We start from the raw sequence: 144,179 nt of genomic DNA on the forward strand, positions 1-144,179 counted from the left end.
TGGTGACTAAGCAGTTGCTAGGCAGATCAGTGTGTTCTTGGGTATTTTTCCTATAGGATTATAGGGCTGTCCATCAAGAGGGTAGGGGTTGGTCTTGGAATAATATATAAGCCATGGTCATATGACTCAGACTTCCTCTTGCCATTTTGGAATGTACTGAGGTGCAGGTGTGTGTTAAGTCTGGGTTGCTGTATGTATTACTTTCTGCACACTGTTGGTATTTTATTGGTACTTGTTTATTCCCACTGTAGTTGTATTGCACTGGCTATTGCCCCCCTCCCCTTTTTTCCTGCTCTCCCCCCATCCCGGGCTGTGCTTTAGTTTTTTCCCAGCGTTAGGTTACATCCCGCCCACGTAGATCTGCTCCCCCCCGCCACCTAGCCGAGGCCGCGGGCCCGCTTACCTCAGCGGATTATCGCTAGCCTCGGGTTCGGTTGGTCCCTGCTGCTGGCGCCCTGCCTGCGCCGCCCGCCGGACTGCTGCCTTTTACCGCTGATGGTGGCCGATTCCTCCGTCACGGCTGCAGCGTCCGGCATCCCTTAGCTGCAGCCTGAAAGCGTCCATGGCCTGCTGCGCCTCACGGAGCGCGGCTGTGTCGGACCGCTGCGGCCACGCTTCTCCCCCTGCTGCTCGTCCGTGCGAGGGACACGGTACCCCTACTGCAGCGGTCGAGGATGTTTGGTTTGGCCGCGCTCCTGGCTGGGGTCTCCCCTGCCCCTGGATCCCGCTCTGGACAGCGGGTCCCGGCGGGGTTTGCTATGCCGCGGTCCGCGCCTCTCCTCCGTCGTGCCGGTCTAGTGGAGGACGGGCGCCCCTGCGGCTGCGGGTGTGGTACGGGCGGGGGTGGTTTTCCCAGCGCCCGCGATGCTGCGGGGTCCCCTTTCCGGGCGCGTCGCTTTCCCCTCACCGCCGGCGGCTCCGGCGCCCACGTGGGCCTTGCGGCTCTGGGTTGTATGCGGGGGGGTGACGGGCATTGGCTTGTGCGGGCTGGAGCGGCGCGTGGGAAGCAGCCGCTCCCTGCCCTCATGGTGGACGGTGCCTGGGATGGGGTTTACAGCTCCCCTATGCGGGGGGGGGGGGGCATGCTATGATGGCCGAGGGTGGGCAAGGGGGGCCAGACGCTCTGGGTTTGGTGGACGGGTGTCCACGTTTTTTCCTCCCGGGCCCGCGGGGTGTTGGCGACTTCGTGTCGGGGTCACCTGCCGCGGTCCCACCTGGGGGCCCCTGCTCCGTGGGGCTGCTTGGTTCGTTTCCCCCTCCCACCATGTGACACAGTTCACGGGGTCCCCCGGGGCGCGGCAAACGGGCCTGCCTGTTGCCCCTTTCACAATTTGCGCCATGTGCGGCGGTTTCCGGGTCCGGAGCATTTACCCGTGGGTTGCTTCAAGGGGCCTCGGGTCAGCGACCACTCCTCCCCCCGGCCTTTACGGATCATAGTTCGTTAATCCTCAGCGGCCGCGTACCCACATGCCCGGTTTTTGGCCTCCTGGCTACCGGGCTACACCATTGGTCATCCCGTTAGCCGGGCTTCCCCTCCTGCCGGGTGTTCCTTCCTCCCATCTAGGTGTTTTCCCCCCTCCTCAGCCCACTGTCCATGGGTTGCAGCGTTACTTTGCCCCCGCTTATGCCTCCTGTTTTGCTGTCTTTATGCGCGGGCGCTGCCGGCGCTTTGTTGTCCCCTCTGTTTCGTCCGCACAGGTGCCTGCGAGTCCAGGGAGTCTGTGGATTCATAGTGGAGGGATCGGTGACAAAGTAGGGATGCGGCTGCAACGACAGTGGATGATGCAACGACAGGGTCGGTGGCGTTAGAGCCGGCTTATGATATGCCACGTCATCCAGACACCGGTGAGCATGCTGTTGTTTATTATTACTTTGCAGTTCTTGTACCTTCTTGTACCTTCTTGTAGCGTTTTACTCTGGTTAGCCTCGAAAAAGCTAGTTGCGAAATGCGTGCATCGGCATCTTGATCCGCTCCACATGCTCTTGCATTGACCATTAATATGAATTTGTGTGCACCTTGGTGATATTCTAATACTGCACGGCAACACGGGCACATCCGTGGGTCGGACAAATGCCGACCAAAAACCGTTGCGGTTAAGATATCCTGCAGTGCCTTTAACTATCAGTACCTTTTAGCTATTTGGTGGACGAGGACAGCTATTTAACTGACAAGCACTGCGCAGTGAGCACGGGAACACCCGCTCGTCGGATTAATACCGATGAGTCTGAACACTGCTGCAATGCTGTCACAGATGTAACGGCATAACACCTTAGCTAGGGTGTCTTAGTACTACATGGCTAACTGGGGAATACCCTAAAAATTAAATCGACACTTTGGCCATTATATCTTTAGACACCTGAGGCTGAATACAGGACTACCATTCTGTGCAAAATATATAGAGTGAACACTTGTCCTCAATTAACAATTATCAACATATATTAGTGTGGTCTCTTTATTTCTAAAGTAACAATTCAATCCAGAGTGCACTATAGGGTTATCTTGATACTAAATGTGAAATATTCAGATGCATGTGAGAATTGAACACATGCTGTATACCCTTATAATAATGTGGAACACCAGTGTAACCATTTAACATTTAATTGGTGCACTCAGTATGTAGAACAAAATCTCAGTTCCAGCACGTGAACTGAAGAGCACAATCCACACATTAGAGTGGTCAAACAGTTTATAGTCAACATATAGATGTATTTGGTTCATCTCATATTCAGTCTGAGAAGTTTGGCACAAATATATTGTGCACATACACACAATATTGATTGAGATATAAATATTGTAATTCCGATACTTCTCATCTGCCAGGTTGGCAGCAGGGGCTGATGGCTCTCATAAGATAAAGGAGAGCTTATTGCTGAGTGTAGCAACAAACACCGGCGTTTAGCCGGATACAGGGTAATCTTATACATACTAGAGATGAGCGCCGGAAATTTTTCGGGTTTTGGGTTTTGGTTTTGGGTTCGGTTCCGCGGCCGTGTTTTGGGTTCGACCGCGTTTTGGCAAAACCTCACCGAATTTTTTTTGTCGGATTCGAGTGTGTTTTGGATTCGGGTGTTTTTTTCAAAAAACACTAAAAAACAGCTTAAATCATAGAATTTGGGGGTCATTTTGATCCCAAAGTATTATTAACCTCAAAAACCATAATTTACACTCATTTTCAGTCTATTCTGAATACCTCACACCTCACAATATTATTTTTAGTCCTAAAATTTGCACCTAGGTCGCTGGATGACTAAGCTAAGCGACCCTAGTGGCCGACACAAACACCGGGCCCATCTAGGAGTGTCACTGCAGTGTCACGCAGGATGTCCCTTCCAAAAAACCCTCCCCAAACAGCACATGACGCAAAGAAAAAAAGAGGCGCAATGAGGTAGCTGTGTGAGTAAGATAAGCAACCCTAGTGGCCGACACAAACACCGGGCCCATCTAGGAGTGGCACTGCAGTGTCACGCAGGATGTCCCTTCCAAAAAACCCTCCCCAAACAGCACATGACGCAAAGAAAAAAAGAGGCGCAATGAGGTAGCTGTGTGAGTAAGATAAGCGACCCTAGTGGCCGACACAAACACCGGGCCCATCTAGGAGTGGCACTGCAGTGTCACGCAGGATGTCCCTTCCAAAAAACCCTCCCCAAACAGCACATGACGCAAAGAAAAAAAGAGGCGCAATGAGGTAGCTGTGTGAGTAAGATAAGCGACCCTAGTGGCCGACACAAACACCGGGCCCATCTAGGAGTGGCACTGCAGTGTCACGCAGGATGTCCCTTCCAAAAAACCCTCCCCAAACAGCACATGACGCAAAGAAAAAAAGAGGCACAATGAGGTAGCTGTGTGAGTAAGATAAGCGACCCTAGTGGCCGACACAAACACCGGGCCCATCTAGGAGTGTCACTGCAGTGTCACGCAGGATGTCCCTTCCAAAAAACCCTCCCCAAACAGCACATGACGCAAAGAAAAAAAGAGGCGCAATGAGGTAGCTGTGTGAGTAAGATAAGCGACCCTAGTGGCCGACACAAACACCGGGCCCATCTAGGAGTGGCACTGCAGTGTCACGCAGGATGTCCCTTCCAAAAAACCCTCCCCAAACAGCACATGACGCAAAGAAAAATTAAAGAAAAAAGAGGTGCAAGATGGAATTGTCCTTGGGCCCTCCCACCCACCCTTATGTTGTATAAACAGGACATGCACACTTTAACCAACCCATCATTTCAGTGACAGGGTCTGCCACACGACTGTGACTGAAATGACGGGTTGGTTTGGACCCCCACCAAAAAAGAAGCAATTAATCTCTCCTTGCACAAACTGGCTCTACAGAGGCAAGATGTCCACCTCATCATCATCCTCCGATATATCACCGTGTACATCCCTCTCCTCACAGATTATCAATTCGTCCCCACTGGAATCCACCATCTCAGCTCCCTGTGTACTTTGTGGAGGCAATTGCTGCTGGTCAATGTCTCCACGGAGGAATTGATTATAATTCATTTTAATGAACATCATCTTCTCCACATTTTCTGGATGTAACCTCGTACGCCGATTGCTGACAAGGTGAGCGGCGGCACTAAACACTCTTTCGGAGTACACACTTGTGGGAGGGCAACTTAGGTAGAATAAAGCCAGTTTGTGCAAGGGCCTCCAAATTGCCTCTTTTTCCTGCCAGTATAAGTACGGACTGTGTGACGTGCCTACTTGGATGCGGTCACTCATATAATCCTCCACCATTCTTTCAATGTTGAGAGAATCATATGCAGTGACAGTAGACGACATGTCCGTAATCGTTGTCAGGTCCTTCAGTCCGGACCAGATGTCAGCATCAGCAGTCGCTCCAGACTGCCCTGCATCACCGCCAGCGGGTGGGCTCGGAATTCTGAGCCTTTTCCTCGCACCCCCAGTTGCGGGAGAATGTGAAGGAGGAGATGTTGACAGGTCGCGTTCCGCTTGACTTGACAATTTTCTCACCAGCAGGTCTTTCAACTAGAGATGAGCGCCGGAAATTTTTCGGGTTTTGTGTTTTGGTTTTGGGTTCGGTTCCGCGGCCGTGTTTTGGGTTCGAACGCGTTTTGGCAAAACCTCACCGAATTTTTTTTGTCGGATTCGGGTGTGTTTTGGATTCGGGTGTTTTTTTTTAAAAAACACTAAAAAATAAGAATTTACTTACCGATAATTCTATTTCTCGTAGTCCGTAGTGGATGCTGGGAACTCCGTAAGGACCATGGGGAATAGCGGCTCCGCAGGAGACAGGGCACATCTAAAGAAAGCTTTAGGATCACCTGGTGTGCACTGGCTCCTCCCCCTATGACCCTCCTCCAAGCCTCAGTTAGGATACTGTGCCCGGACGAGCGTACACAATAAGGAAGGATTTTGAATCCCGGGTAAGACTCATACCAGCCACACCAATCACACTGTACAACTTGTGATCTGAACCCAGTTAACAGCATGATAATAGAGAAGCCTCTATAAAAGATGGCTCACTACAACAATAACCCGAATTTTTTGGTAACAATAATTATGTACCAGTATTGCAGACAATCCGCACTTGGGATGGGCGCCCAGCATCCACTACTGACTACGAGAAATAGAATTATCGGTAAGTAAATTCTTATTTTCTCTGACGTCCTAGTGGATGCTGGGAACTCCGTAAGGACCATGGGGATTATACCAAAGCTCCCAAACGGGCGGGAGAGTGCGGATGACTCTGCAGCACCGAATGAGAGAACTCCAGGTCCTCCTCAGCCAGAGTATCAAATTTGTAGAATTTTACAAACGTGTTTGCTCCTGACCAAGTAACTGCTCGGCAAAGTTGTAAAGCCGAGACCCCTCGGGCAGCTGCCCAAGATGAGCCCACCTTCCTTGTGGAGTGGGCATTTTAAGATTTTTGGCTGTGGCAGGCCTGCCACAGAATGTGCAAGCTGAATTGTACTACAAATCCAACGAGCAATCGTCTGCTTAGAAGCAGGAGCACCCAGTTTGTTGGGTGCATACAGGATAAACAGCGAGTCAGATTTTCTGACTCCAGCCGTCCTGGAAACATATATTTACAGGGCCCTGACCACGTCAAGCAACTTGGAATCCTCCAAGTCCTTAGTAGCCGCAGGTACCACAATAGGTTGCTTCATGTGAAATGCAGAAACCACCTTAGGTAGAAATTGAGGACAAGTCCTCAATTCTGCCCTGTCAGAATGAAATATTAAATAAGGGCTCTTATATGAAAAAGCCGCCAATTCTGACACACGCCTGGCTGAAGCCAGGGCTAACAGCATCGTCACCTTCCATGTGAGATATTTTAAGTCCACAGTGGTGAGTGGTTCAAACCGATGTGACTTTAGGAAACTCAACACAACATTGAGATCCCAAGGTGCCACTGGAGGCACAAAAGGAGGCTGTATATGCAGTACCCCTTTTACAAATGTCTGAACTTCAGGCACTGAAGCCAGTTCCTTTTGGAAGAAAATCGACAGGGCCGAAAATTGAACCTTAATGGACCCTAATTTTAGGCCCATAGACAGTCCTGTTTGCAGGAAATGGATGAAACGACCCAGTTGAAATTCCTCTGTAGGGGCCTTCTTGGCCTCCCACCACGCAACATATTTTCGCCAAATGCGGTGATAATGTTTTGCGGTTACGTCCTTCCTGGCCTTGACCAGGGTAGGGATGACTTCATCTGGAATGCCTTTTTCCTTCAGGATCCGGCGTTCAACCACCAAGCCGTCAAACGCAGCCGCGGTAAGTCTTGGAACAAACAAGGCCCCTGCTGGAGCAGGTCCTTTCTTAGAGGTAGAGGCCACGGTTCGTCCGTGAGCATCTCTTGAAGTTCCGGATACCAAGTTCTTCTTGGCCAATCCGGAGCCATGAGTATCGTTCTTACTCCCCTTTGCCGTATAATTCTCAGTACTTTTGGTATGAGAGGCAGAGGAGGGAACACATACACTGACTGGAACACCCACGGTGTTACCAGAGCGTCCACAGCTATTGCCTGAGGGTCTCTTGACATGGCGCAATACCTGTCCAGTTTTTTGTTGAGGCGGGACGCCATCATATCCACCTTTGGATTTTCCCAACGGTTCACAATCATGTGGAAGACTTCTGGATGAAGTCCCCACTCTCCCGGGTGTAGATCGTGTCTGCTGAGGAAGTCTGCTTCCCAGTTGTCCACTCCCGGAATGAACACTGCTGACAGTGCTATCACATGATCTTCCGCCCAGCGAAGAATCCTTGCAGCTTCTGCCATTGCCCCCCCTGCTTCCCGTGCCGCCCTGTCTGTTTACGTGGGCGACTGACGTGATGTTGTTCGATTGGATCAATACCGCCTGACCCTGAAGCAGGGGTTTCGCTTGACTTAGGGCATTGTAAATGGCCCTTAGTTCCAGAATGTTTATATGAAGAGATGTCTCCAGGCTTGACCATAAGCCCTGGAAATTCCTTCCCTGTGTGACTGCTCCCCAGCCTCGCAGGCTGGCATCCGTGGCCACCAGGACCCAGTCCCGAATGCCGAATCTGCGGCCCTCTAGAAGATGAGCACTCTGCAACCACCACAGGAGGGATACCCTTGTCCCCGGTGACAGGGTTATCCGCTGAAGCATCTGAAGATGCGACCCGGACCATTTGTCCAGTAGGTTCCACTGGAAAGTCTTGCGTGGAATCTGCCGAATGGGATTGCTTCGTAGGAAGCCACCATTTTTACCCAGAACCCTTGTGCATTGATGCACTGAGACTTGGTTCGGTTTTAGGAGGTTCCAGACTAGCTCGGATAACTCCCTGGCTTTCTCCTCCGGGAGAAACACCTTCTTTCTGGACTGTGTCCAGGATCATCCCTAGGAACAGAAGACAAGTCGTCGGAACCAGCTGCGATTTTGGAATATTGAGAATCCAATCGTGCTGCCGCAACACTACCTGAGATAGTGCTACACCGACTTCCAAGTGTTCCCTGGATCTTACCCTTATCAGGGAATCGTCCAAGTAAGGGATAACTAAAATTTCCTTCCTTCGAAGGGATATCATTTCGGCCATTACCTTGGTAAAGACCCGGGGTGCCGTGGACCATCCCTACGGCAGCGTCCGAACTGATAGTGACAGTTCTGTACCATAACCTGAAATACCCTTGGTGAGAAGGGTAAATTTTGACATGAAGGTAAGCATCCTTGATGTCCCGAGACATCATGTAGTCCCCTTCTTCCAGGTTTGCAATCACTGCTCTGAGTGACTCAATTTTGAATTTGAACCTCTGTATGCAAGTGTTCAAAGATTTTAGATTTTAGATTTTAAAATCGGTCTCACCGAGCCGTCTGGCTTCGGTACCACAATAGTGTGGAATAATACCCCGTTCCCTGTTGCAGGAGGGGTATCTTGATTATCACCTGCTGGGAATACAACTTGTGAATGGTTTCCAAAACTGCCTCCCTGTCAGCGGGAGACGTCGGTAAAACAGACCTTTGGAAACGGCGAGGGGGATACGTCTCGAATTCCAATTTGTACCCCTGAAATATTACCTGAAGGATCCAGGGGTCTACTTGCGAGTGAGCCCACTGCGCACTGAAATTCATTGAGAACGGGACCCCACCGTGCCTGAACTTGTAAAGCCCTAGCGTCATACTGAGGGCTTGGCAGAGGCGGAAAAGAGTTTCTGTTTCTTGGAACTGGCTGATCTCTGCAGCCATTTTCCTCTCCCTCTGTCACGAGCAGAAAAGAGGAACCCTTTTGTCCGCTTGCCAACCAGGACTGCGCCTGATAATACGGCGTCTTATTTTGAGAGGCGACCTGGGGTACATCCCCTTTTTTGTTAAGGCAATACTTCCAAATGCCGTTTGGAATCCGCATCACCTGACCACTTTACTGGTATAATTGGACAACGCACTTATACTTGATGCCAGTCGGCAAATATTCCGCTGTGCATCATGCATATATAGAAATGCATCTTTTAATTGCTCTATAGGCAATAATATACTGTCCTTATCTAGGATATCAAATTTCCAGTCAGGGAATCCGACCACGCCAACCCAGCACTGCACATCCAGGCTGAGGCGATTGCTGGTCGCAGTATAACACCAGTATGTGTGTAAATACATTTTAGGATACCCTCCTGCTTTCTATCAGCAGGATCCCTAAGGGCGGCCATCTCCAGAGAGGGTAGAGCCCTTGTTCTTACAAGCGTGTGAGCGCCTTATCCCCCCTAGGGGGTGTTTCCCAACGCACCCTAACCTCTGGCGGGAAAAGGTATACTGCCAATAACTTTTTAGAAATTATCAATTGTTATCGGGGGGAAACCCACGCATCATCACACACCTCATTTTATTTCTCAGATTCAGGAAAACTACAGGAAGTTTTTCCTCACCAAACATGATAATACCCCTTTTTTTGGTGGTATTTATATTATCAGAAGAGTGTAAACTTTTTCCATTGCCTCAATCATGCAATGTGTGGCCCTATTGGAAATCACGGTTGTCTCTTCACCGTCGACACAGGAGTCAGTATCCGTGTCGGCGTCTGTATCTGAGGTAACGGGCGCTTTAGAGCCCCTGTATGAGACGTCTGGACATGCACAAGCTGAGTAGCCGGCTGTCTCATGTCAACCACTGTCTTTTATACAAAGCTGACACTGTCACGCAATTTCAACAGTACATCCACTCAGGTGTCGACCCCCCAGGGGGTGACAACACTATTACCGACACTCTACTCCGTCTCCTCATCATTTTTCTCCTCATACATGTCGACACAAACGTACCGACACACAGCACACACACAGGGAATGCTCTGATAGAGGACAGGACCCCACTAGCCCTTTGGGGAGACAGAGGGAGAGTTTGCCAGCACACACCAGAGCGCTATATATATACAGGGATAACCTTATATAAGTGTTTTTCCCTTTATAGCTGCTGTATTGTTTATACTGCGCCTAATTTGTGCCCCCCTCTCTTTTTTAACCCCTTTCTGTAGTGTAGTGACTGCAGGGGAGAGCCAGGGAGCTTCCCTCCAACTGAGCTGTGAGGGAAAATGGCGCCAGTGTGCTGAGGAGATAGGCTCTGCCCCTTTCTCGGCGTCCTTATCATCCGTTTTCTTGTATGTTTTGGCAGGGGTTAAATGCATCCATATAGCCCAGGAGTTATATGTGATGCATTTATTTTAGCCATAAAAGGTTTTCTATCGATTTATTGCGTCTCAGGGCGCTGCCCCCCCAGCGCCCTGCACCCTCAGTGACCGGAGTGTGAAGTGTGCTGAGAGCAATGGCGCACAGCTGCGGTGCTGTGCGCCTACCTTTATCTGAAGACAGGAAAGTCTTCTGCCGCCGATTTTTCCGGACCTCTTCGCTCTTCTGGCTCTGTAAGGGGGCCGGCGGCGCGGCTCCGGTGACCCATCCAGGCTGAACCTGTGATCGTCCCTCTGGAGCTAATGTCCAGTAGCCTAAGAAGCCCAATCCACTCTGCACGCAAGTGAGTTCGCTTCTTCTCCCCTTAGTCCCTCGATGCAGTGAGCCTGTTGCCAGCAGGTCTCACTGAAAATAATAAACCTAAACTAAAACTTTCACAAAGAGCTCAGGAGAGCCCCTAGTGTGCACCCTTCTCGTCGGGCACAGAAAATCTAACTGAGGCTTGGAGGGGGGTCATAGGGGGAGGAGCCAGTGCACACCAGGTGATCCTAAAGCTTTCTTTAGATGTGCCCTGTCTCCAGCGGAGCCGCTATTCCCCATGGTCCTTACGGAGTTCCCAGCATCCACTAGGACGTCAGAGAAAACAGCTTAAATCATAGAATTTGGGGGTCATTTTGATCCCAAAGTATTATTAACCTCAAAAACCATAATTTACACTCATTTTCAGTCTATTCTGAATACCTCACACCTCACAATATTATTTTTAGTCCTAAAATTTGCACCTAGGTCGCTGGATGACTAAGCTGGGCGACCCTAGTGGCCGACACAAACACCGGGCCCATCTAGGAGTGGCACTGCAGTGTCACGCAGGATGTCCCTTCCAAAAAACCCTCCCCAAACAGCACATGACGCAAAGAAAAAAAGAGGCGCAATGAGGTAGATGACTGTGTGAGTAAGATAAGCGACCCTAGTGGCCGACACAAACACCGGGCCCATCTAGGAGTGGCACTGCAGTGTCACGCAGGATGTCCCTTCCAAAAAACCCTCCCCAAACAGCACATGACGCAAAGAAAAAAAGAGGCGCAATGAGGTAGCTGACTGTGTGAGTAAGATAAGCGACCCTAGTGGCCGACACAAACACCGGGCCCATCTAGGAGTGGCACTGCAGTGTCACGCAGGATGTCCCTTCCAAAAAACCCTCCCCAAACAGCACATGACGCAAAGAAAAAAAGAGGCGCAATGAGGTAGCTGACTGTGTGAGTAAGATAAGCGACCCTAGTGGCCGACACAAACACCGGGCCCATCTAGGAGTGGCACTGCAGTGTCACGCAGGATGTCCCTTCCAAAAAACCCTCCCCAAACAGCACATGACGCAAAGAAAAAAAGAGGCGCAATGAGGTAGCTGACTGTGTGAGTAAGATAAGCGACCCTAGTGGCCGACACAAACACCGGGCCCATCTAGGAGTGGCACTGCAGTGTCACGCAGGATGTCCCTTCCAAAAAACCCTCCCCAAACAGCACATGACGCAAAGAAAAAAAGAGGCGCAATGAGGTAGCTGACTGTGTGAGTAAGATAAGCGACCCTAGTGGCCGACACAAACACCGGGCCCATCTAGGAGTGGCACTGCAGAGTCACGCAGGATGTCCCTTCCAAAAAACCTTCCCCAAACAGCACATGACACAAAGAAAAAAAGAGGCGCAATGAGGTAGCTGTGTGAGTAAGATAAGCGACCCTAGTGGCCGACACAAACACCGGGCCCATCTAGGAGTGGCACTGCAGTGTCACGCAGGATGTCCCTTCCAAAAAACCCTCCCCAAACAGCACATGACGCAAAGAAAAAGAAAAGAAAAAAGAGGTGCAAGATGGAATTGTCCTTGGGCCCTCCCACCCACCCTTATGTTGTATAAACAGGACATGCACACTTTAACCAACCCATCATTTCAGTGACAGGGTCTGCCACACGACTGTGACTGATATGACGGGTTGGTTTGGACCCCCACCAAAAAAGAAGCAATTAATCTCTCCTTGCACAAAGTGGCTCTACAGAGGCAAGATGTCCACCTCATCATCATCCTCCGATATATCACCGTGTACATCCCCCTCCTCACAGATTATCAATTCGTCCCCACTGGAATCCACCATCTCAGCTCCCTGTGTACTTTGTGGAGGCAATTGCTGCTGGTCAATGTCTCCGCGGAGGAATTGATTATAATTCATTTTAATGAACATCATCTTCTCCACATTTTCTGGATGTAACCTCGTACGCCGATTGCTGACAAGGTGAGCGGCGGCACTAAACACTCTTTCGGAGTACACACTTGTGGGAGGGCAACTTAGGTAGAATAAAGCCAGTTTGTGCAAGGGCCTCCAAATTGCCTCTTTTTCCTGCCAGTATAAGTACGGACTGTGTGACGTGCCTACTTGGATGCGGTCACTCATATAATCCTCCACCATTCTTTCAATGTTGAGAGAATCATATGCAGTGACAGTAGACGACATGTCCGTAATCGTTGTCAGGTCCCTCAGTCCGGACCAGATGTCAGCATCAGCAGTCGCTCCAGACTGCCCTGCATCACCGCCAGCGGGTGGGCTCGGAATTCTGAGCCTTTTCCTCGCACCCCCAGTTGCGGGAGAATGTGAAGGAGGAGATGTTGACAGGTCGCGTTCCGCTTGACTTGACAATTTTCTCACCAGCAGGTCTTTCAACCCCAGCAGACTTGTGTCTGCCGGAAAGAGAGATCCAAGGTAGGCTTTAAATCTAGGATCGAGCACGGTGGCCAAAATGTAGTGCTCTGATTTCAACAGATTGACCACCCGTGAATCCTTGTTAAGCGAATTAAGGGCTCCATCCACAAGTCCCACATGCCTAGCGGAATCGCTCCGTGTTAGCTCCTCCTTCAATGTCTCCAGCTTCTTCTGCAAAAGCCTGATGAGGGGAATGACCTGACTCAGGCTGGCAGTGTCTGAACTGACTTCACGTGTGGCAAGTTCAAAGGGCATCAGAACCTTGCACAACGTTGAAATCATTCTCCACTGCGCTTGAGACAGGTGCATTCCACCTCCTATATCGTGCTCAATTGTATAGGCTTGAATGGCCTTTTGCTGCTCCTCCAACCTCTGAAGCATATAGAGGGTTGAATTCCACCTCGTTACCACTTCTTGCTTCAGATGATGGCAGGGCAGGTTCAGTAGTTTTTGGTGGTGCTCCAGTCTTCTGTATGTGGTGCCTGTACGCCGAAAGTGTCCCGCAATTCTTCTGGCCACCGACAGCATCTCTTGCACGCCCCTGTCGTTTTTTAAAAAATTCTGCACCACCAAATTCAAGGTATGTGCAAAACATGGGACGTGCTGGAATTTGCCCAGATTTAATGCACACACAATATTGCTGGCGTTGTCCGATGCCACAAATCCACAGGAGAGTCCAATTGGGGTAAGCCATTCCGCGATGATCTTCCTCAGTTGCCGTAAGAGGCTTTCAGCTGTGTGCGTATTCTGGAAAGCGGTGATACAAAGCGTAGCCTGCCTAGGAAAGAGTTGGCGTTTGCGAGATGCTGCTACTGGTGCCGCCGCTGCTGTTCTTGCGGCGGGAGTCCATACATCTACCCAGTGGGCTGTCACAGTCATATAGTCCTGACCCTGCCCTGCTCCACTTGTCCACATGTCCGTGGTTAAGTGGACATTGGGTACAACTGCATTTTTTAGGACACTGGTGAGTCTTTTTCTGACGTCCGTGTACATTCTCGGTATCGCCTGCCTAGAGAAGTGGAACCTAGATGGTATTTGGTAACGGGGGCACACTGCCTCAATAAATTGTCTAGTTCCCTGTGAACTAACGGCGGATACCGGACGCACGTCTAACACCAACATAGTTGTCAAGGCCTCAGTTATCCGCTTTGCAGCAGGATGACTGCTGTGATATTTCATCTTCCTCGCAAAGGACTGTTGGACAGTCAATTGCTTACTGGAAGTAGTACAAGTGGGCTTACGACTTCCCCTCTGGGATGACCATCGACTCCCAGCAGCAACAACAGCAGCGCCAGCAGCAGTAGGCGTTACACGCAAGGATGCATCGGAGGAATCCCAGGCAGGAGAGGAAACGTCAGAATTGCCAGTGACATGGCCTGCAGGACTATTGGCATTCCTGGGGAAGGAGGAAATTGACACTGAGGGAGTTGGTGGGGTGGTTTGCGTGAGCTTGGTTACAAGAGGAAGGGATTTACTGGTCAGTGGACTGCTTCCGCTGTCACCCAAAGTTTTTGAACTTGTCACTGACTTATTATGAATGCGCTGCAGGTGACGTATAAGGGAGGATGTTCCGAGGTGGTTAACGTCCTTACCCCTACTTATTACAGCTTGACAAAGGCAACACACGGCTTGACACCTGATGTCCGCATTTCTGTTGAAATACTTCCACACCGAAGAGCTGATTTTTTTGGTATTTTCACCAGGCATGTCAGTGGCCATATTCCTCCAACGGACAACAGGTGTCTCCCCGGGTGCCTGACTTAAACAAACCACCTCATTATCAGAATCCTCCTGGTCAATTTCCTCCCCAGCGCCAGCAACACCCATATCCTCCTCATCCTGGTGTACTTCAACACTGACATCTTCAATCTGACTATCAGGAACTGGACTGCGGGTGCTCCTTCCAGCACTTGCAGGGGGCGTGCAAATGGTGGAAGGCGCATGCTCTTCACGTCCAGTGTTGGGAAGGTCAGGCATCACAACCGACACAATTGGACTCTCCTTGTGGATTTGGGATTTCGAAGAACGCACAGTTCTTTGCGGTGCTTTTGCCAGCTTGAGTCTTTTCAGTTTTCTAGCGAGAGGCTGAGTGCTTCCATCCTCATGTGAAGCTGAACCACTAGCCATGAACATAGGCCAGGGCCTCAGCCGTTCCTTGCCACTCCGTGTGGTAAATGGCATATTGGCAAGTTTACGCTTCTCCTCCGACAATTTTATTTTAGGTTTTGGAGTCCTTTTTTTACTGATATTTGGTGTTTTGGATTTGACATGCTCTGTACTATGACATTGGGCATCGGCCTTGGCAGACGACGTTGCTGGCATTTCATCGTCTCGGCCATGACTAGTGGCAGCAGCTTCAGCACGAGGTGGAAGTGGATCTTGATCTTTCCCTAATTTTGGAACCTCAACATTTTTGTTCTCCATATTTTAATAGGCACAACTAAAAGGCACCTCAGGTAAACAATGGAGATGGATGGATACTAGTATACTTATGGATGGACTGCCGAGTGCCGACACAGAGGTAGCTACAGCCGTGGACTAACGTACTGTGTCTGCTGCTAATATAGACTGGATGATTGATAATGAGATGAAATCAATATATATATGTATGTATATATAATATCACTAGTACTGCAGCCGGACAGGTAGATAATATATTTATTAGGTAATGATGACTGATGACGGACCTGCTGGACACTGTCAGCTCAGCAGCACCGCAGACTGCTACAGTAAGCTACTATACTCTATAGTAGTATGTACAAAGAAGAAAGAAAAAAAAAAACCACGGGTAGGTGGTATACAATTATGGATGGACTGCCGAGTGCCGACACAGAGGTAGCTACAGCCGTGGACTAACGTACTGTGTCTGCTGCTAATATAGACTGGATGATTGATAATGAGATGAAATCAATATATATATGTATGTATATATAATATCACTAGTACTGCAGCCGGACAGGTAGATAATATATTTATTAGGTAATGATGACTGATGACGGACCTGCTGGACACTGTCAGCTCAGCAGCACCGCAGACTGCTACAGTAAGCTACTATACTATAGTAGTATGTACAAAGAAGAACGAAAAAAAAAAAACCACGGGTAGGTGGTATACAATTATGGATGGACTGCTGAGTGCCGACACAGAGGTAGCTACAGCCGTGGACTAACGTACTGTGTCTGCTGCTAATATAGACTGGATGATTGATAATGAGATGAAATCAATATATATATGTATGTATATATAATATCACTAGTACTGCAGCCGGACAGGTAGATAATATATTTATTAGGTAATGATGACTGATGACGGACCTGCTGGACACTGTCAGCTCAGCAGCACCGCAGACTGCTACAGTAAGCTACTATACTCTATAGTAGTATGTACAAAGAAGAAAGAAAAAAAAAAAACCACGGGTAGGTGGTATACAATTATGGATGGACTGCCGAGTGCTGACACAGAGGTAGCTACAGCCGTGGACTAACGTACTGTGGCCCTCATTCCGAGTTGTTCGCTCGGTATTTTTCATCGCATCGCAGTGAAAATCCGCTTAGTACGCATGCGCAATGTTCGCACTGCGACTGCGCCAAGTAACTTTACTATGAAGAAAGTATTTTTACTCACGGCTTTTTCTTCGCTCCGGCGATCGTAATGTGATTGACAGGAAATGGGTGTTACTGGGCGGAAACACGGCGTTTCAGGGGCGTGTGGCTGAAAACGCTACCGTTTCCGGAAAAAACGCAGGAGTGGCCGGAGAAACGGTGGGAGTGCCTGGGCGAACGCTGGGTGTGTTTGTGACGTCAACCAGGAACGACAAGCACTGAAATGATCGCACAGGCAGAGTAAGTCTGGACCTACTCTGAAACTGCTAAGTAGTTAGTAATCGCAATATTGCGAATACATCGGTCGCAATTTTAAGAAGCTAAGATTCACTCCCAGTAGGCGGCGGCTTAGCGTGTGTAACTCTGCTAAATTCGCCTTGCGACCGATCAACTCGGAATGAGGGCCTGTGTCTGCTGCTAATATAGACTGGATGATTGATAATGAGATGAAATCAATATATATATGTATGTATATATAATATCACTAGTACTGCAGCCGGACAGGTAGATAATATATTTATTAGGTAATGATGACTGATGACGGACCTGCTGGACACTGTCAGCTCAGCAGCACCGCAGACTGCTACAGTAAGCTACTATACTATAGTAGTATGTACAAAGAAGAAAGAAAAAAAAAAACCACGGGTAGGTGGTATACAATTATGGATGGACTGCTGAGTGCCGACACAGAGGTAGCTACAGCCGTGGACTAACGTACTGTGTCTGCTGCTAATATAGACTGGATGATTGATAATGAGATGAAATCAATATATATATGTATGTATATATAATATCACTAGTACTGCAGCCGGACAGGTAGATAATATATTTATTAGGTAATGATGACTGATGACGGACCTGCTGGACACTGTCAGCTCAGCAGCACCGCAGACTGCTACAGTAAGCTACTATACTCTATAGTAGTATGTACAAAGAAGAAAGAAAAAAAAAAAACACGGGTAGGTGGTATACAATTATGGATGGACTGCCGAGTGCCGACACAGAGGTAGCTACAGCCGTGGACTAACGTACTGTGTCTGCTGCTAATATAGAGTCTAGACTGGATGATAAATTATTGATAATGAGATGAAATCAATATAATATCACTAGTACTGCAGCCGGACAGGTACTATATATATTTATTATGTAATGACTGATGACGGACCTGCTGGACACTGTCAGGTCAGCACAGCACCGCAGACTGCTACAGTAAGCTACTATAGTAGTATGTATAAAGAAGAATGAAAAAAAAAAAAAACACGGGTAGGTGGTATACAATATTATATATATATATATATATTATATACAATTATATATATATATATATATATATATATATATATTAAACTGGTGGTGATTGATTATTAAACTGGTGGTCACTTCAGGACAGGTCACGTTGCAACTTGCAACTAGTACTCCGAGGCCTAAGCAGACAATCACAAAATATATTATTATACTGGTGGTCAGTGTGGTCACAACAATGGCAGTGTGGCACTGACTCTGGCAGCAAAAGTGTGCACTGTACGTTATATGTACTCCTGAGTCCTGCTCTCAGACTCTAACTGCTCCCCACTGTCAGTGTCTCCCCCACAAGTCAGATAATACACTTACAGTCACACTATCTAATCTATAAATATCACTTCAGCAAGTAGTATAGTAGTATACAGTAGTACTCCTCCTAATAATGCTCCCCGAAAATACTGTGTCTCTCTCTTCTCTAAACGGAGAGGACGCCAGCCACGTCCTCTCCCTATGACTCTCAATGCACGTGTGAAAATGGCGGCGACGCGCGGCTCCTTATATAGAATCCGAGTCTCGCGATAGAATCCGAGCCTCGCGAGAATCCGAAAGCGTGATGATGACGTTCGGGCGCGCTCGGGTTAGCCGAGCAAGGCGGGAAGATCCGAGCCTGCTCGGACCCGTGTAAAAAACCTGAAGTTCGGGCGGGTTCGGATTCAGAGGAACCGAACCCGCTCATCTCTAATACATACATGCACTCAATGTAATAAAGTGTAATCAATTTAACATACTCACGCAGAGGTACAGCGAGTCATCACAATTACAAGGGAATTTTTATTAAACTGTCAGCAGAAAAAGATGACTCTGATATAATTAAGGACTCCAGCAATTATCCCAGGATATAGGTGGTAAATTTCAAACAGTGGCACACCATCCATATAATGTTAGTATAAATATTATAATTCAAACTACACAATTAGTGCCAGTGCAATCATTGGAGCGGACAAATCTTTTAAAAATTTTCTTCACATTTCTATCTTAGTGCACATTTCTTTGACTTTTCTTTCAATTTTAACTCTATATTTCGCATGTGGCCCAAATTTGGGTCTCTTAATAGAACAATAAAAGTTAAATTTTGATTCATTTTTGTGTGCACCTTACAGTACAACCCCATTTCTTTTCTGTGTAATAGGTGTTGTTCATGGTTGTCATAGGTAGCACCCCCCGGGAAAAAAACCATTGGATTCTTCTAAATATATTATTCGGGGTATCCTCAATTCATTGTTTAAGTTTTTTGAGAGTGCAGATTTTCTTTCCATAGTTTGTTGTCGGTATCCTGGGCGCCCGCGTTAGTTGGCTAGGCTCATGGCGCTGCACGTGGCGTTAGGCTTCTCGGAAAGGCAGGGCGTCGGCGGTTACCGTTTTCCCCGCCCCTTCGGTTCGCGGAGAAAGCGGACGGTGGGGGGAGATTGGGTAGACGGCTTTCCGTAATTTTCAGTTGTGGTTACGATTTTCTCGGGGTGATTACGACGTGAAGTCCATCGGGTTCGGGGGTGTGACGTCAATTTCTTGGGGTTATGTTTGGGGGTCGCTCGGCGGGCCGGACCGCACAGTGGGGTCCCAGACCGCAGGTGCCTTGCAGTTTGGCGTTGCTGTTTTTTGCGCTCCTTGGTAGAAAAGGGGGGTGTCGCTTATGGCAGGGGCTAGTACACCATAGGTCCACTCCCGTGTTCGTCACTCCTGCGAATTTGCTAGGCCTGTCTCCCGTCTAATGACGGTGCTCCAGCCGGGAGCGGGTGTTTGGAGGTCCGCGCACGCTTTCCTGCATCAGGTCCGGCGGAGGGTGGTCGCTGATTCGGCTTAGGGCTCGTGCGAGCCCTATGACGTTTTTGTTTTTTCATCTCTTCCCGGCTTGTGCTTCTTCCCTGTGGGGTTATGGCCAGGGACCCCGGGCTGGGGCCGCCTTAGCCTACATTTGTCGTATCCTCAAGGGGTTTTTTCTTTGCACGCTATGCTGACAGGTCTATTTCCGATACCTCGCGCGGGGTGAGATTAGTCTTTTAGCGACTCTGCGTTTTTGTTCCAGGAATATGGGCCGGGTACCTCAATTTTGGTAACTTATACGTTGGGTAGTGTTTGCGCTGCTTCCCCCGCGTCCCTATCACCTCGAATTTTTCGGGCCTCGGATAGGGGCCTGTTATGCTGACAGGTTGGTGCCCCCGAATTTTTTCTGGCTCATGTGCCTTTTTTGGAGGAATTCTGCACTTTCTTGCATTGAGGCACACGGTCCGGATCCGGCCCTTCCGGGGTTTCTCGCTACAGGGACTATTTTCTCTTCATGGGTCTGGGAGGCATTTTGGTTTGCAGGTATCCTGCAGTAGGTTGCCAGGTTTTTGTCAGGATCCTGGAATATCCCGTTGCCCCTGTATACGGCTAGGGCCTTACCGGTTGCCTGAGGTTTCAGGGGTTGGCGCTGGGCACAAATGCGGGTTGCTGTCGCCTCCCCGCTGACAAGGTACAGACTCTGTTGGGGTTTTATTAACGACGGCTGGGGTCGACGTGAAGTCGGTTTAAGCGGGTGCGGTTGTTAGCTCCTCCCCGTTGGCGAGCAGGTTTATCCTCACAGGTGGCATAGGTTTCAAGAATACTAAGGGCCCCTGCGGGGTCGACCAGGTAGCATACCGCGGTTTCCCTTCCCGTGGGATCAGAGATGTTTGGGTGGAATTGGTCTTCATTCCTATAGTTTTTTACGGGGAGGTGGTTGTGGTCTCCTCCTTTTGGTCCCCCTAGGCTTTGCGGCTGTTGCGACAGCTGCGTGCCTGCTGGCGGTGCATTTTTTGCCATCCCGCTCCGGAGTCGGAATGGTTTGGCGGATGCTTTGTCTCTTTGCAGTTTGATGAGTGCCGCGAGTGTGTTCCGGGGTAGCGTCATAAGGTTTCCTCATGCCCGTCTTCTGGCGGGTGGATTGTCCGGGTGGGTTGGCTACTCGGACTGGTCATGCGTTGGCTCTTTCCTCGTTTGGGGCGTCTGCTACGTCCCGGTGTTTTTTCAGTAGGTTGGATACAGCGGGTGTGTCCCTGGTAGACGGTTTGCTGGTTTTCCTGTTCGAGCGTTATTTGGGAGGGAGGGCTTAGGCGGCCAGGTATCCTGCCTTTGCGGGCATTTCCTTCCGTTCTAGACTGCGCAGGCGGGTGGACCCCTCCTGGTCTGTCGTTAGCACTTTGGGGTGGGGGCTAGGGTGCGCCCCGCGCCTGCGGACACACGTAGGCCTGCTACGTGGCAAATTTTGGCAGAGTGCTGGGTGTGCTGCCTTCTGTCGCCAAGTTGGTGGGGGAGGTGGCCCCGGTTTAGATTAGCCTTTGCTTTGGCTTCATTCTGGTTTTTGCGGGTGAGCGAAGGGTGGCGAGCAGCAGGCAGTTTCGGAATGCCGGGACCTTTATCTGTAACGCGGGTTGCAGGGTGGTCGGTTGCGCGGCAGGATGGTGTGATCCACATCGGATCAAGCAGCTGGGGGTCGCTGGGTGTCCTTGGAGGCCCAGGAGGTTGTGAGTGTCGGCCCGCTGCGCCTGGCGCAGGAGTATGGATGGGCCTCCGAAGGGGCGACCAGTTGCTGATACAGGCGCTCGCTGGTTATCTCACTAAGGTACAGGGTTGCTGCGGTGTTTTGGGCTGCTGTTCAGGTGCTGGCCTGTTGGCGGTATACTGCTTGGGTCCTATTCCTTACGGATGGGGGAGGCTGCAGTTTGGCAGCCACAGGGGCCTCCACAGCAGCTATTCAGGAGCTGAGCCATGGGGGGTATACTTCTTAGATCCTATTCCTTGCGGTTTGGGGTGGCTACCTTGCGGCAGCCTCAGGGTCATCCTTGGCAACTGTTGAGCAGAGCTTTTGGGGGTGTGCTTATATTAGGTCCTATCCCCGGCGAGCTGGGGAGGCTGACCATGCGCAGCCACAGGGTTCTCCACGGCAGTGGTTTCAGGAGCAGGGTCGCTGGGGGGATGCTTGTCGCAGGTCCTATTTCCTGGCCAATTGGGGTGGCTGCTATGCGGCGGCCGCGGGGTCCCCCTCGGCAGCGGTTCCAGTGTTGGGATGTTTGGAGGTATACTTTTTAGGTCCTGTTCCTTGCAGAGGGGGGAGTCTGCCAGGCGGCAACCACAGGGTCCTCCCCGGCGGTTGTTCAGGAACTAGGGAGTTGGAGGTTTACTCCTTATAGGTCCTGTTCCGTTGGATTGGGGTGGCTGCTGGGCGGCAGTCACAGGGTCTCCCGCGGCAGCGGTCCAGGATCTGGGGCGTTGGGGGTGTACTTCTTAGGCCTATTCCTTGCGGATGGGGGTGGCGACCATGCGGCAGCCACGGGGTCCACCGCGGCAGCTATTCAGGGGTCTGCTGGAGGTATATTTGTTTTTTAGATCCATTCCTTGTGGAGGGGGGGTGACTGCCGTGCGGCAGACATAGGGTCCCCCTCGGGAGCTATTCAAGGGGTGTTTCATTGGGGATATACTTCTTAGGTCCTATTCCATAGGGATGGGGGTGGCTACCATGCGGAAGCCACAGGTTCCTCCATGGCAGCGATGCAGGACGTGGTCCGTTGGAGGTATACTTTTGGGTCCTATTCCTTGCGGATGGGGGTGGCTACCGTGCGGCAGCCACAGGGTCCTCCACGGCAGCTATTCAGGAGGTGCTCCGTGGAGGGAGGCTTACTATAAGCCTTCTGCATGTGGATAATGTTTAGTTGTGCCTGTTGTGCTAACCCAAAAACTTGTTTACCCGTCGGTTTTTGAACAAGTAGCGTTCAGGAATCGAGGGTGTGAAGTGAATTTTTCAATTTTCCTCCGAGGGGGCCTAATTACAATTGGCTCAACACAGGTCCACGGGAGGTTTTTTGAGTTTTCTCCTTCACTTGGGTTAGTTCTGCTATCTGTCACTTGGTTTACTATGTGATGTCGGTCAGTGATGAGTTCAGGGTGTTTTTCTTTTGCAGCCGTCAAAGGTTGAATGGGAATGGCTGGTTTGGCCACTCTTACATTTTGGGCGGCAGGGCATTACTTGGCGCATAGGACAGCTGATGTTTTGGGTTACGGCTTTTAGGTGGTCAGGCATCCTCTGCTGGTACTGCGTCAGCCGCAGTTTCGGCAAGGGGGGAAGGCGTTTCGTCTTCTCCGGCTGAAATTTTGCAGGTTTTGTCTTACCTGGGGTTCTGGTCCTTTTAGTTAGCTTTCTCCTTTCCTGGTTTCTATTGGTTTGGATGGCGGGGCGGTTTGTTAAACCTCTGTGGCGGGAAGTCGCTACCAACCAGCGGTCAGATGGGCATAAGTGGTCATTGTGGGGCACCCTCTTTAGAAGGACGGCAGGTGTGTCCTTCTCTTGCGGTTGGACATTTAGACGTTCCCCTCCGGGAACCGAACGTTTGCCAGAGAAAGAGGGGTGAGGCCTGCACAATGCGGGTTATGCAGGGAGGAGGCGGGGTTTGGTGTACTCCCCTCCTTGGTGGTTGGATTTCATCCAACGGACCGGAGCTGGTGTCTGGTAGCGACTGGTCCTGTTGCCATCCTCCAATATAAAATCAATTCAATTACAATTATAGTTTAAAGAACAGGTCAGCGATCAATAAATATCGTCTGGCCTTTAACTACAGCTAACCGTGTCCATGTCGTTATTTTAGTGTGTCGTTATTTTAGTGATAAGCTAGCTTAAAGAAGTGTTTATGTCAATCGCAATAAAATTATGGGCGCCTTAAATAAGCTGAAGGCTGCATAAGCCTGAAGCAATATAAGAGTCCAATTTTTTGTGATTGGTTGTTGGTGACTAAGCAGTTGCTAGGCAGATCAGTGTGTTCTTGGGTATTTTTCCTATAGGATTATAGGGCTGTCCATCAAGAGGGTAGGGGTTGGTCTTGGAATAATATATAAGCCATGGTCATATGACTCAGACTTCCTCTTGCCATTTTGGAATGCCCTCCCGCCCGCCCTGACCATAATTTTATGTTCTTTTTAATTTTCTACATCTTGTTTTTCTCGGTGGGCTATTGACAGCCAGACTGACGGGAAGTCGCTACCAACCAGCGGTCAGATGGGCATAAGTGGTCATTGTGGGGCACCCTCTTTAGAAGGACGGCAGGTGTGTCCTTCTCTTGCGGTTGGACATTTAGACGTTCCCCTGCGGGAACCGAACGTTTGCCAGAGAAAGAGGGGTGAGGCCTGCACAATGCGGGTTATGCAGGGAGGAGGCGGGGTTTGGTGTACTCCCCTCCTTGGTGGTTGGATTTCATCCAACGGACCGGAGCTGGTGTCTGGTAGCGACTGGTCCTCCTGTTGCCATCCTCCAATATAAAATCAATTCAATTACAATTATAGTTTAAAGAACAGGTCAGCGATCAATAAATATCGTCTGGCCTTTAACTACAGCTAACCGTGTCCGTGTCGTTATTTTAGTGTGTCGTTATTTTAGTGATAAGCTAGCTTAAAGAAGTGTTTATGTCAATCGCAATAAAATTATGGGCGCCTTATATGCCCTGGCACCATATTTCTCCCCCTTTCCCGGTGAGCACAAACCCGAGGACTATAAACCCCTTCACTGCAGTGTCCCCTGCCAACCTCCCTCCTGCGATGCCCCTTAAAAAATATATATATATATATATATATATATATATAAAATAAGGAAAACGGCACTCAGGGATCACAACATAATGAACTTATTGGTTATATATATATATATATATATATATATATTAAGATCTATAAAGGCAGCACTCCAAGTGACTTTCAAATAAGACAATAAGTCAGCGTTGTTTTGTCAACATTTCAGAAGTTGTTTATTTCAGTTCTTTTGTCAGGATCCTGAACTGAAGCAAAATACTTCTGAGACGTTGACTTGTCTTATTTGAAAGTCACTTGGAGTGCCGCCTTTTGCGGATCTTTGCACTGTATTAACCGTTATCCGGCAGAATCATGGTTTGAGGATGGCACCGGCGCACATTGTCTGAAAGGCAAGCAGGAGTGCCGGCTTCCTGCATACTATGTACAGTATATGTGTATATGTGTGTGTGTGTATGTATGTATATACAGGTACCGGCCACCCCACTGCCGCCAGCTTACTCCCCGCACTGGCCGCCAGCCTCTGTCCTGTGTCGGCCGCAGGGCACGGCCACCTCATCGCCACCAGGCTCCATTTCTCCACTGCCTTCAGCATCATAGGGACCGGCTGCAACTACAGGAGTGACCGGCCACCTCTGCACCGCACATCTAGTTTGAACATGGGGATAAATCAGCAGGTGATATTCATCCCATACTGTTGCATGTTTTGAATTAAAAAAAACCCACTAAAGTACTGTAGGCAGACACTATCCGCCTACTTCGGTGACATCACAAGTTGGACAGAGGTTGTCAGGATGGTTGGTCTGATGAAAAGTTGGTTAGATGTGTGGAGCACTGTTTTAGTTGAATAGACAAGTTGGATGGTTGGAAGTTTGGAGTGTTGGAGAAAAGTTGGTCTGAAGTTGGTCTGATGTATGGCTAGCATAATACAGTGTTTTTCAACCATTGTGCCGTGGCACACTAGTGTGCCCTGAGCAGTCTCCAGGTGTGCCGCCATAGAAGTACAGCCAGGCCTGTCAGTGTTTTGCTGCTACTGAGGCCCTGGAACGATCAATACTGGTGGGTTTAGTGGTTGCAAGCAGAGCCAGTTCTTATTTTGGACCCGGGCAGTGTTGGGCTCTTCTGGCTTTCTCAGATGTGGCTCAGGCGTTACCTATGGAGAAGCTGCAACATGACATCATAGGACATGCAACTGCACCATGCATCACCATTATATTTGAATGTGCCTTGGCAATACTTAAATCTTGTTCAGTGTGCCGCGAGTTGTAAAGGGTTGAAAATCTCTGCTCTAAGACATTGACAAGATGCCGCCGCATTTATGTGCAGGATTTAGGTCAGCAGCCATCTTGGTACAGGGAGTGAAGCCTTCCTGAAGGAACAGTATGGAATCTGCGCAGTAGCGCTCTCCTCTTTCAACACTTTTTACATACAAATAGGATAATAATGATAAAACTCCCACATAGTCATCTAAATGGGATGTAGTCACCATCCCGGTGGTCAGCATACCACCACCGGGATCCCGGCCACCGAATGCCTTCAGTGGGGCCGCAGGGGCAAACGCAGGATTTACTGGGGGGGGGGGTGTTCCGCTTTCCGTAGGAGTGTGTTTGTGTCTGTATTATATATATATATATATATATATATATATATGTGTGTGTATTAAAAATATGTATCTGTTTTGTATATTTGTCACACACACACACACACACACGTATACATTACACATGCACAAAATACACCACTAACATACTATACACACATACTGTACCCGAGGCCAGGCTGGGAGGAGAAAACCAGGTCCTCTGGACAGTCTATGCCAGTGATTGTTTAACCTTTTTAAACTTGTACGTTTTTTTTTTTTAAATCAAATATATCAACAGAAATAAAACAAAGAAATAGTAATTCCACACACTGTCCCCCACAGTAAATACACCACACTGTCCCCTAAAGTAATTCCACACATTGTACCCCCCTCCACCCACAGTAATTCCACACACTGTGTCCACATAGTAATGCCACACATTGTACCCCCTACAGTAATTCCACACACTGCCCACATCGTAATTCCACTCATCTTAACCCCTCATAGTAATGCTACGCATTGTACCTCCCTTCCCCCACAGTAATTCCACACACTGTGCCCACATCGTTTTTCCATACATTGTAAACAAACACAACAATAATTCCAAAACTATCAATCAATCAAATAAAAAATAAAAAAAAACCCACTGGCTCCAACCTCAGTTTACAGCTCAGGTTTCCATCTCAGTATTACAGCAGTGAGGAGCAGCACAGAGGCAGAGCATTCCCTCCCAGCATCCTGGTTCCAACCACAATGAAGCAGGACTGGCTGGGCGGGCTAGCTGGCAGGCGACGTAGCGTTCGTGACCTGTGAGTCACATCCGCATCACCATACAAGAGGTCACAGCCGGCTGCTGCGATGCCCGAGCCCAATGGCAATGACTGCGGCAGCTGGCATCTCTGGTGGGCGGGCAGGCGGTTGCCAGGGCCGGGGTCAAATTGTTTGGTAAGCAAATATTTACTTAAGCAAATATAGCGCCCCATGGATTACTCATGGAAAAAGTCCAGTTGTAGTGATCCTTACATATTATGCCCACAATTGCAGTGCCCCTTACACTATGCCCACAATTGCAGTGCCTCTTATACTATGCCCACAATTGCAGTGTCCATTACACTATGCCCACAATTGCAGTGCCCCTTACACTATGCCCACAGTAACAGTGCCCCTTACACTATGCCCACAATTGCAGTGCCTCTTATACTATGCCCACAATTGCAGTGTCCATTACACTATGCCCACAATTGCAGTGCCCCTTACACTATGCCCACAGTAACAGTGCCCCTTACACTATGCCCACAGCTGCAGTGCCCCTTACACTATACCCACAGTTGCAGTGCCCCAGGATGAGGAGCAAAAGTCACATGGCCCCTTTGCAGCATTACAGCTGGCACAGGCATGAGCATCAGCCCAGTCATATAACTCACCCGCAGCTGCAGCTCTGACACAGGTACTCCATCTCCCCACTGGGAGCTTCCAGAACGTTATGATGCTGGGGATAGGCGGCAGCTCAGTACCTTTCTGTCCTCCTTTGACACGCTCAGCAGCAGGTGTCCGGCAACGCACTACAGTAAAGTGAAGTAAGTACAAATACACTACAGCTCCTGGCAGCAAGGGCTGCTGGGAGATGTAGTTTATTTGGAGTTTCTTCACTTTACTGCAGTGCATTGCCGGACACCTGCTGCTGAGCGTGTCAGACGTCTCCGCTCGTGGTGGGCAGGTACTATCCTGGGGGCAGAAAAAACGGACCTGGCGGTGGCTCATCTGACAGCTCTGCTCTATGCAGAGAGCTCTGCCAACAAGAGCTCCCTGCAGCAGCTCTGATTGCGTACGCGATCGCGGTCGCGGTTTGTAGTAATACGGAGACACAGCTGTCTCCATCTCTTAAAAGAATTTGTCCGATCAGGGGGGGTTTCTGGGTACTCGGAAACCCCCCCTGCGTGCGCCACTGTGCTGAGGACTATTCCCACTAGTTGGTGTCCATGACACCCATAGAGTGGGAATAGAACCTGTGGCGAGCGCAGCAAGCCACCAAGCCCGCAGCGTGAAGCCCGCAGCAAGGGGCTTCGTTTCGCTTGCCCCTCTCCCAGCATGCTGGCAGTCAGGATCCCGTCGTCGGTATGCTGACCGCCAGGATCCCGGCCGCCGGTCAACAACGCATCTGAATTATTACTTGTGCCTGGTGTAGGATTTTCAAATATCTGTAGTTTACTCAGCGCCGTAACTAGACATTTTAGCGCTGTGTGCAAGAAACTGCATCGGCGCCCCCCCCCCCCCCGATAAATAAAATAGGGCGCGTGAAAAATATAGGGGCGTGTCTTCATGGGGAAGGGACATGGCCACAAAATAATACCAGTTCATATTACGCCGCTCAGTAGTCTCCAATATTCATATTACGCTGCACAGTAGTCTCCATTATTCATATTACACCGCACAGTAGTCTCCATTTTTTCATATTACGCTGCACAGTAGTCTACATTAATCATATTACGCCGCTCAGTAGTCTTCATTATTCACATTACACTGCACAGTAGTCTCTTATTCATATTACGCTGCACAGTAGTCTCTTATTCATATTACGCTGCACAGTAGTCTCCGTTAATCATATTACGCTGCACAGTAGTCTCTTATTCATATTACGCTGCACAGTAGTCTCCATTATTCATATTACGCTGCACAGTAGAGCCGCTTACACACATTACGACAGACTCCGTCCCATGCCACACATTACAGCAGACTCCGTCCCATGTCACACATTACGGCAGACAGAGCCCCATGTCACACATTACGGCAGACAGAGCCCCATGTCACACATTACGGCAGACAGCGCCCCATGTCACACATTACTGCAGACAGCGTCCCATGTCACACATTATGGCAGACAGAGCCACATGTCACACATTACGGCAGGCATCGTCCCATGTCACACATTGCGGCAGACAGCGTCCCATGTCACACATTACAGCAGGCAGAGCCACATGTCACACATTTCAGCAGACAGCGTCCCATGTCACACATTATGGCAGACAGCGTCCCATGTCACACATTACGGCAGACAGAGCCCCATGTCACACATTATGGCAGACAGCGTTCCATGTCACACATTACGGCAGACAGAGCCCCATGTCACACATTACGGCAGACAGAGCCCCATGTCACACATTACGGCAGACAGAGCCCCATGTCACACATTACGGCAGACAGCGTCCCATGTCACACATTATGGCAGACAGAGCCACATGTCACACATTACGGCAGGCATCGTCCCATGTCACACATTGCGGCAGACAGCGTCCCATGTTACACATTACAGCAGACAGCTCCCCATGTCACACATTACGGCAGACAGCGTCCCATGTCACACATTACGGCAGACAGCGCCCCATGTCACACATTACGGCAGACAGCGCCCCATGTCACACATTACGGCAGACAGCGTCCCATGTCACACATTACGACAGACAGCACCCCATGTCACACATTACGGCAGACAGCACCCCATGTCACACATTACGGCAGACAGCGCCCCATGTCACACATTACGGCAGACAGAGTCCCATGTCACACATTACGGCAGACAGCGCCCCATGTCACACATTACGGCAGACAGCGTCCCATGTCATACATTACGGCAGACAGCACCCCATGTCACACATTACGGCAGACAGCACCCCATGTCACACATTACGGCAGACAGAGCCCCATGTCACACATTACGGCAGACAGCGCCCCATGTCACACATTACGGTAGACAGCGTCCCATGTCACACATTACGGCAGACAGCGTCCCATGTCACACATTACGGCAGACAGCGTCCCATATCACACATTACGGCAGACAGAGCCCCATGTCACACATTACGGCAGACAGCGTCCCATGTCACACATTACGGCAGACAGCGTCCCATGTCACACATTACGGCAGACAGAGTCCCATGTCACACATTACGGCAGACATCGCCCCATGTCCCACATTACGGCAGACAGCGTCCCATGTCACACATTACGGCAGACAGAGCCCCATGTCACACATTACGGCAGACAGCGTCCCATGTCACACATTACGGCAGCCAGCGCCCCATATCACACATTACGGCGCCCCATGTCACACATTATGGCAGATAGCGCCACATGTCACACATTACGGCAGACAGCGCCCCATGTCACACATTACGGCAGACAGCGTCCCATGTCACACATTACGGCAGGCAGAGCCACATGTCACACATTACGGCAGACAGCGCACCATGTCACACATTACGGCAGACAGCGCCCCATGTCACACATAACGGCAGACAGCGTCCCATGTCACACATTACGGCAGACAGTGTCCCATGTCACACTTTACGGCAGGCAGAGCCACATGTCACACATTACGGCAGACAGCGCCCCATGTCACACATTACGGCAGACAGCGTCCCATGTCACACATTACGGCAGACAGCGCCCCATGTCACACATTACGGCAGACAGCGCCCCATGTCACACATTACGGCAGGCAGAGCCACATGTCACACATTCCGGCAGACAGCGCCCCATGTCACACATTACGGCAGACAGCGTCCCATGTCACACATTACGGCAGACAGAGCCCCATGTCACACATTACGGCAGACAAAGCCCCATGTCACACATTACGGCAGACAGCGTCCCATGTCACACATTATGGCAGACAGAGCCACATGTCACACATTACGGCAGGCATCGTCCCATGTCACACATTGCGGCAGACAGCGTCCCATGTTACACATTACAGCAGGCAGAGCCACATGTCACACATTTCAGCAGACAGCGTCCCATGTCACACATTATGGCAGACAGCGTCCCATGTCACACATTACGGCAGACAGAGCCCCATGTCACACATTACGGCAGACAGAGCCCCATGTCACACATTACGGCAGACAGCGTTCCATGTCACACATTACGGCAGACAGCGCCCCATGTCACACATTACGGCAGACAGAGCCCCATGTCACACATTACGGCAGACAGCGCCCCATGTCACACATTACGGCAGACAGAGTCCCATGTCACACATTACGGCAGACAGCGCCCCATGTCACACATTACGGCAGACAATGCCCCATGTCACACATTACGGCAGACAGCGCCCCATGTCACCCATTACGGCAGACAGAGCCCCATGTCACACATTACGGCAGACAGCGCCCCATGTCACACATTACGGCAGACAGAGACCCATGTCACACATTACGGCAGACAGCGTCCCATGTCACACATTACGGCAGACAGCCTCCCATGTCACACATTACGGCAGACAGCATCCCATGTAACACAATACGGCAGGCAGAGCCACATGTCACACATTACGGCAGGCAGAGCCACATGTCACACATTATGGCAGACAGCGCCCCATGTCACACATTACGGCAGACAGCGCCCCATGTCACACATTGCGGCAGACAGCGTCCCATGTTACACATTACAGCAGGCAGAGCCACATGTCACACATTTCAGCAGACAGCGTCCCATGTCACACATTATGGCAGACAGCGTCCCATGTCACACATTACGGCAGACAGAGCCCCATGTCACACATTACGGCAGACAGAGCCCCATGTCACACATTACGGCAGACAGCGTTCCATGTCACACATTACGGCAGACAGCGTCCCATGTCACACATTACGGCAGACAGAGCCCCATGTCACACATTACGGCAGACAGCGCCCCATGTCACACATTACGGCAGACAGAGTCCCATGTCACACATTACGGCAGACAGCGCCCCATGTCACACATTACGGCAGACAACGCCCCATGTCACACATTACGGCAGACAGCGCCCCATGTCACCCATTACGGCAGACAGAGCCCCATGTCACACATTACGGCAGACAGCGCCCCATGTCACACATTACGGCAGACAGAGACCCATGTCACACATTACGGCAGACAGCGTCCCATGTCACACATTACGGCAGACAGCCTCCCATGTCACACATTACGGCAGACAGCATCCCATGTCACACAATACGGCAGGCAGAGCCACATGTCACACATTACGGCAGGCAGAGCCACATGTCACACATTATGGCAGACAGCGCCCCATTTCACACATTACGGCAGACAGCGTCCCATGTTACACATTATGGCAGACAGCGTCCCATGTCACACATTACGACAGACAGCACCCCATGTCACACATTACGGCAGACAGCACCCCATGTCACACATTACGGCAGACAGCGCCCCATGTCACACATTACGGCAGACAGAGTCCCATGTCACACATTACGGCAGACAGCGCCCCATGTCACACATTACGGCAGACAGAGTCCCATGTCATACATTACGGCAGACAGCACCCCATGTCACACATTACGGCAGACAGCGCCCCATGTCACACATTACGGCAGACAGCGCCCCATGTCACCCATTACGGCAGACAGAGTCCCATGTCACACATTACGGTAGATAGCGTCCCATGTCACACGATACGGCAGACAGCGCCCCATGTCACACATTACGGCAGACAGCGTCCCATGTTACACATTATGGCAGACAGCGTCCCATGTCACACATTATGGCAGATAGCGCCCCATGTCACACATTACGGCAGACAGTGCCCCATATCACACATTACGGCAGACAGCGTCCCATGTCACACATTACGGCAGACAGCATCCCATGTCACACAATACGGCAGGCAGAGCCACATGTCACACATTACGGCAGGCAGAGCCACATGTCACACATTACGGCAGACAGCGCCCCATGTCACACATTACGGCAGACAGCGTCCCATGTCACACATTACGGCAGACAGCACCCCATGTCACACATTACGGCAGACAGCGTCCCATGTCACACATTATGGCAGACAGCGCCCCATGTCACACATTACGGCAGACAGCGCCCCATGTCACACATTACGGCAGACAGCGTCCCATGTCACACATTACGACAGACAGCACCCCATGTCACACATTACGGCAGACAGCACCCCATGTCACACATTACGGCAGACAGCGCCCCATGTCACACATTACGGCAGACAGAGTCCCATGTCACACATTACGGCAGACAGCGCCCCATGTCACACATTACGGCAGACAGCGTCCCATGTCATACATTACGGCAGACAGCACCCCATGTCACACATTACGGCAGACAGCACCCCATGTCACACATTACGGCAGACAGAGCCCGATGTCACACATTACGGCAGACAGCGCCCCATGTCACACATTACGGTAGACAGCGTCCCATGTCACACATTACGGCAGACAGCGTCCCATGTCACACATTACGGCAGACAGCGTCCCATATCACACATTACGGCAGACAGAGCCCCATGTCACACATTACGGCAGACAGCGTCCCATGTCACACATTACGGCAGACAGCGTCCCATGTCACACATTACGGCAGACAGAGTCCCATGTCACACATTACGGCAGACAGCGCCCCATGTCCCACATTACGGCAGACAGCGTCCCATGTCACACATTACGGCAGACAGAGCCCCATGTCACACATTACGGCAGACAGCGTCCCATGTCACACATTACGGCAGCCAGCGCCCCATATCACACATTACGGCGCCCCATGTCACACATTACGGCAGATAGCGCCACATGTCACACATTACGGCAGACAGCGCCCCATGTCACACATTACGGCAGACAGCGTCCCATGTCACACATTACGGCAGGCAGAGCCACATGTCACACATTACGGCAGACAGCGCACCATGTCACACATTACGGCAGACAGCGCCCCATGTCACACATAACGGAAGACAGCGTCCCATGTCACACATTACGGCAGAAAGCGTCCCATGTCACACATTACGGCAGACAGCGCACCATGTCACACATTACGGCAGACAGCGCCCCATATCACACATTACGGCAGACAGCGTCCCATGTCACACATTACGGCAGACAGAGCCACATGTCACACATTACGGCAGAGAGCGCCCCATGTCACACATTACGGCAGACAGTGTCCCATGTCACACTTTACGGCAGGCAGAGCCACATGTCACACATTACGGCAGACAGCGCCCCATGTCACACATTACGGCAGACAGCGTCCCATGTCACACATTACGGCAGACAGCGCCCCATGTCACACATTACGGCAGACAGCGCCCCACGTCACACATTACGGCAGGCAGAGCCACATGTCACACATTCCGGCAGACAGCGCCCCATGTCACACATTACGGCAGACAGCGTCCCATGTCACACATTACGGCAGACAGCGTCCCATGTCACACATTACGGCAGACAGCGTCCCATGTCACACATTACGGCAGACAGCGCCCCATGTCACACATTACGGCAGACAGCGCCCCATGTCACACATTACGGCAGACAGCGTCCTATGTCACACATTACGGCAGACAGCGCCCCATGTCACACATTACGGCAGACAGCGCCCCATGTCACCCATTATGGCAGACAGAGTCCCATGTCACACATTACGGTAGATAGCGTCCCATATCACACATTACGGCAGACAGCGCCCCATGTCACACATTACGGCAGACAGCGTCCCATGTCACACATTACGGCAGACAGCGTCCCATGTCACACATTATGGCAGACAGCGCCCCATGTCACACATTACGGCAGACAGTGCCCCATATCACACATTACGGCAGACAGCGTCCCATGTCACACATTACGGCAGACAGCGCCCCATGTCACACATTACGGCAGACCGCGTCCCATGTCACACATTACGGCAGACAGCGCCCCATGTCACACATTACGGCAGACAGCGTCCCATGTCACACATTACGGGTTACGGCAGACAGCACCCCATGTCACACATTACGGCAGACAGAGCCCCATGTCACACATTACGGCAGACAGCGCCCCATGTCACACATTACGGTAGACAGCGTCCCATGTCACACATTACGGCAGACAGCGTCCCATGTCACACATTACGGCAGACAGCGTCCCATGTCACACATTACGGCAGACAGCGTCCCATGTCACACATTACGGCAGACAGAGTTATCATAAGCAGCTACATGTGTACCTAAACTGTATTATCTGTGGCACATAATTTCTGTGTGATCACAGAAAGTGTGGGGGGGGGGGAGTGATCAAAGGGAGTGGGATCGTTATGGGGACGAGGAAAGTGCTGCTGATCTGTGTGTGTTTGGTGGGGGGGTGATACTGATGCTGCTGCTGCTGGGGGGGGGGGGGTAGATCACGGGGGTTACCTGCACAACTGAAGCCTGTTTGGTGAGGTCCGTCTTCCTCTGTCCTGACGATTGCCGGGTCCCGCACTCACGCTCCTCCTATCCCTGCCTTACATCGGTCAGTCATTGGCGCGCCCACCCCCACTGCCATTGGCCGGAGATCTGTCTGGGAGGCGGAAGTCTTTCTGAGCTGCATGATGGGAGCTGGGCGCCACGCAAGTGACATGCGGGCACCCGGCAATTAAAGGTAGTGGAGTCCTGGCAGTGTGAGCCGGCAGGAGTGTTTATGGGTAGGAGGAGGCGGACTTGGTGACGGGCAGGAGGGCGGGCTTGATGCATAATGAATAACATTTAAAAATGCGTCTCTGCCGCTGCCTACAGCAAACAGCGCATGATGCGCCCTCAGCTGAAGTGCGCTGTGTGCAAGGCCCACTTCGCACATATGTAGTTACGGCCCTGAGTTTACTGTATACAAGGATATAAAACCTTAAAGGAACTGAGATCTAAGGTGTATTACATGTAGTTATAAAAATAAGTTTATTTTATGGCAGTAGTTTCCAAACAGGGGGCCGTGAGACCCTGGGGTTCCTCGGGAAAGGTGGTGGTGGGTGGGGGGGGATAAGGGAGGCCTTGCAGTGGTGCCGTAGTTTGGTGGTCCATGAACAATTCAAATCACTTATACTGAATTTAATTGGCAAAACCAGTCCTTCACCACATAACTGAACCTAAGGATGACATATTATAAACACAATTTACTTCATTTTATATATTTTTTCTAAATTTCTCACTAAGAAACTATGGTCTTGGGGTGCCGTGACAGAAATTCTGAAACTCTAGGGCAGGGGTGTCAAACTCGCAGCTCCTACCGCGTCCTTTTGTGAGCAAAACTGCCGGCAAATGGCAGTAATAAAATTTTTCTCATGTAATAATTTTAAATAATAAGTGAAATCACATTTCCCTTAGGTCAGTCACGTAAAAGACAAGGGCCTCAAACCAGAAATAACCAGTCTTAGCCGGTCTGGTGGGGTGTGTGAGGTCATGCTGTGATGTCATAATGGAAACTGCCTATGTCAGGGCTATGCTGTTGCTGTCTCTTGCATATGCTTTCAGAGGCCTGGCACGGCATAGCACACTGGTAGAAGGTTAGTGACTGGACAAAGATAAGAGCAGCTTATTTTGAATCGTCGGCAGACGTTTAGCATGACTATTATAATATATGACTTATGACCAGGGCCGGCTCCAGGCCTACTAGCACCCTGAGCGAGAAAATGTAAAAGCGCCCCCCCCCCCATGCGCGCGCCTTCGGCGCGCGCGCTCCCGGGAAAGTGGGTGTGGCCTCTGGAAAAGTGGGCGTGGCCTCATAACTTCATATCATCAAACTATAAACATATTTTCACACAATTAGCAGCCTTACACATAGCCACAGTAGTGTTCCTTACACACAATGTCTCCAGTATAGTGCCAGCTACACATGACATGCCCCGCAGCAGTGCCAGCTACACATGACATGCCCCGCAGCAGTGCCAGCTACACATGACATGCCCCGCAGCAGTGCAAGCTACACATGACATGCCCCGCAGCAGTGCCAGCTACACATGATAGTGTTCACTTTTTAGGGCATGGTGCTGATCACAGGGAGGGCACATTTTTAAGTTAGGAGGGCAAAATGATGTACATACTGCTTGTTGTTCCCATACCTATATGTCAAAGAATGGACAGTGCGCGCCGAAGGCGCACAGCAAAAATTAAGAGGAGTTACTTCGTGGGGAAGGTACGTGGCCACATAATAGTGGCAATTTGCATTACACCACACAGTAGTGCAGCTAATACACACTGCACCAGGTAGAACCTCCTATACACTTTGCGCCAGGCAGAGCACTGAGACACATTGCCTAGCCACAGACGCCTAGCGGGAACACTACATGACACGCCCCCCAGCAGTGCCAGCTACACGTGACATGCCCCCCAGCAGTGCCAGCTACACGTGACAAGCCCCCCAGCAGTGCCAGCTACACGCGACATGCCCCCCAGCAGTGCCAGCTACACGCGACATGCCCCCCAGCAGTGCCAGCTACACGCGACATGCCCCCCAGCAGTGCCAGCTACACACGACATGCCCCCCAGCAGTGCCAGCTACACGCGACATGCCCCCCAGCAGTGCCAGCTACACGCGACATGCCCCCCAGCAGTACCAGCTACACGCGACATGCCCCCCAGCAGTGCCAGCTACACGCGACATGCCCCCCAGCAGTGCCAGCTACACGCGACATGCCCCCCAGCAGTGCCAGCTACACGCGACATGCCCCCCAGCAGTGCCAGCTACACGCGACATGTCCCCCAGCAGTGCCAGCTACACGCGACATGTCCCCCAGCAGTGCCAGCTACACGCGACATGCTCCCCCCCCCAGCAGTGCCAGCTACATAAATGGCCACAGAGTGCCAGATACATAAGTGCCCACACAGTGCCATATATAAAATTGCCCCCACAGTGCCAGATACATAAATGCCCCCAGTGCCAGATACATAAATGCCCACACATTGCCAGATGCATAAATGCCCCCAGTGCCAGATGCATAAGTGCCCACACAGTGACAGATGCATTATTGCCCCCCACAGTGTCAGATACATTAATGCCCCCAGTGCCAGATATACCCCCACAGTGCCAGATATGCCCCCACAGTGCCAGATATGCCCCCAGTGCCAGATATGCCCCAGTGCCAGATATGCCCCCACAGTGCCAGATATGCCCCAGTGCCAGATATGCCCCAGTGCCAGATTTGCCCCCACAGTGCCAGATAAATAAATGCCCCCCACAGTGCCAGATAAATAAGTGCCCCCACAGTACAGATATACCCCCACAGTGCAAGATACATAAATACCCCCACAGTGCCGATATGCCCCCCCCCCCAGTGCCAGATACAGAAAAGCCCCCACAGTGCCAGATACATACATGCCCCCACAGTGCTAGGTACATACATGCTCCCACAGTGCAGATACATACATGCCCCCACAGCGCAGATATGCCCCCACAGTGCCAGATACATTAATGCCCCCTCACAGTGCACAGATAAATGCCCCCCCCGCAGTGCCAGATAAATGAATGCCACCCACAGTGCCAGATAAATGCCCCCACAGTGCCAGATACATAAATGCCCCCACAGTGCAAGATTCATAAATGCCCCCACAGTGCAGATATGATCCCACAGTGACAGATATGCCCCCACACAGTGCCAGTGCCCCCACAGTGCAGATATGTCCCCACACAGTGCCAGTGCCCCCACAGTGCAGATATGCCCCCACACAGTGCCAATGCCCCAACATAGTGCCAGTGCCCCCACATAGTGCCAATGCCCCCACACAGTGCCAGTGCCCCCACAGTGACAGATATGCCCCCACACACAGTGCCAGTGCCCGGCCCCGACGATCCCAACATACCTGCGGCGGCGCTGGGAGGGGACGTGCTGCTGTTGAGCCTGAGGGCCACCGACTGTTCCCGGCCGCTTGGTGCGCGCTGCGCGGCGCCGGCGTCTGACGTCAGACTAGAGATGAGCGCCTGAAATTTTTCGGGTTTTGTGTTTTGGTTTTGGGTTCGGTTCCGCGGCCGTGTTTTGGGTTCGAACGCGTTTTGGCAAAACCTCACCGAATTTTTTTTGTCGGATTCGGGTGTGTTTTGGATTCGGGTGTTTTTTTCCAAAAACACTAAAAAACAGCTTAAATCATAGAATTTGGGGGTCATTTTGATCCCAAAGTATTATTAACCTCAAAAACCATAATTTACACTCATTTTCAGTCTATTCTGAATACCTCACACCTCACAATATTATTTTTAGTCCTAAAATTTGCACCGAGGTCGCTGTGTGAGTAAGATAAGCGACCCTAGTGGCCGACACAAACACCGGGCCCATCTAGGAGTGGCACTGCAGTGTCACGCAGGATGTCCCTTCCAAAAAACCCTCCCCAAACAGCACATGACGCAAAGAAAAAAAGAGGCGCAATGAGGTAGCTGTGTGAGTAAGATTAGCGACCCTAGTGGCCGACACAAACACCGGGCCCATCTAGGAGTGGCACTGCAGTGTCACGCAGGATGGCCCTTCCAAAAAACCCTCCCCAAACAGCACATGATGCAAAGAAAAAAAGAGGCGCAATGAGGTAGCTGTGTGAGTAAGATTAGCGACCCTAGTGGCCGACACAAACACCGGGCCCATCTAGGAGTGGCACTGCAGTGTCACGCAGGATGGCCCTTCCAAAAAACCCTCCCCAAACAGCACATGACGCAAAGAAAAAAAGAGGCGCAATGAGGTAGCTGACTGTGTGAGTAAGATTAGCGACCCTAGTGGCCGACACAAACACCGGGCCCATCTAGGAGTGGCACTGCAGTGTCACGCAGGATGTCCCTTCCAAAAAACCCTCCCCAAACAGCACATGACGCAAAGAAAAAAAGAGGCGCAATGAGGTAGCTGTGTGAGTAAGATTAGCGACCCTAGTGGCCGACACAAACACCGGGCCCATCTAGGAGTGGCACTGCAGTGTCACGCAGGATGGCCCTTCCAAAAAACCCTCCCCAAACAGCACATGACGCAAAGAAAAAAAGAGGCGCAATGAGGTAGCTGACTGTGTGAGTAAGATTAGCGACCCTAGTGGCCGACACAAACACCGGGCCCATCTAGGAGTGGCACTGCAGTGTCACGCAGGATGTCCCTTCCAAAAAACCCTCCCCAAACAGCACATGACGCAAAGAAAAAAAGAGGCGCAATGAGGTAGCTGACTGTGTGAGTAAGATTAGCGACCCTAGTGGCCGACACAAACACCGGGCCCATCTAGGAGTGGCACTGCAGTGTCACGCAGGATGTCCCTTCCAAAAAACCCTCCCCAAACAGCACATGACGCAAAGAAAAAAAGAGGCGCAATGAGGTAGCTGACTGTGTGAGTAAGATTAGCGACCCTAGTGGCCGACACAAACACCGGGCCCATCTAGGAGTGGCACTGCAGTGTCACGCAGGATGTCCCTTCCAAAAAACCCTCCCCAATCAGCACATGATGCAAAGAAAAAGAAAAGAAAAAAGAGGTGTAAGATGGAATTGTCCTTGGGCCCTCCCACCCACCCTTATGTTGTATAAACAAAACAGGACATGCACACTTTAACCAACCCATCATTTCAGTGACAGGGTCTGCCACACGACTGTGACTGATATGACGGGTTGGTTTGGACCCCCCCCAAAAAAGAAGCAATTAATCTCTCCTTGCACAAACTGGCTCTACAGAGGCAAGATGTCCACCTCATCTTCACCCTCCGATATATCACCGTGTACATCCCCCTCCTCACAGATTATCAATTCGTCCCCACTGGAATCCACCATCTCAGCTCCCTGTGTACTTTGTGGAGGCAATTGCTGCTGGTCAATGTCTCCGCGGAGGAATTGATTATAATTCATTTTAATGAACATCATCTTCTCCACATTTTCTGGATGTAACCTCGTACGCCGATTGCTGACAAGGTGAGCGGCGGCACTAAACACTCTTTTGGAGTACACACTTGTGGGAGGGCAACTTAGGTAGAATAAAGCCAGTTTGTGCAAGGGCCTCCAAATTGCCTCTTTTTCCTGCCAGTATAAGTACGGACTGTGTGACGTGCCTACTTGGATGCGGTCACTCATATAATCCTCCACCATTCTATCAATGTTGATAGAATCATATGCAGTGACAGTAGACGACATGTCCGTAATCGTTGTCAGGTCCTTCAGTCCGGACCAGATGTCAGCATCAGCAGTCGCTCCAGACTGCCCTGCATCACCGCCAGCGGGTGGGCTCGGAATTCTGAGCCTTTTCCTCGCACCCCCAGTTGCGGGAGAATGTGAAGGAGGAGATGTTGACAGGTCGCGTTCCGCTTGACTTGACAATTTTGTCACCAGCAGGTCTTTCAACCCCAGCAGACCTGTGTCTGCCGGAAAGAGAGATCCAAGGTAGGCTTTAAATCTAGGATCGAGCACGGTGGCCAAAATGTAGTGCTCTGATTTCAACAGATTGACCACCCGTGAATCCTTGTTAAGCGAATTAAGGGCTGCATCCACAAGTCCCACATGCCTAGCGGAATCGCTCCCTTTTAGCTCCTTCTTCAATGCCTCCAGCTTCTTCTGCAAAAGCCTGATGAGGGGAATGACCTGACTCAGGCTGGCAGTGTCTGAACTGACTTCACGTGTGGCAAGTTCAAAGGGCATCAGAACCTTGCACAACGTTGAAATCATTCTCCACTGCACTTGAGACAGGTGCATTCCATCTCCTATATCGTGCTCAATTGTATAGGCTTGAATGGCCTTTTGCTGCTCCTCCAACCTCTGAAGCATATAGAGGGTTGAATTCCACCTCGTTACCACTTCTTGCTTCAGATGATGGCAGGGCAGGTTCAGTAGTTTTTGGTGGTGCTCCAGTCTTCTGTACGTGGTGCCTGTACGCCGAAAGTGTCCCGCAATTTTTCTGGCCACCGACAGCATCTCTTGCACGCCCCTGTCGTTTTTTAAAAAATTCTGCACCACCAAATTCAAGGTATGTGCAAAACATGGGACGTGCTGGAATTTGCCCATATTTAATGCACACACAATATTGCTGGCGTTGTCCGATGCCACAAATCCACAGGAGAGTCCAATTGGGGTAAGCCATTCCGCGATGATCTTCCTCAGTTGCCGTAAGAGGTTTTCAGCTGTGTGCGTATTCTGGAAAGCGGTGATACAAAGCGTAGCCTGCCTAGGAAAGAGTTGGCGTTTGCGAGATGCTGCTACTGGTGCCGCCGCTGCTGTTCTTGCGGCGGGAGTCCATACATCTACCCAGTGGGCTGTCACAGTCATATAGTCCTGACCCTGCCCTGCTCCACTTGTCCACATGTCCGTGGTTAAGTGGACATTGGGTACAACTGCATTTTTTAGGAGACTGGTGAGTCTTTTTCTGACGTCCGTGTACATTCTCGGTATCGCCTGCCTAGAGAAGTGGAACCTAGATGGTATTTGGTAACGGGGGCACACTGCCTCAATAAATTGTCTAGTTCCCTGTGAACTAACGGCGGATACCGGATGCACGTCTAACACCAACATAGTTGTCAAGGACTCAGTTATCCGCTTTGCAGTAGGATGACTGCTGTGATATTTCATCTTCCTCGCAAAGGACTGTTGAACAGTCAATTGCTTACTGGAAGTAGTACAAGTGGGCTTACGACTTCCCCTCTGGGATGACCATCGACTCCCAGCGGCAACAACAGCAGCGCCAGCAGCAGTAGGCGTTACACGCAAGGATGCATCGGAGGAATCACAGGCAGGAGAGGACTCGTCAGACTTGCCAGTGACATGGCCTGCAGGACTATTGGCATTCCTGGGGAAGGAGGAAATTGACACTGAGGGAGTTGGTGGGGTGGTTTGCGTGAGCTTGGTTACAAGAGGAAGGGATTTACTGGTCAGTGGACTGCTTCCGCTGTCACCCAAAGTTTTTGAACTTGTCACTGACTTATTATGAATGCGCTGCAGGTGACGTATAAGGGAGGATGTTCCGAGGTGGTTAACGTCCTTACCCCTACTTATTACAGCTTGACAAAGGGAACACACGGCTTGACACCTGTTGTCCGCATTTCTGGTGAAATACCTCCACACCGAAGAGCTGATTTTTTTGGTATTTTCACCTGGCATGTCAACGGCCATATTCCTCCCACGGACAACAGGTGTCTCCCCGGGTGCCTGACTTAAACAAACCACCTCACCATCAGAATCCTCCTGGTCAATTTCCTCCCCAGCGCCAGCAACACCCATATCCTCCTCATCCTGGTGTACTTCAACACTGACATCTTCAATCTGACTATCAGGAACTGGACTGCGGGTGCTCCTTCCAGCACTTGCAGGGGGCGTGCAAATGGTGGAAGGCGCATGCTCTTCACGTCCAGTGTTGGGAAGGTCAGGCATCGCAACCGATACAATTGGACTCTCCTTGTGGATTTGGGATTTCAAAGAACGCACAGTTCTTTGCGGTGCTTTTGCCAGCTTGAGTCTTTTCAGTTTTCTAGCGAGAGGCTGAGTGCTTCCATCCTCATGTGAAGCTGAACCACTAGCCATGAACATAGGCCAGGGCCTCAGCCGTTCCTTGCCACTCCGTGTGGTAAATGGCATATTGGCAAGTTTACGCTTCTCCTCCGACAATTTTATTTTAGGTTTTGGAGTCCTTTTTTTACTGATATTTGGTGTTTTGGTTTTGACATGCTCTGTACTATGCCATTGGGCATCGGCCTTGGCAGACGACATTGCTGGCATTTCATCGTCTCGGCCATGACTAGTGGCAGCAGCTTCAGCACGAGGTGGAAGTGGATCTTGATCTTTCCCTAATTTTGGAACCTCAACATTTTTGTTCTCCATATTTTAATAGGCACAACTAAAAGGCACCTCAGGTAAACAATGGAGATGGATGGATTGGATACTAGTATACAATTATGGACGGGCTGCCGAGTGCCGACACAGAGGTAGCCACAGCCGTGAACTACCGCACTGTACTGTGTCTGCTGCTAATATATAGACTGGTTGATAAAGAGATAGTATACTCGTAACTAGTATGTATGTATAAAGAAAGAAAAAAAACCACGGTTAGGTGGTATATACAATTATGGACGGGCTGCCGAGTGCCGACACAGAGGTAGCCACAGCCGTGAACTACCGCACTGTACTGTGTCTGCTGCTAATATATAGACTGGTTGATAAAGAGATAGTATACTCGTAACTAGTATGTATGTATAAAGAAAGAAAAAAAAACCACGGTTAGGTGGTATATACAATTATGGACGGGCTGCCGAGTGCCGACACAGAGGTAGCCACAGCCGTGAACTACCGCACTGTACTGTGTCTGCTGCTAATATATAGACTGGTTGATAAAGAGATAGTATACTCGTAACTAGTATGTATGTATAAAGAAAGAAAAAAAACCACGGTTAGGTGGTATATACAATTATGGACGGGCTGCCGAGTGCCGACACAGAGGTAGCCACAGCCGTGAACTACCGCACTGTACTGTGTCTGCTGCTAATATATAGACTGGTTGATAAAGAGATAGTATACTCGTAACTAGTATGTATGTATAAAGAAAGAAAAAAAAACCACGGTTAGGTGGTATATACAATTATGGACGGGCTGCCGAGTGCCGACACAGAGGTAGCCACAGCCGTGAACTACCGCACTGTACTGTGTCTGCTGCTAATATATAGACTGGTTGATAAAGAGATAGTATACTCGTAACTAGTATGTATGTATAAAGAAAGAAAAAAAAACCACGGTTAGGTGGTATATACAATTATGGACGGGCTGCCGAGTGCCGACACAGAGGTAGCCACAGCCGTGAACTACCGCACTGTACTGTGTCTGCTGCTAATATATAGGCTGGTTGATAAAGAGATAGTATACTCGTAACTAGTATGTATGTATAAAGAAAGAAAAAAAAACCACGGTTAGGTGGTATATACAATTATGGACGGGCTGCCGAGTGCCGACACAGAGGTAGCCACAGCCGTGAACTACCGCACTGTACTGTGTCTGCTGCTAATATATAGACTGGTTGATAAAGAGATAGTATACTCGTAACTAGTATGTATGTATAAAGAAAGAAAAAAAAACCACGGTTAGGTGGTATATACAATTATGGACGGGCTGCCGAGTGCCGACACAGAGGTAGCCACAGCCGTGAACTACCGCACTGTACTGTGTCTGCTGCTAATATATAGACTGGTTGATAAAGAGATAGTATACTCGTAACTAGTATGTATGTATAAAGAAAGAAAAAAAAACCACGGTTAGGTGGTATATACAATTATGGACGGGCTGCCGAGTGCCGACACAGAGGTAGCCACAGCCGTGAACTACCGCACTGTACTGTGTCTGCTGCTAATATATAGACTGGTTGATAAAGAGATAGTATACTCGTAACTAGTATGTATGTATAAAGAAAGAAAAAAAAACCACGGTTAGGTGGTATATACAATTATGGACGGGCTGCCGAGTGCCGACACAGAGGTAGCCACAGCCGTGAACTACCGCACTGTACTGTGTCTGCTGCTAATATATAGACTGGTTGATAAAGAGATAGTATACTCGTAACTAGTATGTATGTATAAAGAAAGAAAAAAAAACCACGGTTAGGTGGTATATACAATTATGGACGGGCTGCCGAGTGCCGACACAGAGGTAGCCACAGCCGTGAACTACCGCACTGTACTGTGTCTGCTGCTAATATATAGACTGGTTGATAAAGAGATAGTATACTCGTAACTAGTATGTATGTATAAAGAAAGAAAAAAAAACCACGGTTAGGTGGTATATACAATTATGGACGGGCTGCCGAGTGCCGACACAGAGGTAGCCACAGCCGTGAACTACCGCACTGTACTGTGTCTGCTGCTAATATATAGACTGGTTGATAAAGAGATAGTATACTCGTAACTAGTATGTATGTATAAAGAAAGAAAAAAAAACCACGGTTAGGTGGTATATACAATTATGGACGGGCTGCCGAGTGCCGACACAGAGGTAGCCACAGCCGTGAACTACCGCACTGTACTGTGTCTGCTGCTAATATATAGACTGGTTGATAAAGAGATAGTATACTCGTAACTAGTATGTATGTATAAAGAAAGAAAAAAAAACCACGGTTAGGTCACTGGTATATACAATTATGGACGGGCTGCCGAGTGCCGACACAGAGGTAGCCACAGCCGTGAACTACCGCACTGTACTGTGTCTGCTGCTAATATAGACTGGTTGATAAAGAGATAGTATACTACTAATATTATATACTGGTGGTCAGGTCACTGGTCACTAGTCACACTGGCAGTGGCACTCCTGCAGCAAAAGTGTGCACTGTTTAATTTTAATATAATATTATGTACTCCTGGCTCCTGCTATAACCTATAACTGGCACTGCAGTAGTGCTCCCCAGTCTCCCCCACAATTATAAGCTGTGTGAGCTGAGCAGTCAGACAGATATATAATATATATAGATGATGCAGCACACTGGCCTGAGCCTGAGCAGTGCACACAGATATGGTATGTGACTGAGTCACTGTGTGCTGTGTATCGCTTTTTTCAGGCAGAGAACGGATTATAAATAAAAGTGGTGGTCACTGGTCACTATCAGCAAAACTCTGCACTGTACACTACTGAGTACTCCTAATGCTCCCCAAAATTAGTAAATCAAGTGTCTCTCTAATCTATTCTAATTCTAAACGGAGAGGACGCCAGCCACGTCCTCTCCCTATCAATCTCAATGCACGTGTGAAAATGGCGGCGACGCGCGGCTCCTTATATAGAATCCGAGTCTCGCGATAGAATCCGAGCCTCGCGAGAATCCGACAGCGTCATGATGACGTTCGGGCGCGCTCGGGTTAACCGAGCAAGGCGGGAAGATCCGAGTCGCTCGGACCCGTGAAAAAAAACATGAAGTTCGTGCGGGTTCGGATTCAGAGAAACCGAACCCGCTCATCTCTACGTCAGACGCCGGCGCCGCGCAGCGCACAGCTTTGAAAGGCCGGGGACGGCGGGGAGAGCTGCCTGCAGTGTACAGGGCCGGCTCCAGGTAAGACTATGGCAGCGCCAGCGCGCGGCGCCCATTAAGGGTGGCGCCCCGCGCGGCCGCTCTAGTCGAACGTGCCTAGAGCCGGCCCTGCTTATGACCTTGGGGATAGCATAGTATTGGATAAAAACAAAATCTCACACCTACTGGGACAGTGCCATTACTTAACATCCACAAGCGGCTGCAAATGGGCCATTGGAGATATATGAAGGGTGCTTTACTCTCTCTCTCTCTGCCTGCCTAAATCCCAGTGTGCCAGTGTTGCACGCTGATCCATTTTTATTAATATGTAGAGATGTAAGAGAATTAAATTGTCGTTTATTCATTACTTTGATTTTATCCAATACTATATACAGATGTAGCCATGTTGATCATGGCTACATCTGGGGGAAACGTGCACCCTCGACGCAGCTATGTGCACCTGTGCCTAGCCATGTCGAGTTGCGGCATTTGCCGCCCCCATCCATGTGAATGGAGCACACACATGTCTTAGACGTCCAGACGTACGCGGTGCGGTCGCGACTAACAAGGCGCAATCGCCTTAAGATGTAGCCACAACGAGAATGGCTACATTTGTACAGTTGTAATTCCTGTTAGCGTCAGAAATGAATGCTATGGTGGTTATGACTGTCCCCCTCCCCCCCTCACACCCACTCAGGGTTGGACTGGCCCATAGGGGTACAGGGGAAACCACCGGTGGGCCCTACTGCCTGGGGGCCCATCTCCTCATCTGTGGATCAGGTCCCGTCTGTGCACTTGAATTGTACATTATACATATTATCTACAGTGCATTGCAGTTATTAATCTGGTACATTATCATGCATGCACTAGCAGTATTTACTATATATATTTATCATGGGCCCTATATCATGTTAACCAAGCCTCTGTGGCAGCAGGCCACACACCTAAGCATGGGCCTTTACCTCTGCATTCCCCCGGTGGGCTCTCCATGCCCCACTCATTTCTTGCTCTCTTTTTTCACTCTCTCACCATTGACGTATAGGTGCGTTTTTCTCTTGCCGGGTAAATAGGTCAAAATCAGATTTGAGGTGACAGATGGGAAGACTGGGTTAGGCAAGGTTAGTTGGTGGGCGGGTGGTCTGGGCAAACCAGGGACGTTCAGTCAGGGAAGGCAGAGGAGGCAGTGCCTCCCCTGTCATTAATAATTAAAATAATATAAAGAAGATACTTATGACACATACTGTATTCTGTGTCATAAGTATCTCCTTTATATTAATCTAATCATTATCCCTGTTTAAATGTGTTTGGGAGGCACCGATCGTGGTGCCTCCCATTGTGAATGGGGAGGGTGTGGGAGCGGGGGGTGGGGGTGGGCGGGGCCTAGCCATGGGCATTAAAAGTCCATTGGAAATGCATGGGAAAGCGGCACCATTAGAGGTGCTGCTTTCATACAGGGACGTGCTTTCAACCCATGAAAGCACGCCCCTGTCAGTGAGGCCATAGTGATTGGCCAGAGGATCCGTCACTGGATCCGCTGCCATCACTGTATGGGTGCGCGGAGGTGCGGGCATCGGTGGCAGAGAGAGTATTAGTGGCACTGCCATTCTGCAGAGTTTGGCAGCGGAGCGGTACCAATTTCAAAAATGGCACCTCAGCGTAATTTTTGAAATTCAAGATGGCAACCACGAGCCAATCACGGCTCGCTGCATCATCACCCCGGCTACTCCGGCTGACTTATATAAGTCAGCGCGAGGCATCGGCATCAGTCCGACGGCGGAAGAGCTCCTGAAGAAAGAAGACGCTGGAAGTCCTGGATGGGCAGGCTGCCATGCAAACGAGCTTGAAGGCCGCCGCCCCCAGGTGAAGACCCTGAATAATAAACTTTTTTTTAAAGACGGTGTGGTGTTTTTATTTTAATATTTTCTTTACAGGTGGACTACGGGTGCCAGTGGGCCCTTTATGTCCGGACTTGCTGGCACTTGTGGTTCTCCAAGTGCTATGCAAAGGAGCTTAACAGCCGCCGCCCACCAGGTGAAGACGCCGGAAGCCCTGGGGAGGCGGCAGCCATGCAAAAGAGCTTAAAGGCCGCTGCCTCTCAGGTGAAGATGCAGGAAGCCCTGGGGAGGCGCCGGCCCCCTAGGTGAAGGCGTCGGAAGCCCTGGAGAGGCGGCAGCCATGCAAAAAAGCTTAAAGGCCGCCGCCCCCAGGTGAAGACCCTGACTAATAAACTTTTTTTTAAAGACGGAGTGGTGTTTTATTTTAATATTTTCTTTACAGGTGGACTATAGGTGCCAGTGGGCCCTTTATGTCCGGACTTGCTGGCACTTGTGGTTCTCCAAGTGCTATGCAAAAAAGCTTAACAGCCACCGTCCACCAGGTGAAGATGCTGGAAGCCCTGGGAAGGCGGCAGCCATGCAAAAGAGCTTAAAGGCCGCTGCCTCCCAGGTGAAGACGCTGGAGAAAGACGACGGAAGCCCTGGGGAGGCGGCGGCCCCCCAGGTGAAGACAGCGGAAGCTCTGGAGAGGCGGCGGCCATGCAAAAGAGCTTAAATGCCGCCGCCCCCAGGTGAAGACCCTGACTAATAAACTTTTTTTTAAAGACGGTGTGGTGTTTTTATTTTAATATTTTCTTTACAGGTGCCAGCGGGCCCTTTATGTTCGGACATGCTGGCAATTGTGGTTCTCCAAGTGCTATGCAAAAGAGCTTAACAGCCGCCGTCCACCAGGTGAAGAAGCTGGAAGCCCTGGGAAGGCGGCAGCCATGCAAAAGAGCTTAAAGGCCGCCGCCCCCAGGTGAAGACCCTGACTAATAAACTTTTTTTTAAAAGACGGTGTGGTGTTTTTAAAGAAGAAGACGAAGACGAAGACAAAGAAGAAGAAGAAGAAGAAGAAGAAGAAGAAGAAGAAGAACAAAAATAGCCTACATTTTACTTAAAATAAAAATAGACATTTATTTTTTAAATATATTTTGCTTGAAGTTGTCTTAATAAATAAATTCTCTCAAAAGGAGAAGAAATGACACATATTTAGGGAGACAAATATATTAGGAGAGTTTAGAACCATGCATTGTTTATTCTACACAAGAGAGTACCATGTGAGGCAGCCATTTTGGGTCCACTACATAGATTACACTGTGCAATAAGTAAAACATGGCAGTAAGGCATACAAAGGTAAAATGAAAAGCAACTAACAGGACACCTAGTTTGCAGCTTACACAGTAAGGAAAATGGTCTTACTCTATAATTGCTTTTAGATATCTTTCTCCTTTATAACTATTTTAAAGTGAGCTGAGGGGAAAATAACAATACAGGGTCCAGTTACATTATAAAATAATAAAAAAAATTCTCTGACCAAAAAATAAAAATGTATAATAATTCTCCAACACTCCGAAGATGGTAAGCTCATACTGTGAATTGCATAAAATATTTCTATGAACCCCACTTAATCACTGTTACACACTGGTTCTCACTAAGCGGAGGTTGAGATGAGAGGGGTGTTATTCGCAGGATCACTGGAATTGTTGTGGATCTCTGATAATCTCAGGTCTCTGAGGAGTTAAGTGAAAAACTACTGTCTCCCACTGTGATGCTCTAAGACAGTGTTTTTCAACCAGTGTGCCGTGGCACACTAGTGTGCCCTGAGCAGTCTCCAGGTATGCCGCCATAGAAGCACAGCCAGGCCCGTTAGTGTTTTGCCACTACTGAGGCCCTGGAACGATCAATACTGGTGGGTTTAGTGGTTGCAGAGCCAGTTCTTATTTTGGACCCGGGCAGTGTTGGGCTCTTCTGGCTTTCTCAGATGTGGCTCAGGCGTTACCTATGGAGAAGCTGCAACATGACATCATAGGACATGCAACTGCACCATGCATCACCATTATATTTGAATGTGCCTTGGCAATACTTAAATCTTGTTCAGTGTGCCGCGAGTTGTAAAAGGTTGAAAATCTCTGCTCTAAGACATTGACAAGATGCCGCCGCATTTATGTGCAGGATTTAAGTCAGCAGCCATCTTGGTACAGGGAGTGAAGCCTTCCTGAAGGAACAGTATGGAATCTGCGCAGTAGCGCTCTCCCCTTTCAACACTTTTTACATACATATAGGATAATAATGATAAAACTCCCACATAGTCATCTAAATGGGATGTAGTCACCATCCCGGTGGTCAGCATACCACCACCGGGATCCAGGCCACCGAATGCCGTCAGTGGGGCCGAGGACTATTCCCACTAGTTGGTGTCCATGACACCCATAGAGTGGAAATAGAACCTGTGGCGAGCGCAGCAAGCCACCAAGCCCGCAGCGTGAAGCCCGCAGCAATGGGCTTCGTTTCGCTTGCCCCTCTCCCAGCATGCTGGCAGTCAGGATCCCGTTGTCGGTATGCTGACCGCCAGGATCCCGGCCGCCGGTCAACAACGCATCTGAATTATTACTTGTGCCTGGTGTAGGATTTTCAAATATGTGTAGTTTACTGTATACAAGGATATAAAACCATAAAGGAACTGAGATCTAAGGTGTATTACATGTAGTTATAAAAATAAGTTTATTTTATGGCAGTAGTTTCCAAACAGGGGGCCGTGAGACCCTGGGGTTCCTCGGGAAAGGTGGGGGGGGGGATAAGGGAGGCCTTGCAGTGGTGCCGTAGTTTGGTGGTCCATGAACAATTCAAATTACTTATACTGAATTTAATTGGCAAAACCAGTCCTTCACCACATAACTGAACCTAAGGATGACATATTATAAACACAATTTACTTCATTTTATATATTTTTTCTAAATTTCTCACTAAGAAACTATGGTCTTGGGGTGCAGTGACAGAAATTCTGAAACTCTAGGGCAGGGGTGTCAAACACGCAGCTCCTACCGCATCCTTTTGTGAGCAAAACTGCCGGCAAATGGCAGTAATAAAATTTTTCTCATGTAATAATTTTAAATAATAAGTGAAATCACATTTCCCTTAGGTCAGTCATGTAAAAGACAAGGGCCTCAAACCAGAAATAACCAGTCTTAGCCGGTCTGGTGGGGTGTGTGAGGTCATGCTGTGATGTCATAATGGAAACTGCCTATGTCAGGGCTATGCTGTTGCTGTCTCTTGCATATGCTTTCAGAGGCCTGGCACGGCATAGCACACTGGTAGAAGGTTAGTGACTGGACAAAGATAAGAGCAGCTTATTTTGAATCGTCGACAGACGTTTAGCATGACTATTATAATATATGACTTATGACCTTGGGGATAGCATAGTATTGGATAAAAACAAAATCTCACACCTACTGGGACAGTGCCATTACTTAACATCCACAAGCGGCTGCAAATGGGCCATTGGAGATATATGAAGGGTGCTTTACTCTCTCTCTCTCTCTCTCTCTCTCTCTCTGCCTAAATCCCAGTGTGCCAGTGTTGCACGCTGATCCATTTTTATTAATATGTAGAGATGTAAGAGAATTAAATTGTCGTTTAATCATTACTTTTGTTTTTATCCAATACTATATACAGATGTAGCCATGCTGATCATGGCTACATCTGGGGGAAACGTGCACCCTCGACGCAGCTATGCGCACCTGTGCCTAGCCATGTCGAGTTGCGGCATTTGCCGCCTCCATCCATGTGAATGGGGCACACACATGTCTTAGACGTCCAGACGTACGCGGTGCGGTCGCGACTAACAAGGCGCAATCGCCTTAAGATGTAGTCACAACGAGAATGGCTACATTTGTACAGTTGTAATTCCTGTTAGCGTCAGAAATGAATGCTATGGTGGTTATGACTGTCCCCCTCCCCCCCTCACTCCCACTCAGGGTTGGACTGGCCCATAGGAGTACAGGGGAAACCACCGGTGGGCCCTACTGCCTGGGGGCCCATCTCCTCATCTGTGGATCAGGTCACGTCTGTGCACTTGAATTGTACATTATACATATTATCTACAGTGCATTGCAGTTATTAATCTGGTACATTATCATGCATGAACTAGCAGTATTTACTATATATATTTATCATGGGCCCTATACCATGTTAGCCAAGCCTCTGTGGCAGCAGGCCACACCCCTAAGCATGGGCCTTTACCTCTGCATTCCCCCGGTGGGCTCTCCATGCCCCACTCATTTCTTGCTCTCTTTTTTCACTCTCTCACCATTGACGTATAGGTGCGTTTTTATCCTGCCGGGTAAATAGGTCAAAATCAGATTTGAGGTGACAGATGGGAAGACTGGGTTAGGCAAGGTTAGTTGGTGGGCGGGTGGTTTGGGCAAACCAGGTACGTGCAGTCAGGGAAGGCAGGGTAGGCAGTGCCTCCCCTGTCATTAATGATTAAAATAATATAAAGAAGATACTTATGACACATACTGTATTCTGTGTCATAACTCATAAGTATCTCCTTTATATTAATCTAATCATTATCCCTGTTTAAATGTGTTTGGGAGGCACCGATCGTGGTGCCTCCCATTGTGAATGGGGAAGGGTGTGGGAGCGGGGGGCGGGGGTGGGCGGGGCCTAGCCATGGGCATTAAAAGTCCATTGGAAATGCATGGGAAAGCGGCACCATTAGAGGTGCTGCTTTTATACAGGGACGTGCTTTCAACCCATGAAAGCACGCCCCTGTCAGTGAGGCCACAGTGATTGGCCAGAGGATCCATCACTGGATCCGCTGCCATCACTGTATGGGTGCGCGGAGGTGCGGGCATCGGTGGCAGTGAGAGTATTAGTGGCACTGCCATTCTGCAGAGTATGGCAGCGGAGCGGTACCAATTTAAAAAATGGCACCTAAGCGTAATTTTTGAAATTCAAGATGGCAACCACGAGCCAATCACGGCTCGCTGCATCATCACCCCGGCCCCTCCGGCTGACTTATATAAGTCAGCGCGAGGCATCGGCGTCAGTCCGACGGCGGAAGAGCTCCTGAAGAAAGAAGATGCTGGAAGTCCTGGATGGGCGGCAGCCATGCAAACGAGCTTAAAGGCCGCCGCCCCCAGGTGAAGACCCTGAATAATAAACTTTTTTTTAAAGACGGTGTGGTGTTTTTATTTTAATATTTTCTTTACAGGTGGACTACAGGTGCCAGTGGGCCCTTTATGGCCGGACTTGCTGGCACTTGTGGTTTCCCAAGTGCTATGCAAAAAAGCTTAACAGCCACCGTCCACCAGGTGAAGACGCTGGAAGCCCTGGGAAGGCGGCAGCCATGCAAAAGAGCTTAAAGGCCGCTGCCTCGCAGGTGAAGACGCCGGAGAAAGACGACGGAAGCCCTGGGGAGGCGGCGGGCCCCCAGGTGAAGACAGCGGAAGCTCTGGAGAGGCGGCGGCCATGCAAAAGAGCTTAAATGCCGCCGCCCCCAGGTGAAGACCCTGACTAATAAACTTTTTTTTAAAGATGGTGTGGTGTTTTTATTTTAATATTTTCTTTACAGGTGCCAGCGGGCCCTTTATGTCCGGACATGCTGGCAATTGTGGTTCTCCAAGTGCTATGCAAAAGAGCTTAACAGCCGCCGTCCACCAGGTGAAGAAGCTGGAAGCCCTGGGAAGGCGGCAGCCATGCAAAAGAGCTTAAAGGCCGCCGCCCCCAGGTGAAGACCCTGACTAATAAACTTTTTTTTAAAAGACGGTGTGGTGTTTTTAAAGAAGAAGACGAAGACGAAGACAAAGAAGAAGAAGAAGAAGAAGAAGAAGAAGAAGAAGAAGAAGAACAAAAATAGCCTACATTTTACTTAAAATAAAAATAGACATTTATTTTTTAAATATATTTTGCTTGAAGTTGTCTTAATAAATAAATTCTCTCAAAAGGAGAAGAAATGACACATATTTAGGGAGACAAATATATTAGGAGAGTTTAGAACCATGCATTGTTTATTCTACACAAGAGAGTACCATGTGAGGCAGCCATTTTGGGTCCACTACATAGATTACACTGTGCAATAAGTAAAACATGGCAGTAAGGCATACAAAGGTAAAATGAAAAGCAACTAACAGGACACCTAGTTTGCAGCTTACACAGTAAGGAAAATGGTCTTACTCTATAATTGCTTTTAGATATCTTTCTCCTTTATAACTATTTTAAAGTGAGCTGAGGGGAAAATAACAATACAGGGTCCAGTTACATTATAAAATAATAAAAAAAATTCTCTGACCAAAAAATAAAAATGTATAATAATTCTCCAACACTCCGAAGATGGTAAGCTCATACTGTGAATTGCATAAAATATTTCTATGAACCCCACTTAATCACTGTTACACACTGGTTCTCACTAAGCGGGGGTTTAGATGAGAGGGGTGTTATTCGGCAGGATCACTGGAATTGTTGTGGATCTCTGATAATCTCAGGTCTCTGAGGAGTTAAGTGAAAAACTACTGTCTCCCACTGTGATGCTCTAATGCTGGCCATACATCAGGACGATATCTTTCCAACCAGCCAACTAGTTGGCTGGTTGGAAAGATAATCTGGCAGTGTGTGGGAGGAAACGATTATCAGCCGTTTGCTCCCACACGCTAAAAAACGTCCAGAAACGGTCTGTCCAACTAGTTGGGAAAATCAAACCTGTTTGATTTTCCCAACTAATCGTTCAGGTGTAGGGGAAACTCTCCCCCCAACTGAACGATAAGTAGGTGGACACAGGCTGACAGTGTCCACCTACTTTTGTCACCCTCACTGCTGGCCAGCCCAGGATCCCAGCGGCGGCTTTGGAGCAGGAGTAGTGATGAGGTTCAGGGGCAGCTGCGGCAGTCCATCAATGCTGCCGTGCTGCCCCTGTCATCGCGGCGGCGGCGGGAGGAGAAGCAGGGACGGGCTGCGGGAGTACTTCACTCCTGCCCCGGGACATCAGGACTCGTCAGCAGCGGCATTGGAGGGAGCAGTGATGGGGTTCAGGGGCAGCTGCGGCAGTCCATCACTGCTGCCGTGCTGCCCCTGTCATCGCTGCAGCGGCGGCAGGAGGAGAAGCAGGGACGGGTTGCGGGAGTACTTCACTCCTGCCCCGGGACATCAGGACTCATCAGCGGCGGCATTGGAGCAGTGATGAGGTTCAGGGGCAGCTGCGGCAGTCCATCACTGCTGCCGTGCTGCCCCTGTCACTCCGGGACCCCTGTCAGCGGCGGAGGGTGAGCGGGAGCCGGGAGGAAGATTAGGGCAAGTGGAGAATATCCCCCTTCCAACGCCCCCGTGATAACTATATGCCCTGGCACCATATTTCTCCCCCTTTCCCGGTGAGCACAAACCCGAGGACTATAAACCCCTTCACTGCAGTGTCCCCTGCCAACCTCCCTCCTGCGATGCCCCTTAAAAAAAAAAAAAAAAAAAGATTTTACTCACCGGTAAATCTATTTCTCGTAGTCCGTAGTGGATGCTGGGAACTCCGAAAGGACCATGGGGAATAGCGGTTCCGCAGGAGACTTGGCACAACTAAAAGAAAGCTTTTAGACTACCTGGTGTGCACTGGCTCCTCCCACTATGACCCTCCTCCAAGCCTCAGTTAGGATACTGTGCCCGGAAGAGCTGACACAATAAGGAAGGATTTTTTTTGAATCCCGGGAAAGACTCATACCAGCCACACCAATCACACCGTATAACTCGTGATACCATATCCAGTTAACAGTATGAAACATAACTGAGCCTCTCAACAGATGGCTCATAACAATAACCCTTTAGTTAACAATAACTACGTACAAGTATTGCAGAGAATCCGCACTTGGGATGGGCGCCCAGCATCCACTACGGACTACGAGAAATAGATTTACCGGTGAGTAAAATCTTATTTTCTCTAACGTCCTAGTGGATGCTTGGAACTCCGAAAGGACCATGGGGATTATACCAAAGCTCCCAAACGGGCGGGAGAGTGCGGATGACTCTGCAGCACCGAATGAGAGAACTCAAGGTCCTCCTCAGCCAGGGTATCAAATTTGTAGAATTTAGCAAACGTGTTTGCCCCTGACCAAGTTGCAGCTCGGCAAAGTTGTAAAGCCGAGACCCCTCGGGCAGCCGCCCAAGATGAGCCCACTTTCCTCGTGGAATGGGCTTTTACTGATTTAGGATGCGGCAATCCAGCCGCAGAATGCTCCAGCTCTACAGGATAAAAAACGAGTCAGTTTTCCTGACTCCAGCCGTCCTGGAAATATACATTTTTAAGGCCCTGACTACGTCCAGTAACTTGGAATCTTCCAAGTCCCTAGTAGCCGCAGGCACTACAATAGGTTGGTTCAAGTGAAAAGCTGATACCACCTTAGGGAGAAACTGGGGACGAGTCCTCAATTCTGCCCTATCCATATGGAAAATCAGATAAGGGCTTTTACATGACAAAGCAGCCCATTCTGACACATGCCTGGCCGAAGCCAAGGCCAATAACATGACCACTTTCCACGTGAGATATTTCAAATCCACAGTTTTAAGTGGCTCAAACCAATGTAATTTTAGGAAACTCAACACCACGTTGAGATCCCAAGGTGCCACCGGAGGCACAAAAGGGGGCTGAATATGTAGCACTCCCTTTACAAATGTCTGAACTTCAGGCAGTGAAGCCAGTTCTTTCTGGAAGAAAATCGACAGAGCCGAAATCTGGACCTTAATGGAACCCAAGTTTAGGCCCATAGTCACTCCTGACTGTAGGAAGTGCAGAAAACGACCCAGCTGAAATTCCTCTGTTGGGGCCTTCCTGGCCTCACACCACGCAACATATTTTCGCCAAATACGGTGATAATGGTTTGCGGTTACTTCTTTCCTGGCTTTTATCAGCGTAGGAATGACTTCCACTGGAATGCCCTTTTCCTTTAGGATCCGGAATTCAACCGCCATGCCGTCAAACGCAGCCGCGGTAAGTCTTGGAACAGACAGGGCCCCTGCTGTAGCAGATCCTGTCTGAGCGGTAGAGGCCATGGGTCCTCTGATATTATTTCTTGAAGTTCTGGGTACCAAGCTCTTCTTGGCCCATCCGGAACCACGAGTATCGTTCTTGCTCCTCGTTTTCTTATTATTCTCAGTACCTTTGGTATGAGAGGCAGAGGAGGGAATACATAAACCGACTGGTACACCCACGGTGTCACTAGAGCGTCCACAGCTATTGCCTGAGGGTCCCTTGACCTGGCGCAATATCTAGTTTTTTGTTTAGGCGGGACGCCATCATGTCCACCTGTGGCCTTTCCCAATGGTTTACCAACAGTTGGAAGACTTCTGGATGAAGTCCCCACTCTCCCGGGTGTAGGTCGTGTCTGCTGAGGAAGTCTGCTTCCCAGTTGTCCACTCCCGGAATGAACACTGCTGACAGTGCTAAGACGTGATTTTCCGCCCATCGGAGAATCCTTGTGGCTTCTGCCATCGCCATCCTGCTTCTTGTGCCGCCCTGTCGATTAACATGGGCGACTGCCGTGATGTTGTCTGATTGGATCAGTATCGGCTGGTTTTGAAGCAGAGGCCTTGCCAGACTTAGGGCATTGTAAATGGCCCTCAGTTCCAGAATATTTATGTGTAAGGACGACTCCTGACTTGACCAAAGTCCTTGGAAATTTCTTCCCTGTGTGACTGCCCCCCAGCCTCGAAGGCTGGCATCCGTGGTTACCAGGACCCAGTCCTGTATGCCGCATCTGCGGCCCTCTTGAAGATGAGCACTCTGCAGCCACCACAGTAGAGATACCCTGGTCCTAGGAGATAGGGTTATCAGCCGATGCATCTGAAGATGCGATCCCGACCACTTGTCCAAGAGGTCCCACTGAAAGGTTCTTGCATGGAACCTGCCGAATGGAATTTTGCTTCGTAAGAAGCTACCATTTTTCCCAGGACTCGTGTGCAGTGATGCACCGATACCTGTTTTGGTTTCAGGAGGTCTCTGACTAGAGATGACAGCTCCTTGGCTTTCTCCTGCGGGAGAAACACTTTTTTTCTGTTCTGTGTCCAGAACCATCCCCAGGAACAGTAGGCGTGTGGTAGGAACCAGCTGTGACTTTGGAATGTATAGAATCCATCCGTGCTGTTGTAGCACTTCCCGAGATAGTGCTACTCCGACCAACAACTGCTCCTTGGACCTCGCCTTTATAAGGAGTACAAGTACGGGATAATTAAAACTCCCTTTTTTCGAAGGAGTATCATCATTTCTGCCATTACCTTGGTAAAGACCCTCGGTGCCGTGGACAGTCCAAACGGCAGTGTTTGGAATTGGTAATGGCAATCCTGTACCACAAATCTGAGGTACTCCTGGTGAGGATGGTAAATGGGGACATGTAGGTAAGCATCCTTGATGTCCAGGGATACCATGTAATCCCCCTCCTCCAGGCTTGCAATAACCGCCCTGAGCGATTCCATCTTGAACTTGAATTTTTTTATGTATGTGTTCAAGGATTTCAAATTTAAAATGGGTCTCACCGAACCGTCCGGTTTCGGTACCAGTGGAATAGTAACCCCGTCCTTGTTGAAGTAGGGGCACCTTGACTATCACCTGCTGGGAATACAGCTTGTGAATTGCCTCTAGCACAGCCTCCCTGCCTGAGGGAGTTGTCGGCAAGGCAGATTTGAGGAAACGGCGGGGGGGAGATGCCTCGAATTCCAGCTTGTACCCCTGAGATACTACTTGAAGGATCCAGGGATCCACCTGTGAGCGAGCCCACTGATCGCTGAAATTTTTGAGGCAGCCCCCCACCGTACCTGGCTACGCCTGTGGAGCCCCCGCGTCATGCGGTGGACTCAGAGGAAACGGGAAAAGAATTTTGATTCTGGGAACTGGCTGACTGGTGCAGATTTTTCCCTCTTCCCTCGTCTCTGTGCAGAAAGGAAGCGCCTTTGACCCGTTTGCTTTTCTGAAGCCGAAAGGACTGTACCTGATAATACAGTGCTTTCTTAGGCTGTGAGGAAACCTGAGGTAAAAAATTTTCTTCCCAGCTGTTGCTGTGGATACGAGGTCCCAGAGACCATCCCCAAACAATTCCTCACCCTTATAAGGCTCTATGTGCCTTTTAAAGTCAGCATCACCTGTCCAGTGTCGGGTCTCTAATACCCTCCTGACAGAATGGACATTGCATTAATTCTGGATGCCAGCCGGCAAAATATCCCTCTGTGCATCCCTCATATATAAGACGACATCTTTAATATGCTCTTATGTTCGCAAAATAGTATCCCTGTTTGACAGGGTCACAGACCACGCTGCAGCAGCACTATCTGCAGGTCTCAGTCTAGTACATGAGTGTGTAAATACAGACTTCAGGATAGCCTCCTGCTTTTTATCAGCAGGTACCTTCAAAGTGGCCATATCCTAAGACGGCAGTGCCACCTTTTTTGACAAACGTGTGAGCGCCTTATCCACCCTAGGGGATATCTCCCAGCGTAACTTATCCTCTGGTGGGAAAGGGTACTCCATCAGTAACTTTTTAGAAATTACCAGTTTCTTATCGGGGGAACCCACGCTTTTTCACACTTCATTCACTCATTTGATGGGGGAACCAAACACTGCCTGCTTTTTCTCCCCAAACATAAAACCCTTTTTTAGTGGTACTTGGGTTAATGTCAGAAATGTGTAACACATTTTTTATTGCCGGGATAATGTGACGGATGTTCCTAGTGGATTGTGTATATGTCTCAACCTCGTCGACACTGGAGTCAGACTCCGTGTCGACATCTGTGTCTGCCATCTGAGGGAGCGGGCGTTTTTGAGCCCCTAATGGCCTTTGAGACGCCTGGGCAGGCGCGGGCTGAGAAGCCGGCTGTCCCACAGCTGTTACGTCATCCAGCCTTTTATGTAAGGAGTTGACACTGTCGGTTTATACCTTCCACCTATCCATCCACTCTGGTGTCGGCCCCACAGGGGGCGACATCACATTTATCGGCATCTGCTCTGCCACCACATAAGCCTCCTCATCAAACGTGTCGACACAGCCGTACCGACACACCGCACACACACAGGGAATGCTCTGACTGAGGACAGGACCCCACACAGAGAGAGTATGCCAGCACACACCAGAGCGCTATATAATTAAGGGGTTAACACTATATTGAGTGAATTTTTCCCAATAGCTGCTTGTATATACAATATTGCGCCTAAATTTAGTGCCCCCCCTCTCATTTTAACCCTTTGAGCCTGCAAACTACAGGGGAGAGCCTGGGGAGCTGTCTTCCAGCTGCACTGTGAAGAGAAAATGGCGCCAGTGTGCTGAGGGAGATAGCTCCGCCCCTTTTTCACGGACTTTTCTCCCGCTTTTTTATGGATTCTGGCAGGGGTATTTATCACATATATAGCCTCTGGGGCTATATATTGTGATATATTTGCCAGCCAAGGTGTTTTTATTGCTGCTCAGGGCGCCCCCCCCCCCAGCGCCCTGCACCCTCAGTGACCGGAGTGTGAAGTGTGTATGAGGAGCAATGGCGCACAGCTGCAGTGCTGTGCGCTACCTTGGTGAAGACTGATGTCTTCTGCCGCCGATTTTCCGGACCTCTTCTTGCTTCTGGCTCTGTAAGGGGGACGGCGGCGCGGCTCCGGGAACGAACACCAAGGCCAGTTCCATGCGGTCGATCCCTCTGGAGCTAATGGTGTCCAGTAGCCTAAGAAGCCCAAGCTAGCTGCAAGCAGGTAGGTTCGCTTCTTCTCCCCTTAGTCCCTCGCTGCAGTGAGTCTGTTGCCAGCAGGTCTCACTGTAAAATAAAAATCCTAAAATAAACTTTCTTTCTAGGAGCTCAGGAGAGCCCCTAGTGTGCATCCAGCTCGGCCGGGCACAGAAATCTAACTGAGGCTTGGAGGAGGGTCATAGTGGGAGGAGCCAGTGCACACCAGGTAGTCTAAAAGCTTTCTTTTAGTTGTGCCCAGTCTCCTGCGGAGCCGCTATTCCCCATGGTCCTTTCGGAGTTCCCAGCATCCACTAGGACGTTAGAGAAATTATATATATATATATATATATATACACGGTGTGAATGTTCGTGGTGACTGAGGCCACGGACCATAGACCCCCTCACCACAGAAGCAGGCGGCACTCCACGGATTTAGTAGTGAAAAAAAATTTATGAAGCAAACTGCATGACAAGTCCAACGTTTCAACACCGCGATGGGTGTTTTTGTCAAGGACACATGGTGCAAACAAACAAGTGTACAGTGTTCTAGTTGGATCTAGCATTAACACAGGTGGTAGATAGATTCAGAGCCCGAGGTTATCCTTACAAGCAATTGCTACAACAGAAGGCGGAGGTGCTCAATAAGCCGCGGGCAATGTTATTACAATCTAAAAAGGATGAGACATTATCCGACAGGATCCCACTGGTAACAGAATTCACGACAGCAAGTTCCGTAATCCCCAGGGCCGTTAGTGCTCTCTGGCCGATTGTTAAAAGTGACCACACATTGCCATGTTTTCACAAAAAATCTGTGATGGCAAGTTACAAACGGGGACGGAATCTACGTGACACCCTGGTCCACACAGATGTCTCTCCTAAAATCAGAACATCGTCTCGCAAAGGATGCTACAAATGCCCCTCATGCACTACATGCAACTATCTGATTGCCGGCTCTCACTTCCAACATCCACGCACGGGCAAAAGATATATGATTCATCATTTTTTTTAACCTGCAGCTCGCAATATGTTATATACATCATCATCTGTCCGTGCGGATTGCTGTATGTTGGCCAAACGATCAGGACATTTAAAGAACGCATGGCACTTCATCGTTCAGCCATCAAGGCTGCGATTGAAGGCAAGGATAATGATCAACCCGTCGCTCGCCACTTTAAACAACTTGGACACCCACTTTCAAGTTTGAAATACCAGATTGTGGACCATGTCCCCGTCCTCAATCGCGGTGGGGACAGACAAAAATTGCTGTCTCAACGTGAAATGCGGTGGATTTCATTAGTGAATTCTGTTGCCCCCATGGGACTAAATGAAAAATTAACATGGAGTGTTTTTCTTTAAGTAACCATAGATTGGCTAGTTCAGTATATGCCTCTTTTTTGTAGTTAACGACATTTGTCCAAATGTGTCAGTTGCAGCAATGTGTAGCCTGTGGCTTTGTGCATTAGGTTTCTAAATAATAGATATGATTATGCTTAGCATTGTCACATCGTGACATTTTATAACGTTTAGTTTTAATTTTTAATACACGATTGTCCAGCTTTTTTATTCAGCATCCATCACTTACACTTGTTGGAAATGTTATTTTGTTTCCTCTTATGAGTACAATGTATCACCTTTTTCACTCTCTGCATTATGTGCTCTCTCTTTGCTGTGCAGTGACGTGATGCGCCGGGCACGGACGCGCTTTGGTAGCCTAGCAACGGTGACGTCATCTTCAGCCGCCCGATGCCGGGGCCGCCGGCGTTTTTCCCGCCCACCGCATGTGCGTCCGCGCTGACATCGGGAGAGCATTTAAGGTAAGAACACTGTACACTTGTTTGTTTGCACCATGTGTCCTTGACAAAAACACCCATCGCGGTGTTGAAACGTTGGACTTGTCATGCAGTTTGCTTCATAAAAAAATTTTCACTACTAAATCCGTGGAGTGCCGCCTGCTTCTGTGGTGAGGGGGTCTATGGTCCGTGGCCTCAGTCACCACGAACATTCACACCGTGTATGCATCTGAGGAGGGCACCCCGGTCTGTATCCACGTTGTTCCTGAGTGCCAACTATTTCTATTATATATATATATATATATATATATATATATAATAAGGAAAACGGCACTCAGGGATCACAACATAATGAACTTATTGGTTATATATATATATATATATATATTAAGATCTATAAAGGCAGCACTCCAAGTGACTTTCAAATAAGACAATAAGTCAGCGTTGTTTTGTCAACATTTCAGAAGTTGTTTATTTCAGTTCTTTTGTCAGGATCCTGAACTGAAGCAAAATACTTCTGAGACGTTGACTTGTCTTATTTGAAAGTCACTTGGAGTGCCGCCTTTTGCGGATCTTTGCACTGTATTAACCGTTATCCGGCAGAATCATGGTTTGAGGATGGCACCGGCGTACATTGTCTGAAAGGCAAGCAGGAGTGCCGGCTTCCTGCATACTATGTACAGTATATGTGTATATGTGTGTGTGTGTATGTATGTATATACAGGTACCGGCCACCCCACTGCCGCCAGCTTACTCCTCGCACTGGCCGCCAGCCTCTGTCCTGTGTCGGCCGCAGGGCACGGCCACCTCATCGCCACCAGGCTCCATTTCTCCACTGCCTTCAGCATCATAGGGACCGGCTGCAACTACAGGAGTGACCGGCCACCTCTGCACCGCACATCTAGTTTGAACATGGGGATAAATCAGCAGGTGATATTCATCCCATACTGTTGCATGTTTTTAATTAAAAAAAAACCACTAAAGTACTGTAGGCAGACACTATCCGCCTACTTCGGTGACATCACAAGCTGGACAGAGGTTGTCAGGATGGTTGGTCTGATGAAAAGTTGGTTAGATGTGTGGAGCAGTGATGAAAAGTTGGTTAGATGTGTGGAGCACTGTTTTAGTTGAACAGACAAGTTGGATGGTTGGAAGTTTGGAGTGTTGGAGAAAAGTTGGTCTGAAGTTGGTCTGATGTATGGCTAGCATAATACAGTGTTTTTCAACCATTGTGCCGTGGCACACTAGTGTGCCCTGAGCAGTCTCCAGGTGTGCCGCCATAGAAGCACAGCCAGGCCTGTCAGTGTTTTGCTGCTACTGAGGTCCTGGAACGATCAATACTGGTGGGTTTCGTGGTTGCAGAGCCAGTTCTTATTTTGGACCTGGGCAGTGTTGGGCTCTTCTGGCTTTCTCAGATGTGGCTCAGGCGTTACCTATGGAGAAGCTGCAACATGACATCATAGGACATGCAACTGCACCATGCATCACCATTATATTTGAATGTGCCTTGGCAATACTTAAATCTTGTTCAGTGTGCCGCGAGTTGTAAAGGGTTGAAAATCTCTGCTCTAAGACATTGACAAGATGCCGCCGCATTTATGTGCAGGATTTAAGTCAGCAGCCATCTTGGTACAGGGAGTGAAGCCTTCCTGAAAGAACAGTATGGAATCTGCGCAGTAGCGCTCTCCTCTTTCAACACTTTTTACATACAAATAGGATAATAATGATAAAACTCCCACATAGTCATCTAAATGGGATGTAGTCACCATCCCGGCGGTCAGCATACCACCACCGGGATCCCGGCCACCGAATGCCGTCAGTGGGGCCGAGGACTATTCCCACTAGTTGGTGTCCATGACACCCATAGAGTGGGAATAGAACCTGTGGCAAGCGCAGCAAGCCACCAAGCCCGCAGCGTGAAGCCCGCAGCAAGGGGCTTTGTTTCGCTTGCCCCTCTCCCGGCATGCTGGCAGTCAGGATCCCGTCGTCGGTATGCTGACCACCAGGATCCCAGCCGCCGGTCAACAACGCATCTGAATTATTACTTGTGCCTGGTGTAGGATTTTCAAATATGTGTAGTTTACTCAGCGCCGTAACTAGACATTTTAGCGCTGTGTGCAAGAAACTGCATCGGAGCCCCCCCCCCCCCCCCCCCGATAATTAAAATAGGGCGCGTAAAAAATATAGGGGCGTATCTTCATGGGGAAGGGACATGGCCACAAAATAATACCAGTTCATATCACGCCGCACAGTAGTCTCCAATATTCATATTACGCTGCACAGTAGTCTCCGTTATTCATATTACACCGCACAGTAGTCTCCATTTTTTCATATTACGCTGCACAGTAGTCTACATTATTCACATTACACCGCACAGTAGTCTCTTATTCATATTACGCTGCACAGTAGTCTCTTATTCATATTACGCTGCACAGTAGTCTCCGTTAATCATATTACGCTGCACAGTAGTCTCTTATTCATATTACGCTGCACAGTAGTCTCCATTATTCATATTACGCTGCACAGTAGAGCCGCTTACACACATTACGACAGACTCCGTCCCATGCCACACATTACAGCAGACTCCGTCCCATGTCACACATTACGGCAGACAGAGCCCCATGTCACACATTACGGCAGACAGAGCCCCATGTCACACATTACGGCAGACAGCGCCCCATGTCACACATTACGGCAGACAGCGTCCCATGTCACACATTATGGCAGACAGAGCCACATGTCACACATTACGACAGGCATCGTCCCATGTCACACATTGCGGCAGACAGCGTCCCATGTCACACATTACAGCAGGCAGAGCCACATGTCACACATTTCAGCAGACAGCGTCCCATGTCACACATTATGGCAGACAGCGTCCCATGTCACACATTACGGCAGACAGAGCCCCATGTCACACATTACGGCAGACAGCGTCCCATGTCACACATTACGGCAGACAGCGCCCCATGTCACACATTACGGCAGACAGAGCCCCATGTCACACATTACGGCAGACAGAGCCCCATGTCACACATTATGGCAGACAGCGTCCCATGTCACACATTACGGCAGACAGCGTCCCATATCACACATTACGGCAGACAGAGCCCCATGTCACACATTACGGCAGACAGCGTCCCATGTCACACATTACGGCAGACAGCGCCCCATGTCACACATTACGGCAGGCAGAGCCACATGTCACACATTCCGGCAGACAGCGCCCCATGTCACACATTACGGCAGACAGCGTCCCATGTCACACATTACGGCAGACAGCGTCCCATGTCACACATTACGGTAGAAAGCGCCCCATGTCACACATTATGGCAAACAGCGTCCCATGTCACACATTATGGTAGACAGCGCCCCATGTCACACATTATGGTAGACATAGTCCCATGTCACACATTACGGCAGACAGCGTCCCATGTCACACATTACGGTAGACAGCGCCCCATGTCACACATTATGGTAGACATAGTCCCATGTAACACATTACGGCAGACAGCGTCCCATGTCACACATTACGGCAGACACCGTCCCATGTCACACATTACGGCAGACAGCGCCCCATGTCACACATTACGGCAGACAGCGCCCCATGTCACACATTAAGGCAGACAGCGCCCCATGTCACCCATTACGGCAGACAGAGTCCCATGTCACACATTACGGTAGATAGCGTCCCATATCACACATTACGGCAGACAGCGCCCCATGTCACACATTACGGCAGACAGCGTCCCATGTTACACATTATGGCAGACAGCGTCCCATGTCACACATTATGGCAGACAGCGTCCCATGTCACACATTACGGCAGACAGTGCCCCATATCACACATTACGGCAGACAGCGTCCCATGTCACACATTACGGCAGACAGCATCCCATGTCACACAATACGGCAGGCAGAGCCACATGTCACACATTACGGCAGACAGCGCCCCATGTCACACATTACGGCAGACAGCGTCCCATGTCACACATTACGGCAGACAGCGCCCCATGTCACACATTACGGCAGACAGGGTCCCATGTCACACATTACGGCAGACAGCGCCCCATGTCACACATTACGGCAGACAGCGTCCCATGTCACACAATACGGCAGGCAGAGCCACATGTCACACATTACGGCAGACAGCGCCCCATGTCACACATTACGGCAGACAGCGTCCCATGTCACACATTACGGCAGACAGCGCCCCATGTCACACATTACGGCAGACAGGGTCCCATGTCACACATTACGGCAGACAGCGCCCCATGTCACACATTACGGCAGACAGCGTCCCATGTCACACATTACGACAGACAGCACCCCATGTCACACATTACGGCAGACAGCACCCCATGTCACACATTACGGCAGACAGCGCCCCATGTCACACATTACGGCAGACAGAGTCCCATGTCACACATTACGGCAGACAGCGCCCCATGTCACACATTACGGCAGACAGCGTCCCATGTCATACATTACGGCAGACAGCGCCCCATGTCACACATTACGGCAGACAGCACCCCATGTCACACATTACGGCAGACAGAGCCCCATGTCACACATTACGGCAGACAGCTTACCATGACACACATTACGGCAGACAGCGCCCCATGTCACACATTACGGTAGACAGCGTCCCATGTCACACATTACGGCAGACAGCGTCCCATGTCCCACATTACGGCAGACAGCATCCCATGTCACACATTACGGCAGACAGAGTTATCATAAGCAGCTACATGTGTACCTAAACTGTATTATCTGTGGCACATAATTTCTGTGTGATCACAGAAAGTGTGTGGGGGGGGGGAGTGATCAAAGGGAGTGGGACCAATATGGGGACGAGGAAAGTGCTGCTGATCTGTGTGTGTTTGGTGGGGGGGTGATACTGATGCTGCTGCTGCTGGGGGGGGGGGAGAGATCGCGGGGGTTACCTGCACAGCTGAAGCCTGTTTGGTGAGGTCCGTCTTCCTCTGTACTGACGATTGCCGGGTCCCGCACTCACGCTCCTCCTATCCCTGCCTTACATCGGTCAGTCATTGGCGCGCCCACCCCCACCGCCATTGGCCGGAGATCTGTCTGGGAGGCGGAAGTCTTTCTGAGCTGCATGATGGGAGCCGGGCGCCACGCAAGTGACATGCGGGCACCCGGCAATTAAAGGTAGTGGAGTCCTGGCAGTGTGAGCCGGCATGAGTGTTTATGGGTAGGAGGAGGCGGACTTGGTGACGGGCAGGAGGGCGGGCTTGATGCATAATGAATAACATTTAAAAATGCGTCTCTGCCGCTGCCTACAGCAAACAGCGCATGATGCGCCCTCAGCTGAAGTGCGCTGTGTGCAAGGCACACTTCACACATATGTAGTTACGGCCCTGAGTTTACTGTATACAAGGATATAAAACCTTAAAGGAACTGAGATCTAAGGTGTATTACATGTAGTTATAAAAATAAGTTTATTTTATGGCAGTAGTTTCCAAACAGGGGGCCGTGAGACCCTGGGGTTCCTCGGGAAAGGTGGTGGTGGGTGGGGGGGGGGATAAGGGAGGCCTTGCAGTGGTGCCGTAGTTTGGTGATCCATGAACAATTCAAATTACTTATACTGAATTTAATTAGCAAAACCAGTCCTTCACCACATAACTGAACCTAAGGATGACATATTATAAACACAATTTACTTCATTTTATATTTTTTTCTAAATTTCTCACTAAGAAACTATGGTCTTGGGGTGCCGTGACAGAAATTTTGAAACTCTAGGGTAGGGGTGTCAAACTCGCAGCTCCTACCGCATCCTTTTGTGAGCAAAACTGCCGGCAAATGGCAGTAATAAAATTTTTCTCATGTAATAATTTTAAATAATAAGTGAAATCACATTTCCCTTAGGTCAGTCACGTAAAAGACAAGGGCCTCAAACCAGAAATAACCAGTCTTAGCCGGTCTGGTGGGGTGTGTGAGGTCATGCTGTGATGTCATAATGGAAACTGCCTATGTCAGGGCTATGCTGTTGCTGTCTCTTGCATATGCTTTCAGAGGCCTGGCACGGCATAGCACACTGGTAGAAGGTTAGTGACTGGACAAAGATAAGAGCAGCTTATTTTGAATCGTCGGCAGACATTTAGCATGACTATTATAATATATGACTTATGACCTTGGGGATAGCATAGTATTGGATAAAAACAAAATCTCACACCTACTGGGACAGTGCCATTACTTAACATCCACAAGCGGCTGCAAATGGGCCATTGGAGATATATGAAGGGTGCTTTACTCTCTCTCTCTCTCTCTCTCTCTCTCTCTGTCTGCTTAAATCCCAGTGTGCCAGTGTTGCACGCTGATCCATTTTTATTAATATGTAGAGATGTAAGAGAATTAAATTGTCGTTTATTCATTACTTTTGTTTTTATCCAATACTATATACAGATGTAGCCATGTTGATCATGGCTACATATGGGGGAAACGTGCACCCTCGACGCAGCTATGCGCACCTGTGCCTAGCCATGTCGAGTTGCGGCATTTGCCGCCCCCATCCATGTGAATGGGGCACACACATGTCTTAGACGTCCAGACGTACGCGGTGCGGTCGCGACTAACAAGGCGCAATCGCCTTAAGATGTAGCCACAACGAGAATGGCTACATTTGTACAGTTGTAATTCCTGTTAGCGTCAGAAATGAATGCCATGGTGGTTATGACTGTCCCCCTCCCCCCCTCACACCCACTCAGGGTTGGACTGGCCCATAGGGGTACAGGGGAAACCACCGGTGGGCCCTACTGCCTGGGGGCCCATCTCCTCATCTGTGGATCAGATCCCGTCTGTGCACTTGAATTGTACATTATACATATTATCTACAGTGCATTGCAGTTATTAATCTGGTACATTATCATGCATGCACTAGCAGTATTTACTATATATACTTATCATGGGCCCTATATCATGTTAGCCAAGCCTCTGTGGCAGCAGGCCACACACCTAAGCATGGGCCTTTACCTGTGCATTCCCCCGGTGGGCTCTCCATGCCCCACTCATCTCTTGCTCTCTTTTTTCACTCTCTCACCATTGACGTATAGGTGCGTTTTTCTCCTGCCGGGTAAATAGGTCAAAATCAGATTTGAGGTGACAGATGGGAAGACTGGGTTAGGCAAGGTTAGTTGGTGGGCGGGTGGTCTGGGCAAACCAGGGACGTGCAGTCAGGGAAGGCAGGGGAGGCAGTGCCTCCCCTGTCATTAATAATTAAAATAATATAAAGAAGATACTTATGACACATACTGTATTCTGTGTCATAAGTATCTTCTTTATATTAATCTAATCATTATCCCTGTTTAAATGTGTTTGGGAGGCACCGATCGTGGTGCCTCCCATTGTGAATGGGGAAGGGTGTGGGAGCGGGGGGCGGGGCCTAGCCATGGGCATTAAAAGTCCATTGGAAATGCATGGGAAAGCGGCACCATTAGAGGTGCTGCTTTTATACAGGGACGTGCTTTCAACCCATGAAAGCACGCCCCTGTCAGTGAGGCCACAGTGATTGGCCAGAGGATCCGTCACTGGATCCGCTGCCATCACTGTATGGGTGCGCGGAGGTGCGGGCATCGGTGGCAGTGAGAGTATTAGTGGCACTGCCATTCTGCAGAGTTTGGCAGCGGAGCGGTACCAATATCAAAAATGGCACCTCAGCGTAATTTTTGAAATTCAAGATGGCAACCACGAGCCAATCACAGCTCGCTGCATCATCACCCCGGCTACTCCGGCTAACTTATATAAGTCAGCGCGAGGCATCGGCGTCAGTCCGACGGCGGAAGACTCCTGAAGAAAGAAGACGCTGGAAGTCCTGGATGGGCGGGCTGCCATGCAAACGAGCTTGAAGACCGCCGCCCCCAGGTGAAGACCCTGAATAATAAACTTTTTTTTAAAGACGGTGTGGTGTTTTTATTTTAATATTTTCTTCACAGGTGGACTACGGGTGCCAGCGGGCCCTTTATGTCCGGACATGCTGGCACTTGTGGTTCTCCAAGTGCTATGCAAAGGAGCTTAACAGCCGCCGCCCACCAGGTGAAGACGCCGGAAGCCCTGGGGAGGCGGCAGCCATGCAAAAGAGCTTAAAGGCCACTGCCTCTCAGGTGAAGATGCAGGAAGCTCTGGGGAGGCGCCGGCCCCCTAGGTGAAAACGTCGGAAGCCCTGGAGAGGCGGCAGCCATGCAAAAAAGCTTAAAGGCCGCCGCCCCCAGATGAAGACCCTGACTAATAAACTTATTTTTAAAGACGGAGTGGTGTTTTATTTTAATATTTTCTTTACAGGTGGACTATAGGTGCCAGTGGGCCCTTTATGTCCGGACTTGCTGGCACTTGTGGTTCTCCAAGTGCTATGCAAAAAAGCTTAACAGCCACCGTCCACCAGGTGAAGACGCTGGAAGCCCTGGGAAGGCGGCAGCCATGCAAAAGAGCTTAAAGGCCGCTGCCTCCCAGGTGAAGACGCCGGAGAAAGACGACGGAAGCCCTGGGGATGCACCGGCCCCCCAGGTGAAGACAGCGGAAGCTCTGGAGAGGCGGCGGCCATGCAAAAGAGCTTAAATGCCGCCGCCCCCAGGTGAAGACCCTGACTAATAAACTTTTTTTTAAAGACGGTGTGGTGTTTTTATTTTAATATTTTCTTTACAGGTGCCAGCGGGCCCTTTATGTTCGGACATGCTGGCAATTGTGGTTCTCCAAGTGCTATGCAAAAGAGCTTAACAGCCGCCATCCACCAGGTGAAGAAGCTGGAAGCCCTGGGAAGGCGGCAGCCATGCAAAAGAGCTTAAAGGTCACCGCCCCCAGGTGAAGACCCTGACTAATAAACTTTTTTTTAAAAGACGGTGTGGTGTTTTTAAAGAAGAAGACAAAGACAAAGAAGAAGAAGAAGAAGAAGAAGAAGAAGAAGAAGAAGAAGAAGAAGTAGAACAAAAATAGGCTACATTTTACTTAAAATAAAAATAGACATTTATTTTTTAAATATATTTTGCTTGAAGTTGTCTTAATAAATAAATTCTCTCAAAAGGTGAAGAAATGACACATATTTAGGGAGACAAATATATTAGGAGAGTTTAGAACCATGCATTGTTTATTCTACAGAAGAGAGTACCATGTGAGGCAGCCATTTTGGGTCCACTACATAGATTACACTGTGCAATAAGTAAAACATGGCAGTAAGGCATACAAAGGTAAAATGAAAAGCAACTAACAGGACACCTAGTTTGCAGCTTACACAGTAAGGAAAATGGTCTTACTCTATAATTGCTTTTAGATATCTTTCTCCTTTATAACTATTTTAAAGTGAGCTGAGGGGAAAATAACAATACAGGGTCCAGTTACATTATAAAATAATAAAAAAAATTCTCTGACCAAAAAATAAAAATGTATAATAATTCTCCAACACTCCGAAGATGGTAAGCTCATACTGTGAATTGCATAAAATATTTCTATGAACCCCACTTAATCACTGTTACACACTGGTTCTCACTAAGCGGAGGTTGAGATGAGAGGGGTGTTATTCGGCAGGATCACTGGAATTGTAGTGGATCTCTGATAATCTCAGGTCTCTGAGGAGTTAAGTTAAAAACTAGAGATGAGCGGGTTCGGTTCCTCTGAATCCGAACCCGCCCGAACTTCAGGTTTTTTACACGGGTCCGAGCAGGCTCGGATCTTCCCGCCTTGCTCGGCTAACCCGAGCGCGCCCGAACGTCATCATCACGCTGTCGGATTCTCGCGAGGCTCGGATTCTATCGCGAGACTCGGATTCTATATAAGGAGCCGCGCGTCGCCGCCATTTTCACACGTGCATTGAGAGTCATAGGGAGAGGACGTGGCGGGCGTCCTCTCCGTTTAGAGAAGAGAGAGACACAGTATTTTGGGGAGCATTATTAGGAGGAGTACTACTATACTGTATACTACTATACTACTTGCTGAAGTGATATTTATACTAGATTAGATAATAGATAGTGTGACTGTAAGTGTATTATCTGACTTGTGGGGGAGACACTGACAGTGGGGAGCAGTTAGAGTCTGAGAGCAGTACTCAGGAGTACATATAACGTACAGTCACAGTGCACACTTTTGCTGCCAGAGTCAGTGCCACACTGCCATTGTTGTGACCACACTGACCACCAGTATAATAATATATTTTGTGATTGTCTGCTTAGGCCTCGGAGTACTAGTTGCAAGTTGCAACGTAACCTGAAGTGACCACCAGTTTAATAATCAATCACCACCAGTTTAATATATATATATATATATATATATATAATTGTATATAATATATATATATATATATATAATATTGTATACCACCTACCCGTGGTTTTTTTTTTTTTCATTCTTCTTTCTACATACTACTATAGTAGCTTACTGTAGCAGTCTGCGGTGCTGTGCTGACCTGACAGTGTCCAGCAGGTCCGTCATCAGTCATTACATAATAAATATATATAGTACCTGTCCGGCTGCAGTACTAGTGATATTATATTGATTTCATCTCATTATCAATAATTTATCATCCAGTCTAGACTCTATATTAGCAGCAGACACAGTACGTTAGTCCACGGCTGTAGCTACCTCTGTGTCGGCACTCGGCAGTCCATCCATAATTGTATACCACCTACCCGTGTTTTTTTTTCTTTCTTTCTTCTTTGTACATACTACTATAGAGTATAGTAGCTTACTGTAGCAGTCTGCGGTGCTGCTGAGCTGACAGTGTCCAGCAGGTCCGTCATCAGTCATCATTACCTAATAAATATATTATCTACCTGTCCGGCTGCAGTACTAGTGATATTATATATACATACATATATATATTGATTTCATCTCATTATCAATCATCCAGTCTATATTAGCAGCAGACACAGTATGTTAGTCCACGGCTGTAGCTACCTCTGTGTCGGCACTCGGCAGTCCATCCATAATTGTATACCACCTACCCGTGGTTTTTTTTTTTCTTTCTTCTTTGTACATACTACTATGGTATAGTAGCTTACTGTAGCAGTCTGCGGTGCTGCTGAGCTGACAGTGTCCAGCAGGTCCGTCATCAGTCATCATTACCTAATAAATATATTATCTACCTGTCCGGCTGCAGTACTAGTGATATTATATATACATACATATATATATATTGATTTCATCTCATTATCAATCATCCAGTCTATATTAGCAGCAGACACAGTACGTTAGTCCACGGCTGTAGCTACCTCTGTGTCGGCACTCGGCAGTCCATCCATAATTGTATACCACCTACCCGTGGTTTTTTTTTTTTCTTTCTTCTTTGTACATACTACTATAGTATAGTAGCTTACTGTAGCAGTCTGCGGTGCTGCTGAGCTGACAGTGTCCAGCAGGTCCGTCATCAGTCATCATTACCTAATAAATATATTATCTACCTGTCCGGTTGCAGTACTAGTGATATTATATATACATACATATATATATATTGATTTCATCTCATTATCATCCAGTCTATATTAGCAGCAGACACAGTACGGTAGTCCACGGCTGTAGCTACCTCTGTGTCGGCACTCGGCAGTCCATCCATAATTGTATACCACCTACCCGTGGTTTTTTTTTTTTTTTCTTCTTTGTACATACTACTATAGAGTATAGTAGCTTACTGTAGCAGTCTGCGGTGCTGCTGAGCTGACAGTGTCCAGCAGGTCCGTCATCAGTCATCATTACCTAATAAATATATTATCTACCTGTCCGGATGCAGTACTAGTGATATTATATATACATACATATATATATTGATTTCATCTCATTATCAATCATCCAGTCTATATTAGCAGCAGACACAGTACGTTAGTCCACGGCTGTAGCTACCTCTGTGTCGGCACTCGGCAGTCCATCCATAATTGTATACCACCTACTCGTGGTTTTTTTTCTTTCTTTCTTCTTTGTACATACTACTATAGAGTATAGAAGCTTACTGTAGCAGTCTGCGGTGCTGCTGAGCTGACAGTGTCCAGCAGGTCCGTCATCAGTCATCATTACCTAATAAATATATTATCTACCTGTCCGGCTGCAGTACTAGTGATATTATATATACATATATATATATATTGATTTCATATCATTATCATCCAGTCTATATTAGCAGCAGACACAGTACGTTAGTCCACGACTGTAGCTACCTCTGTGTCGGCACTCGGCAGTCCATCCATAAGTATACTAGTATCCATCCATCTCCATTGTTTACCTGAGGTGCCTTTTAGTTGTGCCTATTAAAATATGGAGAACAAAAATTTTGAGGTTCCAAAATTAGGGAAAGATCAAGATCCACTTCCACCTCGTGCTGAAGCTGCTGCCACTAGTCATGGCCGAGACGATGAAATGCCAGCAACATCGTCTGCCAAGGCCGATGCCCAATGTCATAGTACAGAGCATGTCAAATCCAAAACACCAAATATCAGTAAAAAAAGGACTCCAAAACCTAAAATAAAATTGTCGGAGGAGAAGCGTAAACTTGCCAATATGCCATTTACCACACGGAGTGGCAAGGAACGGCTGAGGCCCTGGCCTATGTTCATGGCTAGTGGTTCAGCTTCACATGAGGATGGAAGCACTCAGCCTCTCGCTAGAAAAATGAAAAGACTCAAGCTGGCAAAAGCAGTAGCACCGCAAAGAACTGTGCGTTCTTCGAAATCCCAAATCCACAAGGAGAGTCCGACTCCAATTGTGTCGGTTGCGATGCCTGACCTTCCCAACACTGGACGTGAAGAGCATGCGCCTTCCTCCATTTGCACGCCCCCTGCAAGTGCTGGAAGGAGCACCCGCAGTCCAGTTCCTGATAGTCAGATTGAAGATGTCAGTGTTGAAGTACACCAGGATGAGGAGGATATGGGTGTTGCTGGCGCTGGGGAGGAAATTGACCAGGAGGATTCTGATGGTGAGGTGGTTTGTTTAAGTCAGGCACCCGGGGAGACACCTGTTGTCCGTGGGAGGAATATGGCCACTGACATGCCTGGTGAAAATACCAAAAAAATCAGCTCTTCGGTGTGGAAGTATTTCAACAGAAATGCGGACAACAGGTGTCAAGCCGTGTGTTGCCTTTGTCAAGCTGTAATAAGTAGGGGTAAGGACGTTAACCACCTCGGAACATCCTCCCTTATACGTCACCTGCAGCGCATTCATAATAAGTCAGTGACAAGTTCAAAAACTTTGGGTGACAGCGGAAGCAGTCCACTGACCAGTAAATCCCTTCCTCTTGTAACCAAGCTCACGCAAACCACCCCACCAACTCCCTCAGTGTCAATTTCCTCCTACCCCAGGAATGCCAATAGTCCTGCAGGCCATGTCACTGGCAATTCTGACGATTCCTCTCCTGCCTGGGATTCCTCCGATGCATCCTTGCGTGTAACGCCTACTGCTGCTGGCGCTGCTGTTGTTGCTGCTGGGAGTCGATGGTCATCCCAGAGGGGAAGTCGTAAGACCACTTTTACTACTTCCACCAAGCAATTGACTGTCCAACAGTCCTTTGCGAGGAAGATGAAATATCACAGCAGTCATCCTACTGCAAAGCGGATAACTGAGGCCTTGGCATCCTGGGTGGTGAGAAACGTGGTTCCGGTATCCATCATTACTGCAGAGCCAACTAGAGACTTGTTGGAGGTACTGTGTCCCCGGTACCAAATACCATCTAGGTTCCATTTCTCTAGGCAGGCGATACCGAAAATGTACACAGACCTCAGAAAAAGAGTCACCAGTGTCCTAAAAAATGCAGCTGTACCCAATGTCCACTTAACCACGGACATGTGGACAAGTGGAGCAGGGCAGGGTCAGGACTATATGACTGTGACAGCCCGCTGGGTAGATGTATGGACTCCCGCCGCAAGAACAGCAGCGGCGGCACCAGTAGCAGCATCTCGCAAATGCCAACTCTTTGCTAGGCAGGCTACGCTTTGTATCACCGGTTTCCAGAATACGCACACAGCTGAAAACCTCTTACGGCAACTGAGGAAGATCATCGCGGAATGGCTTACCCCAATTGGACTCTCCTGTGGATTTGTGGCATCGGACAACGCCAGCAATATTGTGTGTGCATTAAATATGGGCAAATTCCAGCACGTCCCATGTTTTGCACATACCTTGAATTTGGTGGTGCAGAATTATTTAAAAAACGACAGGGGCGTGCAAGAGATGCTGTCGGTGGCCAGAAGAATTGCGGGACACTTTCGGCGTACAGGCACCACGTACAGAAGACTGGAGCACCACCAAAAACTACTGAACCTGCCCTGCCATCATCTGAAGCAAGAAGTGGTAACGAGGTGGAATTCAACCCTTTATATGCTTCAGAGGTTGGAGGAGCAGCAAAAGGCCATTCAAGCCTATACAATTGAGCACGATATAGGAGGTGGAATGCACCTGTCTCAAGCGCAGTGGAGAATGATTTCAACGTTGTGCAAGGTTCTGATGCCCTTTGAACTTGCCACACGTGAAGTCAGTTCAGACACTGCCAGCCTGAGTCAGGTCATTCCCCTCATCAGGCTTTTGCAGAAGAAGCTGGAGACATTGAAGGAGGAGCTAACACGGAGCGATTCCGCTAGGCATGTGGGACTTGTGGATGGAGCCCTTAATTCGCTTAACAAGGATTCACGGGTGGTCAATCTGTTGAAATCAGAGCACTACATTTTGGCCACCGTGCTCGATCCTAGATTTAAAGCCTACCTTGGATCTCTCTTTCCGGCAGACACAAGTCTGCTGGGGTTGAAACACCTGCTGGTGAGAAAATTGTCAAGTCAAGCGGAACGCGACCTGTCAACATCTCCTCCTTCACATTCTCCCGCAACTGGGGTTGCGAGGAAAAGGCTCAGAATTCCGAGCCCACCCGCTGGCGGTGATGCAGGGCAGTCTGGAGCGACTGCTGATGCTGACATCTGGTCCGGACTGAAGGACCTGACAACGATTACGGACATGTCGTCTACTGTCACTGCATATGATTCTCTCAACATTGAAAGAATGGTGGAGGATTATATGAGTGACCGCATCCAAGTAGGCACGTCACACAGTCCGTACTTATACTGGCAGGAAAAAGAGGCAATTTGGAGGCCCTTGCACAAACTGGCTTTATTCTACCTAAGTTGTCCTCCCACAAGTGTGTACTCCGAAAGAGTGTTTAGTGCCGCCGCTCACCTTGTCAGCAATCGGCGTACGAGGTTACATCCAGAAAATGTGGAGAAGATGATGTTCATTAAAATGAATTATAATCAATTCCTCCGTGGAGACATTGACCAGCAGCAATTGCCTCCACAAAGTACACAGGGAGCTGAGATGGTGGATTCCAGTGGGGACGAATTGATAATCTGTGAGGAGGGGGATGTACACGGTGATATATCGGAGGATGATGATGAGGTGGACATCTTGCCTCTGTAGAGCCAGTTTGTGCAAGGAGAGATTAATTGCTTCTTTTTTGGTGGGGGTCCAAACCAACCCGTCATTTCAGTCACAGTCGTGTGGCAGACCCTGTCACTGAAATGATGGGTTGGTTAAAGTGTGCATGTCCTGTTTATACAACATAAGGATGGGTGGGAGGGCCCAAGGACAATTCCATCTTGCACCTCTTTTTTCTTTAATTTTTCTTTGCGTCATGTGCTGTTTGTGTAATGTTTTTTGGAAGGGCCATCCTGCGTGACACTGCAGTGCCACTCCTAGATGGGCCCGGTGTTTGTGTCGGCCACTAGGGTCGCTTATCTTACTCACACAGCTACCTCATTGCGCCTCTTTTTTTCTTTGCGTCATGTGCTGTTTGGGGAGGGTTTTTTGGAAGGGACATCCTGCGTGACACTGCAGTGCCACTCCTAGATGGGCCCGGTGTTTGTGTCGGCCACTAGGGTCGCTTATCTTACTCACACAGCTACCTCATTGCGCCTCTTTTTTTCTTTGCGTCATGTGCTGTTTGGGGAGGGTTTTTTGGAAGGGACATCCTGCGTGACACTGCAGTGCCACTCCTAGATGGGCCCGGTGTTTGTGTCGGCCACTAGGGTCGCTTAGCTTAGTCATCCAGCGACCTAGGTGCAAATTTTAGGACTAAAAATAATATTGTGAGGTGTGAGGTATTCAGAATAGACTGAAAATGAGTGTAAATTATGGTTTTTGAGGTTAATAATACTTTGGGATCAAAATGACCCCCAAATTCTATGATTTAAGCTGTTTTTTAGTGTTTTTTAAAAAAAACACCCGAATCCAAAACACACCCGAATCCGACAAAAAAAATTCGGTGAGGTTTTGCCAAAACGCGGTCGAACCCAAAACACGGCCGTGGAACCGAACCCAAAACCAAAACACAAAACCCGAAAAAAATTCCCGGCGCTCATCTCTATTAAAAACTACTGTCTCCCACTGTGATGCTCTAAGACAGTGTTTTTCAACCACACTAGTGTGCCCTGAGCAGTCTCCAGGTGTGCCGCCATAGAAGCACAGCCAGGCCCGTTAGTGTTTTGCCACTACTGAGGCCCTGGAACGATCAATACTGGTGGGTTTAGTGGTTGCAGAGCCAGTTCTTATTTTGGACCCGGGCAGTGTTGGGCTCTTCTGGCTTTCTCAGATGTGGCTCAGGCGTTACCTATGGATAAGCTGCAACATGACATCATAGGACATGCAACTGCACCATGCATCACCATTATATTTGAATGTGCCTTGGCAATGACACCCATAGAGTGGGAATAGAACCTGTGGCGAGCGCAGCAAGCCACCAAGCCCACAGCAAGGGGCTTCATTTCGCTTGCCCCTCTCCCAGCATGCTGGCAGTCAGGATCCCGTCGTCGGTATGCTGACCGCCAGGATCCCGGCCGCCGGTCAACAACGCATCTGAATTATTACTTGTGCCTGGTGTAGGATTTTCAAATATGTGTAGTTTACTGTATACAAGGATATAAAACCTTAAAGGAACTGAGATCTAAGGTGTATTACATGTAGTTATAAAAATAAGTTTATTTTATGGCAGTAGTTTCCAAACAGGGGGCCGTGAGACCCTGAGGTTCCTCGAGAAAGGTGGGGGTGGGGTGGGGGGGGGGGGATAAGGGAGGCCTTGCAGTGGTGCCGTAGTTTGGTGGTCCATGAACAATTCAAATTACTTATACTGAACTAGGTGCTTCATCGCGCCCTACGGGCGCTCTTCACACCGTCGCAAGGGGCTACGCCCCCTTAACCCTTGCATGCCTTTCTGGGGTTCAATATTTGTATTATATGGAGTATTACCTGCATTCCTTTGTTAGTGGTTAAATATTGCATAATGAAAGGGCGTGCGATGGTGAAGGAGGCGCAGCCCCTTGCGACGCCGTGAACAGCACCTGCAGGGCACGATGTACAGAATGTAGCGGGTGCGGGGGGGACTGCGGATGGTGTCTGTAGGTGCTGCGGGTGGAGGGGCGGCGGAAGTGGGGGTGGGGCCCGGATGGGGAAGGTGCTGCAGGTGGTGGAGGGGCAGGTGCGGGGGTGTCATTGGTGGGGGAGGGGTGGGGGAGGGGGGGACCGCGGATGGAGGAGGGTGTCTGCAGATGCTGCGGGTGGAGGGGGGCAGGTGTGGGGGGAGACATATAAGGGGGGTGGATGGTGGAGGAGGCCTGGAGGTGCTGTGGGTGGTGAAGGGGCGGAGGAGTGGGAGCCGCGGGTGGTGTAGGGGGTCTGGAGGCACAGCGTGTGGGGGAGGGGTGGAGTGCCGCATGTGGTGGAGGGGAAGGTGTGGAGGTGTGGTGCATTGGGGAGAGGTCTGGAGGCGCTGCGGGTACTGTACCTGCCAAAAAGGTAGTTGGAGGGTATGTAGTAGCAGGGCCAGGACAGGGGTGACAGGGTCAGAACAGTAGTGATGGGGCCAGGACAGGGGTGACGGGGCCAGGACAGGGGCGACGGGGCCAGGACAGAAATGACAGGGACAGGATAGGGGTGACAGGGCCAGGGTAGGGGCGGCAGGGCCAGGACAGGGGTGACAGGGCCAGTATAGGGTTGACATGGCAAGCACAGGGGTGACAGGGCCAGGATAGGGGTAACAGGGCCAGCATAAGGGTGACAGGGCCAGGATAAGGGTGAAAGGGCCAGGATAAGGGTGAAAGGGCCAGGATAAGGGTGGCAGGGCAAGGCCAGGGGTGACAGGGACATGACAGAACACAGGGCACGGGAGAGATTGGTATTAGGGACAAAACAGTGGTGACAGACAGATGTGTCTTACCGGAGTCACTGCTGCTGGCTGCTGCTGTTCCACTCCAACCTGTTGGGATCTGCTGCTGGTGGAGGCTTGGCATGGCTGACTCTCTTAGGCTGGAGTCCTGCTTCCTCTGGCCGTCCGCATCCCTCCCCCCCTCCTCAGTCACACACCGCAGACCTCGCGCAGCTGCCGGGCACTGTGTTAAGAGGAGACTGGGAGTGACTGGTTAGCCCCCAGGAGACGCTGCGGCTGGAGGGAGGAGGGGGTCATAGCATGCACGCTGCGCGGACCTCGCGGCTGCCGGGCACTGTGGTAAGGGGAGACTGGGAGTGACTGGTTAGCCCCCAGGAGATGCTGCGGCTGGAGGGAGGAGGGGGTCATAGCATGCACGCGGCGCGGACCTCGCGGCTGCCAGGCACTGTGGTAAGGGGAGACTGGGAGTGACTGGTTAGCTCCCAGGAGACGCTGCGGCTGGAGGGAGGAGGGGGTCGGAGCCTGCAAGCAGCTCGGACTTCTGCAGCGCTACCTGCCGGCTAAAGTGTGTGAAGAAGCTGGGCGCACCTCACTGTGGGCGGCAGCGCTGCAGGTAGCGGTGGGGTTGCTGGGGCTGGAGATAACAGAGGCGGTACGGAACCTGCACAGCGGCAGGTGCCCCACAAAACTGCAGCTAAGAAGCGTGGAGTGTGCCAGAAAGTGACGCTCCTCCGTGCCAGAGAGACCCTGCTGAGTATGCTGATGTGGGGGGGTCAAGCACACAGTGAGCCGGTGCCCGTCTGTCTGTATGGCATACCCCCTCACACACCCCCATACCTCCAACTGTCCCGATTTTCGTGGGACAGTCACATTTTTGGGGGTCTGTCCCGCTGTCCCACCCGCAGGTCGCAGTGTCCCGCGGCGGTGGGGTGGGGCAGTTGGAAAGCTCCCGTCCTCGCTGTTCTGCTTAGTATGAGCAGCGGTGAATAGTGGAGACAGAGGGAGAGGGGGCATCAGGGGGTACGGATTAATGGGGGGTTCCGGCAGCAGAGCCAGATTAAGGGGGGGGGCAGGGGGTACGTACCGTTGGCCCCACAGTTTTAGGGGGCCCCCCGGCTGGAGTAGCTCTGTCCCAGCTCAGAAGCTCCCCCGTCCTGCCAGCAACAGCATTGTGCTACAGTCAGCACACGCTGCGGCGTGCTGGCAGGTCTGTGGTGTTGCAGGGAGGCAGCAGTCTCCCTGCTTTCTTCTGCCTGTGCGGGTGTGTAGGGGGAGCGACCACCTCCTCTGGATTTAGCCCTAGCTGAGGGGCCAAAATTCCATAAAAAATAAATAAATCCTGGAATTTGCATAAGGGGGCGTGGCCCCACGGGCGCGATTAGGCCACGCCCCCAACCCACAGCAGGCACAGCAATGAGATAGGGCTCCCCTGTCTCAAGTGCCCTGGGCCCCCCGGACTCATAATCAGCCCCTGGGGGCATGCCAGCAGCTCACAGAGCACTGGGCATGCCCCCTCACTGACGAAAACGGAGGCCCTCCCGTGAAGCCACGCCCCCTTTTCGCAGAGTGTGTGTCCCTCCTTCTGCCTGAAGAAAGCTCCTGCAGAAAGCTGGGAGGTATGCACCCCTGCCTGTGCCATGCCCATACTATCTGCTTCTGCTCCTAGTCTCCTATAGATTTGGCCAGATCTGTGACTCATTTGACTAACTCCGCCCAGTGTTGTGACTCCGCCCAGCGTTAGCAAATGAGTCACAAAGTCACAGAATAGGGCTATTATATAGGAGATTTAATTGGCAAAACCAGTCCTTCACCACATAACTGAACCTAAGGATGACATATTATAAACACAATTTACTTCATTTTATATTTTTTTCTAAACTGCTCACTAACAAACTATGGTCTTGGGGTGCCGTGACAGAAATTCTGAAACTCTAGGGCAGGGGTGCCAGACTCGCAGCTACTACCGCATCCTTTTTTGGCCCTCGGGCAGGGGTCGGGCAGGGGTCCTTTTGCGGCCCAACCACCTTGCTTGCAGCGAGGGCAGGAGAGCACAGCGCACACCTCTCTTGCTCCCCAGTCCGGTCTCCGGCGATGGCACGGGTATCTTAAATCAGGTGTCGGTCCGTGTTCACGGACCAGAAGCCAATCAGGAGCAGTGCCAGAGTCTTTGCTTTCTATGTGCAGTGCCATCTTCCCGAAGAGATCACCATGAAGACGGCGCCACTGCCACTGGCTACAGCACAGGCATACTGGGGAGGGGTAGCAAACTGGGGCTTCTGCCAGGCCCCTCCAGCAGCCCCTCTACCAATGCCCGCCAGTTGGCATGCCGAGCAACAGGGGCTATTCCCATAGAGTGGGATAGAACCTGTGGCAAGCGCAACAAGCCCACAAGGGTCTTTGTTGTGCTGGCTGAAACCCCCCATGCTGGCCATCTGACAGACGGAAACCCGGCGTCGGTATGGTGACCGCCAGTCTCCCAACCACCGGTCACCCAATACCAACCTGTCCAAAATTACTATACAGTATGAGTGGTATTATTACACTCACTTAGTGCAGTTGGACTTCCAGCGTATAGCACTGAACCGACAGTTGGTGTTCCGGTCATGCTTCTGCAGACCTTGACTCTGCCCAGGTTACACAACAGAACCCGACTTAAAGCATACTTGCCTACTTTTGAAAAAGCATTTCAGGGAGATGTGAAAGTAACAACTATCATTGCGGACGTGTACTGCTACATCTGAGAGGCGTGTCATAAAAATGACTTACATCCAAATGTAAATGAGCCCCAAAGTTAGTAAGATCTACTTGTTGAAGAAAAAACTCTTATATTTTGCAGAATTTGTTTGTGTATTGTGCTTTACAAGAGGTTCCATATACTGTAAGTGGCCACGAGAAACTTTATTTAAAATGCATGTAGCCATAGGGAGCACTGTGTCTTATAACTAGAGATGAGCGGGTTCGGTTCGTCGAGATCCGAACCCCCCCGAACTTCACGTGGTTTACACGGGTCGGAGGCAGCCTCGGTTCTTCCTGCCTAACACGCAAAACCCGAACGGAGGAAAACGTCATCATCCCGCTGTCGGATTCTCGCGAGATTCGGATTCCATAGAAAGAGCCGCGTGTCGCCGCCATTTTCACTCATGCATTGTCGATTGAGTGGACAGGACGTGGCTACGTTCTCTGCCTGAAAAGCTCAATATCTGTGCTCAGTGTGCTGCATTGTGGAGACCAGTATATAGTAGTACAGTGCTGCATTGTTGTGACCACCAGTATATAGTAGTATAGTACAGTTGTCCATTGCTGTATCTTGCAGCTCCATGTCAGACTCAGTTCTATTCTCCGGATCAGTGCTCAATATCTGTACTGCATTGTGGGGACCAGTATATAGTAGTACAGTGCTGCATTGTGGTGACCACCAGTATATAGCAGTACAGTACAGTTGTCCATTGCTGTATCTTGCAGCTCCGTGTCAGACTCAGTTCTATTCTCTGGATCAGTGCTCAATATCTTTGCTGCATTGTGGGGACCAGTATATAGTAGTACAGCGCTGCATTGTGGTGACCACCAGTATATAGTAGTATAGTACAGTAGGCCATTGCGTTATCTTGCAGCTCCATGTAGACTAAGTTCTATTCTCCAGATTAGTGCTCAATATCTTTGCTGCATTGTGGGGACCAGTATATAGTAGTACAGTGCTGCATTGTGGTGACCACCAGTATATAGTAGTACAGTACAGTAGGCCATTGCTGTATCTTGCAGCTCCGTGTCAGACTCAGTTCTATTCTCCGGATCGGTGCTCAATATCTTTGCTGCATTGTGGGGACCAGTATATAGTAGTACAGTGCTGCATTGTGGTGACCACCAGTATATAGCAGTACAGTACAGTTGTCCAGTGCTGTATCTTGCAGCTCCGTGTCAGACTCAGCTCTATTCTCTGGATCAGTGCTCAATATCTGTGCTGCATTGTGGGGACCAGTATATAGTAGTACAGTGCTGCATTGTGGTGACCACCAGTGTATAGTAGTACAGTACAGTTGTCCATTGCTGTATCTTGCAGCTCCGTGTCAGACTCAGTTCTATTCTCTGGATCAGTGCTCAATATCTGTGCTGCATTGTGGGGACCTGTATATAGTAGTACAGTGCTGCGTGTGGTGACCACCAGTATATAGTAGTACAGTACAGTAGGCCATTGCTGTATCTTGCAGCTCCATGTCAGACTCAGTTCTATTCTCCAGATCAGTGCTCAATATCTGTGCTGCATTGTGGGGACCAGTATATAGTAGTATAGTGCTGCATTGTGGTGACCACCAGTGTATAGTAGTACAGTACAGTTGTCCATTGCTGTATCTTGCAGCTCCGTGTCAGACTCAGTTCTATTCTCTGGATCAGTGCTCAATATCTGTGCTGCATTGTGGGGACCTGTATATAGTAGTACAGTGCTGCATTGTGGGGACCACCAGTATATAGTAGTACAGTACAGTAGGCCATTGCTGTATCTTGCAGCTCCGAGTCAGACTCAGTTCTATTCTTCAGATCAGTGCTCAATATCTGTGCTGCATTGTGGGGACCAGTACATAGTAGTACAGTGCTGCATTGTGGTGACCACCAGTATATAGTAGTACAGTACAGTAGGCCATAGCGTTATCTTGCTGCACCATGTCACTTCTAGTATCCTGATCAGTGCTTAATATCTGTGCTCAGTGTCAGTGCTGCATTGTGGTGACCAGTATACTACAGTACAATAGTCCAGTGCTGTTCTCGCTGCTCAGTGTCAGTTCTCCGTAGTATCATCAGTGATCAGTATAATCAGTAGAGATGAGCGGGTTCGGTTCCTCGGAATCCGAACCCGCCCGAACTTCAGCTTTTTTCTCACAGGTCCGAGCGACTCGGATCCTCCCGCCTTGCTCGGTTAACCCGAGCGCGCCCGAACGTCATCATCCCGCTGTCGGATTCTCGCGAGACTCGGATTCTATATAAGGAGCCGCGCGTCGCCGCCATTTTCACACATGCATTGAGATTGATAGGGAGAGGACGTGGCTGGCGTCCTCTCCGTTTATAGAGAAGAGACTAGAGTAGAGAGAGACACAGTATTTAGTAATTTTGGGGAGCATTAGGAGTACTACTACTTGCTGAAGTGATAGTGTGACTGTGTATATCTGACTTGTGGGGGAGACAGTGGGGAGCAGTTAGAGTCTGAGAGCAGGAGTACATATTTTAACGTACAGTGCACACTTTTGCTGCCAGAGTGCCACACTGCCAATGTGACCACACTGACCACCAGTATATTGTGATTGTCTGCTTAGGAGTACTACTTGCAAGTTGCTGATAGTGTGACCAGTGACCTGACCACCAGTTTAATTAATCACCACCAGTTTAATATATATATATAATTGTATATATATATATAATTGTAATATACCACCTACCCGTGTTTTTTTTTTTTTTCTTTCTTCTTGATACATACTATAGTAGCTTACTGTAGCAGTCTGCGGTGCTGAGCTGACAGTGTCCAGCAGGTCCGTCATCAGTCATTACATAATAAATATATATACCTGTCCGGCTGCAGTACTAGTGATATTATATATATATATATATATATATATATTAATTTCATCTCATTATCATCCAGTCTATATTAGCAGCAGACACAGTACGGTAGTCCACGGCTGTAGCTACCTCTGTGTCGGCAGTCGCTCGTCCATCCATAATTGTATACCACCTACCCGTGGTTTTTTTTTTTTCTTTCTTCTTGATACATACTACTATAGTAGCTTACTGTAGCAGTCTGCGGTGCTGAGCTGACAGTGTCCAGCAGGTCCGTCATCAGTCATTACATAATAAATATATATACCTGTCCGGCTGCAGTACTAGTGATATTATATATATATATATATATATATATATATATATATTAATTTCATCTCATTATCATCCAGTCTATATTAGCAGCAGACACAGTACGGTAGTCCACGGCTGTAGCTACCTCTGTGTCGGCAGTCGCTCGTCCATCCATAAGTATACTAGTATCCATCCATCTCCATTGTTTACCTGAGGTGCCTTTTAGTTGTGCCTATTAAAATATGGAGAACAAAAATGTTGAGGTTCCAAAAATAGGGAAAGATCAAGATCCACTTCCACCTCGTGCTGAAGCTGCTGCCACTAGTCATGGCCGAGACGATGAAATGCCATCAACGTCGTCTGCCAAGGCCGATGCCCAATGTCTTAGTACAGAGCATGTAAAATCCAAAACACCAAATATCAGTAAAAAAAGGACTCCAAAATCTAAAATAAAATTGTCGGAGGAGAAGCGTAAACTTGCCAATATGCCATTTACCACACGGAGTGGCAAGGAACGGCTGAGGCCCTGGCCTATGTTCATGGCTAGTGGTTCAGCTTCACATGAGGATGGAAGCACTCAGCCTCTCGCTAGAAAAATGAAACGACTCAAGCTGGCAAAAGCACAGCAAAGAACTGTGCGTTCTTCGAAATCCCAAATCCACAAGGAGAGTCCAATTGTGTCGGTTGCGATGCCTGACCTTCCCAACACTGGACGTGAAGAGCATGCGCCTTCCACCATTTGCACGCCCCCTGCAAGTGCTGGAAGGAGCACCCGCAGTCCAGTTCCTGATAGTCAGATTGAAGATGTCAGTGTTGAAGTACACCAGGATGAGGAGGATATGGGTGTTGCTGGCGCTGGGGAGGAAATTGACCAGGAGGATTCTGATGGTGAGGTGGTTTGTTTAAGTCAGGCACCCGGGGAGACACCTGTTGTCCGTGGGAGGAATATGGCCATTGACATACCTGGTGAAAATACCAAAAAAATCAGCTCTTCGGTGTGGAAGTATTTCAACAGAAATGCGGACAACAGGTGTCAAGCCGTGTGTTGCCTTTGTCAAGCTGTAATAAGTAGGGGTAAGGACGTTAACCACCTCGGAACATCCTCCCTTATACGTCACCTGAAGCGCATTCATCATAAGTCAGTGACAAGTTCAAAAACTTTGGGCGACAGCGGAAGCAGTCCACTGACCAGTAAATCCCTTCCTCTTGTAACCAAGCTCACGCAAACCACCCCACCAACTCCCTCAGTGTCAATTTCCTCCTTCCCCAGGAATGCCAATAGTCCTGAAGGCCATGTCACTGGCAATTCTGACGAGTCCTCTCCTGCCTGGGATTCCTCCAATGCATCCTTGCGTGTAACGCCTACTGCTGCTGGCGCTGCTGTTGTTGCTGCTGGGAGTCGATGGTCATCCCAGAGGGGAAGTCGTAAGCCCACTTTTACTACTTCCACCAAGCAATTGACTGTCCAACAGTCCTTTGCGAGGAAGATGAAATATCACAGCAGTCATCCTGTTGCAAAGCGGATAACTGAGGCCTTGACAACTATGTTGGTGTTAGACGTGCGTCCGGTATCCGCCGTTAGTTCACAGGGAACTAGACAATTTCTTGAGGTAGTGTGCCCCCGTTACCAAATACCATCTAGGTTCCACTTCTCTAGGCAGGCGATACCGATAATGTACACGGACGTCAGAAAAAGACTCACCAGTGTCCTAAAAAATGCAGTTGTACCCAATGTCCACTTAACCACGGACATGTGGACAAGTGGAGCAGGGCAGGGTCAGGACTATATGACTGTGACAGCCCACTGGGTAGATGTATGGACTCCCGCCGCAAGAACAGCAGCGACGGCACCAGTAGCAGCATCTCGCAAACGCCAACTCTTTCCTAGGCAGGCTACGCTTTGTATCACCGGTTTCCAGAATACGCACACAGCTGAAAACCTCTTACGGCAACTGAGGAAGATCATCGCGGAATGGCTTACCCCAATTGGACTCTCCTGTGGATTTGTGGCATCGGACAACGCCAGCAATATTGTGTGTGCATTAAATATGGGCAAATTCCAGCACGTCCCATGTTTTGCACATACCTTGAATTTGGTGGTGCAGAATTTTTTAAAAAACGACAGGGGCGTGCAAGAGATGCTGTCGGTGGCCAGAAGAATTGCGGGACACTTTCGGCGTACAGGCACCACGTACAGAAGACTGGAGCAACACCAAAAACGCCTGAACCTGCCCTGCTATCATCTGAAGCAAGAAGTGGTAACGAGGTGGAATTCAACCCTATATATGCTTCAGAGGTTGGAGGAGCAGCAAAAGGCCATTCAAGCCTATACAATTCAGCACGATATAGGAGGTGGAATGCACCTGTCTCAAGCACAGTGGAGAATGATTTCAACGTTGTGCAAGGTTCTGCTGCCCTTTGAACTTGCCACACGTGAAGTCAGTTCAGACACTGCCAGCCTGAGTCAGGTCATTCCCCTCATCAGGCTTTTGCAGAAGAAGCTGGAGACATTGAAGGAGGAGCTAACACGGAGCGATTCCGCTAGGCATGTGGGACTTGTGGATGGAGCCCTTAATTCGCTTAACAAGGATTCACGGGTGGTCAATCTGTTGAAATCAGAGCACTACATTTTGGCCACCGTGCTCGATCCTAGATTTAAAACCTACCTTGGATCTCTCTTTCCGGCACACACAAGTCTGCTGGGGTTCAAAGACCTGCTGGTGAGAAAATTGTCAAGTCAAGCGGAACGCGACCTGTCAACATCTCCTCCTTCACATTCTCCCGCAACTGGGGTTGCGAGGAAAAGGCTCAGAATTCCGAGCCCACCCGCTGGCGGTGATGCAGGGCAGTCTGGAGCGACTGCTGATGCTGACATCTGGTCCGGACTGAAGGACCTGACAACGATTACGGACATGTCGTCTACTGTCACTGCATATGATTCTCTCCCCATTGAAAGAATGGTGGAGGATTGTATGAGTGACCGCATCCAAGTAGGCACGTCAGACAGTCCGTACTTATACTGGCAGGAAAAAGAGGCAATTTGGAGGCCCTTGCACAAACTGGCTTTATTCTACCTAAGTTGCCCTCCCACAAGTGTGTACTCCGAAAGAGTGTTTAGTGCCGCCGCTCACCTTGTCAGCAATCGGCGTACAAGGTTACATCCAGAAAATGTGGAGAAGATGATGTTCATTAAAATGAATTATAATCAATTCCTCCGTGGAGACATTGACCAGCAGCAATTGCCTCCACAAAGTACACAGGGAGCTGAGATGGTGGATTCCAGTGGGGACGAATTGATAATCTGTGAGGAGGGGGATGTACACGGTGATATATCGGAGGATGATGATGAGGTGGACATCATGCCTCTGTAGAGCCAGTTTGTGCAAGGAGAGATTAATTGCTTCTTTTTTGGTGGGGGTCCAAACCAACCCGTCATTTCAGTCACAGTCGTGTGGCAGACCCTGTCACTGAAATGATGGGTTGGTTAAAGTGTGCATGTCCTGTTTATACAACATAAGGGTGGGTGGGAGGGCCCAAGGACAATTCCATCTTGCACCTCTTTTTTCTTTAATTTTTCTTTGCGTCATGTGCTGTTTGGGGAGTATTTTTTGGAAGGGCCATCCTGCGTGACACTGCAGTGCCACTCCTAGATGGGCCAGGTGTTTGTGTCGGCCACTAGGGTCGCTTAGCTTACTCACACAGCTACCTCATTGCGCCTCTTTTTTTCTTTGCGTCATGTGCTGTTTGGGGAGTGTTTTTTGGAAGGGCCATCCTGTGTGACACTGCAGTGCCACTCCTAGATGGGCCAGGTGTTTGTGTCGGCCACTAGGGTCGCTTAGCTTACTCACACAGCTACCTCATTGCGCCTCTTTTTTTCTTTGCGTCATGTGCTGTTTGGGGAGTGTTTTTTGGAAGGGCCATCCTGCGTGACACTGCAGTGCCACTCCTAGATGGGCCAGGTGTTTGTGTCGGCCACTAGGGTCGCTTAGCTTAGTCATCCAGCGACCTCGGTGCAAATTTTAGGACTAAAAATAATATTGTGAGGTGTGAGGTATTCAGAATAGACTGAAAATGAGTGGAAATTATGGTTTTTGAGGTTAATAATACTTTGGGATCAAAATGACCCCCAAATTCTATGATTTAAGCTGTTTTTTAGTGTTTTTGAAAAAAACACCCGAATCCAAAACACACCCGAATCCGACAAAAAAAATTCGGTGAGGTTTTGCCAAAACGCGGTCGAACCCAAAACACGGCCGCGGAACCGAACCCAAAACCAAAACACAAAACCCGAAAAATTTCAAGTGCACATCTCTAATAATCAGTTCTCAGTATAATCAGTGTGCTGTTAGACATGCGCCCGTTTTCCGCTATTAGTGCATTGGGATTTAGACAATTGATGAAGTTATTGTGTCCCTGGTACAAAATCCCATCTAGATTCCACTTCACTAGGCAGGCAATACCGAGATTTTACCAATTAACATCAGTGAATTATAATTACTAATTACAGTGATCTTGCCAAATAATTCCAGTAATTTTGTCATTTTCTTCCAGTGATTTAGACCAATAATACCATTGATTAGAACAAATAATTCCTGTGATTTTGTCATTTTCTTCCAGTGATTTGGACCAATAATACCATTGATTAGAAAAAATAATTCCTGTGATTTTGTCATTTTCTTCCAGTGATTTGGACCAATAATACCACTGATTAGAATGAATATTTCCTGTGATTTTGTCATTTTCTTCCAGTGATTTGGACCAATAATACCATTGATTAGTATGAATAATTCCTGTGATTTTGTCATTTTCTTCCAGTGATTTGGACCAATAATACCATTGATTAAAATGAATAATTCCTGTAATATTGAGGTGTTTGTGTTGCTTAGCTTAGCCATCCAGCGACCACAGTGCACCTCTTTTTATCTTTTCTTTGCATCATGTGCTGTTTGGGGACTATTTTTTAACGTGCCATCCAGATAAAGGTTGGAAGGTAATGTCTACTATCCAGCTGTAGGGTATTTTGAGGGTAACATTCCGGTGTTAGTTAGAGAAAGATCGCTTGTTCCTGCGTATAGTTATGTACAAAAGTAGATTATGAACATTAACTGTATTTACTGTAAATTACATATGCGGCGGAAATCCAGAGGATACCACCCACAAGAGCAGCTGGGGAAAGACATCGCCCACCCTTTCAAATCCACCTATGACCTTTTCTGTAATGTAGAGACACATCTCTGTGTCCAATGAACAATGAGATTACAGTGACCATTGTATTGTGTATGCATGTTGTGTATAAAAGGACCATTGTTGCCTGGCCGGTCAGAAGACTCTAAACACTATCTGTATGACCAGCGGAGGACCGGCTCGGGTTGCGCTCGCGAATATTCTCACGTACGTACATTATCTGTAGCCATTATTCTGTCTAGATTTACTTGTTAGCCTGTAGAGTATAAATTGTATTGTTTTTACCTTTTTGGAATTTAATCCACTGAGGCCTTAGAACCCTGTGGTTGCAACTACAAATCAGTGTTGTGTTTTAACTTTCCTGCATGGGCTTTAAAGTAGTTTATTCTGTTTAAGGTGTATAAGCATTGATAAGGTGTACGCACTGAGGATACTTTGTATCGCCAGCGCTACTTAAGGTTTAAAGGTATAACATCATTACAGTACTTTACTGTTAAGGGTTTAAAGTGTAAAGCATATCATTACATTGTATCACTAACAAGGTTTAAAGGTTATTCATTGTGTGCGCGCACGCTAAGCATACTCCGTACACTCAGCGCGGCGTGTGTACGTCAAGTACGTACCACGTACGGGTCTCTGTACGCAAATAGCGTACGGAGTGCGTAGCACATGCACGTAATCTAGCGGCCATTAACGGCTCCACGGTAATAGTGTATTTAAAGGTATAGCTTTGCGGTCTAAGATAATATCAACATTATCAATTGGTAGCTCGTCCGGTTCCTTCTCATACCCGCAGCCTAGCAGAGTTTTTGCAGACTTTATCTATCAGCAAAGGGCGGAGGCGTATCCCCTGTAAACCTTCTCTTGGTCAGGGGATATAATAAGTGCTGATTAGATAAGCGTCTGCCCTGCATGGTTTGAAGGGATGCTGGAGGGATCCGTAAGGTAAGAAAGCAAAAGCTAGTTTTCTTTGTAAAATCTGCAAATTTCTGTTTTGGCGCCAAATGCGCACGCAACACACGCATACACCTGCATTTCGTACTTTGCATATCTGCTTACACCATTGCCATAATCACTGATTACTAGATTTATTTTGATCTGTACTGGAAAATTTGTTGCTATTTAGTTAACATATAGAGTTAATATTTAAGGGAGTAAGTGTAAAACGCACACACAGCCTGGCCTAGTTGTAAAGGTTGATACAGTGGAAACTGTGTGTGTGTTAAGTAAGTGATTATAGTTAAATATCGCTTACATTTATAGAAGTGTGGGATTTGTAGTACTGCGGACGTACGGTCTTTGTACACATGTCTCGGACAGCGTTCGGGACTGCGTACGCAACGTAAAGGCCTACACACGTGGCGTGTTTACGCAACGTTCGTACAGGTACGCCCACTAAATGCAAATCACACAATAGCATTGTTTTAGTTTAGGCGATACGGTAGCCACGCGATAATAGCAAAAATTTGTTCAGTTTCCAATATTTAGTTTAAAAGAACCTTCTCTACTGTGTCACCTCTGGGACTAGGCTGTTTTATCTGAATGAAAGTTAAATTTCTGTACAGAAAAACCAAATTGTATATGAGTGAACGAGCATGAGGGTGCAAACAATAAAGGTTTTGTGAACCCAGAATTCGGGATCCCGTAGGAGACCACATCAGGTGAGTGGACACTTGGTGGCGTGGAAGTGGCTTTCTCACGTTAACATTGATTAGAGTACAAAGAAGCAATTAGTATAACAGCAGACCAAGAGGTCAGCGAAGTCAGAAATCTGCTGACTAAGTCAAGCGAAGCTCTGAATACCGTGGCCTAAAAGGTCAGCGGTGAGAGCGCAGCCCCGGGGGTTAGCGTAGTACCCATATAGGCCTGTTCTGAAAAGCTCCGGCTGAGGTTTCGCAGCCTGAAAAACGATTCCATTGGTCGTACAGCGGATAAGTAACAGTTACTTATACGCAGTGCGATTGTACCGCGCGTTAGTTTGTGCAATAGTTAGTTCAACTTGATACCCATTACGCCATTTGCGTAAAATCGCGGGATCATAGGCGCTAATTGTAGCACACGCAACGTGATTTGTGTAACAGTTTTTTTATTTTAAGGGAGTTTCGCTGGTCACTTAGGAAATCTCCAACGACCAATATTTACTGGTAAGGGTAAGTCACTCCCACACACTCTCAGTAAATAGAGGTTACATAGGGCCCTAGGTTGGGTACGACCGGTGCTGAGGACAGTGCTTAGGTGTATTGGCCAACGTGGGCGTGAGTGGGTGAGAGCGCTCTGATAACTTTCACCGTCGCCTTACCACTGAGTAATTTGGATTTTGTAGGAATTAGCTGAGAAGGCAATACCTGCACAGAATGGGGGCCAGTTGCTCAAGTAAGGGACGATCAATAAGGGTTCAGGTTGATATTCCGCAGCCCAAAGGGTCGGCGAGGTACATAATGTGTGAGAAATATGGATCACACGCAGAGGTTTTATGCAATGAATGGGAACGTATGACTGCGGAAGATAGGGAACCATTCCCTAAGGTAGGCAGTTTTAGTCCTGAGGTGTTGCAAAATTTAAAGAGAAGGATATGTCTAATAAAAGCCAGAAAACAAAGGATTAGACATACAGATTGTTTACATTTATGGCAACAAGAGGGTGATATGCAAAGGGGATTAGCTCTAACAGCTGGTTCCAACCCTAGCAGGAAACTGATAGCAACAGCACCACCACCACCGTACATTACAGGTGTTATGAGCCACGGCTGTGGCTCATTCCTGTTTTGCATTTTTGGTTATGTATTTTATGTTATCCTTAAGGAAAGGGTACTGTTATGAACCACAGGTAGTGGTTCATTCCTATTTTATGTTATACTTCTGTTCATGTTCCCCGTGGGTGTCATGGGGTGTTCGGAGTTCACCCTTAAGGAAAGGGTACTGTTATGAACCACAGGTAGTGGTTCATTCCTATTTTATGTTTATATTTGTCTTGCAGGCCAGGTTTTCCCGTTGCTCTGGTTTAAGAATATTCTTGTTTGCTGCCAGTGGTGAGTCTGTGTAATTGCAGCTTGTTCCCATGTGTTCAGCCTCACCTGTCTGTTGATTGCACCTCTCAGTTGTGCAGCAGGGCAGCTGCACGACATAATTAATTAAGACTCTCTGTTATATGCTGGCTCAGTGCAATTTACAGACGCTGGTGATATTTCCAGGTTTCTAGACTTCCAGAGTTCTTGCGTTCTGAGCTAGTCCCTGCCAGTTCCTGAGCTCCTGTCTAGCAGTGTCTGTCTAGCTGCTTCCAGTGTTGGTTCCTGTGTCGATTCCTGTGTCGGTTCCTGTGTCCTGCCGTGAAGTGTTCATGTCCAGAAGTCCTGTGGCTTTGTCTGTGCCTAGTCGAGTTTCTGGCTTCTTGGTGTCCACCGGTCTGTCGTTTGGGATTCTGCCTGTCCTCCGGTTCTAAGAGTCTGTGTCGGCTACATTGGGGGTTCCTGTCCGTTTGCCAGTGTTTGTACCGGTTCCGTGAGTAGCGGCTTTGCCGCGTCCGTCGGCCTAGGCCGCAGTATTCTTTGGTTATATTCTGTTACTGATGTTTTGCAGAGGGTTCTGCTTTTGCTGTCAACGCCGGTACACAACAGTATTGTGTCGGCGAGTGGACAGCATTTCCTTGGTTGTTCTTTTCCCATGGCGGCGTGCCGCACATATATTTAGTTTTAGGGTAGTTAGTAGCCCCTAGCTTTCTGTTGTTTTAGTCAGAGGTCCCCTTGTTATTATCCTGTCTCGGTTCACGCCTTGTCTCACGCTAAGACCTGGGGGCATCAGAGTTGGGCAGACATAATCCGCCCTTCAAACGCGGCTGCCGTGGGCCCAAGAAACCATAGTCACTCAGGCGTGAACTGACCACACGGGTAAAACAACGGAGGTAGGGTGCTAGGGGCTATTTCCACACCACACCTTATTTCAGCGTCACGTTCTGGTGCTCAGGACTCACTACGCAACATCTCCCTTGTTCTGAGCACCAGGAACCTAACATTATCACCAGCCATACAACAAAAAAAGAAATAAAGCTTTTTCTTTTTTGGCCCAGTCCAGTGTCTTGTCTAGAATCCAGTCCTGTCTAGAATTCAGTGTGCAGAATCCAGTCCGGTGTTTAGAATCCAGTCCTGTCTAGAATTCAGTGTGCGGAATTCAGTCCGGTGTTTAAAAATCTAGTCCTGTCTAGAATTCAGTATGCAGAATCCAGTCCTGTGTTTAAAAATCCAGCCCAGTTTTGTCTTGTCTAGTTTAAAAATCCAGTCCAGTCTTGTCTTGTCTAGAATCTTGTCTAAGAATCTTGTCTTATAATCTTGTCTTAGAATCGTGTCTAGAATCGTGTCTTGTCTTGTCTAGTTTGAAATCCTCCTATGCCTACTATGCAAGCCCTGCAAGCATCTCTCTCAGCCCTGAACTCTGCTTTCAGTGCTTTGAAACCTGAGCGGCTGGAAGTTTTGCAGCAATCCTTAAAGCAACTGCAAAACCTTCTGACCAAAATTTTGCTTATTTTGCCAGAAGTTGTTGAGAGTTCATCCTATAAAGAGACTCTTGCTCACGGTATGGTGACAAGTGAATCCTCAGGTTTAATTAAAGAGAAAAGGTTTAAAAGTTTTCTGCGGCCCAGGCTCTCAGAAGAGGAGTGTCTGCGTCGCAGAAACTTAGATTTATGCCTATATTGTGGGGGTTTAGGCCACTATCTGCATACCTGTGAGTTGCGCATGCCAAAGTGTCGCGACAAGTCCTGCCCTCTGGCCAAGTTTAGTCAGGATACAAGACCTACTCCTGTCTCTACTGTGGTAGAGGTACTTGTCACATAACCCACACTAAAAAGCACTCTGTCCTATAATTGGGGTCCTTGGGCTAGGGAGCCCCATTATAGATTCTGGAACCAAAGGAGAATGTTTCTCTCCTCTCTTGATTTTCCTGTTGAAGCAGAGTTGCAAGCCCCTGGAGTGGTGCCCGATGCCCAGGGTCCTGGAGTGGTGCCCGATGCCCAGGGTCCTGGAGTGGTGCCCGGTGCCCAGGGTCCTGGAGCGGTGCCCGGTGCCCAGGGTCCTGGAGCGGTGCCCGGTGCCCAGGGTCCTGGAGCGGTGCCCGGTGCCCAGGGTCCTGGAGCGGTACCCGATGCCCAGAGTCCTGGAGCGGTACCCGATGCCCAGAGTCCTGGAGCGGTACCCGATGCTCTAGGTTATAGAGGGACATCGAATATTATAGCTCAGGTGTCAATACCAGAAGGGGTCTCAGAAGCTGTTACCCCAGGTAGAGACTTGAAAAGTGCAACTCCAGAGAAGGTGTCTAAAACCATAGTTCTAGAAGGGAACTCGAGAAGCAAAACCCCAGAAGGGATCTTTGAAGTAATATCCCCAAGTGGGGTCTCGAGAGACAAAGCCCCAAAGAAGGGTCTAGAAGTCGCTTCCCCAGGAAAGGACTCAAGAGGCATAGCGTTAGTGGAGGTTCTGAAGGTTATAGCTTCAGCAAAAGTCCCGGAAGTCATAGTCCCGGGAGAAGTTTCGATAATTATCGACTCAGAGAGGGAGGCCGACGGCCCGGTCCCAGTGAGGGAGGCCGACGGCCCTGTCCCAGTAAAAGAATCCGAGGTTCTGGCCCCAGCGGGGTTCCCGGAGGCCACTGCCCCAGCGGGGTTCCCGGAGGCCACTGACCCGGGTGGGGTTCAGAAAGTCACTGCCCTGGGTGGGGTTTAGAAAGTCACTGCCCCGGGTGGGGTTCAGAAAGTCACTACCCCAGGTGGGGTTCCGAGGGCCACTGCCCCAGGTGAGGTTCCGAGTGCCACTGCCCCAAGGGGGTTTCCGAGGGTCACTGCCCCAGGTGGGGTTCAGAAAGTCACTACCCCAGGTGGGGTTCAGAAAGTCTTAGCCTCGAGTAAGGTCAATAGTGACCAGGTCCTAGCAAAGCACTCTAGTCAGTCAGATGGGAAGGAAGCAGATCCTGACTCTGTTGATATCTCAACATCTATAATCTTTGATGGGGACTTAGTCCAATTTCTGGCGCTTTACAAACACTATTACACCATTTTGTAGTTTAGACCATTTCTGGGCATCACTTCAGAGAACCTTGTGCTCTATCTGATATATTCCTTTAGAGGAGAGCCTTTTGAGTAGGCAACCAGCCTAATGAAAGCTGTAGATCCCATTCTTCAGGATCCCCCGACATTCAGTGATGCAGTTATTAAGAGATATGGTTCCAAAGAAATTGGTTCAGGTTCCTCTAGGTCACCCGTCTTCTCTGCTAAGAGTTCACCGTATTCTGTAAATTCGGCACAAGAGTCTCAGCCCGTTGTTTTGACTGCAGGATGTGCTTTTCTCTCTTCTTCTAATAGTAGTACTTTGCCTGAAAGTTCAGCTCCCAAGGTTAAGTAACCAATCTCTGATTTGAACCCAGCCTTGCTGGGAGGTACCATCAGTTCAGACAATGTTTGAGGAATTACCTTGGTCAGACCTCAAGAACTTTGTAAAAAGAAGAAGAAGAAGAAGAAGAAGTAGAAAAAGAAAAAGAAATGATTATTGACTCTTGCCTTGTTAAAAAAAACAAAAAAAAAACACTTTCCTTGTCTTGTGTCCAGTGGCCACCGTCAATGGGGGGGGGGGGGGGGGCACCGTTACAAGCTGTTGTCACAGCTTGTCTCAAGGGGGGGTAATGTTATGAGCCACGGCTGTGGCTTATTCCTGTTTTGCATTTTTGGTTATGTATTTTATGTTATCCTTAAGGAAAGGGTACTGTTATGAACCACAGGTAGTGGTTCATTCCTATTTTATGTTATACTTCTGTTCATGTTCCCCGTGGGTGTCATGGGGTGTTCGGAGTTCACCCTTAAGGAAAGGGTACTGTTATGAACCACAGGTAGTGGCTCATTCCTATTTTATGTTTATAGTTGTCTTGCAGGCCAGGTTTTCCCGTTGCTCTGGTTTAAGAATATTCTTGTTTGCTACCAGTGGTGAGTCTGTGTAATTGCAGCTTGTTCCCATGTGTTCAGCCTCACCTGTCTGTTGATTGCACCTCTCAGTTGTGCAGCAGGGCAGCTGCACGACATAATTAATTAAGACTCTCTGTTATATGCTGGCTCAGTGCAATTCACAGACGCTGGTGATATTTCCAGGTTTCTAGACTTCCAGAGTTCTTGCGTTCTGAGCTAGTCCCTGCCAGTTCCTGAGCTCCTGTCTAGCAGTGTCTGTCTAGCTGCTTCCAGTGTTGGTTCCTGTGTCGATTCCTGTGTCAGTTGCTGTGTCCTGCCGTGAAGTGTTCCTGTCCAGAAGTCCTGTGGCTTTGTCTGTGCCTAGTCGAGTTTCTGGCTTCTTGGTGTCCATCGGTCTGTCGTTTGGGATTCTGCCTGTCCTCCGGTTCTGAGAGTCTGTGTCGGCTACATTGGGGGTTCCTGTCCGTTTGTCAGTGTTTGTACCGGTTCCGTGAGTAGCGGCTTTGCCGCGTCCGTCGGCCTAGGCCGCAGTATTCTTTGGTTATATTTTGTTACTGGTGTTTTGCAGAGGGTTCTGCTTTTGCTGTCACCGCCGGTACACAACAGTATTTTGTCGGCGAGTGGACAGCATTTCCTTGGTTGTTCTTATCCTTTGGCGGCGTGCCGCACATATATTTAGTTTTAGGGTAGTTAGTAGCCCCTAGCTATCTGTTGTTTTAGTCAGAGGTCCCCTTGCTATTATTCTGTCTCGGTTCACGCCTTGTCTCACGCTAAGACCTGGGGGCATCGGAGTTGGGCAGACATAATCCGCCCTTCAAACGCGGCTGCCATGGGCCCAAGAAACCATAGTCACTCAGGCATGAACTGACCACACGGGTAAAACAACGGAGGTAGGGTGCTAGGGGCTATTTCCACACCACACCTTATTTCAGCGTCACGTTCTGGTGCTCAGGACTCACTACGCAACATCTCCCTTGTTCTGAGCACCAGGAACATAACAACAGGAGAGAAAATGGCTACAGAGAATGGCATACTAATATATGATAAGAGTGAACTTAATAAATGTGTTAATGCTAACACGTACAAGTTGTATTCCATCTTAAACTTCCCTCTGGACTGCGACCAAGAAGATGAGCCCAGCACAATATCGGCACTCTCTCTAGCAGCCACCATACAAGACACACAAGTGGGCACGGCCCAACCAGTAAGAGCAGTAGCAAAGGTTTCTAGCGGAGGGACAGGTGAGGTCGTGTCCACAGGTAAGTACGGTACAGTACATTATGCAGAGACAATTGCACCTCACATTGTAGTGAAACCCAGAACGATGTAATTGAACTAAATCCTGTCAGGGTGATCGCAGTCCCCAATGGGAAGACTGACGCTCAGGAAATCACTCCCGTCTGGAACATTGCTATGCATTGCCCCTGGTCCCGGACAGAATTGAGGACAATTATGTCTGAATTTCCCGATCCCAGAAAAGATCTAGCCGCATGTCAGAGGTTTATTAGAGAACTAGGTAACGCCACCGAACCCACAAACAAAGATTGGCGGACAGTGCTACGGGCATGTTTGCCCTCCAATATTGACCCTGTGAAATTCATTGCCGACTGTAAATTAGACGCAGAAGTACCTCTCACTGATGAATACAATCAGGAGAATGTAAAACAGATCAATCTGCAGTTAGGAGTATATTTCCCAACTGTTGTCAAATGGAATAAAATCTTCTCCATTAGACAAAAAGAAGGTGAAACGGCTTCTGAATATTTCCATCGAGCACTGCAGGAAATGGCTAGATACACTGGGGTCGCGGATTTTAAGGAAAATGTACATCATGGAGAGGTAGCGGTGTCCGTATTAATGGACGGTTTAAAAGAAACGTTGAGAACAAGGGTACAAACCACTCAACCAAATTGGAGAGGTATCTCGGTGGCTGCATTAAGAGAGTCCGCTATTGAGCATGATCGGAACATCATTAGGCACAGGGAGTCACAGGGGGATAAGTTGATGACAGTAAGTATAAAAGCCCTGATAACGAAGCCACATCAGCCTAAACCCCAGACCCCTGATGGTAAGTCATATGTGGTAAAATGTTTTAAATGTCAGAGGGAAGGACATTACGCACGGAACTGTAATTTTAAAGACCCACATAAGGTATATCGACCCCCTAGACCAGAACATGACACACAGTATGACGCACGTAATTGGGATCAGGGACCGCATAGGAGGAGTTATGAGCCACATGCAGGGGAAACCAGGAGGTACCCACCTAAGAGGAACTGGCAAACCTCTGGAAATTCTCAACTACCCCCCTCACATATTGTAGCTGCCAGCGCGCTGCGGGAGGGTCACAACTTACAATAGGGGTCAGGCCACACCTGTAGTTTGCAGCCAGTGAAGTTGATTGCTAGCCTTGGAAATGAACCCGAGGTTACAGTTGATGTAGCTGGTAGATCACTACCTTTCCTTGTAGATACAGGGGCGGCCAGGTCAGTGTTAAATTCAACGGTAGGTATGAAAACAACGGGTAAAACAATTTCAGCAATGGGGGTAACAGGAGTAGTGCAACACTATCCTTTAAGTAAACCAACAGAGATTACGATAGGGCCTTTGCAGACTAAGCACTCCTTTTTGCTAGCTGCATCGGCTCCGACTAATCTACTTGGGAGAGTTTTACTGTAATAAAACACAAAAAGAAAAAGTATTCCACATTGGGGCACTCATCTGTAACTTACTGTAATGACAAATCTGAATCTAGGTATAGGACAACTTCCTATAAAACATAACCTTTATTGTAATTGGTTTAAAATACTAATAGTGGATAGCTGGCGAAGTATTCAAAAAGAATATGTGAAATAGTGAATAGTGCAGAAGAAAAAATAAAAAATATAATCAGAACACACACTAGTCTCTAATATAATCAGTCAGCTAGATAATTCTTTCTTGTAATAATCATACAACTATATCATTGTGCTTATTGTCAATATTGACCTATAGGATTGTATACATAAATTGTGCGCTCCCCTCCTTGGGATATTATGGCTTGCTGTTGGGATAATTAAATTGAGGATTCCACTATTAATCACAGAATAAAGTGATCAAAATCAGTAATTCATGTATAAATACCTTAAGTGGATACCATTCTAAAACACTTGTGATTACTGCTAATAATGAGGGATTGTTAGAGTGACCCTATCTCAATAAATAGCGGTTTTATTTATGTGGTCCCAACTGTTCAAAAAATTCTAAGTATATTCCCAACAGGACATATTCTCACCATGTAAGGTTTGTGTGGACAACTAGGACACTGCAGCAATGTGATCTAAACACTTAACTTGTGCAGAACAAAATCACTTAGATGGATATTCTCATATGACATGCATTCACACACGTCAGTTAGGGGGTTAATCTTATTGAAGAATAGCCTTCCACAGTACTGGGAGTTAGTAAATTGTCCTCAATCTCCCTGCTCCTGTATGTAATAGATAAGAGGCAGCACAAACAAGCCGTAATAATATTGCTAAGTCAGAAGGTATAAATGGTATACACTCCCAGTGTTTGATCTATATCACTTAAAACAGTGTGTCATCTACGGCTGATTGAATCAAACTGGAATGGTCTTACTGCAATAGAAAGTATCACTAACGTGTTATGCAGACAGTAGACCCATGTATTCAGTGATCCGCAACAAATGTTTCAAAATTCAGCCGTGTCAGTGCTATCATAGCCTGGCTGATTTACAATGTATCCAAAGCTTGTGCTGCTGGTTACATTCTCCTGCAACTGCCGTATAACATAACACACAGTCTGCACTATACATAGAAGTGAGGATATCTGTTTCTGTGAATTAACCCTTTTCTACTGACTGAATGAAAACGAAGATTAGCTGTCAATTAGCTGCGTGTCCTATTGTTCATTGCCGTAATAAGCAATTGTGCATAATATTATGCTTAATCTCTCAGCTATAGCCAGATAAGCCTTACTAAATCCTTGGTGAGAGGGAGACAACACTTATTTAATATCTGGTAACGTCCTAAGGTACATTTGTCCGGTGCCCCGGATATCAGATTTACATCAATAATTGCACATTTCAATTTAGTGTATGGAGACAGTGTGATCTTTTAAAAACACGCCATCCACCTTCTGGGTGCCGTGTTTTTAAAAGATCACACTGTCTCCATACACTAAATTGACACTGGACTGATGGCAAATGTAGCTCCTGTAGTAGTTCAAGTAAAAGATGGTAGGATAGCTCCAAAAATCCCACAATATCCCCTGAAGCCAGAGGTGGAATTAGGAGTGTACCCAGTCATAGAGCGCTTGCTACAACAGGGCATCCTAGTTAGGATGTCAAGCACTGCCAATAGTCCCATATTCCCTGTGAAAAAGAGTGGGGGGAGGGGTTACAGGCTAGTGCAGGACCTAAGGGGGATAAACAAAATAGTTGAGAGCCAATTCCCCGTAGTGCCAAATCCAGCTGTCATCCTCATGCAAATTCCTCCTACTGCGAAGTTTTTCACTGTCATTGACCTCTGCTCCGCTTTCTTTTCAGTCCCTCTGCACCCTGACAGCCAATACTTGTTTGCATTTACATACAGAGGAGTACAGTACACCTGGACTCGCTTACCCCAAGGTTTCATTGACAGCCCAAGTATTTTCTCCCAGGCTTTGCATGACTGTTTACAATCCTTTCAACCTGAGAGCGGATCAGTATTAATACAGTATGTAGATGACTTACTGCTGTGTTCTGACTCACTCGAATCATCCTTGAAAGACACGAAACAGCTTCTGTTTCACCTTTCTAATACGGGACACAAGGTTTCAAAGGATAAGTTACAGTTGTGCCAGACCAAAGTGAAATACTTGGGACATTGCTTAACACAAGAACTGAGACACCTCACCGCTGATAGAATACAGGCGATTCGCGACATGACTATGCCACAAACCCAGCAACAGATCCGCACTTTCCTAGGAATGTGTGGGTACTGCCGAAACTGGATCGCAGGGTTCTCCATACTAGCTTTACCTTTGCAAGAGATGGTCTCATCAAACAAACCAGATCGGATTTCGCACACAGATGAGTCCGAACTGGCATTTGAGAGACTCAAAGAGTGCCTATCACAGGCACCTGCATTAGGTATGCCAGATTATGGGAAACCCTTTGAATTATACGGTATGGAGAGTGCTGGGTGTGCGGCAGGTGTTTTAACCCAGAGACATGGTGATGCCAGCAGGCCGGTAGCTTACTACAGTGCACAGTTGGACACCGTAGCACGATCTCTCCCCACATGCTTGCGAAGTGTTGCAGTGATAGCTTTGCTAGTGAGTAAAAGCGAAGACGTAGTGTTGGGACACAGTCTGACCATCCATACACCTCATGCAGTGTCAGCCTTACTGAATTCTGCCCAAACCAGACATGTCTCATCAGCACGGTTTACAAGGTGGGAATTAGCACTAATGGCCCCTGTAAACATCACCATAAGGAGATGCAGTGCACTAAATCCTGCAACGTATCTCCCAGGTGTGCCTGGATAGGCACAAAGGGTGGAGGATGATTATGATGGTGAAGGAGGATTTAGTATAGACACTGACACACATGATTGTATGGAATATCTGAACCAAACTTTCACTGCAAGACCCGACATCAGTGACAACCCACTGGAAGGCGTAGATTTTACTTTTTACACTGACGGTAGTTGCCACAGACAGACGGACTCGGGAGACTTGTGTACTGGATACGCAGTCATAGATGACAAAGGTATCATAGAAGCGGAACCCCTGGGCCCACCACACGCAGCACAAGTTGCTGAGCTGGTCGCCCTAACCAGAGCGTGTGAATTGGCTAAGGGTAAGTCAGCCAATATCTACACGGATTCTAGGTATGCCTTTGGAGTAGTGCATGATTTCGGGGCCCTATGGCACCTCAGAAATTTCATGATGGCAGCTGGCACACCCGTGGCGCATGCGACCCACATCAAAAGACTTCTAACAGCGATACAGGAACCTGACAGAGTGGCTGTTATCAAGTGCAAAGCCCACACGTACAGCAAAGACCCAGTGTCACTTGGTAACAGCCGGGCAGACAAAGCTGCTAAATCAGCAGCCAGCACCCCCATACAGACAGACATCACACAACTGATGGTATTCAATACCGTCAACACACAAAAATTAAGTGAAATGCTAAATTTGTGTTCTCCACAGGAAAAGGCAGTCAGGAGGTCAAAAGGGTATGGCCAGGAGTCCTCAGGACTCTGGACAGATGGACAGAGTAAGCCAGTGGCCCCCAGAGCATACCTTCCGAGTTTAGCTGAGGCGGCACATGGTCTGACTCATTTGGGCAAAGAAGGTATGTGTAAGCTGGTGAGAGCCTACTGGTGTGCGCCAGGATTCTCTTCTCATGCGGGTAAGAGAGCAATAACATGTCTTATCTGCTTGAGGAAGAATATTGGAAAGTCAATACCAACAGAACCATCCCATATCCCGCCAACAGACGGCCCTTTTCAGGTAATACAAATTGATTTCATACAGTTGCCACCCTGCAGAAATTTAAAGTATGTGTTGGTTTGTATTGATGTGTTTTCAAATTGGGTAGAAGCGTTCCCCACTGCCACAAATACTGCTACGTTTACTGCAAAGAAAATCGTGCAGGAATTTGTATGCAAATATGGTATCCCTAGGATAATTGAAAGTGATAGGGGTACCCATTTTACAGGTGAAGTCTTTCAGGTAATGTGCAAACTGATGGGGATTAATAGTAAGCTGCATACTCCGTACCGCCCACAGGCGAGTGCGAAAGTGGAAAGAGTAAACAGCACTATTAAGAACAAGTTGAGCAAGGTGATGGCTGAAACTGGATTGTTGTGGCCAGAAGCCTTGCCACTTGTATTGTACAGCATCAGAACGACTCCCAGGTCCTTCCTCAACCTATAACCCTTTAAGATTCTTTTTGGTTGACAACCCCATGTAATGATTGACCCCCAGGATGATTTGAAATGCAATAATGAAGAGACTGTGAAATATTTGGTTAAGATGAGCAGGAATCAAAACAGCAATCTAAAACTGGTGATTCCTGACCTACCAAACAGCAATTGTCATGACATTGAACCTGGGGATTATGTAATGATTCGAAATTTTCTACGCTCAGGTTGCCTTATTGACCGGTGGGAAGGACCGTACCAAGTCTTACTAACCAGCACGACAGCATTGAAGGTTGCCGAGAGAGAGACTTGGGTCCACTCATCCCACTGTAAGAAGGTCGCTGACCCAGAGAAAGCCCGTGACAAAGAGCAGAGTGTAGAGGAAATCGTATCACTGGAGTGCCTGTTCCGGGAAGGTTGAGAGGCAGGACTGTTGTCACGGCACCTGAGCAAAGAGAACTACAAGACCAAAGGCGGTTGTCGCACCAAATTTCTTTTTCCTTTTTATTATTTTCTCCATCTCCCATTACACTCCTCCCCCCCCCCTTCCTTGCTCCTTTTTCTCTCCCCTTAGCAAGATGGACTTACCCCAAGAGACTGCATTCCGGGTTTTCCTGTTGACCCTGTTGTTGACCAGAGCAGTCTGTTTCGGTGAGAGTACCAGAGAGGTCGAGAAAGGATCTGGAATGGGTTCTGATGGCAAGGACGGATTGATAGAATTCCAAGAGCAACACATCCATCGAGCAAAGGCGAGTATCAGAAAATGATCTGGTAGTCACGAAACTAGGAGGCACTGTGAAGGGTTATTGGCTGAGGAAAATTGTATTTGTAGAAACTGTGAAAACATAGTTGAGGACGGGTGCATCCAGAGATGTCAGTCCAGCTTTAATATCAACATGGACCGTCATCCATTGAGTGACTATCACTCATTAGTGGGTAAGGTTTTAAACCAAACAGAATGCTGGGTGTGCTCACAAGTACCTCAAGGTCAGAGCAAGTCAGGACTAGTTCCGTATCCTTTAGCAATAGATGAGGTACTTGAATTACGGGGTGGGAGACAGGTGGACAAGAAATTTAATATTTCTATGCCCCCTAGTTTGAAGCTCCACCAATATCATGTAGATAGGTCCTTAGTATGTTTCAACATTTCCAATCCCCGAAAGCCGGGAAATTGGGAAGTAACATGGAATAACCAAACCATGGCATTTTCACACAGAGCCGACAGAATGCCTGTAGACACTGAACTTATACGCCAAATAGCCAACAGTGGAAGGTATTTTCGGTACAGGTATACTCTAGGAAGTAGGACCATGCGGGTTGGAGAAGTATCTCCAGGGTACTGTGCGCATATCATACAGCCTGATACGTGTACTGAACAGATGAGAGAGTTAGGGGTAGGATTTTTAACTTGGAAGGTTTGCAATATGGTAATGTCATATTCTGTCCCATATGTTCTCCCCGATGATGCATATTTAATATGCGGGAGGAAGGCGTATAAGTGGCTTGCCCCAAACTCAGAGGGATTGTGTTACATTGGAAGAGTGTTGCCAGAAGTTATGACCATAACCCATAATAAGATGAAAGACGTTCACCGCAATGCTCAAGCTCCTTACACTCATACTCACTACGAACACATCGTTAAGAGACACCTTATAGATAGGACAGAACACGCAGCCTCTGATTTGATCCACAAATCCACCGGGATTCAATTCCTACTCACGTTAGATATCACCCGTACCGCCAGAGGAATTATAAATTTTAGGTATATTCATGCGCTAGCGAACCTGATAGATAATATCACCGAGATGTATGATGACACCTTCAGGTATACTGGGAGGGAGTTGCAAGCTTACAAAACGGAACTGATCCAGCACAGGATGGTTCTCAATTACATCACAGTGGTGACAGGCGGGTATTGTGTCACCCTAGCAACTCAGTATGGTGTGAAGTGCTGCACGTACATTACAAACAGCACTGATGACCCCACCGAGGTCATAGATCAAAAGATGGACGATATCTTGCAATTGAAATGGGAGTTCCGAAGGATACACAACCTTACCCTTACTGCTGTGAGTAATGAATTGACCGGCTGGGTCTCATGGTTGAACCCACGCAATTGGTTCTCAGGTTTAGGAGAATGGGCTCAAAATGTTATCGTGAGTGTAGGAAAGTTTCTCCTTTGTATCCTGGGAGTCGTCGTAATGATTGGTTTGATATTTAGATGTGTTCGATTTTTAACGCGGCGCAAGCGCAGTACCAAAGTGATGAGTTTGAGGAGCAGGGGCATTGTTACAACAACTGATTTAATTTATGACCCATCAATCGAGACAATGTTGTGATAAGACGTGATTTCACGGTCCGTTTCTTTCACCCGTTTCTCCTTTGTTTTCCCCTCAAGCAAAAATACAGCCATTCGGAAGAAGACTTTGATGGACATTCTAAAGACTATGATGGACATTCTAAAGACTTTGATGGACACACTAAAGACTTTGATGGACACTCTAAAGACTTTTAAAGACTTTGATTATCACCCACAGCAAGGATACACCCATCCGGACAAGACTTCAACCAACACCCAAGAAAGATTGCACAAATGTTATGGGAATGTATTTGTGATACATGTCTTATCTTCATCTCTACAACCTTCAGGTAGTATCACACATAGTCGACAGGTGATATCCACATATTAGCATTCACATATGTTCCCCCTCCATGTATCATCAACTAAATGTGCACCCCATTTGTTGGAACAAGAAGCCGAAAAGAGCTCGGTTGTGTTTGTTGGCCCACTTACAGACCCTTAATACGGGATAAGAAGGATTTAATCTATACTTCGCAATACATCGAAGCTTATCTAGAACATGTACGGCACGATGATACATGCCCCTCAGACATGGATTTCATACATACATACTTTTACTATCCCACTAGGTCATACATTTCCCGCCTACTCCTCTCCTTCTACCATCCAATTATTTTATAGATATTGTATTGTATATTTTTCTGTTTAATGTTTAGATAGTGGCAGTTATTGTTGACTGCCAAAGGGTGGACTGTCAAAGTCGAAAAATATCATAATACATATGCGCGTGCACTCGCTCTGCCGTGCGTGCGCATATCCGTACTTTGCGTAACAGAGCTTTCACGGCCATGTGCCTTGGCACGTGGTATGCGCATTTACGGTAGAGTTTGTGAGCGTGTAGCATGTTATTAGAACATTACATATTTAACCCATATAGCGTACATTTTAGATATAGTTCCCCCAGACCATGTCAGCGAGTATTACTAGTTTAAACAGTTCCTGGACAGAGAGATTCGCCTTTGCATGATAGGAAGGGTCAGATAAAGGTTGGAAGGTGATGTCTAGTATCCAGCTGTAGGGTATTTTGAGGGTAACATTCCGGTGTTAGTTAGAGAAAGATCGCTTGTTCCTGCGTATAGTTATGTACAAAAGTAGATTATGAACATTAACTGTATTTACTGTAAATTACATATGCGGGGGGAATCCAGAGGATACCACCCACAAGAGCAGTTGGGGAAAGACATAGCCCACCCTTTCAAATCCACCTATGACCTTTTTTGTAATGTAGAGACACATCTCTGTGTCCAATGAACAATGAGATTACAGTGACCATTGTATTGTGTATGCATGTTGTGTATAAAAGGACCATTGTTGCCTGGCCAGTCAGAAGACTCTAAACGCTATCTGTATGACCAGCGGATTACCGGTTCGGGTTGCGCTTGCGAATATTCTCACGTACGTACATTCTCTGTAGCCATTTTTCTGTCTAGATTTACTTGTAAGCCTGTAGTGTATAAATTGTATTGTTTTAACCTTTTTGGAATTTAATCCACTAAGGCCTTAGAACCCTGTGGTTGCAACTACAAATCAGTGTTGTGTTTTCACTTTCCTGCATGGGCTTTAAAGTAGTTTATTCTGTTTAAGGTGTATAAGCATTGATAAGGTGTACGCACTGAGGATACTTTGTATCGCCAGCGCTACTTAAGGTTTAAAGGTATAACATCATTACAGTACTTTACTGTTAAGGGTTTAAAGTGTAAAGCATATCATTACATTGTATCACTAACAAGGTTTAAAGGTTATTCATTGTGTGCGCGCACGCTAAGCATACTCCGTACACTCAGCGCGGCGTGTGTACGTCAAGTACGTACCACGTACGGGACTCTGTACGCAAATAGCGTATGGAGTGCGTAGCACGTGCACGTAATCTAGCACCCATTAACGGCTCCACGGTAATAGTGTATAGCTTTGCGGTCTAAGATAATATCGACATTATCACACCCTGTCTGACACTGCAGTGACACTCTAAAATGGGCCAGGTGTTTGTGCAGGCCACTTGGGTCGCTTAGCTTAGTCATCCAGCGACCTCGGTGCAAATTTTAGGACTAAAAATAATATTGTGAGGTGTGAGGTGTTCAGAATAGACTGGAAATGAGTGGAAATTATGGTTATTGAGGTTAATAATACTATAGGATCAAAATTACCCCCAAATTCTATGATTTAAGCTGTTTTTGAGGGGTTTTTTTTAAAAAAAAAAACACCCGAATCCAAAACACACCCGAATCCGTCAAAATTTTTTAAGGGAGGTTTTGCCAAAACACGTCCGAATCCAAAACACGGCCGCGGAACCGAATCCAAAACCAAAACACAAGACACAAAAAATTTCCGGTGCACATCACTACTTATAACCAATACAGGGAAATGGTACTGATGTTTCCATTTGAATGTATGTATCTGTGATTTCTTTTTCCCCCCCAAGAATGTAACAGCTGCACAATGGGGTTAACATAGTAACATAGTTGTTGAGGTTGAAAAGAAGTGAAATGCCTATCGGGTTCAACCTGTATTCTGTGTTTAGCTGTGCACATTATAATGCACCAGTTTAAATAATGGTTTTGTACCAATTCTCAACTATATTTCGTACAACTCCCAGATACTAATGCCAATATATTAAATGCTGTAGCCTTGGATACTTTTTTCAGCTAGAAAGCTGTCCAATCTGATTTTGAATGCATTTACAGAGTCCGCCATTATTACCTTCTCCAGCAGGGAGTTCCAAATCTTTATTGCCCTTACCGTGAAGAACCCCTTCCTACGTTTTGTACGGAATTTTCTCTCCTCTAACCTCAGTGAGTGTCCACGTGTCCTATACAGAGTTCTATTAATAAACAAATCCCCTGCTAACTCCTTGTAATGACCCTTTACATATTTGAAGATATTAATAATATCTCCTCTTAGACGCCTCTTTTCTAGAGAATACATATTTAACATAGTTAGGCTTTCCTCGTACTCCAGTGTCTCTAACCCTTTAATCAGTTTAGTAGCACGCCTTTGAACTCTTTCGAGTTCCGCAATATCTTTTTTATAATATGGTGCCAAAAATTGAACACAATATTCCAGGTGCGGACGTACCAATGATTTGTACACTGGCATGATTACATCTTCGTCCCTGGTCTCAATTTTATGTTTTATTTATATTTATATATATTTATTTATATTTATATTTATATTTTATGTCTCAGTTTTATGCAAGCAAGGACTTTACTTGTCTTCTTCATTGAATTTTGACACTGTGTACTGTTATTGAGTGTATTATCTATGAGGACCCCAAATCTTTTTCCACTACTGATACCCCTATATTTCCCCCATTAAGTGAATAGGATGCAAGTTTGTTTTTAATCCCAAAATGCATAGCTTTGCATTTTTCAATATTGAACCTCATTCCCCATTTAGACACCCAGAATTCAAGTTTAAATAAGTCATTCTGTAGAGACTCCACATCTATTTCCGAATTAATTACCTTACACAGTTTAGTATCATCTGCAAAGATTGATACTATGATTCCCAGGCCTATTCCTAGGTCATTAATTTAATACATATATTGAACAGTAACGGACCAAATATGGACCCTTGTGGTATACCGCTGACTACTAGTGCCCAGCTGGAGAACATCTCATTGACCACTACTCGTTGTACCCTGTTATCCAGCCAATTACCTATCCATGTACAAACAGTGTATCCTAGGCCAAGTTCCCTTAATTTAATGATCAGTCTCTTGTGAGGCACTGTATTGAAGGCTTTTGCAAAATCTAAATAGACCACATCCACTGCTTTTCCCTGGTTAAGATTATCGCTCACTTCGTCGTAGAAGCTAATTAAGTTAGTTTGACATGATCTGTCCCTCACAAACCCATGCTAACTCCTGCTAATAAACTTAGTATTCCGCAGATAATCCTCTATGCTATCCCTCAAAATTCCTTCCAATATTTTACCCACTATAGAGGTTAAACTAACTGGTCTATAGTTCCCAGGATGATTTTTAGAACCCTTTTTAAATAATGGCACTACCTCAGCTATACGCCAATCCATCGGTACCACACCCGATTTAATGGAACTATAGAAAATCAAGTATAAGGGTCTTGCAAGCTGTGCCTTAAGCTCCATAATAACCCTCGAATGAAAACCATTTGGTCCCGGTGATTTATTAATCTTTATGTTGCTTAGTCTCGCCAGGACTATTTCCTCACTTAAACAAGCATCTAGCCAAGAATCATTACCTTCACTGTCGTTATGCACTACTAACACCGTCTGATCCTCCCTGGTGAAAAAAAGCTGTTCAGTATATCCGCTTTTATTTTGTCATAGTTTCCAAGGCTTACAGTTCATCTTTTAATGGGCCTATGTTCTAATTTTTTAACCCTTTAATGTTTATGTATTTATAAAACTCTTTGGGATTGGCTTTACTCTCTATAGCGATTTGTTTTTTGCTTACAATTGTAGCTGCCCTTATTACTTTTTTGCATCTTTTATTGCATTCTTTGTAATACTGGAATGACTCCTCCCCTCCATTAGTTTTAAATGCTTTAAAAGAACACCTCTTTTTAGCCATTGCTTCTTTGACATCCTTATTAAGCCACATTGATTTGAGTCTAGTACTCCTGCGTTTACTGCCCAAGGGTATGAATTTGTGAATATTGCTATCAAGCAACCCTATTAAAGCATCCCACATTTCCGATGTGTCTTTACCATAAAACAAAACTTCCCAGTCAATGTCGTTTAGTGCCTGTCTCAGCATATTGAAGTTAGCTTTTCTAAAGTTGAATGTTTTTGTTGATTCCTTATAGCTATGTTTCTTGAAACTGATGCTGAATGTGATCATATAGTGATCACTGTTTCCCGAGGTCTCCCCAACTGTAATGTTTGATATAATGTCCACATTATTGGTAATAACTTGGTCCAGAACATTATTACCTCTGGTTGGGTCCTCGACTAATTGAGACAAGTATTGATCCTTTAATGTGTTTAGAATCCTGCTGCTCCTAGTTTTTACACATGAATCGTTACTCCGGTTTATACCCGGATAGTTAAAAATCCCCTAACACTAGGATGTCCCCCATTCCCGCAGCTTTTTCAATTTGCTGTGAGAGTAGTTCCTCGTCACGTATGCTAATATCTGGTTGCTTGTAGCACGTGCCAATGACTAGTTTCTTTATTTCAGTGCCCCCACTAGTGATCTCAACCCATAGTGATTCCACATTATCACCAGTCCCCTCGTAAATAACATATATTAAGTTTGTTTTTAGACAGGGCTGGCGATTCCATTAGGCAGCTTTAGGCAGCTGCCTATGGGCGGTGGGACCTGAGGGGGGCGGTCCGCTGAGGCTGCCAGAGAAAAAAAAGAATAATGTCTTCTTTTAGATCAGAGGCTGGCGGGGTGTAGCCTTGCTGCTGTACTGAGCACATGTGTGATCCCTGAGCTCCAGCAGCATCACGATGGTGGGCTTCTACCGCACCATCGTCTTCCAATTAACCCCCTGCAGCTCCAGGGAACAATAGGTCCTATCCAGTACAGCCGCCCCTCTGCTGTCACTTGCAGTACAAGCTGTGGTCCTGATCCCACCGCAGTGCCGCTCGTCACCAATGTTGCCCAGCTCCCTTTGCCAGAGCTACGTCTATTTCACCAGCCGCTGGCCCAGGTGTCTGTCTGCATCCCCTCACTTGGTGCGTGGATTCATCGCAGGCACCGCCACTGTTATAACTGGACCCCCGCGGCCCTGCCTGCTGCCGCGTCAGCCGGGTCTCCCTGGCCATTCAGACCCAGGAACCTGCTGCACATACCCTGGGAGACATGCGCTGTTCTCCTGGCCCCTGAGCACCGAGGACCTGCTCCATCACTCTGAGGTCCATCTGGAAGTGCTGCGGAGCCTGTAGTGGTATTCTGCCTCCATCTTGCCGGGGGTCCCCACATCTGCTTCCTCAAGGGTGAGTGCTGCATGAGCCGCCACCCCAGGTTGAGTATCCCTTATCCAAAATGCTTGGGACCAGAAGTATTTTGGATATGGGATTTTTCCGTATTTTGGAATAATTGCACACCATAATGAGATGGGACCTAAATCTAAGCACAGAATGTATTTATGTTACATATACACCTTATATACACAGCCTGAAGGTCATTTTAGACAATATTTTTTATAACTTTGTGCATTAAACAAAGTGTGTACATTGAGCCATCAAAAAACAAGGATTTCACTATCTCACTCTCACTCAAAAAAGTCTGTATTTCGGAATATTCCGTATTTCGGAATATTTGGATATGGGATACTCAACCTGTATATATATATATATATATATATATATACATACAGTATATATAAACATATACTGTATATATGTGTGTGTGTGTGTGTGTGTGTGTGTGTGTGTGTGTGTGTGTGTGTGTGTGTGTGTGTGTGTGTGTGTATATATATTAGTGATGAGCGGGTTCGGTTTCTCGGAAACCGAACCCCCCGAACTTCACCTTTTTTACACGGGTCCGAGGCAGGTTAGAACCTTCCCGCCTTGCTCGGCTAACCCGAGCGCGCCAGAACGTCATCATCCCGCTGTCGGATTCTCGCGAGATTCGGATTCTATATAAGCAGCCGCGCGTCGCCGCCATTTTCACTCGTGCATTGGAGATGATAGGGAGAGGACGTGGCTGGCGTCCTCTCCGTTTATTGTAGAAGTTGATTGGTTTATTGCTTAATTGTGGGGAGGATTGGGGAGCAGCTGTTAGGAGGAGTACAGTGCAGAGTTTTGCTGATAAGTGACCACCAGTTTTTATCCGTTCTCTGCCTGAAAAAAACGCTCCATACCATATCTGTGCTCAGTGTGCTGCATAAAATATCTGTGCTGAGTGCTCACACTACTTAATTGTGGGGACTGGGGTGCAGCTATAGCAGGAGTACAGTGCAGAGTTTTGCTGACAGTGACCACCAGTATACGTTTTCTGCCTGAAGAAAAACACTCCATATCTGTGCTCAGTGTGCTGCTTTATTGTGGGGACTGGGGACCACCAGTATAATTAATATTATATAGGAGGAGTACAGTGTAGAGTGCACTGCTGTACCTACCTCTGTGTCATCATCCATTAAGTATACTATCCATCTACATTCTATACCTGTGGTGCATTTTAGTTTTGCAGTTTGTTGACACAGTGTCCACCAGTATACTATATATAGCAGTACGGTAGGCCACTGCTGTACCTACCTCTGTGTCGTCATTCGTCATCCATTAAGTATACTATCCATCTAGATTCTATACCTGTGGTGCATTTTAGTTTTGCGCAGTAAATATAGTAGTAGGCCATTGCTATTGATACTGGCATATAATTCCACACATTAAAAAATGGAGAACAAAAATGTGGAGGTTAAAGGGAAAGATCAAGATCCACTTCCACCTCGTGCTGAAGCTGCTGCCACTAGTCATGGCCGAGACGATGAAATGCCATCAACGTCGTTTGCCAAGGCCGATGCCCAATGTCATAGTAGAGAGCATGTAAAATCCAAAACACAAAAGTTCAGTAAAATGACCCAAAAATCAAAATTAAAAGCGTCTGAGGAGAAGCGTAAACTTGCCAATATGCCATTTACGACACGGAGTGGCAAGGAACGGCTGAGGCCCTGGCCTATGTTCATGGCTAGTGGTTCAGCTTCACATGAGGATGGGGTACTCATCCTCTCGCTAGAAAAAAGAAAAGACTTAAGCTGGCAAAAGCACAGCAAAGAACTGTGCGTTCTTCTAAATCACAAATCCCCAAGGAGAGTTCAATTGTGTCGGTTGCGATGCCTGACCTTCCCAACACTGGACGGGAAGAGCTTGCGCCTTCCACCATTTGCACGCCCCCTGCAAGTGCTGGAGGGAGCACCCGCAGTCCAGTTCCTGATAGTCAAATTGAAGATGTCACTGTTGAAGTACACCAGGATGAGGATATGGGTGTTGCTGGCGCTGGGGAGGAAATTGACAAGGAGGATTCTGATGGTGAGGTGGTTTGTTTAAGTCAGGCACCCGTTGTCCGTGGGAGGGATATGGCCATTGACATGCCTGGTCAAAATACAAAAAAAAATCAGCTCTTCGGTGTGGAATTATTTCAACACAAATGCGGACAACAGGTGTCAAGCCGTGTGTTGCCTTTGTCAAGCTGTAATAAGTAGGGGTAAGGACTTTAACCACCTCGGAACATCCTCCCTTATACGTCACCTGCAGCGCTTTCATCATAAGTCAGTGACAAGTTCAAAAACTTTGGGTGACAGCGGAAGCAGTCCACTGACCACTAAATCCCTTCCTCTTGTAACCAAGCTCCTGCAAACCACACCACCAACTCCCTCAGTGTCAATTTCCTCCTTACCCAGGAAAGCCAATAGTCCTGCAGGCCATGTCACTGTCAAGTCTGACGAGTCCTCTCCTGCCTGGGATTCCTCCGATGCATCCTTGAGTGTAACGCCTACTGCTGCTGGCGCTGCTGTTGTTGCTGCTGGGAGTCGATCGTCATCCAAGAGGGGAAGTCGGAAGACCACTTGTACTACTTCCAGTAAGCAATTGACTGTCCAACAGTCCTTTGCGAGGAAGATGAAATATCACAGCAGTCATCCTGCTGCAAAGCAGATAACTCAGGCCTTGGCAGCCTGGGCGGTGAGAAACGTGGTTCCGGTATCCATCGTTAATTCAGAGGCAACTATAGACTTGATTGAGGTACTGTGTCCCCGGTACCAAATACCATCTAGGTTCCATTTCTCTAGGCAGGCGATACCGAAAATGTACACAGACCTCAGAAAAAGACTCACCAGTGTCCTAAAAAATGCAGTTGTACCCAATGTCCACTTAACCACGGACATGTGGACAAGTGGAGCAGGGCAGACTCAGGACTATATGACTGTGACAGCCCACTGGGTAGATGTATTGCCTCCCGCAGCAAGAACAGCAGCGGCGGCACCAGTAGCAGCATCTCGCAAACGCCAACTCGTTCCTAGGCAGGCTACGCTTTGTATCACCGCTTTCCAGAATAGGCACTCAGCTGACAACCTCTTACGGCAACTGAGGAAGATCATCGCAGAATGGCTTACCCCAATTGGACTCTCCTGGGGATTTGTGACATCGGACAACGCCAGCAATATTGTGCGTGCATTACATCTGGGAAAATTCCAGCACGTCCCATGATTTGCACATACATTGAATTTGGTGGTGCAGAATTATTTAAAAAACGACAGGGGCGTGCAAGAGATGCTGTCGGTGGCCCGAAGAATTGCGGGCCACTTTCGGCATTCAGGCACCGCGTACAGAAGACTGGAGCACCACCAAACATTTCTGAACCTGCCCTGCCATCATCTGAAGCAAGAGGTGGTAACGAGGTGGAATTCAACCCTCTATATGCTTCAGAGGATGGAGGAGCAGCAAAAGGCCATTCAAGCCTATACATCTGCCCACGATATAGGCAAAGGAGGGGGAATGCACCTGACTCAAGCCCAGTGGAGAATGATTTCAACGTTGTGCAAGGTTCTGCAACCCTTTAAACTTGCCACACGTGAAGTCAGTTCAGACACTGCCAGCCTGAGTCAGGTCATTCCCCTCATCAGGCTTTTGCAGAAGAAGCTGGAGACATTGAAGGAGGAGCTAAAACAGAGCGATTCCGCTAGGCATGTGGAACTTGTGGATGGAGCCCTTAATTCGCTTAACCAGGATTCATGGGTGGTCAATCTGTTGAAATCAGAGCACTATATTTTGGCCACCGTGCTCGATCCTAGATTTAAAACCTACGTTGTATCTCTCTTTCTGGCAGACACAAGTCTGCAGAGGTTCAAAGACCTGCTGGTGAGAAAATTGTCAAGTCAAGCGGAACGTGACCCGTCAACATCTCCTCCTTCACATTCTCCCGCAACTGGGGGTGCGAGGAAAAGGCTCAGAATTCCTAGCCCACCCGCTGGCGGTGATGCAGGGCAGTCTGGAGCGAGTGCCACTGCTGACATCTGGTCCGGACTGAAGGACCTGCCAATGATTACTGACATGTCGTCTACTGTCACTGCATATGATTCTCTCACCATGGAAAGAATGGTGGAGGATTATATGAGTGACCGCATCCAAGTAGGCACGTCAGACAGTCCGTACGTATACTGGCAGGAAAAAGAGGCAATTTGGAGGCCCTTGCACAAACTGGCTTTATTCTACCTAAATTGCCCTCCCTCCAGTGTGTACTCCGAAAGAGTGTTTAGTGCAGCCGCTCACCTTGTCAGCAATCGGCGTACGAGGTTACTTCCAGAAAATGTGGAGAAGATGATGTTCATCAAAATGAATTATAGTCAATTCCTCCGTGGAGACATTCACCAGCAGCAATTGCCTCCACAAAGTACACGGGGACCTGAGATGGTGGATTCCAGTGGGGACGAATTAATAATCTGTGAGGAGGGGGATGTACACAGTGAAAGGGGTGAGGAATCGGAGGATGATGATGAGGTGGACATCTTGCCTCTGTAGAGCCAGTTTGTGCAAGGAGAGATTGATTGCTTCTTTTTTGGTGGGGGCCCAAACCAACCAGTCATTTCAGTCACAGTCGTGTGGCAGACCCTGTCGCTGAAATGATGGGTTCGTTAAAGTGTGCATGTCCTGTTTATACAACATAAGGGTGGGTGGGAGGGCCCATGGACAATTCCATCTTGCACCTCTTTTTTCTTTCATTTTTCTTTGCATCATGTGCTGTTTGGGGACAATTTTTTGGAAGTGCCATCCTGTCTTGATTGACACTGCAGTGCCACTCCTAGATGGGCCAGGTGTTTGTGTCGGCCACTTGTGTCGCTTAGCTTAGTCACACAGCCACCTTGGTGCGCCTCTTTTTTTCTTTGCATCATGTGCTGTTTGGGGACAATTTTTTGGAAGTGCCATCCTGTCTTGATTGACACTGCAGTGCCACTCCTAGATGGGCCAGGTGTTTGTGTTGGCCACTTGTGTCGCTTTGCTTAGTCAAACAGCCACCTTGGTGCGCCTCTTTTTTTCTTTGCATCATGTGCTGTTTGGGGACAATTTTTTGGAAGTGCCATCCTGTCTTGATTGACACTGCAGTGCCACTCCTAGATGGGCCAGGTGTTTGTGTCGGCCACTTGTATCGCTTAGCTTAGTCAAACAGCCACCTTGGTGCGCCTCTTTTTTTCTTTGCATCATGTGCTGTTTGGGGACAATTTTTTGGAATTGCCATCCTGTCTTGATTGACACTGCAGTGCCACTCCTAGATGGGCCAGGTGTTTGTGTCGGCCACTTGTGTCGCTTAGCTTAGTCAAACAGCCACCTTGGTGCGCCTCTTTTTTCTTTGCATCATTTGCTGTTTGGGGACAATTTTTTGGAAGTGCCATCCTGTCTTGATTGACACTGCAGTGCCACTCCTAGATGGGCCAGGTGTTTGTGTCGGCCACTTGTGTCGCTTAGCTTAGTCAAACCGCCACCTTGGTGCGCCTCTTTTTTTCTTTGCATAATGTGCTGTTTGGGGACTATTTTTTAAATCGGCCATCCTGCCTGACACTGCAGTGCCACTCCTAGATGGGCCAGGTGTTTGTGTCGGCCACTTGGGTCGCTTAGCTTAGCCATCCAGCGACCTCGGTGCAAATTGTAGGACTAAAAATAATAATGGGGGTCATTCCGAGTTGTTCGCTCGCAAGCTGCTATTAGCAGCTTTGCACACGCTAAGCCGTCGCCTACTGGGAGTGAATCTTAGCTTATCAAAATTGCGAACGAAAGATTAGCAGAATTGCGAATAGACACTTCTTAGCAGTTTCTGCGTAGCTCCAGACTTACTCGGCATCTGCGATCAGTTCAGTCAGTGTCGTTCCTGGTTTGACGTCACAAACACACCCACTGTTCGCCCAGACACTCCTCCGTTTCTTCAGCCACTCCCGCATTATTCCCAGAAACGGTAGCGTTTTTTCGCACACACCCATAAAACGGCCAGTTTCCGCCCAGAAACACCCACTTCCTGTCAATCACATTACGATCACCAGAACGAAGAAAAAACCTTGTAATGCCGTGAGTAAAATACCTAACTGCATAGCAAATTTACTTGGCGCAGTCGCACTGCGGACATTGCGCATGCGCATTAGCGACTAATCGCTCCGTTGCGAGAAAAAAATAATGAGCGAACAACTCGGAATGACCCCCATTGTGAGGTGTGACGTGTTCAGAATAGACTGGAAATGAGTGGAAATTATGGTAATTGAGGTTAATAATACTATGGGATCAAAATGACCCCCGAATTCTATGATTTAAGCTGTTTTTTAGGGGTTTTTGATAAAAACACCCGAATCCAAAACACACCCGAATCCGACAAAAAAATTTCGGTGAGGTTTTGCCAAAACGCGTCCGAATCCAAAACACGGCCGCGGAACCGAATCCAAAACCAAAACACAAAACCCGAAAAATGACCGATGCACATCACTAATATATATATATATATATATATATATATAGAAGTGAGAACAGTGCCTCCTACTGTAATACTGTAAAAAAAAAAAAAAAACTCCCATCACCAGTTAAAAGCACCCTCAATGTGGGGGTGTACCATTTCAGGTGGACATAGCCACAGCTTTTATTCAGACATAGACCCCTCAACTTTTTATTGTCATTAAATTGTGTTAAATGTTACTACACCGTTGTACCTACTCCCTCTCTCCCCTATTATATGACATACTATTTTGAGGGATTCAAAGTTGAGGGGTCTATCTCTGAACAAAAACATCCAGACTGATCCATCTACTCCTGGATTACATCACCTTGGTATAAAAGATGTGTTAAGAACAGTGGCTATGTCCACCTGAAATGGATTACCCCCAGTTTGAGGGTGCTTTGAGCTGGTGATGTGAGTTTATTTTCATTTAATATTACACTAGGAGGTGCTGTTCTCACTTCTATTACAGATAAATGTGGAGGCCGGTGGAACAACAGCCTTTTAGAGATAAGCCACCACTCTTCAAAAGGGAAGTATACATTGACAATACTTGTGTGGACAATCACGTAACACTGGGACTTGTTTACATTATTCTCTATTTTTTTGGAAATCGGGTATAGCATCCTATACCACCATTGCTTTCTTTCTATCTATCTATCTATCTATCTATCTATCTATCTATCTATCTATCTATCTATCTATCTATCCTCTGAAAAGTGTGTGCTGGTGGTGGTGGTGGTGGTTTTTTTTTGGGGGGGGGGGGGGGCAGTAAAAAGAAGTTTTGCCTAGAATGCCAGGAAATCTTGCACCGGCCCTGGTTTTAGAGATGGTTTTACATAGAGACATACCCTCCTCCCCTTTTGGTAGCCCTGTCCCTCCTGAAAAGTGAATATCCCTCCAAATTAGTAACCCAGTCGTGAGAGTCGTCCCACCATGTTTCCGTAATACCTATAATATCATGCTGATTTTTTGATACATGCCATTCCAATTCCCCCATTTTACCTGATAGGCTTCTTGCTTTCGCAAGAATACATTTTATGTTAATATTTCCTTTGCCCTTTTGCTTTAATGGTAACTTACCATTATTTACAAGTGCCTTTCTTAGAGATGAGCGGGTTCGGTTTCTCTGAATCCGAACCCGCACGAACTTCATGTTTTTTTTCATGGGTCCGAGCGACTCGGATCTTCCCGCCTTGCTCGGTTAACCCGAGCGCGCCCGAACGTCATCATGACGCTGTCGGATTCTCGCGAGGCTCGGATTCTATCGCGAGACTCGGATTCTATATAAGGAGCCGCGCGTCGCCGCCATTTTCACACGTGCATTGAGATTGATAGGGAGAGGACGTGGCTGGCGTCCTCTCCATTTAGATTAGAAGAGAGAGAGAGAGAGATTGACCTGATTTACTGGAGATTAGGAGTACTGTAGAACTGTGTAGAGAGTGCAGAGTTTACTAGTGACTGACCACAGTGACCACCAGACAGTGCAGTTTTATTTAATATATCCGTTCTCTGCCTGAAAAAAACGATACACAGTGACTCAGTCACATACCATATCTGTGTGCACTGCTCAGCCCAGTGTGCTGCATCATCTATGTATATATCTGACTGTGCTCAGCTCACACATCTTATAATTGTGGGGGAGACTGGGGAGCACTGCAGTGCCAGTTATAGGTTATAGCAGGAGCCAGGAGTACATATTATTATTAAAATTAAACAGTGCACACTTTTGCTGCAGGAGTGCCACTGCCAGTGTGACTGACCAGTGACCTGACCACACTGACCACCAGTATAGTTAGTAGTATAGTATACTATATTGTGATTGCCTGAAAAAGTTAAACACTCGTATCTGACTGTGCTCAGCTCACACATCTTATAATTGTGGGGGAGACTGGGGAGCACTGCAGTGCCAGTTATAGGTTATAGCAGGAGCCAGGAGTACATATTATTATTAAAATTAAACAGTGCACACTTTTGCTGCAGGAGTGCCACTGCCAGTGTGACTGACCAGTGACCTGACCACACTGACCACCAGTATAGTTAGTAGTATAGTATACTATATTGTGATTGCCTGAAAAAGTTAAACACTCGTCGTGTGACTTCACTTGTGTGGTGTTTTTTTTTTTATTCTATAAAAAACTCATTCTGCTGACAGACAGTGTCCAGCAGGTCCGTCATTATATAATATATACCTGTCCGGCTGCAGTAGTGATATATATATATTTTTTATATCATTATTTATCATCCAGTCGCAGCAGACACAGTACGGTAGTTCACGGCTGTAGCTACCTCTGTGTCGGCACTGGGCAGTCCGTCCATAATTGTATACCACCTACCCGTGGTTTTTTTTTCTTTCTTCTTTATACATACATACTACTACTACTACATCTCTTTATCAACCAGTCTATATTAGCAGCAGACACAGTACAGTACGGTAGTCCACGGCTGTAGCTACCTCTGTGTCGGCACTGGGCAGTCCGTCCATAATTGTATACCACCTACCCGTGGTTTTTTTTTTTTCTTCTTTATACATACATACTACTACTACTACATCTCTTTATCAACCAGTCTATATTAGCAGCAGACACAGTACAGTACGGTAGTCCACGGCTGTAGCTACCTCTGTGTCGGCACTGGGCAGTCCATCCATAATTGTATACCACCTACCCGTGGTTTTTTTTTCTTTCTTCTTTATACATACATACTACTACTACTACATCTCTTTATCAACCAGTCTATATTAGCAGCAGACACAGTACAGTACGGTAGTCCACGGCTGTAGCTACCTCTGTGTCGGCACTCGGCAGTCCGTCCATAATTGTATACCACCTACCCGTGGTTTTTTTTTCTTTCTTCTTTATACATACATACTACTACATCTCTTTATCAACCAGTCTATATTAGCAGCAGACACAGTACAGTACGGTAGTCCACGGCTGTAGCTACCTCTGTGTCGGCACTGGGCAGTCCGTCCATAATTGTATACCACCTACCCATGGTTTTTTTTTCTTTCTTCTTTATACATACATACTACTACTACTACATCTCTTTATCAACCAGTCTATATTAGCAGCAGACACAGTACAGTACGGTAGTCCACGGCTGTAGCTACCTCTGTGTCGGCACTGGGCAGTCCGTCCATAATTGTATACCACCTACCCGTGGTTTTTTTTTCTTTCTTCTTTATACATACATACTACTACTACTACATCTCTTTATCAACCAGTCTATATTAGCAGCAGACACAGTACAGTACGGTAGTCCACGGCTGTAGCTACCTCTGTGTCGGCACTGGGCAGTCCGTCCATAATTGTATACCACCTACCCGTGGTTTTTTTTTCTTTCTTCTTTATACATACATACTACTACTACTACATCTCTTTATCAACCAGTCTATATTAGCAGCAGACACAGTACAGTACGGTAGTCCATGGCTGTAGCTACCTCTGTGTCGGCACTCAGCAGTCCATCCATAATTGTATACTAGTATCCATCCATCTCCATTGTTTACCTGAGGTGCCTTTTAGTTGTGCCTATTAAAATATGGAGAACAAAAATGTTGAGGTTCCAAAATTAGGGAAAGATCAAGATCCACTTCCACCTCGTGCTGAAGCTGCTGCCACTAGTCATGGCCGAGACGATGAAATGCCAGCAACGTCGTCTGCCAAGGCCGATGCCCAATGTCATAGTACAGAGCATGTCAAATCCAAAACACCAAATATCAGTAAAAAAAGGACTCCAAAACCTAAAATAAAATTGTCGGAGGAGAAGCGTAAACTTGCCAATATGCCATTTACCACACGGAGTGGCAAGGAACGGCTGAGGCCCTGGCCTATGTTCATGGCTAGTGGTTCAGCTTCACATGAGGATGGAGGCACTCAGCCTCTCGCTAGAAAAATGAAAAGACTCAAGCTGGCAAAAGCAGTAGCACCGCAAAGAACTGTGCGTTCTTCGAAATCCCAAATCCACAAGGAGAGTCCAATTGTGTCGGTTGCGATGCCTGACCTTCCCAACACTGGACGTGAAGAGCATGCGCCTTCCACCATTTGCACGCCCCCTGCAAGTGCTGGAAGGAGCACCCGCAGTCCAGTTCCTGATAGTCAGATTGAAGATGTCAGTGTTGAAGTACACCAGGATGAGGAGGATATGGGTGTTGCTGGCGCTGGGGAGGAAATTGACCAGGAGGATTCTGATGGTGAGGTGGTTTGTTTAAGTCAGGCACCCGGGGAGACACCTGTTGTCCGTGGGAGGAATAGGGCCGTTGACATGCCTGGTGAAAATACCAAAAAAATCAGCTCTTCGGTGTGGAAGTATTTCACCAGAAATGCGGACAACAGGTGTCAAGCCGTGTGTTCCCTTTGTCAAGCTGTAATAAGTAGGGGTAAGGACGTTAACCACCTCGGAACATCCTCCCTTATACGTCACCTGCAGCGCATTCATAATAAGTCAGTGACAAGTTCAAAAACTTGGGCCGACAGCGGAAGCAGTCCACTGACCAGTAAATCCCTTCCTCTTGTAACCAAGCTCACGCAAACCACCCCACCAACTCCCTCAGTGTCAATTTCCTCCTTCCCCAGGAAAGCCAATAGTCCTGCAGGCCATGTCACTGGCAATTCTGACGAGTCCTCTCCTGCCTGGGATTCCTCCGATGCATCCTTGCGTGTAACGCCTACTGATGCTGGCGCTGCTGTTGTTGCTGCTGGGAGTCGATGGTCATCCCAGAGGGGAAGTCGTAAGCCCACTTGTACTACTTCCAGTAAGCAATTGACTGTCCAACAGTCCTTTGCGAGGAAGATGAAATATCACAGCAGTCATCCTGTTGCAAAGCGGATAACTGAGTCCTTGACAACTATGTTGGTGTTAGACGTGCGTCCGGTATCCGCCGTTAGTTCACAGGGAACTAGACAATTTATTGAGGCAGTGTGCCCCCGTTACCAAATACCATCTAGGTTCCACTTCTGTAGGCAGGCTATACCGAGAATGTACACGGACGTCAGAAAAAGACTCACCAGTGTCCTAAAAAATGCAGTTGTACCCAATGTCCACTTAACCACGGACATGTGGACAAGTGGAGCAGGGCAGGGTCAGGACTATATGACTGTGACAGCCCACTGGGTAGATGTATGGACTCCCGCCGCAAGAACAGCAGCGGCGGCACCAGTAGCAGCATCTCGCAAACGCCAACTCTTTCCTAGGCAGGCTACGCTTTGTATCACCGCTTTCCAGAATACGCACACAGCTGAAAACCTCTTACGGCAACTGAGGAAGATCATCGCAGAATGGCTTACCCCAATTGGACTCTCCTGTGGATTTGTGGCATCGGACAACGCCAGCAATATTGTGTGTGCATTAAATATGGGCAAATTCCAGCACGTCCCATGTTTTGCACATACCTTGAATTTGGTGGTGCAGAATTTTTTTAAAAACGACAGGGGCGTGCAAGAGATGCTGTCGGTGGCCAGAAGAATTGCGGGACACTTTCGGCGTACAGGCACCACGTACAGAAGACTGGAGCACCACCAAAAACTACTGAACCTGCCCTGCCATCATCTGAAGCAAGAAGTGGTAACGAGGTGGAATTCAACCCTCTATATGCTTCAGAGGTTGGAGGAGCAGCAAAAGGCCATTCAAGCCTATACAATTGAGCACGATATAGGAGGTGGAATGCACCTGTCTCAAGTGCAGTGGAGAATGATTTCAACGTTGTGCAAGGTTCTGATGCCCTTTGAACTTGCCACACGTGAAGTCAGTTCAGACACTGCCAGCCTGAGTCAGGTCATTCCCCTCATCAGGCTTTTGCAGAAGAAGCTGGAGACATTGAAGGAGGAGCTAACACGGAGCGATTCCGCTAGGCATGTGGGACTTGTGGATGGAGCCCTTAATTCGCTTAACAAGGATTCACGAGTGGTCAATCTGTTGAAATCAGAGCACTACATTTTGGCCACCGTGCTCGATCCTAGATTTAAAACCAACCTTGGATCTCTCTTTCCGGCAGACACAAGTCTGCTGGGGTTGAAAGACCTGCTGGTGAGAAAATTGTCAAGTCAAGCGGAACGCGACCTGTCAACATCTCCTCCTTCACATTCTCCCGCAACTGGGGGTGCGAGGAAAAGGCTCAGAATTCCGAGCCCACCCGCTGGCGGTGATGCAGGGCAGTCTGGAGCGACTGCTGATGCTGACATCTGGTCCGGACTGAAGGACCTGACAACGATTACGGACATGTCGTCTACTGTCACTGCATATGATTCTCTCAACATTGAAAGAATGGTGGAGGATTATATGAGTGACCGCATCCAAGTAGGCACGTCACACAATCCGTACTTATACTGGCAGGAAAAAGAGGCAATTTGGAGGCCCTTGCACAAACTGGCTTTATTCTACCTAAGTTGCCCTCCCACAAGTGTGTACTCCGAAAGAGTGTTTAGTGCCGCCGCTCACCTTGTCAGCAATCGGCGTACGAGGTTACATCCAGAAAATGTGGAGAAGATGATGTTCATTAAAATGAATTATAATCAATTCCTCCGCGGAGACATTGACCAGCAGCAATTGCCTCCACAAAGTACACAGGGAGCTGAGATGGTGGATTCCAGTGGGGACGAATTGATAATCTGTGAGGAGGGGGATGTACACGGTGATATATCGGAGGATGATGATGAGGTGGACATCTTGCCTCTGTAGAGCCAGTTTGTGCAAGGAGAGATTAATTGCTTCTTTTTTGGGGGGGGTCCAAACCAACCCGTCATATCAGTCACAGTCGTGTGGCAGAACCTGTCACTGAAATGATGGGTTGGTTAAAGTGTGCATGTCCTGTTTTGTTTATACAACATAAGGGTGGGTGGGAGGGCCCAAGGACAATTCCATCTTGCACCTCTTTTTTCTTTTATTTTTCTTTGCGTCATGTGCTGTTTGGGGAGGGTTTTTTGGAAGGGACATCCTGCGTGACACTGCAGTGCCACTCCTAAATGGGCCCGGTGTTTGTGTCGGCCACTAGGGTCGCTTATCTTACTCACACAGTCAGCTACCTCATTGCGCCTCTTTTTTTCTTTGCGTCATGTGCTGTTTGGGGAGTGTTTTTTGGAAGGGCCATCCTGCGTGACACTGCAGTGCCACTCCTAGATGGGCCCGGTGTTTGTGTCGGCCACTAGGGTCGCTAATCTTACTCACACAGCTACCTCATTGCGCCTCTTTTTTTATTTGCGTCATGTGCTGTTTGGGGAGGGTTTTTTGGAAGGGACATCCTGCGTGACACTGCAGTGCCACTCCTAAATGGGCCCGGTGTTTGTGTCGGCCACTAGGGTCGCTAATCTTACTCACACAGCTACCTCATTGCGCCTCTTTTTTTCTTTGCGTCATGTGCTGTTTGGGGAGGGTTTTTTGGAAGGGCCATCCTGCGTGACACTGCAGTGCCACTCCTAGATGGGCCCGGTGTTTGTGTCGGCCACTAGGGTCGCTAATCTTACTCACACAGCTACCTCATTGCTCCTCTTTTTTTCTTTGCGTCATGTGCTGTTTGGGGAGGGTTTTTTGGAAGGGACATCCTGCGTGACACTGCAGTGCCACTCCTAGATGGGCCAGGTGTTTGTGTCGGCCACTAGGGTCGCTTAGCTTAGTCATCCAGCGACCTCGGTGCAAATTTTAGGACTAAAAATAATATTGTGAGGTGTGAGGTATTCAGAATAGACTGAAAATGAGTGGAAATTATGGTTTTTGAGGTTAATAATAATATGGGATCAAAATGACCCCCAAATTCTATGATTTAAGCTGTTTTTTAGTGTTTTTTGAAAAAAACACCCGAATCCAAAACACACCCGAATCCGACAAAAAAAATTCGGTGAGGTTTTGCCAAAACGCGGTCGAACCCAAAACACGGCCGCGGAACCGAACCCAAAACCAAAACACAAAACCCGAAAAATTTCAGGCGCTCATCTCTAGCCTTTCTAGAATTACTCTTACCGACTGTTGTTCTATTCTCTACCTTACCCCCCATCAGGGGTTAAGGTGCAATCAGTGAGATTGCTGGACTATTCAGGGAGTTAGGGAGATTGCTTCTATTTCAGGGAGTGTCCTGCAGAATGAGGGAGCGTAGGCAAGTATGTTTATACCAACAGAATAATGTAAAAAAAGACAGCAAACTACATGTACAGTAGTTTCATTTGGACCACATGGCCTGCCTGGTAGTGGTATCACATCCTATAGCAACAATATTAACACAAGGTCCCAAAGGTCAAAGCGCAACAAAAAAACATTACACTGTTCAACACTTAAGTCACGTAATCGGTCAGGCAGAGATGCACCTCTCTGCCGGTAACCTCAGGGTGCCATGTGTAAAATGTGGCTCTGGTGCAGGAACATACAGGCAGTGTGATGGCCACCCCTTCCCTTTCCTCGGTCCTTTCCTTCTACCCACGGAGGTCCAGCCTGTCAATCACAGAGAAGCTCCGCCCCTCCAGGCTGAAACGAGGAGCTGCTCTGCTGCTGCCCTCTTGGTGAGAATTACTGTGTGTATACTAGAGATGAGCGGGTTCGGTTTCTCTGAATCCGAACCCGCCCGAACTTCATGTTTTTTTTCACGGGTCCGAGCGACTCGGATCTTCCCGCCTTGCTCGGTTAACCCGAGCGCGCCCGAACGTCATCATGACGCTGTCGGATTCTCGCGAGGCTCGGATTCTATCGCGAGACTCGGATTCTATATAAGGAGCCGCGCGTCGCCGCCATTTTCACACGTGCATTGAGATTGATAGGGAGAGGACGTGGCTGGCGTCCTCTCCATTTAGATTATAAGAGAGAGAGATTTACTAGAGCTTAGGACTAGGAGGAGTACTGTAGAAGTGTAGAGAGTGCAGAGAGTTTACTAGTGAGTGACCACCAGACAGTGCAGTTTATTTAATATATCCGTTCTCTGCCTGAAAAAAGCGATACACACAGTGACTCAGTCACATACCATATCTGTGTGCACTGCTCAGGCTCAGCCCAGTGTGCTGCATCATCTATATATATTATATATCTGTCTGACTGCTCAGCTCACACAGCTTATAATTGTGGGGGAGACTGGGGAGCACTGCAGTGCCAGTTATAGGTTATAGCAGGAGCCAGGAGTACATAATATTATATAGTGAGTGACCACCAGACAGTGCAGTTTATTTAATATATCCGTTCTCTGCCTGAAAAAAGCGATACACACAGTGACTCAGTCACATACCATATCTGTGTGCACTGCTCAGGCTCAGCCCAGTGTGCTGCATCATCTATATATATTATATATCTGTCTGACTGCTCAGCTCACACAGCTTATAATTGTGGGGGAGACTGGGGAGCACTGCAGTGCCAGTTATAGGTTATAGCAGGAGCCAGGAGTACATAATATTATATAGTGAGTGACCACCAGACAGTGCAGTTTATTTAATATATCCGTTCTCTGCCTGAAAAAAGCGATACACACAGTGACTCAGTCACATACCATATCTGTGTGCACTGCTCAGGCTCAGCCCAGTGTGCTGCATCATCTATATATATTATATATCTGTCTGACTGCTCAGCTCACACAGCTTATAATTGTGGGGGAGACTGGGGAGCACTGCAGTGCCAGTTATAGGTTATAGCAGGAGCCAGGAGTACATAATATTATATTAAAATTAAACAGTGCACACTTTTGCTGCAGGAGTGCCACTGCCAGTGTGACTGACCAGTGACCTGACCACACTGACCACCAGTATAGTTAGTAGTATACTTATATTGTGATTGCCTGAAAAAGTTAAACACTCGTCGTGTGACTTCACTTGTGTGTTGTTGTTTTTTTTATTCTATAAAAATAAAACTCATTCTGCTGACAGACAGTGTCCAGCAGGTCCGTCATTATATAATATATAATATATACCTGTCCGGCTGCAGTAGTGATATATATATATTTTTTATATCATTTATCATCCAGTCGCAGCAGACACAGTACGGTAGTTCACGGCTGTGGCTACCTCTGTGTCTGCACTCGGCAGGCAGTCCGTCCATAATTGTATACCACCTAACCGTGGTTTTTTTTTCTTCTTTATACATACATACTACTACGACATCTCTTTATCAACCAGTCTATATTAGCAGCAGACACAGTACAGTACGGTAGTTCACGGCTGTGGCTACCTCTGTGTCTGCACTCGGCAGGCAGTCCGTCCATAATTGTATACCACCTAACCGTGGTTTTTTTTTCTTTCTTCTTTATACATACATAGTTACATAGACATCTCTTTATCAACCAGTCTATATTAGCAGCAGACACAGTACAGTACGGTAGTTCACGGCTGTGGCTACCTCTGTGTCTGCACTCGGCAGGCAGTCCGTCCATAATTGTATACCACCTAACCGTGGTTTTTTTTTCTTTCTTCTTTATACATACATAGTTACATAGACATCTCTTTATCAACCAGTCTATATTAGCAGCAGACACAGTACAGTACGGTAGTTCACGGCTGTGGCTACCTCTGTGTCTGCACTCGGCAGGCAGTCCGTCCATAATTGTATACCACCTAACCGTGGTTTTTTTTTCTTTCTTCTTTATACATACATAGTTACATAGACATCTCTTTATCAACCAGTCTATATTAGCAGCAGACACAGTACAGTACGGTAGTTCACGGCTGTGGCTACCTCTGTGTCTGCACTCGGCAGGCAGTCCGTCCATAATTGTATACCACCTAACCGTGGTTTTTTTTTCTTTCTTCTTTATACATACATAGTTACATAGACATCTCTTTATCAACCAGTCTATATTAGCAGCAGACACAGTACAGTACGGTAGTTCACGGCTGTGGCTACCTCTGTGTCTGCACTCGGCAGGCAGTCCGTCCATAATTGTATACCACCTAACCGTGGTTTTTTTTTCTTTCTTCTTTATACATACATAGTTACATAGACATCTCTTTATCAACCAGTCTATATTAGCAGCAGACACAGTACAGTACGGTAGTTCACGGCTGTGGCTACCTCTGTGTCTGCACTCGGCAGGCAGTCCGTCCATAATTGTATACCACCTAACCGTGGTTTTTTTTTCTTTCTTCTTTATACATACATACTACTACGACATCTCTTTATCAACCAGTCTATATTATTAGCAGCAGACACAGTACAGTACGGTAGTTCACGGCTGTGGCTACCTCTGTGTCTGCACTCGGCAGGCAGTCCGTCCATAATTGTATACCACCTAACCGTGGTTTTTTTTTTCTTTCTTCTTTATACATACATAGTTACATAGACATCTCTTTATCAACCAGTCTATATTAGCAGCAGACACAGTACAGTACGGTAGTTCACGGCTGTGGCTACCTCTGTGTCTGCACTCGGCAGGCAGTCCATAATTGTATACTAGTATCCATCTCCATTGTTTACCTGAGGTGCCTTTTAGTTGTGCCTATTAAAATATGGAGAACAAAATTGTTGAGGTTCCAAAATTAGGGAAAGATCAAGATCCACTTCCACCTCGTGCTGAAGCTGCTGCCACTAGTCATGGCCGAGACGATGAAATGCCAGCAACGTCGTCTGCCAAGGCCGATGCCCAATGTCATAGTACAGAGCATGTCAAATCCAAAACACCAAATATCAGTAAAAAAAGGACTCCAAAACCTAAAATAAAATTGTCGGAGGAGAAGCGTAAACTTGCCAATATGCCATTTACCACACGGAGTGGCAAGGAACGGCTGAGGCCCTGGCCTATGTTCATGGCTAGTGGTTCAGCTTCACATGAGGATGGAAGCACTCAGCCTCTCGCTAGAAAACTGAAAAGACTCAAGCTGGCAAAAGCACCGCAAAGAACTGTGCGTTCTTCGAAATCCCAAATCCACAAGGAGAGTCCAATTGTGTCGGTTGCGATGCCTGACCTTCCCAACACTGGACGTGAAGAGCATGCGCCTTCCACCATTTGCACGCCCCCTGCAAGTGCTGGAAGGAGCACCCGCAGTCCAGTTCCTGATAGTCAGATTGAAGATGAAGATGTTGAAGTACACCAGGATGAGGAGGATATGGGTGTTGCTGGCGCTGGGGAAGAAATTGACCAGGAGGATTCTAATGGTGAGGTGGTTTGTTTAAGTCAGGCACCCGGGGAGACACCTGTTGTCCGTGGGAGGAATATGGCCGTTGACATGCCTGGTGAAAATACCAAAAAAATCAGCTCTTCGGTGTGGAGGTATTTCAACAGAAAAGCGGACAACAGGTGTCAAGCCGTGTGTTGCCTTTGTCAAGCTGTAATAAGTAGGGGTAAGGACGTTAACCACCTCGGAACATCCTCCCTTATACGTCACCTGCAGCGCATTCATAATAAGTCAGTGACAAGTTCAAAAACTTTGGGCGACAGCGGAAGCAGTCCACTGACCAGTAAATCCCTTCCTCTTGTAACCAAGCTCACGCAAACCACCCCACCAACTCCCTCAGTGTCAATTTCCTCCTTCCCCAGGAATGCCAATAGTCCTGCAGGCCATGTCACTGGCAATTCTGACGAGTCCTCTCCTGCCTGGGATTCCTCCGATGCATCCTTGCGTGTAACGCCTACTGCTGCTGGCGCTGCTGTTGTTGCTGCTGGGAGTCGATGGTCATCCCAGAGGGGAAGTCGTAAGCCCACTTGTACTACTTCCAGTAAGCAATTGACTGTCCAACAGTCCTTTGCGAGGAAGATGAAATATCACAGCAGTCATCCTGCTGCAAAGCGGATAACTGAGGACTTGACAACTATGTTGGTGTTAGACGTGCGTCCGGTATCCGCCGTTAGTTCACAGGGAACTAGACAATTTATTGAGGCAGTGTGCCCCCGTTACCAAATACCATCTAGGTTCCACTTCTCTAGGCAGGCGATACCGAGAATGTACACGGACGTCAGAAAAAGACTCACCAGTGTCCTAAAAAATGCAGTTGTACCCAATGTCCACTTAACCACGGACATGTGGACAAGTGGAGCAGGGCAGGGTCAGGACTATATGACTGTGACAGCCTACTGGGTAGATGTATGGACTCCCGCCGCAAGAACAGCAGCGGCGGCACCAGTAGCAGCATCTCGCAAACGCCAACTCTTTCCTAGGCAGGCTACGCTTTGTATCACCGCTTTCCAGAATACGCACACAGCTGAAAACCTCTTACGGCAACTGAGGAAGATCATCGCGGAATGGCTTACCCCAATTGGACTCTCCTGTGGATTTGTGGCATCGGACAACGCCAGCAATATTGTGTGTGCATTAAATATGGGCAAATTCCAGCACGTCCCATGTTTTGCACATACCTTGAATTTGGTGGTGCAGAATTTTTTAAAAAACGACAGGGGCGTGCAAGAGATGCTGTCGGTGGCCAGAAGAATTGCGGGACACTTTCGGCGTACAGGCACCACGTACAGAAGACTGGAGCACCACCAAAAACTACTGAACCTGCCCTGCCATCATCTGAAGCAAGAAGTGGTAACGAGGTGGAATTCAACCCTCTATATGCTTCAGAGGTTGGAGGAGCAGCAAAAGGCCATTCAAGCCTATACAATTGAGCACGATATAGTAGGTGGAATGTACCTGTCTCAAGCGCAGTGGAGAATGATTTCAACGTTGTGCAAGGTTCTGATGCCCTTTGAACTTGCCACACGTGAAGTCAGTTCAGACACTGCCAGCCTAAGTCAGGTCATTCCCCTCATCAGGCTTTTGCAGAAGAAGCTGGAGACATTGAAGGAGGAGCTAACACGGAGCGATTCCGCTAGGCATGTGGGACTTGTGGATGGAGCCCTTAATTCGCTTAACAAGGATTCACGGGTGGTCAATCTGTTGAAATCAGAGCACTACATTTTGGCCACCGTGCTCGATCCTAGATTTAAAGCCTACCTTGGATCTCTCTTTCCGGCAGACACAAGTCTGCTGGGGTTGAAAGACCTGCTGGTGACAAAATTGTCAAGTCAAGCGGAACGCGACCTGTCAACATCTCCTCCTTCACATTCTCCCGCAACTGGGGGTGCGAGGAAAAGGCTCAGAATTCCGAGCCCACCCGCTGGCGGTGATGCAGGGCAGTCTGGAGCGACTGCTGATGCTGACATCTGGTCCGGACTGAAGGACCTGACAACGATTACGGACATGTCGTCTACTGTCACTGCATATGATTCTCTCAACATTGATAGAATGGTGGAGGATTATATGAGTGACCGCATCCAAGTAGGCACGTCACACAGTCCGTACTTATACTGGCAGGAAAAAGAGGCAATTTGGAGGCCCTTGCACAAACTGGCTTTATTCTACCTAAGTTGCCCTCCCACAAGTGTGTACTCCGAAAGAGTGTTTAGTGCCGCCGCTCACCTTGTCAGCAATCGGCGTACGAGGTTACATCCAGAAAATGTGGAGAAGATGATGTTCATTAAAATGAATTATAATCAATTCCTCCGCGGAGACATTGACCAGCAGCAATTGCCTCCACAAAGTACACAGGGAGCTGAGATGGTGGATTCCAGTGGGGACGAATTGATAATCTGTGAGGAGGGGGATGTACACGGTGATATATCGGAGGGTGATGATGAGGTGGACATCTTGCCTCTGTAGAGCCAGTTTGTGCAAGGAGAGATTAATTGCTTCTTTTTTGGGGGGGGGTCCAAACCAACCCGTCATATCAGTCACAGTCGTGTGGCAGACCCTGTCACTGAAATGATGGGTTGGTTAAAGTGTGCATGTCCTGTTTTGTTTATACAACATAAGGGTGGGTGGGAGGGCCCAAGGACAATTCCATCTTGCACCTCTTTTTTCTTTTCTTTTTCTTTGCATCATGTGCTGATTGGGGAGGGTTTTTTGGAAGGGACATCCTGCGTGACACTGCAGTGCCACTCCTAAATGGGCCCGGTGTTTGTGTCGGCCACTAGGGTCGCTAATCTTACTCACACAGTCAGCTACCTCATTGCTCCTCTTTTTTTCTTTGTGTCATGTGCTGTTTGGGGAGGGTTTTTTGGAAGGGACATCCTGCGTGACACTGCAGTGCCACTCCTAGATGGGCCCGGTGTTTGTGTCGGCCACTAGGGTCGCTAATCTTACTCACACAGCTACCTCATTGCGCCTCTTTTTTTCTTTGCGTCATGTGCTGTTTGGGGAGGGTTTTTTGGAAGGGCCATCCTGCGTGACACTGCAGTGCCACTCCTAGATGGGCCCGGTGTTTGTGTCGGCCACTAGGGTCGCTAATCTTACTCACACAGCTACCTCATTGCGCCTCTTTTTTTCTTTGCGTCATGTGCTGTTTGGGGAGGGTTTTTTGGAAGGGACATCCTGCGTGACACTGCAGTGCCACTCCTAGATGGGCCCGGTGTTTGTGTCGGCCACTAGGGTCGCTTATCTTACTCACACAGCGACCTCGGTGCAAATTTTAGGACTAAAAATAATATTGTGAGGTGTGAGGTATTCAGAATAGACTGAAAATGAGTGTAAATTATGGTTTTTGAGGTTAATAATACTTTGGGATCAAAATGACCCCCAAATTCTATGATTTAAGCTGTTTTTTAGTGTTTTTTGAAAAAAACACCCGAATCCAAAACACACCCGAATCCGACAAAAAAAATTCGGTGAGGTTTTGCCAAAACGCGTTCGAACCCAAAACACGGCCGCGGAACCGAACCCAAAACCAAAACACAAAACCCGAAAAATTTCAGGCGCTCATCTCTAGTCTCCACGCTACGCCTCTGCCCCTGCACCACCAGTGGTTCTATTTAATAATCCCCTGAGTTATAAGTCACAGTGCACAGAACGAGGTATCACACATATTGTATGTAAAACTAACCTGTACAATGAAAACTGCATCCCAGTGCCTCTAGTACAGTGTGGGTGGTGTTCTGAACTTCTGATGTGTCTGTGATGCGGATAATACACAAAATGTTAAGTAAAGTATGGTGTGATACAGAGGCGTCACCAGGTGTGGTTTCACCTGGTGCGCACTCTGCATTACTGCACCCAACACTCACCTCACCGGAGCCGCGGCTGCCCAAAAAGGGGGCGTGACCTGATTTGAAGGGCGTGGCCTCACAGATCTCTTCTTCACTCCGGGGGCGTGTCCAGCTTACCCGGGCCGGAGAAGCTGGCTGCCCCCTGGAGACTGTGCAGCGCAGTGCCGGCTCTTTATCTGTGAAAGGAGCCGAGTGCTGCAGAGGATTATCACACTGCAGCACTCGTCTCCTGTCACTGCAGAAGAGCTGGCACTTCGGTGTCACCCTTTCCGAGGGTGACACCTGGGTGCGGCTGCACCCCCAGCACCCGCCTTCTACTAGTTGTACCAGACGTCTCATGCCATGTTGTGTATAGAGGTTAGGGGGTTTATTTACTAACGCTCAATTTTCACTGATTTTTATTAATGAAAATCGATCTTAATTAGTGTTGGGTTTTGGGGCTGAAACACATATTTACTAACAGATCATTTCTTACAATGTTAGTACAGTAAATGTGTGTTTTAGTTATGGAAGCACAACATCAATTTAGATCGATTTCCATTAATTTGGGATTGATAATTAAAAAAAAATAAACAACAACAAATTGAAGGAAATTGACCTTTGGTAAATGTACCCCTAGGTGTATGATGACAATTATGAAAGACGCTTGTCTTGGAAACGACAACTAATGGGATGGTTTACAATCCCATTAGTGGTCTGCCCTTGCTCCTAAATTTAAATATTTCCGTTTAACAACAAATTAGGCATTAGAGAAGGACACTGAGGAAGCCGCCGATACCTGCAAGTAGGCGGAGAAACGCGTATGTCAGCATCTCCGGTCACATTGCATTGTAGACCGAGTTTACCAGCCAGCCAGCTGAGCACAGTCCTTGTGGAGAGGAGAAACTTTTACCACCATCGGCTCACGGACTCCGGATAAGGCCGAGGGGAGTGCTTACCGGCCGGGAGGAAAAACTGAGCACAGCCCTTGTGGAGAGCAGAAATCTTCAACATCACCCGTTCTCGGACTCCGGATAAGGCCGGGGATAGTGTTTACCGGCCGGGAGGAAAAAGAGAACACACCGCGGATAAAAGCCGTTCAACTCCAACTAAAGGCAATTGCGGAACACCAGCCAGGAGCAGCAATTTAATCAGTGCGTTTGAACAGAGGCATCTGTACGGTACTTTCATTCAATATTATTTATACAGTGGCAAAATCACCATACATGTATTAACTTTATTTATGAACTGCAATTAACATCTTTAAACAAATTTATCACAAAAATCCACTGTGAAATACATGCACTCCATTAACCCGGGATTCATGGATACCAGCATGGTTTAATATTGTTACAGAGGCACAAGTCCAACAATTGCCTGGCTATAATAGTAACAACATACTAACATGAGAAGATCCTAAGGTGGATACATTGTATGCATGTGAATCTCTGTCATAATATAGACAGATTGTAAATCAGAGTCATTGTACTTATAATATACAGGTGAAAGGAAATATCAAGATTATTATTACTGAGTTTATTGTAATATTTTTATATTTACTGTTTGTGCATTGCCGGCCGGCATTTAAATTGAATACATACTATGTGCTTTTTAGTGAAAATTGATTTTTAAGGATAAATAAAATCCACATCAAATGTGAATAGCGCTTTCTCATTTTTTTGGTCTGTCTGTTTCTATTTCAGGGGCGAAATACCAATTGCCCCTGAGAGAGCTGCTTACGCATTTGTATAAATCATAGCGCCTGGAATTTTCACTTGTTAATTATGAAAGACGCTTGTCTTGGAAACGACAACTAATGGGATGGTTTACAATCCCATTAGTGGTCTGCCCTTGCTCCTAAATTTAAATATTTCCGTTTAACAACAAATTAGGCATTAGAGAAGGACTATGGGGGTCATTCCGAGTTGATCGTAGCTATGCTAAATTTAGCACAGCTACAATCATGAACCCAGACATGTGGGGGGACGCCCAGCACAGAGCTAGTTCGCCCTGCATGTCAGTCCCTGCCCCCCCCCCCCCCCTGCAGAGGTGCTGTTGAAGTCGAAAATATTATAGCCACACGCATCACGTACAAACACCACACAGATGGCCTCCGTGCAGGTGCTTGCTCTGCCGTGCGTGCGCATACTTGCATGTTACATATATTGGCTCACTCGGTCCTGCGTATTAGCGCATGGTATGAGTAAATACGGTAGCATACGCATTCACATGGAAAAGCCACACAGACATATCTCATATTTAATCCACATAGCACATAATTTACACATATCCCACATGCACCACACCAGCGAGTTACATTTGCTTTAATGGTACAACAACAGAGGGATTCATCTTTACAGGATATGAGGGGACAGAATTAGGTTAGGAGGTGGTGTTTGGTATCCAGCTGTACAGTATTTCAAGGGCAATACTCCGATGGCAGTTAGCAGATAGTAGCACGCTCCTGCGCATAGATATGCACAGGAACAGAATATTAATTTTACACTGTACTTACTGTACTCTTGATATTCGGCGGGAACCCAGTGGAGAACATCTGCAAGTGCACCGGGACCAGGCATCGCCCACCTATTCAAACCGACCTATAACCCCTCCTGTACTGTAAATGAACAGCCCTTTGACCTATAGGTGAAGAGATTACAGTTTCCATTGTTTCATGATTTGGACTAATGTATAAAAGCCAAGCCACCTGGCCGGTCAGTCACATTCTCTGAAGGTCATCTATCCAGAATGACTGAGGACCGGAACCGGGTGGCGCAGGCGAACAAACCTATGTATCCATTGATTGTAGCCTATTCTCTTATGTGATTGTATTACTGTTGTAACCCCCTTTTGAGTAAATATTTGTTGCTGGGTTGGACCTCAACATTTCATATACAATTGGTGTCGCATTCCTTTCCTGTTAGGGGTTGTAAAGTGTATTCCACCGCACGTGTAGCTACTTTGTGCTAACAGCGTAACGGCGTGCGCACGCAACGTGTACACATTTGATAAGGGTTACACACACACACTTAACGTCGCAGCGGCCTGAACATTTGTGTATTTAAAGTATTGCTCTTTTCCTGAAAGTTAATCGAACTTAAGAGTGCAAAGACATTGCACAGTGGCGATGCCTTTGCACTTCAAGAGTAGCTCCCGGCCAGCGCAGCTTTAGCGTGCTGGCCGGGAGCTACTCTTCGCTCCCCGGCCCGCAGTGGCTGCGTGTGATGTCACGCAGCCGCTGCGGGCCACTCCCCGCACGATCCGGCCACGCCTGCGTTGGCCAGACCACAAACACGAAACGGCGGCCAAACACCGCCGTTTCGCCCCCTCCCGCCCATCGACCGCCTCTGCCTGTCAATCAGGCAGAGGTGATCGTAGCGCAGCGACGGGCGGCGATGCGCCGGTGCACTGCGGTGCCGGCGTATGGTTCTGACCCGATCGCTACGCTGCGAAAAACTGCAGCGTGCGATCGGGTCAGAATGACCGCCCAAATTCAGGAGAGCCGGTGGAAACACGGTGCCAGCTAATTCTCCTCTGTACGAGTGTTTGCGATACAAGAATTCAGCAATTATCATAGGTGAATTTTCTGTAGAATGGCAAAAAATTTCCTTGTTTGCAAACATCACTGCCGTTATGCAAATGGCAGCATTAAGACTAACACTGACAGGATTGCAAAAGGAATAGTATCACTGGGAGGAATGCCAGTCAATCATCATCATCAGTGTGTATTAGGGCCAACATTCAACAAGGATTGCAATTGCAGCAAATGCATTCCTTAGCAATGTAAATGCAGCTGTGCTCCTCCTTCCTGCATTTGCAATGGCAATACTGCAAAGTGTCTGCAGTCCGGGACGAACATCACGACCATCGGTAGTGATGTTTATCTGTAATGGCAGACTGAATAAGCCTGAGCTTAATCAGACCACCTGTCACAGGCCAAGGAAACTGCATATGCGATACAGTCCTCAGCCTCACCATTCCCAGAAATCAAGGGCGACACTTGTACCCCCCTCCCCATATCAACTCTATAAATTGGGTAGCGGCATTCACATTACTGAGATGCGATCGCAGGACCCGTTCTGTACCCTGCACATGTGCATAACAGGTCCTGCGCATGCACAGTTTCCTGATAATCGCATAAGCGATCTAACCTGAATACCCCCCTCTGTACTAATGATCAAGCAGCAAGTTATCAGCCACCAATGAGGCACATCTGCATCCTTCTTATGGAAAGCACCGGATGGATTATTGTTCAAGACAAGCCTGAGATTACACTCCTTCTGCAGACTCCATTCTGACTTTCTAAGTAGTCGTATCTGTTATGTTTTATGCTCTGATGATCGACCTTATTGTTTTTCTTTCACCTAATTCTGCGTAGTGCAGCAACTATAGTCACCTTGGTTTATACAGCTCAGCACTTCTAGTGGATAATTAGACAGCACCTGCAGAGTTAAACGGCTTTCAGGGATTCTGTTTCACAGTTGATCAGTGGCCACTCACATTATAGTTTCCATGTAACTGATTGGACAAAGCCTACTATGCATTAAATACTTCACACCTTTTCCTGTGTAGAACATTGTGTTTGGGGGGAAAAATCATAGAATTTGGGGGTCATTTTGATCCCATAGTATTATTAACCTCAATAACCATAATTTACACTTATGTTCAGTCTATTCTGAACACCTCACACCTCACAATATTATTTTTAGTCCTAAAATTTGCACCGAGGTCGCTGGATGGCTAAGCTAAGCGACACAAGTGGCCGACACAAACACCTGGCCCATCTAGGAGTGGCAATGCAGTGTCAGACAGGATGGCACTTCAAAAAAATTGTCCCCAAACAGCACATGATGCAAAGAAAAAAAGAGGCGCACCAAGGTCACTGGATGGCTCAGCTAAGTGACCCAAGTGGCCGACACAAACACCTGGCCCATCTAGGAGTGGCACTGCAGTGTCAGACAGGATGACACTTCAAAAAAATAGTCCCCAAACAGCACATGATGCAAAGAAAAAAAGAGGCGCAATGAGGTAGCTGTGTTACTAAGCTAAGCGATCCAAGTGGCCGACACAAACACCTGGCCCATCTAGGAGTGGCACTGCAGTGTCAGACAGGATGGTACTTCAAAAAAATAGTCCCCAAACAGCACATGATGCAAAGAAAAAAAGAGGCGCACCAAGGTGGCTGTGTGACTAAGCTAAGCGACACAAGTGGCCGACACAAACACCTGGCCCATCTAGGAGTGGCACTGCAGTGTCAGACAGGATGGTACTTAAAAAAAATTGTCCCCAAACAGCACATGATGCAAAGAAAACTTAAAGAAAAAAGAGGTGCAAGATGGAATTGTCCTTGGGCCCTCCCACCCACCCTTATGTTGTATAAACAGGACATGCACACTTTAACGAACCCATCATTTCAGCGACAGGGTCTGCCACACGACTGTGACTGAAATGACTGGTTGGTTTGGGCCCCCACCAAAAAAGAAGCAATCAATCTCTCCTTGCACAAACTGGCTCTACAGAGGCAAGATGTCCACCTCATCATCATCCTCTGATTCCTCACCCCTTTCACTGTGTACATCCCCCTCCTCATAGATTATTAAATCATCACCACTGGAATCCACCATCTCAGATCCCTGTGTACTTTCTGGAGGCAATTGCTGGTGAATGTCTCCACGGAGGAATTGATTATAATTCATTTCGATGAACATCATCTTCTCCACATTTTCTGGAAGTAACCTCGTACGCCGATTGCTGACAAGGTGTGCGGCTGCACTAAACACTCTTTCGGAGTACACACTGGAGGGAGGGCAACTTAGGTAGAATAAAGCCAGTTTGTGCAAGGGCCTCCAAATTGCCTCTTTTTCCTGCCAGTATACGTACGGACTGTCTGACGTGGCTACTTGGATGCGGTCACTCATATAATCCTCCACCATTCTTTCAATGGTGACAGAATCATATGCAGTGACAGTAGACGACATGTCAGTAATCGTTGGCAGGTCCTTCAGTCCGGACCAGATGTCAGCACTCGCTCCAGACTGCCCTGCATCACCGCCAGCGGGTGGGCTCAGAATTCTTAGCCTTTTCCTCGCACCCCCAGTTGCGGGAGAATGTGGAGGAGCTGTTGACGGGTCACGTTCCGCTTGACTTGACAATTTTCTCACCAGCAGGTCTTTGAACCTCTGCAGACTTGTGTCTGCCGGAAAGAGAGATACAACGTAGGTTTTAAATCTAGGATCGAGCACGGTGGCCAAAATGTAGTGCTCTGATTTCAACAGATTGACCACCCGTGAATCCTGGTTTAGCGAATTAAGGGCTCCATCCACAAGTCCTACATGCCTAGCGGAATCGCTCTGTTTTAGCTCCTCCTTCAATGTCTCCAGCTTCTTCTGCAAAAGCCTGATGAGGGGAATGACCTGACTCAGGCTGGCAGTGTCTGAACTGACTTCATGTGTGCAAAGTTCAAAGGGTTGCAGAACCTTGCACAACGTTGAAATCATTCTCCACTGCGCTTGAGTCAGGTGCATTCCCCCTCCTTTGCCTATGTCGTGGGCAGATGTATAGGCTTGAATGGCCTTTTGCTGCTCCTCCATCCTCTGAAGCATATAGAGGGTTGAATTCCACCTCGTTACCACCTCTTGCTTCAGATGATGGCAGGGCAGGTTCAGGACTGTTTGCTGGTGCTCCAGTCTTCGGCACGTGGTGGCTGAATGCCGAAAGTGGCCCGCAATTCTTCGGGCCATCGACAGCATCTCTTACACGCCCCTGTCGTTTTTTAAATAATTCTGCACCACCAAATTCAATGTATGTGCAAAACATGGGACGTGCTCGAATTTGTCCAGATGTAATGCACGCACAGTATTGGTGGCGTTGTCCGATGTCACAAATCCCCAGGAGAGTCCAATTGGGGTAAGCCATTCTGCGATGATGTTCCTCAGTTTCCGTAAAAGGTTGTCAGCTGTGTGCCTCTTATGGAAAGCGGTGATACAAAGCGTAGCCTGCCTAGGAACGAGTTGGCATTTGCGAGATGCTGCTACTGGTGCCGCCGCTGCTGTTCTTGCTGCGGGAGGCAATACATCTACCCAGTGGGCTGTCACAGTCATATAGTCCTGAGTCTGGTATTTGGTACCGGGGACACAGTACCTCAAACAAGTCTCTAGTTGCCTCTGAATTAACGGGGGATACCGGAACCACGTTTCTCACCACCCAGGCTGACAAGACCTGAGTTATCCGCTTTGCAGCAGGATGACTGCTGTGATATTTCATCTTCATGGCAAAGGACTGTTGGACAGTCAATTGCTTACTGGAAGTAGTACAAGTGGTCTTCCGACTTCCCCTCTGGGATAACATAGAAACATAGAAACATAGAATTTGTCGGCAGATAAGAACCACTTGGCCCATCTAGTCTGCCCCCTTTTTTTATCTCTAACCTTAATTGATCTTTATTTCTTTGTAAGGATATCCTTATGTCTATCCCAAGCATGTTTAAATTGCTCTACTGTCTTAGCCTCTACCACCTCCGATGGGAGGCTATTCCACTTGTCCACTACCCTTTCTGTGAAGTAATTTTTCCGCAAATTTCCCCTGAACCTCCCCCCCTCCAGTCTCAGTGCATGTCCTATTGCTTCTTTTCATTTGGAGAATGTTTCCCTCCTGGACTTTGTT

This window comes from Pseudophryne corroboree, chromosome 1 (assembly GCF_028390025.1).
Source record: "Pseudophryne corroboree isolate aPseCor3 chromosome 1, aPseCor3.hap2, whole genome shotgun sequence".
In the NCBI taxonomy this organism is placed as follows: Eukaryota; Metazoa; Chordata; class Amphibia; order Anura; family Myobatrachidae; genus Pseudophryne; species Pseudophryne corroboree.